Source organism: Podarcis melisellensis, assembly GCF_964234715.1.
Source record: "Podarcis melisellensis genome assembly, chromosome: 8".
NCBI classification, from domain to species: Eukaryota; Metazoa; Chordata; class Lepidosauria; order Squamata; family Lacertidae; genus Podarcis; species Podarcis melisellensis.
The window spans coordinates 55,459,643-55,584,465 of record NC_138540.1 but is presented as its reverse complement, the minus strand read 5'-3'; the positions used below and the strand labels follow the sequence as shown (position 1 = coordinate 55,584,465).

General features: G+C 48.5%; 6 protein-coding genes across 7 annotated transcripts in view; 4 read left to right on the top strand and 2 right to left on the bottom strand.

The window, feature by feature from the left end:
• Positions 1–3,135: 3,135 nt before the first annotated feature.
• Positions 3,136–40,748, top strand: BCAR1 (BCAR1 scaffold protein, Cas family member). Its single transcript, XM_081921823.1, has 7 exons — positions 3,136–3,286; positions 28,374–29,009; positions 35,641–35,787; positions 35,951–36,058; positions 36,555–37,694; positions 39,296–39,385; positions 39,878–40,748. The coding sequence occupies exons 1-7, from the start codon at positions 3,275–3,277 to the stop codon at positions 40,397–40,399; spliced, it is 2,655 nt and encodes an 884-aa protein (XP_081777949.1). The 5' UTR covers positions 3,136–3,274; the 3' UTR covers positions 40,400–40,748.
• Positions 40,749–43,541: 2,793 nt separating this feature from the next.
• Positions 43,542–50,032, bottom strand: LOC309376659 (chymotrypsinogen B-like). Its single transcript, XM_081923201.1, has 7 exons — positions 49,944–50,032; positions 48,016–48,119; positions 47,754–47,833; positions 46,703–46,781; positions 45,523–45,703; positions 44,658–44,791; positions 43,542–44,045 (listed from the first exon to the last, which is right to left on the bottom strand). Exons 1-7 carry the CDS (start codon positions 49,993–49,995, stop codon positions 43,884–43,886), a joined length of 792 nt encoding a protein of 263 aa, XP_081779327.1. The 5' UTR covers positions 49,996–50,032; the 3' UTR covers positions 43,542–43,883.
• Positions 50,033–52,684: 2,652 nt separating this feature from the next.
• On the top strand, positions 52,685–60,301 carry LOC309375411 (chymotrypsinogen 2-like; the record flags this gene model as incomplete). The annotated part of the gene is made up of 7 exons (XM_081921054.1): positions 52,685–52,736; positions 53,223–53,326; positions 54,552–54,631; positions 55,470–55,548; positions 55,945–56,125; positions 59,103–59,236; positions 60,103–60,301. The coding sequence occupies 7 exons, from the start codon at positions 52,685–52,687 to the stop codon at positions 60,262–60,264; spliced, it is 792 nt and encodes a 263-aa protein (XP_081777180.1). The 3' UTR covers positions 60,265–60,301.
• A 1,407-nt stretch (positions 60,302–61,708) lies between these two features.
• On the top strand, positions 61,709–71,822 carry LDHD (lactate dehydrogenase D). 2 transcript variants are annotated; one of them, XM_081921657.1, is made up of 11 exons: positions 61,709–61,887; positions 63,622–63,734; positions 64,785–64,926; positions 65,626–65,767; positions 65,960–66,119; positions 66,823–67,022; positions 68,239–68,367; positions 69,414–69,541; positions 70,122–70,212; positions 70,473–70,584; positions 71,275–71,822. In XM_081921657.1, exons 1-11 carry the CDS (start codon positions 61,828–61,830, stop codon positions 71,438–71,440), a joined length of 1,443 nt encoding a protein of 480 aa, XP_081777783.1. In that variant the 5' UTR covers positions 61,709–61,827; the 3' UTR covers positions 71,441–71,822. The 2 variants fall into 2 exon arrangements, with proteins under 2 accessions (XP_081777783.1, XP_081777784.1); XM_081921658.1 differs by lacking the exon at positions 61,709–61,887 and adding an exon at positions 62,370–62,644.
• A 4,254-nt stretch (positions 71,823–76,076) lies between these two features.
• On the bottom strand, positions 76,077–101,098 carry ZNRF1 (zinc and ring finger 1). Its single transcript, XM_081921588.1, has 5 exons — positions 100,506–101,098; positions 82,396–82,491; positions 78,850–78,955; positions 78,489–78,576; positions 76,077–77,247 (listed from the first exon to the last, which is right to left on the bottom strand). Exons 1-4 carry the CDS (start codon positions 101,002–101,004, stop codon positions 78,519–78,521), a joined length of 759 nt encoding a protein of 252 aa, XP_081777714.1. The 5' UTR covers positions 101,005–101,098; the 3' UTR covers positions 76,077–77,247; positions 78,489–78,518.
• A 6,203-nt stretch (positions 101,099–107,301) lies between these two features.
• WDR59 (WD repeat domain 59) overlaps positions 107,302–124,823 on the top strand; it is a 56,744-nt gene continuing 39,222 nt past the window's right edge. Inside the window, exons 1-8 of the mRNA XM_081921777.1 lie at positions 107,302–107,380; positions 114,410–114,459; positions 118,544–118,679; positions 119,942–120,027; positions 121,521–121,601; positions 122,469–122,506; positions 123,364–123,452; positions 123,533–123,649. Of these exons, the coding sequence (XP_081777903.1) occupies positions 107,327–107,380; positions 114,410–114,459; positions 118,544–118,679; positions 119,942–120,027; positions 121,521–121,601; positions 122,469–122,506; positions 123,364–123,452; positions 123,533–123,649 (651 nt within the window). The 5' untranslated portion in view covers positions 107,302–107,326. The remainder of the gene's footprint in view (positions 107,381–114,409; positions 114,460–118,543; positions 118,680–119,941; positions 120,028–121,520; positions 121,602–122,468; positions 122,507–123,363; positions 123,453–123,532; positions 123,650–124,823) is intronic.

The following is a 124,823-nucleotide window of genomic DNA, read 5'->3' as shown; positions in this document are numbered from 1 at the left end:
TGTCTTCCCTCTGATTGCAAGTTGATCCAGCATCACTGTTGGGGAGGAGAAGCTATCATGGTTTGTTGTGGTGATCATGAATGTGGTGCAGTTGTGGCTGAGCACCTGCTGGTTCAAGCCAGGGTTCGCCTTTTCTCTAGATGTTCACAGAATCATAAAGAGTTGGGGTGGGGGAACTTCAGGTCCTTGGGGCCAAATGTGCCCCTCTAAATCTCTCCATCTGGCCCTCAGGAGTCTCCCCATGTCATACCCCGCCCCAGCCATGCCCATTCTTCCCAGGACCATGCCATTTACCAATCCTACTTTGCATCTTTCTTGAGTGTTTTTGCCTCTCTTGAATTCTGATCATGCCTTACGCTTGCCTGGAGGACTAAGAATAGATAGAAACTAGCCTACCCTACAAAGGTAGAATTTGCATTAATTGCTCCGCCTAGTTTTGCATTTAGCTCCACCTACCACTGGCATGTGCTCCTCCCTGCCAGGGCTTCCCAGAATGCAATGCAGCCCTTGGGTTGAAAAAGGGCTCCCTGCATCTGGTGCAGAATGCAATGTCAACAGAAATTGTGATGAACAGTCAGCAGACCTTGATGTAAGGGGCATGAGAGGAGCTCACAGAGGCTATTTAAGTCTCATGTGCGCAAACAACCTGATCTGTGTGCCATTATCAGTTGCGGAGAAGTCAAGAATGTCCTGCCCTTCCTGAGTGGAGGCAGATATGCCCACGTTTTCTAGGCATCTGGGTTTACGAGACAAGGAAATGGCTGTGGCAGAACTGGGAGGACCTTTTGAGGTGCAGATGATAAAATGAGAGATGCTCACCCTGATGATGCTGGTACTGGAAAATGAAATCATGGAGCAAAATAAGCATAGGGACTTTTAAGAGGAAAGAAAAGAAAAGCACCCTAACGGCGTTTCTACATGTGACATTAGGAGGGATTTCCCCCTCTCCCCATTTTCCAGGCCTGTAATTGCAATGTAAATCTTAGACTGGCTAAAATGTACAGTTGAATTGGATGTGATACTCTTTCCACCTTTCTGTCCTGCATTGCCAGCATTCATGTCTGAACAAGTGTAAAAGATGCCCATGTCAGGGGATCAAATGCCGCTAAAGTCAAGAAGCTGAGGAGATTTAAGCCAGGAGAGCTACTGGCCACACTGGCTGAGGCTGCTGTGAGTTGCAATCCAAAACATCCGGTTGGGAAAAGCAGTTTCAGAGCTTTGACCCGTTATTGCTGGAAGAAACAATGTGTGGTATGAGAGGTGTTTGTGCCTGATGGGTTTTGGGCCGATTCCTCTTATGCACAACCTTCAACTACAGGTCCCAGAAGATGTTGGGAAGGGTCTCTAGGTGGGGTCCATAACCCTATATTCGGAACAGGGAACCTATGGGCTTTCAGATCTTGCTGGACTCCTATTCCTATCAGAACCAACCAACCTGGCCAATGGGCAGCGACGATGGGACCTGCAGGCCACAGAATCCCAATCCCGCTGCACTGCGTCTCTCTGTCTTGAATTTCACATACTCCACGATGCCAACATCCGCTGCCCAGTGACACTGTGTTAATACATATAATTGATAACACAGAGTACACATGCTTAAAACTACACCATTTCACAGAAATGGGGAAATGCAAGCTCAGTCACCAGATCATGTGTCAAACTACCAGGGCTGGAATCCTAATGGACATATTACCAGCTTAAAACACAGGAAGTGTCTCCCCAGCCCCAGCCCTCAGTACACTTCACATCACATTTGCACCTCATGCAATTGGATGTCTTTCCAGGTCGCCCACTGTCTGTCTTCTGAGGGTGGGAGTTGAAATTTTTAATGGTTTTGTTTTCAATGCTATTTTTAATAGGGTTAACCATTTAATTGCATTCTAAACATATTTATATTTTTTTAAGTGTGTATTTTTAGTTGTATTTGTTTTAATATATACTGCGGGAGCCCTTGGGTCCTGCATTGGGAGAAAAGCAGGACATAAAATAAATGAAACTTATAATAAAACTCAGTATTTCTCAAGATGTGAGTTATGGATAATGTCACGAACCAGCGGCAGAAGTGAACTGGATGCAGAATAAGCAGGAGTTGTATACCCATGGATTTCATGGGCAATACCTGGAATTATTAATTTTTAAAAGTCATTTCTCATGTTATACGATTCAGTAATTCAGTAATTATTATTTTTTACTGCCTAAAGGTGTTGTTGGCTAATTAATAGTAGAAGTGCCTTTGCCAACCCCGTTCCCTCTGGTTGTTTTGGCCAGCGACCCCCATCACAGTGGTGTCTGGAGTTGATGGGAGTTGCAGTCCAAAACATCTGGAGAGCAACAGGTTGTCAAAGGCACAGCACTTTTTAAGTGTCCCATAGTGCCTCACCTAATATGACATCACTAATCCTCACAACAACCCTGCTGGGTGGGCTATTAATATTATCTCTGTTCTGTATCTGGGAGGGCTGAGTTTGAGAGACTGTCAGTTTGTGTCTGAGGTGAGATTTGAACCAGGGACTTCCTAGCTCACAATTCCTCCTTTTATGCGCTCTGCACGCAGCGCTGAGAAACAGGAATCGCTGCAAGGTTCCCGCCTGATTCCAGACGAAGGAGCCTAGAGCTCCGGGTCCCTCTGCGTATGCTCAGAGGCCCGCTCGTTCTTCCTTTCCCCACATCTGCCCCTCCTTCCTTCTTCGGGCCGAGCGCCGGCATTTGGCGAACCCCAAGCCTGGCTCCGGCCTCCAGCTGCTGGGCCTGCCCGACGAAGGCGGGCGAGGCAAATCTGGGCACGCAGCGCCCCTTCCCTGGCGCGCCGGCGAGCTCAATGGAGCCGCTGTGCTCCCGGCGAGCGGCAGCGAGGGGAGGCGGCGGCGGCGGAGGCCCATCTGGCGTCAGACAATCCGCCTCTTTTTCTCCGCCCGCCGTCCCTGCGGACGGGGCCGCCGCCGCCGTGCGTCCAGCCCCCTTTCGGTGCCAGGCGGAGGCAGCCTGGCCGTCCCGTTCCTGGCTCGGCAGCGCCGCCTCCTTTTCTCCCGAGCAACCAATGAAGGCGGCTTAGGGCGGCGGCAGCAACGGGAGGGGGGATCCGTCTTCCTCGCCCTCCCTCCTCCTTCCCAGGAGCTGGCTCTCTCGCTTCGTTGCTGCTCGCGCTCCGTCTCTGCTTAGCCGTCGGCCCGGCTGCGGGAGCGGGAAGCAGACGCCGCCAGTGCCGCAGCCAGCCAGCCGGCGGGATCATGCGTTAAGGCGCACGACCAGGGGGCACTGCGGCCGCGCCGGGAAGATGAACTACCTGGTAAGTGGGCGCCGTCGGGAGAGGCCGAGCGAGCCCTCAAGTCTGCCAGAGGGAGAGGAGAGACCCGGGGAGGGAACGAGGCTGGGCGGCGGGAGGGTGGGGGACCGACGGCTGACTTTCTCCGCCTGGGAGCAGGAGGCTGAGAGAGAGCCCCCTACTCGGAAAGCCACTTGGAGGCGAGTCTTGGCCGCGTCCGTGGTCGGCTGGGGGGGACTTGCTTCCGACTCGAGCGCCGGGCTTTCGGCTGGCCGGCCCCTGTGAGAAGCGAGGCTCGGCTTGCGGCGGCCCCGGGACGGACGTGCCTTCCCGCCGGGGCTGCAGCCGGGAGCGCCCTGACGTGGCCGCCGAGCCCCGGCGCAGAAGCGCCTCTCCAGGCAACAGGCGGAGCGGGAGGAGCAGGAGGGCGCGGGCTGCCCCCTTTCCCTTCCCGCTTTTGGGGAGGGGGCGAGAGAGAAAGAAAAGGCGGGAGTCCTGGGGGGGGGGTGACGATGCTGCCCAACCCCCATGTTAGGAACCCGACCGGACACGAGAGGGCACTTGGTTTCTCTCCCCCGGTCCGGGAAAACCAAAGGCTGTTCTTGCCCCCGCTCCCAAGGTCGGGGTCGGGATCAAGAAGGAAAGAGCAACATCTTTAGTGTCCCCCTTCTTCTTCCCTGGGAAGTGAGGTGGGCGGGACGTTACGGGGCCGTCGGCTCGGGGAGAGTAGCTTGCCCGAAGCCAGCCTCTCCCTGTCCGGTCCTTTCCGCCTTGGGCCTGCTGCGGCAGGTTTTCCGGTGGCCGGTGGGAACCGAGGATGACTTTGGACGGGGGTCTAGTTTGAGGCTAAAACAGAGCGCGGCTTCTCCCGGCTGAAGGGGACGCAGCGACGAAGAGCTCTGTGGCACCCGAAAGGCTGAAAATATCCCACCCCCAGCCTCTTCAGGGCTGCACCCACGGACATGGCAAGGTTCCACTCTGCAGTGTATATTGACCCCCCCCCCCAGATAATAACTATTCCCGGGGCCCCTTCATTTGCTTACCCCAAGTGTGCAATGAATGGAAGGTAACCAGCCACTCCTGAGCACCCCAAGAGTGGTTCTAGAGCCAAGCCCCATGAAATGCGTGTTGTGGCAAATTCTGTTTAGGCCTGGCCTTGGGACAGGTAGGGTATTATTAGTGTATCCTGGCACCCCCAAAATGTCCCTGAATCCCATTGGTCTGGATCCAAACCAGCACTTTGGGAATAGTGGATTATTATTATTATTTAAAGAGAGTTGCAGTGATAACTGAAAGTACCGTAAATCTTGCTTGTTTTGAGGTGAGAGTTGGATAAACTTAGGAAGTGTGTGAAGCATGTATTTGTGGACTCCTCTTCCCCCAATGATTCTGCATGTTTCTGATATATATATATTATCAATACATTGAGCTCTCAAGATGCTGTACATCATTCCCCCTTCCCTTTTATCCTCACAACAACCCTGTGAGGTAGATTAAGTTGAAAGATAGGGACTGCCCCAAGGCCAGATAATGAACCTCATGGCAGTGTGGGGATTTGAACTGAGATCTTTACATTCCTAGCTAAATACTCTTAAGCACTACACCATGTTGGTTCCTTTGTCTTTGGGCATTATGATTCCCCAACTCCCTGACCTATACATGTAGACATATCTGCCAACTGAGGATAATGTTTCAAGCATCCAGTGAAAGAGACGATTGCCTGGGGAAGCCTTAATTATGCTGCAGTGCTAAACATGCTTACTAGGGAATAAGCCCCATTAAAACACATGTAGGATAGTACTGTTGGTCTTGAAAGTGTGCAGTTGTGTGTGTTTTTTGCTCCAATACTCAAATGTGGTGAACCCTCCTGGAATTTACCATAACAGGTCAGGTGGGGTGAAATGACTCCTGAATAACATTTCCTGATGAGTGTTTTTTTGCTGTGGCTCAGAATCTGAGGTGTGTGTGTTCCCTCTTCTCCCTACTCACATTGGTCATTTGTGGCCTTCAGTTTTATTTTGCCATCCTCTGTAGAGCCTAATTTGACTTGATTTCTTGGCCTATCTCGCTGTGCAGACACTTGCACTTGTTCTTTTGTTGGAATGCCAAGAGACTGGGGACTGGTGTGGGGTGAAAAGAGGTGATGGAGAGATGCTGGCTTCCCCTAGCCTGGTGCCTTCTAGATGTTTTGGACTACAACTCCCATCAGCCCCAGCATGGTCAGGGATGATGGGAGTCCAGCAACCTCTGGAGGTCTACAGTTTGCCCACAGCCAGCCCCAATAGGAAAGATAGAAATGTGTATAGAAACCTCCCACTGAACCAAATGAGATTTTGAAGTGCTTAAGTTCAGCTGCTTTGTTTATATGTTCTGACATCAGAGATCCTTGCAATGTTTTGTTCATGAATAAGAAGAGAGAAATCCTGTTCAAATGAGCCGTGATAATTGGCAATGCCAGGAAACAGCTCTGTTTTGACAGATTTCACTAGAGCCAAATCCTGGCGCTGGTCTATGGTCGCTCGAATGCTACGGGGGTGTAAAATTTCACAGTCCCTGATCTGTAGTAGGTTCACAGCCTGCATACTCTGGAGCAATCCCTACTGTGCTCATCTGGGTGTGCATTCTGGTACACATATGAAGCTTTCATTCACCCTCTTCCTTGCTGGAGCTCCTGGTTATCTACATTTGGTGGGTGTCCAGACCTCCCGGCTGTTGTGCAAGATTTGCTGGAGGGGACAAATGCTGTGATTTGTGCATTTGAAAAGCTCTGTCTTATGAAGGCAGCCAGTTGGAGGTGGGAAGGGCTCCCCATGAGCCACGCATGTTTACATCTCTCTGCCTCTTGTGCCAGTTGTTGGTCCTGGCAAGGATTACACCCAAGGCTGTTTCATCTCCAGCTCTAGGAGCCGTTGATCCCGCAAAGTAATAGAAATGGAGTGTGACTTTGTTCCAGGCAGAGCCTGATGGAGCCAGACCATGGGAATGCTTGAGGCCTGGTTAGCTGGCAGAACAGAAGAAAGTTCTGCCTGGTCAGAATGGAAACTTGGCGAGGCCTGAAATTAGGTGGTCAGCAAGAGGAAGCACAACTGCTGAAAATGTGTGCCTGTGTTTGATGCCCTGTGGCCAAACCGTCCCTGAAATCATTTCTGTACTTTTCTGTGTGATTCAAAGCTTTGCTTGTTCTCTCTCTCTCTCTCTCTCATTCACACACACACACACACACACCAGCTGAAGGTGGATATACGAAATCCTCCTACCTGTTTGATTCTTGTCACTAACTGGGACTGGGACTAATGTGAGTTGTAGTCCAGAACATCTGGATGTCACCAATTTGGCAAAGGCTGCTGTATGAGCAGCAGGCTGTGGGCTGTGAGCGCTGCCTCTGATGTCAGAGACAGTGATGCTTCTGAATACCAGTTACTGGGAATCACAAGTGGGGAGAGCTCTGTGGCACTTAGCTCCTACTTGTGGGTTTCCCATTGGGGGCATCCAATTGGCACTATGAGAACAGGGTGATGGACTAAACAGGTCTTTGGCCTGATCCAGCAGCCAAGCTCTTCTTAGGTTGTCATGAAGACTGCCTTCTGGCTGCTTAGGGGTCCTTGTGAAATGAGTTTCAGGCTTGCCAATAACTCCCTTTTTGTTTCCTGGAAGGCCTAGGAGCGCTCTGGTGGATACATCTTTCAGGTGCCGTTCTATAATCCTGAATGTGGTTGCCAGTATTCTCTGCTGAGTGCTCTGAATGGGGAGGGAATATTTGATGCCTCTGCTTCCCCCACCCCCATTTGTCCCACTTGCCCTTCCCCATCTGTTGTGCTGACCCACAAGGCTAGGAGAGTCCTTTACACCCAGATACAGAGTCTGGGTCTTTGTTCCATGTTTTCTGGCTTGGAAGTTGAATTCCTGAGTGGATGCCTGTGTCAAGAAAAGGCGGCTGGCCTTACCTTTGGTGAAGTGTAACCTGATGATGCCTGTGGGACAAGAGTGTGTGAGAGAGAAAGATGGTGATTCTGGGGTGTCTCTGCAACTCCCCCCTCATCTGTGTGTCAATCTGAACAGCCACCTTAAAAGACTGCAGTGCCCTCCCACTTGGACTCCTTTGTAGTGACTGGAAGGGACCCTGAAATAATTTGTCATAGGGGATTCCCCTGTCTTGCTGTCTTCTGACTTTTGCACCGTTTCCATCCTTCGGTCTGCATTATTCACAACCTTATCCTTGCCTACTAGGAGTAGAGGCAGTATAACTCTGAATATTGGTTGCTGGAGAGAGTGCTGTTGCTCTTGGGTCCTGCTTTTGGCTTTCCCATAATGGGCACCTGGTTGGCCACTGTGAGAACAGGATCCAGGGCTAGATGGACTTGGAGTCTGACCCAGCAGGCCTCTTCTCAACAGCCTTGGGAGGTAGGACACACTGTCACTCCATTTTGTTACTTCAAAATGTTATTGCCTTGTCTAAAGGAGTCCCTCTGACACTCCAAAGGCTTGGGCAGGATTGTCAGCTTGGAGACAGGGTCCTTTAAAAGAGAGTGGGGGGGGCACTTCCAGCTGTCTAATGGATGTCATAAGGGCTACCTTGATGGGATCACTCCAAGACCCTAGCGTTCTTGTCTCTGAGGCCGGCCAGCCAGCAGCAGATGCCTCTGGAAAGTTCATTGCCATCCCTTGCTGTTAAAAGCTCTGGCACATCTGATATTACGTGTCTGGTTGGGTAGGCCACTGCTTGGGATTGCGGGGTGATGAAGCTGAGATTTGGGCTCCAAACTTCAGCAACACTTCAGTGTCTTGAGGCTCCATGTAAATGGGGAGTTGCCTGTAGTACTTGATAGAAGGTGCTCCTGTGCAGGAGGAGTAAAGAGCATTTCCCTGGCTAAAGAATCCTTGTGCTGGGAGGCGTTTGGGCTGTGGGGGCTTCCACGTCTGGAGGACCACATGTTTGCAGACTCCATGGAATTAAGTACAGAGGAGGAGCCTGGCCAGCTGTGTGTATGTATGTGTGTCCATCTCCCCACCCCCAGCCATCCTTATGGACTCCTTTGCCATTGGCTCTCCTGTCTCCCCTCCCCTCTCTTGGCACCAGCAGGCTGCGCTGGGTGAGTAATTGACTGGGCAGAACCTGCCTTCTGGCAGCTGAACTCTCTCTGTGTGTGGCAGCTGCTGAACCCTGAGTTAATGATTCACCAACAAGTTGGAGGCAGTTAACTCCACTGACCCGGCTGGGTGTGTGTGTGTGGCTTGGGTTGGGAGGTGCCCTCTACCTTTCTGCGAGCACCAGGGTTGAAGAGGGATCCATGTCAGGAAGCACCTGTCTGGCATGGGCCAAATGTTGCCCTGTGTGCAGAGAAAACTTGCTGGTTCTCTTTCCCACCTCTGCTAGAGCATAATTTCTAAAGAGAAAAAGTAGGGCTTGAAATATCTGCATCCTCTTAAGCAGCGGCGACTCCCACATCCTAAACAAGGAGGTGTGGGGTTGCTGGCTGCAGTCAGTGGTGAAGAATGGGTGTGCACTCTGCACATGCCCTAGGGTACACTTGCTGCTTTGCATGCTAGGCAATGAAAACAAGCCTGGTGGGCAGCTCAAGGGAGACCTGCTTGGGAGATTCCCCCCACCCCACTTCACTGGGGAATGGGTGGGGGCTAGATTTGCACCCTTTTCCCTCTCAAAGGAGACCTGTTGCATCTTGCAAACATTTTTTGGGGAGGGGAGTTGCACAGGTTCAGAGACCTGCCTAACTAGCCTGACCGGGAGTGGTTTGGGACAAAATAAAAATGGGTGCACACTAGTCTTCCACAGCCTGGTACCCTCTGGATATTTTAGACTACAAATCCCATTAGGCTGTGCTTACTGGAGCTGATGGGAGTTGTAGTCTGAAGTTTCCAGAGGACACCAGGTTGAAGATGGCTGAGATACACCAAGGGCAACAATGCCTCTCTCCAAACATTTTGAACCCCATTAGTAAGAACGCCTCCAACCAGTGATGTGGCATGGAAAATTTCCCAATGTTTTTATCTTTTATAATTTTCCATTGGCAAATACAGTATGAGGCCAGCTTGGCTGTTTTAAAGTTTTCAGCTTTGTTCAGCTAAATACAAGTAAGATAAACCTGCCAAATTAGACCAATCCCTTTGACATTGGAAAAGTATCTAATGCAAACAGAACATTTTCTGCTGAAAGTTAGCCTGACTTGCTAAGGAACAGTTCCCAATTCCAAATTTTCTGGAAAGCCCACCTCACTCCAACCCCCAGTGGCTTTTTCCTTCTGCTATCTGCAGATGTAAGATGCTTATGATGCAAGGACCCAAAAGGAGCCTGTTTTGGGCCAAGTGGTGGCCACTTTTGCTGCTTGAGTTGTTGTGTTTTCAGACACCTGGGGCTCTCTGAAGGGGTGTGCTGGGATTGGGAATCCCCACTTTTGCAAAGGAGGATGCTGTGCAGAAGATTCACAGAAGCATCAAGAGAGGTTGTGGACATAACTCCTCCAAATTCCTGCCTCCCCACACTTTTCTGGCCCTTAATATGGATTTTTATCAGGTCCTCTCCTTTTCGGAGTATCCCTGGGATAAAAAAATCCAGACTGAGGTAGAGGGGAGGCAATGATTTGAAGGAGAACAGTCATATGGACAATGGGGGATTTCTGGAGCTCGCTATCTGCTTGCAACAACAATATGGGTGAACCCACAAAATTGCAGGGGTCAGACCAGGCGACCCTTTGGTGCCCTTCCAACTCTACTGTTCTATGATTCTGTCATTTCTGAGCATTCAGGGCTGCAAATTTAATTGAGGTCCTCTTGCTCCTTCTGTCTCCCTGCCCCACTTCCCCAAAATGCTTTGCTCTTCTGCCCATTGGTTGTATAAATGCTAAGTCAGGGAAGGTGTGAAGCAATGGCAGAATTGGGGCAGGGGAGGGGAGTTGATGGAGGGAGGAGGCAGTGCCTGAGGCTCACCAGGGACTGATGTCTGCGGCTGGTGCCTGCAGTTTTCATGACTACGGGCACAAAACACACAAGAAAAGTCTGTGTCAGTCTCCCAAGCAAGTCTTGACAGGAATAGAGCAGCAGCAGCAGGCGCTGGTTATAGATGGCAGTCATGTGCAGTGCAGGGCTGACTTGACCCCCATGCAAAGTACTACAGGCAGCAAGTGCCCTTGACCAAACCAGCAGGGGCCTCTCTGTGGTCTTATTAGCCAGCATTGCATAGAGTCCTGGCCATTGCATGCCAAGCTGGTAGCATGCTGGGAACAGGCGTAATTTCAGCATACAGATCCTGTGGGCGCCCCGTCAGGGAGGGAGACCCATGCAGTGTTGCAGAACACCCTGGGCAGAATGTGTTCAGGCTGTGCGCCACTGAGCACAGTTGGAAGGCCGCATCCTGGCATTCTCTGTGACCGCTTGGTGAATCATGGAGTGCAGGACTCTCGAAGTGACAGACACCTAGTGAAGCTGAATGTTGGGAGATTCAGGACAGATAAAAGGAAACACTTCTTATTGCACCTGTTAAACTATGGAACTCACTGCTGCAGGAGGCGATGGTGGCCACTCACCTGGATGCCTTTAAAAGAGGATAAGACAAATTCATGGAGGAGAAGGCTATTAATTGCTCCTAGCAACTATGGCTATGCTTTGCCGCCACAGCTGGAGGCCACAATGCTCCTGAATACCAGTTGCTAGAAATCACAGGATGGGAGAGGGCTCTTGTGATCAGGTCCTGCTTGCTGGTTCCCCATTAGGGCATCTGGTTGGCTACTGTGAGGACCAGATGCTGGCCTAGATGGGCCACTGTCCTGATCCAGAAGGCTGTCTTTGTGTTCATCTCTCGGGTTGCGTAGGGCAGGTGAGATGTTATGGTTCATTGCTGCCAAATGTTTACTTGGGGATGCTGTGAGAGTGGCCTGCCACCATCAGAGAGAGGAGATGTTTGGGTCTGGCAAGCAGAATGGACCCAGCTGACTCCCACCCGCTTCCCTCTGGGGATCTGCTGCCCTCCCTTCCCCAAGCAGGAGCAGAATGAGTGCAGGCATGCCGCCCGGTGCAGTATTGCTAGCCTCCAGCTACAGGCTGGGCCTCAGGAATGGCTTACACAGCACGGCAGTCGTGTTTGGACAGGGTGTTGAGAAGTGAGCGGAGGAGGTTTTGATCAGCTGCCTTCCCAGCAGCTTTCCCATCACAGCGTCAGGCTCAGAATGGCCTTTGGAGCAAATGGTCACTTCTGGAATTGGGGCATGGCGGCCTCTCAAGGGTCTGCAGCCTTCAAGCAAGCTTCATACGTGTGGGAAGGGATGCGTGTTTGTGTGTTTGCTGTGTAAAAGGAGAGCAAGAGGGCGACCACAAGAGCCACAGTATATTTTTGTGCAGCCACCACATTTGTTGCTGCAGCACTAATGTTGCAGTGGTTACTCCTGTTCGAAGCATCTGGGGCCCTCTAGATGCTCTGGGCTCAAGTTTTTATCAGTCCTGGCCAGCACAGCCTCCACAGCACGTGCCTCATTCTTTGTTGAGTGATGCAGCTCTGTCCATTGTTCCTTATGTAGAGTGTAAAGTGGTTCTGAGCAGGTCTCTATCTCTACCCCTCTGTCAATTCAATCCTGTCAAAGTCCTTTCCCTTTGCTATTCCTGCACTGCTCCTTTCCACAAGCCTTGCACTCCTCTGTGTTACCGGTCTGTTTCCAGGCTTAATTCAAGGTGCTGGTTTTATACATTCATCCTTTATAGGAACCTGCCCGGTCTCTACGATCTGCTTCTAAGGCCCTTCTCTGGACCCCAGCCCCACCTCACTGGCTGAATAGTTGGTAGGTGCAAAAGACAGGGCCTTTAGGTGGTGGCACCTGGAACTTGGAAAAACAAGGCCAGGCTGTTTCTGTTGCATTAGATGCTTTCAGTGAAGTTGTTTTTACTGCTCTTTTGCTGTATATTTATTTATTTATTCTGCTTTTTAAAAACCTGCCTTGATTTACCTTTCTTTTCAGTAGAAAAGTGGGGTGTAAATATTGGAAATAAGAATGGACATCCAAGCTTCTGGTCCTTAGTGTTCTTAAAGCTCTCGGTTCCTGTACTTCTGAGTGTATGTCTTGCTGCACATCGTCATCTAGTTCATATGATTCTGACATTAAAACCTTAACACGGCTGCTTTCCGTGTGCGCGAGGCATTGTCTTGCAAGCATGGCACGTACTTGAGCCATGGATTCTGTGCCAGCGCGTGAAGACTGCTGGTGTCAAAACCGGTGACCCAGTTTAAACATGATGCCAGCCGAGAGTAACCCAGCACATACATATATATAGTTTACACCCCCAGCATTGCCTTCACATAGTGCCTAGCCTAAGTAAAAAGCCATTTCCAAATCGTGTGGGAGTGAGAAGTTAATTTCATTTTGCACTCTGGGTAGGAGCACTGCTTTTTGGCAATAGATTCAAGAAAGACGGCCATTTTCATCTGATCCCAGCCCTCTCCTAGTTCTAGGTTGATATGAGGGGCGGGGGGGGGGGGATTCTTCTGAATATTCTTCTTGGTGGCATTGCCTGGTCCTGCAGTTACTGTAGGGCAGCCTTTGCAAACCTGGTGCCCTCCAGATGTTTTGGAACGCAGCTCCAGCCAGCTCCAGCTGGGCCCTTTGGGAGTTGTAGCACCAGCCTGATGGGAGTTGTAGTGCTGACCCAGCAGGAGCTGTGCTCCGAAGCACCTGGAGGGCATCAGGTTGGTGAAGGCTGCACCAGACCCAGGTCCTTCTCCTTCCCACCTCCCTCTGGGCTCCAGGTAGCTCTGTCTGATTTCTCTGGGAGGTGAGGGAATGCCCTGGTTTGCTGGCTCATTTTCTGGGTCACTGAGGCAAGTGGGGGCGAGGTCTCTGCTTCAGGCTGCTTCCTGACTTCATTGTCAAGCGCTTGCCAAAACAGTTCACACCAATTGTTGGGCTCATCACATGGGAGAGAAGAGGAAATGAGTGGTCTTTCCTAGTTTTGGAGAAGAAGCCAACTACCTTTGTGCAGCTAGCAATGCTGGACCTATAGATGCAGGGGAAGGAGGGGGCAGAGTTCTGAGGTGGGAAAATGGACTGGGCCACTTCAGATATCCTGAACAGAATGACAATTTTGAATGCTCTCCCATGCCTAAAAAATAAGAAGGAAAAATGCCTTGCATAAACAGTATAGCATCAGTACTGCACCAAAGGGACGACAGAACCTTTCTCTGTGGCATGCTATCCCTCCCCCTTTAGCAGATTTTTTTTGTTCTTCCATGAGGAACATTTTTTTACCATCCCCTAACCTGTGTTTTTTGTCCCCTCAGCTTCTGCTGTTTGCATAGAGACCAGAGCTTTTTGCTTCTCTGCAATAAAGGCAGCCTGGGCAGAGATTTACTGGGTTTCATGAGGGTTGCCATAGAACTGGGTTTGGGCAATCTGCCTTGGACACCTTGTGTGTTTTGGGGGGCAAACTGCTATCTCAAAAGCCTCATTCTGCTGTCAGTAAAAGAGAAACTTCCAGGGATGTTGTGGGCTGAGAACTCAATGGGCCATTGCAAAAAGCAGTGGGATCTCCAAAATGAAGGAAGCCAAGTGCATTCTGGGAGAATCTCTGGCCAGGAAATGCTTCATTTTATCAGAAGGACTCACAAGAATGTCTTCTTCTCCACTGGATTCTAAACTCGGCCTTGAAATTCACAGTGGATTTTTTTTTTTAATGGAATAATGTTGAGGATCTTGTTTTAATTAAAAACAAAGCAAGAATAGCCCAGCAGTGCTGTAGGATTGGTGAGCCCTGGCACACACAAGCAGCTGACAGGCACACGACAACAGAGTTGCTATTGTCTGAGCAATGCCCTAATGATTTGTTGGTTTTCTTAAATGAGCATTTTGGAGAGCAGAATGCAAGCCGCAGCTCCAGGCCACAAGCTTGTCCGCAAAGCGAGTGCACCATCCTCCCCGAGGGAAGCATGGAAATCAGTTTAGACAATTAGCAGTGCTTTGGTGGCTAGTGGCCAATTTTCCACCACTCTAGAGCTGAGGATGGGGACGGATCTGTGTGCATGGGCAGAGTGGGGGAAGCGGCAATGTTTTATACAGGGGGTGTAGAGCTGGGGTCTCCAACATAACCCGCGGATGGGAGTCATGGTGCCCTCAGAGACACACCCTGGTGCCTGCAAAGGTCCCCTACCTAAAACTGAAGGGAACTAAGACCCAGGGGCCGGATTCGGCCCAATCGCCTTCTAAATCCGGCCCGCGGACGGTCCAGGAATCAGCATGTTTTTACATGAGTAGAATGTTTCCTTTTATTTAAAATGCATCTCTGGGTTATTGTGGGGCCTGCCTGGTGTTTATAAATCAGTAGAATGTGTGCTTTTATTTAAAATGCATTTTTGGGTTATTTGTGGGGCATGGGAATTAATTCATTTTTTCCCTTCAAAATATAGTCTGGCCCCCCCACAAGGTCTGAGGGACAGTGGACCGGCCTCCTGCTGAAAAAGTTTGCTGACCCCAGGGGGTTATTGTTTTCATTTGTTACACTGTTACATATTTTTGTGTTTTTTATATTGTAAACCACTATGTGACCCTTGGATGAAGGGTGGTATAGAAATATAACAACAACAACAATGGCCTGCTTTTTTATTTTTTATTTTTTGGTCTGTACTGTATTTTATTTGTTTGGGGGTACTGTGGCAGTTTTGCCTGCTCTTTTGGTGTGGGTTGGATGATTCTGAGCATTGCCCATTTTTCTTTTGTGAAATGATTGATTTCCATTTTTAATGGTGCCCATGGGTTTCCTTATTGCCCCAGATATGCCCCCAGGCCCAAAAAGGTTGGAAATCCCTGATTTAGTAGGGCATTCTGCAGATGACATGAACAACCTAGTTGCCCTTACAGTGGAATGCAGGACTTTAAGGAAACTTCATCCACTCATTTTCCCTCCTAGTTTCCTGTCTCCATCTTAGCCAAGGAATTATCTAATGTACCATGGAGAGCCCTGGCTAACTGGCTGGAGGTGTGTGTGTGTGTGTGTGTGTGTGTGTTAGAAACGCTTGGACAATTTAGTGTATGTGTGCACAGATTTTGGTAAGAATGGTAGGGTGTCTTTGGCTAGACCCAGATAAATTGTTCTGCAGTGTGCTGCTCTTCCACAACGGGGCTATTGAAGTAGGCATTGATTAGGTTTGATATTAAATTTGTGTGTCTTCCGGAGGGTGGTGCTTATTGTGGCTTGTGTTGTGCTTGGCAGACTCCTGGGTTTGTGGAGAAGCCATAACAGGAGTGCCAGCAACATGAACTTTGGGACTGCTGGGAACAGGCTTCCATATTTGAGAGCTGGAGCCCTGCATCAGCTTTGTGTACATACAAAATTCTCTCAGTGAGTCAGAGCCATCTTATCAATGGCTCACCTGGCCTACTATGGCGGAGGGAACAGAAGTATCCAGGGACTTAGGCTGAGGTTCATCTCTCCCTGGAGATGCTTGGGGTTGTACCTGGGACCTTGGATGGGACACAAAGCTCATGGTCCACCACTGCACACACACCCCAGCATGAAACACTTGCATGTGCAGCTGCCTGGCTGTTGCTGCATTTCCGTGGCACCTGCCTAACAGTACACCAGAGGTAGTTTACAGCCCCAAACTTTACATCACGCTTCCTCAAATTGGTGCCCCCCAAATGTCCTTGACTGCAACTTGCATCATTCCCAGCACGTCAGTCAGTTTTGAGGATTCTTGTGCAATATTCACGGGTATTTCGACATCTCCCTCCCTCCCTCTCCCTGCAGCACCTTGTCCCTTGTATGGCTGGCTTCCTGGGACGATCCCATTGCAGCGACGCATGCACAAAACCACTCATTGTTGCTCAGGTTCCCCTTGCAAGCTGGTAGGTGGATTGACTGCACCGCTGTCCGTGAGCAGGATTTGACTGGGGCTGAGTAACCACAGCTCTGTTCTGGCTTGCTGAGGAATGTGTGGTTGCGGGAGACAAAAGCAGCCTGTGGATCCTACAGGAGGGCTGTTTTGACTTGGCTGCTCTGCTCAGATTTTGCATGGTGTTCTTTAAACTTCTGAGTCACGCCTTTTTTGTTTTCTGCAACTGGAGGCGCACACCTCAGTCTCCCATGCCCAGCAAAGAGCTCCTCTGGGTAGTGACTCCTCCCCACTTCTGTGTGAGTCAGTCTTCTGGGTGTGTTACCTGATTGGAAGGTGCTCAGAAAATGCCTCTGAGGCTGAGGGTGTTCTGCTGGGTGCCTGTGTCTAATCCCAGAGCATGCAAATGCACTGGGAAGTTACTTACCAGCAGCGACTCATCTGGAGGGATGCTTGGGGAAGGGCTCCAGCTCACCAGCAGTGGAGCACCTGCTGTGCACCCAGAAGGTTCCAGCTAGGAAGAGCAGTGTCCTGGCTTGGGATAGATCCCTCTTTATGCCAACATCCTTTGAAGATGAGCACTCCAGGCAATTTGTGGTTCAAGATTGGCTTCTGAAGTTTTCAAGTCCACCCATTTCTATCTCCTGCCCCACATGGACTCCCATTCCAGAATCCTTGGGTTGCCTAGAAGCTGAGCTTAGTGAGCAGCTCAGTAAGAGTGCTATAGAAGTGCAGCAAATAAATCAAGTGTGTCTAAAGTGGCGTCACAGGTGTGCATTTCACTGGGGGGAGCGCAGACTTCCTGCAGCCAGTTCAAGGCCCTGTAGGCCCTGTAGATTCACCTATACCTCCTGCCAGTGGTTCTCCAGGGTTTCAGAAAGAGTCTTTCTCAGCTCTGCCTCAGAATTGAACATGGGACCTTCTGTGCAAGGCAGATATTCTCCCAGTGGACTAAGGCCGTCCACTGTAAATGGTTAAACAATTCCCTATCTTCTTGGCATCCTCCTGTGATCTGCCAGTAGAACCCAGACAGCTTTTGGCCCACTCCTTCGCTGGAATGCTTCCAAAATCTTCGGCAACTCCCAAGGGTGCTGTGGCAGACGATGGGTGTGTGGGTGTTCTTAACAGAGAGGTTGATTTAGGAAGAGTTCCCTGAAGCAGAAAAAAAGTTTGCAAACCTTGCCTTTTCCCATACCTTCCCTGCCTTTCCCCTCACTCTCAGTGCCCAGCTTGTAAAGAGTAATATGTAGGTATGATCGTGGTGCTACTGTTGCCCGGTTGGCATCTCAGGTCATGGCTTCAACCTGGTTGAGTTGCAAGCATCTCCTCCCAGGCAAGCTGTGCTGCTCATCATCATGGGCTGAGTTCCCTCCACACTCCTCGGGGGCTTATGAGGTCAAGGGATGGGAACTGGAGTGGGGCCAAGTGCAACAATGACTCCCTGAAGTGCTCATATCAATATTTGCAGCTTTTATCTCTGATGTACCCGAGTGGGTGGATTCTACAGCTACACAGCGACTCAACAGTAGCCTTTGAATCACTTGTGCTAAAGTCAGTGAGCGGTTGTGGTTGGCACGCCTCTGAAATTCCCAGTCTGTGCCAACAGGATTGGCTGTTTTCAAATAGCTGCCCTGAGGGTGGAACAGTGTCCTCTGCCTCTACTTGGGCATTGAAATGACCCTGGGCCACCAGTGGGTAGCCTGGGAGCCACAGGTGGCCCTCTGACTTCTTCACTGTGGCCTTCCCCAGGCCACAATGAGAGAGAGAGAGAGGGAAGGAAGGAAGGAAGGAAGGAAGGAAGGAAGGAAGGAAGGAAGGAGAGAAGGAGAGAATGGATACTCTGTTTGTTTGTTTGTTTGTTTGTGTGTGTGTGTGTGTGTGTGTGTGTGTGTGTGTTTGCTGTGATCTGTGGGTCTGTGGCCCATGTGTTCCCATCCCATAACTCTGAAAAAGCGACTCCCACCTCCTGCCCAAGCTTCTGCTTCTCCAGTGTAAAGTTTCAGGGGGTGGGGGGTTGACTTGCAGGGGGGAAATGGAAGGAACCCAGCTTTAACTTTTCTGCTGCAAGCTGCCCCCTTTCTTTGCTAGGGCTCTTGCCTAGCTGCAAACGTGGGTCTGGATCACTATCTGAGAGATGAGTGGCTATAAAGGAGAGTTGCTGGGCAGGGAAAGGGTTAACCCACCCCATGACCTCTGCAAGTTTCACCCTGCTCTGGGTGCTGTTTGCACAGGAAAAGCAGTGCCTGATATTTCAAAACACAACAGTAGTGGCTAGGTATACGGTTGGGTTTCTTGCAAAATGCAAGGCTCCCTAAGCAAGCTCTGATATGCCTCCTTAGCTGAAGGACCATCTATCCTGGGACCTCGGATGAAAGGATTTAAAAATGAAATGGCCTAGAAGTAGAGTTTTTCATAGAATTGTAGAGATGGAAGGCACCCCAAGGGTCATCTAGTCCAACCCCTGCTGTGTGAGAATTCCAGCTAAAGCATCCATGACAGATGCCCACCCAACCTCTGCTTAAAAACCTCCAGTGGAGGAGAGTCCACCACCTTCTGTTCCACTGTCGAACAGCTCTTACTGTCAGAAAGTTCTTCCTGATATTAAGTTGGAATCTCCTTTTTTGTAATTTGAATCTATTGGTGCAGGTTTTAGGGTCTCTTCAGAAAGGTGTTTGGCATTACTGACAAACATCTTCACGTAGGATATCAATACACACACACACACACACACACACATTTGGGAACATCTGCCTCACTAATTGGTCCAGATATCAGTGCCTCCTGGGGCCCGCCATATGCTTTGGTCTACAACTCCCATCAGTCATGGCCATATGGTGCTGGGGTGACAGAAGGGTGGCCACTGTGCTGACTGGGGCTGATGGGAATTGTAGTCCAAAGCATCTGGAGGGTCCCAGGTTAGAGAAGTCCACTCTAGGGAGTGGCACATGTTTGCCTGCTAGAACAGCACTTTAAACTATATAGACAGTGTGGTGTAGTAGTTACAGTGTTAGACTGGGAGACCAGGATTCAAATCTCCACCTGGTCATGAAGCTCACCAGGTCACATTGGACCAGTCACTGCCTTTCAGCCTAACCTGTCTCATGTGATTGTTGTGGGAGTAAATGAAGAGGCAGGGAACCATCCACCTTGAACTCACTGGAATAAAAGGTGGGATATAGATACTCGAATCTTGCTTGTGGGTTTCCCACAGGCATCTAGTTGGCCGCTGTAAGAACAGGATGCCAGACTAGATGGGCCATTGGCCTGATCCAGCAGGCTCTCCTGATTACCCCCGACATTAGAGATAGAACATAGCCAACATTTCCTCCACAAATCTGTGTAAAGCCACCCAAGCTGGTGGCCGTTTTTGCATGAAGTAACGAGTTCATAGCATTTGGGATGTTTGAACTGGGGACTGCATGCTCCATAACTTATCCTCCTTAAGGCTTTGCAAAACACCAGCTTTTCAATTGTTTGCCTTTGCAGAGTGACTGGCACACATTTATTTGGCTGCTCGTGTGGTACAGTGCTTTATTGTCTGCTGTATGCATACTTCTGTTTTGCAATGGCCTGCAGCCAAGACAATAAACTGTTAACGACAATGTTGCAAGGACCAAGCATTATTGCGTTGGCGCTGTACCTGGAGCGGTCAGCTTTTGCCTGGAGAAGCAGCTGTCCTGAGCAAGTTTTAGTGGCCTGGGTGGAATGTACATTTCGGCCCTTGGAGCAGAAAATAAATAATCCTTATCCTTTGTTCCTCTTCGGTTGGGAAGAGCTTGTGCATCCTAGTTTCTGCCTCCTATTTGTGATGAATGGAGCTTTCTGGAGAGCCCGCTTTACTTATGCCAATTTCACTAGTTTCCTTGAAGATTATGTAGCGAGAACCACATTGTAAAAGTCCCGAAGGAAGGAAGATCCTAACATAAGAAGTAGAAGTAAAGGTAAAGGTACCCCTGCCCGTACGGGCCAGTCTTGACAGACTCTGGGGTTATGCGCCCATCTCACTTAAGAGGCCAGGGGCCAGCGCTGTCCGGAGACACTTCCGGGTCACGTGGCCAGCGTGACATCGCTGCTCTGGCGAGCCAGAGCTGCACACGGAAACGCTGTTTACCTTCCCGCTGGTAAGCGGTCCCTATTTATCTACTTGCACCCGGAGGTGCTTTTGAACTGCTAGGTTGGCAGGCGCTGGGACCGAGCAGCGGGAGCGCACCCCGCAGCAGGGATTCGAACCGCCGACCTTTCGATCGTCAAGTCCTAGGCGCTGAGGCTTTAACCCACAGCGCCACCTGCGTCCTAAGAAGTAGAAACTGGACTGTTATTAGCATCACCTTACTTTCTGGGTCCTTTTGATTATAATATTGGGACTATGAATTTTCACTCTTGAAAGCCAACTGCTATTGTTGCATTAGTTTAGACTTCTAGTTTGCTCTTCATGGTTAATTCTCAGGCAAACTAGTCTCTCTAGCTTCCTTCTGCAAAGCAGACCTACCCTACAGCGCTGTTTCTGAGATGTTTGTGAAGGGCTTTTAACTTTGTCTGTGAAGCAGTATTTTCTCAATCTCATTAGAGCTGCAACCCCCTGTCCACTTACTTTGGGGTAAATCCCACTGTACTGAATGGTTTTAATTACAAGTAAAGATCCAGAGAGTTGTGTTGTAATGCTGCTGTTAGTTTTCTATCTTGCATTCATAGTTTCAGTTTGGGCAGTGCTTTGTCTCTCTGTTTCTGAAAAGTTATCTGGATGCTGGTTGGAAGGGACAGATTGTCTCCCATCAAGATTGGGCTAAGAATTTCCTGTGGCGCAGAGGGAGGGGAAACCTTTTTTTGAATGAGGGCCGCGTTCAATCATAAGGAACCTTCCTGGGGCCGCATGACAGTAGTTGGTGGGGCCAGATATGAAAGTGGGTGGAATCTATAAATATACATTTAAAGTAGTATCATACCACTTTAAACAGTCATGGCTTTTACTTTTATGTGGCTGGCATGTAGCCTAGACCCTGTCTGCACTGTCTATTTAAAACAGTATCATACCAATTTAAACAGGCATGGCTTCCCCCAAGGAAGTCTGAGAGTTGCAGTTTGTTTTAAGGGTGCTGAGAGAGGTACTCACAGAGGTACAATTTCCAGAGTTCCCTGGAAGAGGGATTGACTCTGGTAACTGTAGCTCTTTCAGGGGAATAGGGGTGTCTTAATAACTCTCAGCACCCTTAGCAAGCGACATGTCCCATAATTCTTTGGGGGAAGCCATGCCTGTTTAAAGTGGTATGATACTGCTTTAAATGGACAGTGCAGACAGGGTCTAGGCTACATTCCAGCCACACGTTTCTACACACATAAATGTACATCTAGGTAAGCATCATCACACTTCAAGGACACAATCCAACCAGGCAAAAGCAATCGAGGGGGCTCTGGAGCAGGGCTGGTGGGGTGTGTGGCCTGGGAAGGGGGAAGTCTCAAGGACCAAATTGAGAGGCCTGGGTGAGGGCACCTCTGGCCCTCGGTTCTGAGGTTCCTCACCCCTAAAAAGAAGCATAATGTGGGGAATTAGGAATTCCTTTTATATCTCTTGCCAGTCACATACTCTCCTGTGTTTCATTGTTGTTGAAATCATGGATTGAAATGTTGGTGAGCCCTCTCAGAGACCCTTCTGGAGTGACAGCTCTTGGCCTCCTTTCAGCGAAACAAGTTGGTGGTGTTTGTGTGTGTCCCCCAAGACAGCACATTTTTATTGACCTATAGTCCTGTGTCCCAAACCATAGGTGAGTGGGGCAGGCTAAGGTCTAGACTGGTTCAAGGGCTGGTCTTTTTTAGGAGACGGCTCAGCCGGAAATGGGGGCCCTGCTTTAAAGGACTTTTTGATGGAAGTGAGTCATCTGCTTTCAGGGTAATTTCCCCTTCAGTGTATGAGCTCACAAGATGCCCATTTAGTAAGACTTTGCGTGAGCAATGAGCGTTATGTTGTAATCAAACTCCTATCTGAGCAACTAGGGCCCTTTGAATGGCTTCCTGCTGCCTTTTTTAAAAAAAGTATTTTTTTTAAAGCTACATTAATCATGCATTCCTCTGACTGGAGGGAAGGTGAGGTTTAACTCCTTCATCCCTGCAAAGTGTTTCCAGGGACAGCTGGAGAAGAAAAAGGGAAGGTCATGGCCTCCCAGCTTAATCTACCTTGCAAGATTGTTGTGAGGATTAAATGAGAGGGAGAAAAAGGTGGGATATGAATACAATAAATAATTAGTCTTGTCTTCCACCTTTTTCATGACTTGTTTTCTACTGGGCATCTTCCACCAACTGGTGCCCTTCAGCTGCTTGGGACTACAATTCCTATCAGCACCTGGTTGGGCCTGATGGGAGTTGTAGTCAAAAACATATGGAGGGTGTTGACATCTGAAGTTGGTGACAGCTGCTTTAGGGAGTGATGTTGGTTGGGCACCATGGATAGCATGCCTGTTTTTCTGTTTTTATTTGTTTGAAATACATTTATTTGAACCTGTCTTTAAAACAAAGAACAAAAAACTCTGCTTTTAATTGGTTAGTTATGTGAATGTTTGGCCTCATTTAAAGCAGTATTGTACCACTTTAAACAGCCACATCTTCCCTCAAATAATTCTGGGACCTGTAGCTTTCTAAACTAAGGTTGGGGACATCCCTTGTTCAAAACCCAGAAGAAGGTCACAGCTCAGTGGCGGAGCCCCCCCCCAAAAAAAAAGCTTAGTGTTTTCTGTGGAAGTTTCGGAGTAAGGTTACTCTTTGTGGTGTGCATGGCAGGTCTTGTCCACCTAGATGTTGTTTTCTTGCATTCCTTTCCCCAGAGGCACATCTGACCTGGCATGCCTTGCTCTGTCCTTCCAGCCCAAGCAATAAACAACTGGGGGCGCGGGAAGGGTGCTTGCTCCAAGGTGCAAGGCTGCCCCCAAAGAGAAATTTCACTGGGAGGCTTGTTTCTGAGGAATTTTCTCTTTTTTGTGATCTTTTTTATCTGATTTTTTCAAACATACACATTTTCCAAACATAAACGTTTTTCAAACATATACAAATACATTTCCATATACAGTACAGAGATTTCTCTGAATCTCATGACTTCCCCCCTCCATCCCCTCAGTGGGTCCTAATGTCAATGTTTTCAACTGCATATTGTATCGTAGTCTATGTTTTATATCTATATTATCCATCGTATTTATTACACTACAAGTGTAATAATCCTGCTAATGTTTTCATCTGCTTACAGTGGTTTCCTAAATAAATTATATTTTTCCCCCATTCTTTCCTGAAGTTTTTTTCTTCTTGGTTCCTGAGCTTTCCAGTCAGCTTTGTCATTTCAGCGTAGTCCATCAGCTTAGCTTGCCATTCCTCTTTGGTAGGGACTCTTCTTTCCACCTCTGGGCCAGATTTCGGAGGAATTTTCTCAAATCAGCATGTTAACAATATTCAGGAAAGCTCTTTTCCAGTTCCTGTGCTTACACTGGGATCTGTCATTGTGAAAGCAACATGACCTGCCTATTAATATAATATAATATTACTGTAAACTGCTTTGGGAACCACTGTGGTAAAAAAAAAAAGTGCCATTGTGCTGCTAGGTGTAGCTCTGCGCCAGAAGAACCCATATAACCCCAGTAATGTGGAGAGTGTTTTTGGCATAGCCAGTATTTTTGTGGGGCTGCAACAGCGCCTGGCCAGATGCCCCATAGCTGCATTTAGGGCTGTTAATAGCAGAAACTCTTTCTTTTCTCTGCCTCCCCCCCCCCCAGCCTCTGCAACATATCTGTCCATTTGAGGCCCTGTTTCCAGGGCCTCTTTCCCTTGGGGAGGGTGGGAAGTCGAGCCTGATGCTTACAATATCCTAGCTTTCGGATTCAGTCTCCTATTCCAGGAGGGCCTCTTCTGGTAAAGTTTGGGCAGGCCTGGAAAATATTTTGAATTCCTGGAAGGCAGCATCAAATTTGTAGGAGAAGCCCTACAGAGGGTTTCCCTCAGCCTATCCTAGCATGGCAGTAAAAGCTGTCTTGCACAGTCACCCTGTGGTCAGTTTGGTGGTTGGAAAAGAAAAGGGGTGTGCCATGTATAAGCAATCAAATAATAGCCCCATAAAAGAGCACGTATAGGGAGCGGCGCAAGGCCAGGCTGGCGGTTTTATCCACACTCCGAGAGATTTAACAGAACATCATTTTTAGATCTGTGCTCTTTCTTCATCTCCATTCAACAATTGCAAAGGGAGAAGGGAAGGGTTAGGGGAAAGGTTAGGGAAAGAACATAAGAGACTGCTGGATCAGGCCAATGGCCCTTATAGTCCAGAATCCTATTCTCACAGTGGTCTACCAGATGCCTTACTGGGAGATCTCACAAGCAGGATTCAAGCACAAGAGCCTTCTCCCCTCCTGTGGTTTCCAGTAACTGGCATTCAGAAGCATCCTGCTTCCCACCACCAAAGCAGAGCAGAGCCATTGTGGCTAGTAGCCATTGAAAGCCCTGCCCTCTATGAATTTGTTCAGTTCTCTTTTAAAGCCAACCATGTTGGTGGCCATCATGGCCTCCAGCATGAGTGCGTTCTAAAAGCAGCGACATGGGGAAATGTAAACATGTTTCACCATCATGCAAAGTGGCAACCGTACATCTATTTCGCTATAAAGCAGGGATCGGAATCCACCTGCTGCCTTCTGGATGTTGTTGGACTACAGCCGCCATAATTCCTGATAATTGATTGTGCTGGGTGAGGCTGATGGGAGTTGAAGTCCCAACAACCTCTGGGAGCCACAGGTTCCCCGTCCCTGGCATCGGCCAACTGTATAGCCGAGTTGGTGACTGTCAGCACACCACATACCTGTGAACTCAAAGGTGGAAAGAATCTTTTTTCACGGCGGATAGTTGGATAGGAGGGGATCTGACTTTTGGCCACAGCAAGAACACATAGAGTCCTCAGAACATAGGGAGCTGGTATATACAGAGTACACCAGCAATTTTCAAGTTCTCTCACCCCAATGGAACACTTGGAAATTGCCGAGGGTCTTGGCAGACCATCTAATGATATTCCTCTGCCCATTCTTTAGCAATTGCAGTGCCCTGTGCTAGATGTTGTATGATGTTCATTGCATCTTCCCCTCCCTTCTTTTATTTCTTAGGTAATTGTGTTTTATTGTATTCAAGTTGCAACATAATAAAACACAATGTGAGAAATAAAAGAAGCAATAAAATACAAGTAAAAGTTGATACAAGTACGGTATTTAACGTGATGGGCATGCTTTCTCCAGTCTTCAGCCACAAATCCACAGAAGCACAGTGGACCACCTGGATGAAGCTGGTGGTCCTGTCCACTAATTGCAGTTTGGGAATCCCTGGTCATCCACTGAGTGCCGAAAGCTCTCTTTTGAGATTTCAGATGGGTCTCTCCCAGCCCTTCTTGGGGACCCTGTGTATTGAACCTGACACCTTCTCCTTACAAAGCTTGTGCTGTGCCACTTGGCCATCACCCTTCTTTTTCTCTTGTCCCGCAGACAGCTCCCCCTTCCCTGCCCTGTGTTTTCTGTGAACGCCCACTTGGGCTTTGAAAACCGTACAAAACATTTTCTTCTCATTCTTTGCTTAAGGGGCCTCAATCAGCCACTAGTTGTAAACAAAACAATCTTGCTGGGGGGAAATGTGCTTTTGGCCTCCTGGGAGGAAACACAGTACAGGAAGCATGAAGGAACTTAGAACTGAGAGCGAGATGCAGAAGGGGCCAAGAATTAGTAGGCAGAGCAGTTTGGTGAGATCTATAGACTGGCATCTCACTAAAGAATTAAGTATGGAGTTGAGTGACGGTAACTCATTCTGCAGAGTTACTGCTTGGCATGCCATACTGAAGCTGAAACTTCCACAAAACAGTGATGTTCAGCAGTAGCAAATCTGTTGTGTGATCCAACACCAAAATGTGACATGGAATATTTTTTCCAAGCAACGGAGTAAGTATATTTTAAGGGTGGCCCTTTTGGGTTGGCACCTGCTAGCAATTGATAGACCGCAGTGAAAATGCCTGTTATTTACCTTTTTATAAACAGGCATAGTTTGGAAGGTATGAAATCTTCCCCAATCTGGTGCCCTCTGACTGCTTTCAACTACAATTCCCATCAACTCCAGCCAGCACAGTTTGATGGCAGTCATGGTCCGAAACAGCTGGAGGACACTGGTTGGGAAAGACTGATGAGAGACTGGCATCAAGACTCAAAAGAGGCTGGCTTCCCCCTTCCACCAACCTCCTTGGGGCTCCAGTAGAAACTTATGTTTGGAAGTAAATTCTGAATCTCTGCGTGTCCTGCTGCTGTGGGAGGGGTGGAGGGCAGCGGGACCGGCACAAAGGGAATTCTCTGGTTGACTCACAGCTCTGGCACTTCCTGCCCAGGAGAGGAGAAGTGGGGAGGAGAGACTTTGCTTGTGCTAGAAGGAGGGTCCCAGGCCCTTAGCTGGTCTGCCAGCCAGTCCATCTGATAAAATCCTCCTCTGTTGTTGGGGTTGGAACACTTCACAATCTGAAAGAACAAGAAACCGGCTAGTGAACAGCAGCACTTGCTATTTATTTGCTTTGCGTTCTTTAAACTTAAATAAGAGCAAATGATCACAGGAATCACTTTATCCCCAGCCAGACCATTGGTCCATTGAGCTCAGTATTGTCTGCACTGACTGGCAGCGACTCCGCAGGACTTTTAACAGGATTCTCGCTCAGCCTTGTCTGGGACCTTGTGGGTGCAAGGCAGACTCTGCCATTGAGCTATGGTTCTTCCCCATAGGAGTGGGGCAAAGAAAGTTGGGGTAAAAGGAGAGAGCGGGGCATGCGGGAGGGAGAGGAGAAGGACAACCCTGAATGATTAGTTTGGTTTGAGCTGGAATCTGCAGCAGCCATTCCTCTGGGATAAGCCCCACTGAGTCCAATGACACTTACTTCCAGGTAGGCCTCTGTGTGTGCACTTACTTAGTTCTACTGAACTCGGTGGGACTTACTTCCGAGTAGACATGCATTGAAATTGCACCGTAAACTGGCCTTTCTTCTCAAAGCAGCTCCACTTTGCTTGTGTGTCTCCTGCTTTGTTCAAAATCACCCAGAGTCTGTATCTTTTTTTTCCTTTTTCTTTTGCGTCCTTTTAAAATCTTACATCATTTCCATTGCCTTTGCTCTCTTTTAAAGGGCACAGGTGTGTGTATATTCGTCTCAGCGCAGGGTGTCTTTTCTGAAAGCTTCTCGTCTCCTGCTCAGCGGTTAGGCATGTCATTTTGTTTGCAAGCAGCGCTTTTTATAAATAGGCCGACACAAATCTCTAGCTCCAGGTTTGTTGTTTTTAACCAATTTCCCCCATGTGTATTCATGTTCTTTATTTGTGGGGAGGGGAGAGCCAACTAATTTCACCAGTAAAAGAGGGAGCATTTCTTCTTACTAGGGCACCAGGCAAGTTCTGTATACAGTCCTGCCTGGGACGTTCCACCCAGTGACCTTTGCTCATTGATAAATTACTTTCCTTTTCCACTTCAAAGAAGATCTTTGCATGAACTGGGCTGGGGCAGTCACATGGGCACCCTCACGTCCTTCTGAAGGCCAACCCTTTTTGGCTATAGCATTGAAGGTGTCTCCTTAGTCTTAATTTAGAAAGAGGAAGTGCAATGGGCAGGGGGGTGGGTATATGTGGGGTGAGGAACCGCAAGACCGAGGGCCAGATGCAACCCCGCCAGCCCTGCTCCACAGCCCCTTCCAATGCTTTTGCCTGGCTGGAATGTGTCCTTGAAGTGCAGTTGTGCTTACCTAGATGCGTACGTGTGTAGAAACCATTTACTTTGATGTGGGTGGAATGTAGCCCAGGCCCTGTCTGCACTGTATATTTAAAGCAGTTTAAGACCCCTATTGCTCTGAAAGTTCCCAGAGTCAATCTCTCTTCCCAGGGAACTCTAGGAATTGTAGCTCTGCGAGGGGAATAAGGGCCTCCTAGCAACTCTCAGCTATAGCTCCCATAATTCTTAGGGAGAGGGAGAAACCGTGTCTTGTTTAAAGTGGCATCATGGTGTTTTAAATTTATGGCGCGAGTATGGCCCCTCTGTGAACACTTCACTCCGGTGATCCTTTTGAGCACGGTTTATGTGATGCTGACTGCAAATTGTACCTCTGGGAGCCATCTTGTACAGCTTGGGAGGTGTGTGTGCCAGTTGCTGACCTCTCTCTACACTGTTCAGCCGTTGGTGCCCTGCCACCCGCTGTCTTCCCCCTTCCCCCCCATCCCCTCTGCCACCCCCTGCTGGCCACCCTAACTCCCCTCCTCTCTGCCTCTCTTGCAGAACGTGCTGGCCAAGGCGCTCTACGACAATGTGGCCGAGTCCCCGGACGAGCTCTCCTTCCGTAAGGGCGACATCATGACGGTGCTGGAGCGCAACACGCAAGGGCTGGATGGCTGGTGGCTCTGCTCCTTGCACGGGCGGCAGGGCATCGTCCCCGGCAACCGCCTCAAGATCTTGGTGGGCATGTACGACAAGAAGCAGCTGCCGCAGCAGACGCCACAGACACCACAGCAGACACCGCAACCGACGGGGCAGACCCCCCTGGCCTACACTCACCAAGGGGGCTACACCACGTCCCCCGCCTCCCAGTACACCTCTATGCACCCCTCCTTCCTGCCCCAAGAGGACAATGTCTACCTGGTGCCGGCGCCAAACAAGGCCCCGGGGGCCCCCCTCCACCAGGGCACAGTGACCGCGGGCCAGTTCCAGTCGCCCCCGGGCAAGCAGCCCCCCGCCTACCCGAAGCAGAGCCCCTCTCAATGCCAGGAGGTGTACCAAGTACCAGCTGGACCGGCCAGCCCACCCCAGGACATTTACCAGGTTCCTCCAGCTCCCGCAGGGCTGGGGCAGGACATCTACCAGGTGCCTCCTTCGCTGGATGGACGGGGATGGGAAGCCCCAAAGACCCAAGGAAAGGTAAGCCTCTGAGGGGCACCTGTTCACTTGGCAGGTTTATGGGGTGGCCACCCTTGCAGTACTGCATTCATTTCTGATTGCCTCGCCTCGAAAAGGATATTGCAGAGTTGGGAAAGGTTCAGAAAAGGGCAAGCAGAATGATCAAGAAGATGGAGCGACTCCCCTCTCAAGGAAGGTTGCAGCGTTTGGGGTTTTTTAGTTTAGAGAAAAGGCAAGGAAAGGGAGACAGGATAGTTTATAAAATTATGCATGGCATAGAGGAAGTGGACGGGGGTAAGTTTTCCCCCTTCTCCCGTTGCTAGAACCTGTGGACATGCAGTAAAGCTGAATTTAGGAAGATTTGAGACAGGCAGCTAGGTAAATTATGGAACTCTCTCTCTCCCAGGAGGCAGTGATGGCTTTAAATGAGGATAAGGTAAATTCATAGAGGAGATGGCTATCAGTGGCTTCTAGCCATGATGGCTATGCTCTGCCTCCACAGCTGGAGGCAGCAGTGATTCTGAATACCAGTTGCTGGAAGCCACAGGAAGGCTGCTCTTGTGTTTGAATCCTGCTTGCAGGCTTCTCAGAAGAGGCATCTGGCTTGCCACTGTGAGACCAGGATGCTGGACTAGATGGGCTGTTGACCTGATCCAGCAGGATGTTCTTACGTTCTAACATTCCTTCAGAGCACCAGCGTGGGGAGAAAGGGCAGCCAGCACAATCCGAGAGGTGGGAGCGCCTTCCCTATGAGGACAGCTTAAAGCAGCCTCCCTCAAAGTGGGGCTGGTGGGAGATGCAGTCCAAAACATCTGGATGATGCCAGGCTGGTATAAAGAAAGGATACCCTATCCGCATGCCAGCGGGTGATTGCTTGTACAGGCCAATGACGACCAACTCTGCCTTTCTTGAGCCTGGGCAGCTTTGCATTGCATTTGACAGGCACACTGGCCAGCAAATCAAGCACCGATTCAGTATTCTGTCCTACTTCCCTTCACGCTGCAGGAGAGCTGTCTGATCTATTTTTAAATTGCCACTTGTGTGTTTATGCAAATGAAAGTAGATTATCTCCCCCCCCTTTTTTTTTTAATTTTAAGAAAAGCAGAATCAAGTCTTAAAATGTTGAAAAACCCCTTAGGAGGAAGAGCAGGAGGAGGGGGAAAGGAAAGGTGGGTTAAGTGATGCCGCCGGTTTCTTGCCCATCACTGGCTTCCGTTGTGAATAGGCAGAGGCAGCTCTCCCCAGCCCACCCCCTCCGGGTTTAGCACGAGAGCAGAGAGTCAGATGCAGGAACGATGCTCTCAGGAGAAATCCACCACTCTGCTGTCAAAGTGGGCAAGAGTGGCTTTTATTCCTGCAGTCAGACAGTGGTAGTAAAGTGGCTGTGAAGGCATTGTCTTGCGAGTTTTGGCACAGAGAAAGAGAAAGGGGCATAAATGGTTCCTTGTTAGCAGTTGCTGAGCTGGGCGCTTTTCACGGTCGAGAGGAAAGTGCTTCTTCTGCACGGGGCCCATTATTATGAATTATCTGTACAGCCTCGCACGCCAGGGGTGTCCAGCATGATTCCCTACAGAGGTGGTTGGTGGACTCCAGCTCCCATTAACCCTGACCATTGGGCAGGCTGGCTGCAGAGGCGGATGGGAGCTGGGGGCCCCAGTGACATCTGGAGAGGGCTACATCAGCTGCCCCTCGGACGCATGCAAGGAGAAACAGAAGCAAAGAAGTTCCCTGTCCTACGAAGCTCATAGTCAAACAGTGCCCATTGACAAAACAAAACAAATTCCTTCCAGTAGCACCTTAAAGACCAACTAAGTTAGTTCTTGGTATGAGCTTTCGTGTGCATGCACACTTCTTCAGATACACTCAACACGGCTACCTATCTGTAACTAGTGCCCATTGAATTCAGGTGCGTGGGCATAAATGTGAAATGGTGGGAGGCGATGGAAAGAAGAACAACGAGGAAACACATGCAGGTTGCTGTTGTTAGAACACTAAGGAATGCACTGCTGATCTGCAAGGCATTCAAGACCACAGTCCGCTGCCCTGATGGGCTTACAAGTATATTTTAATATAAGGGAGGCAAGAGGAGAAAGGTAAATGGGGGAAAGCAGAAGAAGCCATTCTTATGTTTAGCTAAAGTAGAGGTTGGGGACCAGGGAGTTGTAGCAAAGGGTGGTTGGTGGTTATAGAATTGTTGAGTTGGGAGGGACCTCAAGTGTCATCTAGCCCAACCCCCTGCAGTGCAGGAATCACAGCTAATCAATGCAGTTAACTAATTTGTTTAAAATATTTTTAACCTGGCAGGTAAGCATGAATTGCTAAAACCGCAACACCAAAGTCTTTCAGCTGAACATCAGTAGTAACACCAGAGGAGCCAGCCTAAAGAGCAGTGCCTTAAGCTGGCTCCTGCTGCACCCTGCTGGCTCTGCTGGCTTGGGGGTTCCTGCAGGGGGGAGAGAAATCCATTTGCGACACCAGCAGCCACGCTTCAGACTGCAAAGATGCCCTGGGTTTTTACAGCCTGCCTTGCTCATTGTGGGCAGGCAGCAGCTACCCCATTGTGGCAATCAACCTACTACTGTCTGCTTTGAAAAACTCTTTGCTTCTCTGCACGGGGGCAGAGGCAGTTAGTGTTCCTGGACTGCTGGGGCTGGGTTGCCTCCCCCTGCCCCCAAGTGCTGGTGCTTGCATTCCTTACAGAGAGCTTCCTGGAGATTTGCACCAAGGCAGCCTTGCCTCCTGCCTCCCTCTGCAGTGGAGGGTGGAGACAGGGGCGTGTGTGTGCTCCAGCATGGCTTTCCCCTGGGAGGGGGGTTTGCAGCAGGCTGAGAGGAGCGGTTTCCTGTTTCTCCCTGGGAAAGGAAATGGCCTCCCTCTGGGTGGGAGGCCTCCTTATCCATCTCTGAGGCTCCCTCAACTTGGTTCCTGGGCAAGCCTGTTTCTGGATTGGAGACGGACACGGCTCTTGTAAGGAGGCATCACTGGGCATGGCTGATGCCTTTGGTTTTTCCCAGAGTGCCATATTAAAATGTGGGGTCTTGCAGTGCAAGGGGAGAGCAGAGGGTTGGAGCGTTTGGTTTGCCTGCAGAAGTTCCCAGATTCAGTCCTCGGTAGAGAACCTCTGCCTGAAACCCCAGAGAGAGCTGCTGTACATCAGAGTGGGCCATACTGAGCTAAGTGGACCAGTGGCCTGTACTATCCCTGCCCCCAAAATCATGAGAGTTGTTGTTATGCCTCGCAGAGCTACAGTTCCCATCGCTCTAAATAATCTATAGTTCCCAGGAATCTTTGGGGCTGGGGAGGAGAAATGTGCTTTAAATGAATGGTGTATACCTGTGTCATACCTGAACCCCTGTTTCATTCAGAACCTTGAGGACTGGAACCTTCAGATTGTATCCAGTGTTAGTACACACAGGTCCTCCTTTACAATCACAAGGCGTCCCCCAGAAATCGTTCCTTAGGCGAGCGTTTGCATAACCTGTTGGCAATTTCCATTGATTCCTTTGAGGAAGTTTCCAATGCATTCCTGACCATGGAATTTTGACCCCCGAAAGCAAAAACCAACCAACCAACCTGGGAAAACCCAGGGAAAATGCTCTCTGGTTAGTCTGTTTGCTCCCCTTGCCTTCCTCAGCCAACTAAAGGCAAACAAGGACATTACAAACCTGGGTCTGTTAATTTCCGTGTGTCTGCTCTGAGCCGAACGTAGTTAGATACAGTCCTTGTTTTATATTTAGAAGGTGGCTCACGGCTCAGTGGCAGAGCTCATGCTTTGCATGCAGACAGTCCTCGGTTCAATCCCTGGCGTCTCCAGGTAGATGAGGCTCTAGCAGCCTGAATCTCTGGAAAGCCACTGCCAGTCTGTGCAGACGGTATTGGGCTGGGGAGACCGATAGTCCTGTGTGTTGGCAGTAAGCAAAGCACCTGGCATGCTCGTCCTCTGTTAAGTAGCCGCTGCTGCTGCTGCTGCTGCTGCTGCTGGCTGACCTTGAAGGAGATTCGGATGGAGCAGGCCTGGCAGAGCAGTAAATGATTCAGGAAAAAAGCTTCTCTCACTTGGCAGCCGGCCAGGCCTGCCTGCCTGCCTGCTAGGTCCCCACCCACGCCTCTTCCTCGCCGGTGACCTTGTTGCTTTTTCCTGCCTTTGAGGGCAGGCCAAAGGGGTACCATGCAGGGTGTGTTTGTGTGTGTGTGTTTGGGGAGTGGCTCACGGTGGCGCTGTGCGAGTGGCACCACTCTGGGCAAACCTGCGTTGCAGCATCTGGCTGCTTCTGTGCCATGGGAAGATCTCCATTTTTCAGGGCAGTGCCACGTTACATATTGCATTTGTATCCCACCTTTTCCTCTGAGCAGCTCCAGGTGGCATGCAGGGGGTCTTCTGCCCTTTTTAGGTTAGGCTGAGGGGCAGTGCCTGGCCCCCAAGGTCATCAAGGGAAAGATTTAAGGCCAAGCGGGGATTTGAACCCTGGTCTCTCCCAGGTCCTAGTTGGTTACCCTAAAGCAGTGTTTCTCAGACCTGGATCCCCGGCTGTTGCTGGACTGCAATGCCCATCCTCCCTAGCTAGCAGGACCAGGGATCGGGGTGGTGGGAGTTGTAGTCCAGTAACAGCTGGGGAATTTTGACCACTGACCATAAGTGAAGGTTCTCCTAAAGATATGAAGCGATGCCATTAAGCACACCTCTGGTTCGATGACTGCCATCCTGAGAACCACCACTTTCCCTTTTCCAAACAAAACAAGTTCCCACACCTTATGGTTGTGGTGTTTGGAATACGTGGGCTGTGCATGATGAAATTTTGAAGTCCTTGGCAGGCTCTGTTGGCTTGAAAACCTGCAAAATGTGTATTCCCACCCTCATGAGAATCTTATTAACTTGCTAATTATATGTTGATTTTCCTGCTTCTTTTAATTTTTGTTGCAAAGCATCAGATCTGTAGATACTAGCATCCAAAGTGTCTTGGGAGACTTTAGATCTGGGGTATTACCTGGGAGAGGTTGCACATTTGCTGCTTGCAACCAGCTCTTGCCTGGGGTCATTTGTGTAGTTTGGGATTGGGGGTAAGTGGTTGAAACGTGCCATAGTTGAACTATGGCACTCGCTCCCACAGGGGGAAATGATGACCACCAACCTAGATGGCTTTAGAAAATGATTAGACAAATTCATGAAGGAGGAGAGGGCTATCAGCGGCTACCAGCCCAAAGGGGGATTCTGTGCCTCAGTGGTTGGAGGCAGCAATGCTTCTGAATACCAGGAGCGAAAAGGGCTCTTGTGCTCAGGTCTTGCTTGCGGGTTTCGCCACAGGTACATGGGAACAGAATACTGGATGTGATAGGCCATGGGCCTGATCCAGCAGGGCTTTTCTTGCGTTCCTATGTTCTTAGGAGTGCTTTGGCTCACTAATTTCTGTATACCAGACCTTGCAGACACCATGTTTTGCATCCATCCCCTCTCTGACCCACCTGCCATTTCTGAGGTCCCCATTCCAGGAGGGCTGAGTCTTCATTAGTAGCTACTAGGCATGATGGCTCTGCTCTGCCTCCAAGGTCAGAAGCAACAATGCTTCTGAATACCAGTTGCTGGAAACCGCAGAAGGGGAGCAACTGCCCTTGTGCTCAGCTCCAGCTTCCCTGAGGCACCTGGGTTACGGCATGCGGGGGCAACTTGCCTCCTCTCTGAGCTTCAGTGTTTTTGGCAGCTCTTTACTCTACCCCAGGCAGATCAGAAGCAGGATAAATAATTCAACCTGAGTGCATTGTTATAATTTAGTTAGCAAGAGCCGGCTTTTGCAAAGACTCATTCCTGCTTAACCTTGTAGCGGAATTCCACGTTTTTTGTTGTATTGCACTCTGACTGTGCGCAAATGCGCTTGGAGACTCCTGCAGCCTCTGGCTTCCGATGCCTCTCTATGCATGCACTCCCCCCCCCCCCCCCGCTCTGCAAACTAGCGGCAGCCGGGAAGGCGTCTGCGGCAGGGTCCCTCGCCTTCCCCCCGCCTCCAGAAGCGGCCGCCCATGAGGGAATGAGCGCACATTGTGCTTCATCTCCAAGCCCTTCATTTGCTCAGAGCCAGAAATAGAACATGATGTCATCCCTGCCTCCCCTGGAGAAGGGGCTCCTGCTGCAAGGTGCCTGGAGGTTCCTTCCAGACGGGGGCTGCCTGTGGGCAGGCAGCACCCTCTGCTGGAGGAAAGGACGAGCTGCATCCTATGTGACACACACAGAAGCTATTTAAGAGCATCTTTTAGGATCAGTGGTATGTTCCCAGTACTGTTCGCCCCAGTGTGAAAAAGCTCTTCAGCAGCATTTGTGCATAAGGAAGCACCCAAGAGGTCAGGGCACTGGATAGTGCATTGGACTTGGCTGAATGCTTGGAGGGGCGCTGATGTCCCCCCCCACCCCTGGCTTTTCAGGGTTACTTTGAGCTAGTCTTTAGGGCATCTTCCAACCCCCCTAAAAGTGCGGAGGGGGAAGGAAAGGATCCTTGGTGAATGCAGTAGGTGAGCCTGAGATGTTGCGGTGCCTCAGACCCATTGGGGCCCCCAGAGTTAGCCTCAGGCAAGTGGAGGTCAGACCTGTGACTTTCCCAGCCAGGTTCCCACCTGCCTAGGCCAGCAAACATTGTCTCATCCACCCCCTTTTTCCCCCTTGCAGGTTGTCGTCCCCACGCGTGTGGGTCAGGTCTACGTCTATGACTCCCCCAAAGGAGAGCAGGATGAGTACGACTTTCCCCGCCACCTCCAGGAGATCTACGACGTGCCCCCGACACGGGGTCTACTGGGAAACCAAGGCAGCCAGGAAGTGAGTGATGCCCTGCCTTCTAGAAGTGGGGGGAGTCTGGTTGGCATGGGGCCCACGCAGGTGGGTTGGTGGTGAAACCTCTGCTTCCATATCACCAGCCCTCAATGGGTTTCAAACTCATTGGAAATTAACATCTCTTGCTCTCCTTTGTTCCTTTTGCCAGGTATATGACACCCCCACCTTGGCAGTCAAGGGCCCCAACAGCAGGGATCTGGCTCATGCCCAGGATATTTATGATGTGCCCCCCAGTGTGGAAAAAGGCCTGCAGGTGGTGAGTATGGTGTGCAAGGTTTCCGAGGCGTGGAAGTGGGGAGGGCCTCTAGCTTCAGTGGCAGGGGCTGTGGTGGGGGGCTGCCCCAGTGCTTATGAGAGCCACTCTGACCCCAAGGCAGAGTAGAAGGCGATTGACCCGGAGGCAAAACAAAAATTGCCAAGAAACACCCACCCCACCAAGTACACTCTCCGAAGCATAGGCTTGATTTATTGTGTAACTTAAGAGAAACAGTTTTATGGCCACAGATGTTAAGAAACAAAAAGCTGAATGCTAGACCCTCCCCCAGAGCCTCTTGAGGGCAAGGAACTACCAAGAGCCCCCCCCCCATTTGCCGATCTGGGCACCTTAGACAGTCTTTAGGGAAAATGTCAGTCTTTGGGGCCCAAGTGAGCGCCTTGAATGGGACCCAGAAACGAACTAGCAGCATGTTACAAGCAGAGGGGGCTACAGATGTGCTGCTGGGTTAAACGCCAGCTTTAATACCCTCCTGCAGGTGTACGACATCCCCCCATCGGTCAGCAAAGACGTCCCCGATGGCCCCGCGCGGGAGGAGACCTACGACGTGCCCCCCGTCTTCTGCAAGGCCAAGCCGTTTGATCCCTTACGGCACCCACTCATCCTTGCCCAGCCCTCCGCGCCGGCGGCAGAGCCTTACCTGCCCGAGGATGTGTACGACGTACCTCCGGCCGCCAGCAAAGGGGTTTCCGAGGCCCAGGAGATCTACGACGTGCCGCCCGGCCTGAGGAAGCTGGCGAGCCAGGAGGTCTACGACGTGCCGCGGGAGCTGCCGGTGGGCAGCAAAGACGGGGAGGGCGACTACATTTACGACGTGCCGCCCCAGGTGGACCGGGAGGGCAAGGCGGGCGACGGCAAGCGCCTCTCGGCCTCCAGCACGGGCAGCACCCGCAGCAACCACTCCAGCTCCTCCCTGGACATGGTGCCCGTCAAGGAGGCCCCTGACAGGGACTTGCACCTCGACCAGGACGTTGCCATGGAGACGCTGGCCCGGCTCCAGGGCAACGTGAGCACCGCCGTCTCCTACCTCATGTCCTTCATCAGCGGCAGCTGGCGCAGCCCCGAGCAGATGGAGGTGCAAGCGGCCCGCATCCAGGGGGCGGCCGAGAGCGTCCGGGGGGCGCTGCGGGAACTGCTGGAGTTTGCCCGCGCGGCCGTGAGCAGCGCCGCTCAGGCCTCGGACCGCTCCCTCTACGCCAAGCTGAGCAAGCAGGTGCAGAAGATGGAGGACGTGTACCAGGCTCTGCTGCGGCACAGCCAGGCTCTGGATGGCTGCGGCTGGGCCCCCGGTGCCCTGGTGGCTGGCAAGCCGGGGTCCCCGCCGGACGACCTGGAGCAACTGGTAATGTACTCGCGGGGAGTGCCGGACGACACCAAACAGTTGGCCTCCTTCCTGCACGGGAACGCCTCCTTGCTCTTCCGGAGGACCAAGGTGCCCCCCACCTCCCTGGGAGGGGATGGCAGCCTCGCCCACGGCACCCCGGCTGACAAGGCAAGCAGCATCCAGTCCCGGCCCTTGCCCTCTCCGCCCAAGTTCCTGACCCAGGACTCGCCCGAGGGGCAGTATGAGAACAGCGAGGGCGGCTGGATGGAAGACTATGACTACGTCCACCTGCAGGTGGGGTTGGGCAGCGGGGAAGAGGAGGGGTGTGCTGTGGGGGGGAAGGGAAGAGTGCACACACACATAACACACACAGCCTCCAAAGGGGCAAGCCACCACCGGGGGAAGATGGACAGGTTGGGGGGGCGGGCCTCCCAAAGTCCCATCATCCTCAGGGGTCAAACCCCTTGCTAGGTTCCAGTCCCCAAGCCACACTCCTGGGAAATGCAGCCAGAATATAATAGTTCTATATTTTAAAAGCCTGGCACCAGGCTAACTTTTTCATCGTTATCATCGTCTATATATCTTCTACCTTTCCATTGTTAAGCCATGCTCAAGGCGGCTTACGACATGGAAAGGTTCGTGTCAATGCAAGAAAATAACCAAAGCGGTGAATAAAAACATAATCAAAGCGTAAACAACAAAATTAAATCTTCCTCACATAATTCGTAATAAGATCTAAAAAGAAGGATACAGTATGTCAATATCAACACCAGCAAAATTAACACCTCTAAAATTGACTTTTTTTAAGGAGTTTTGTAGCCCAGGTGGCAGAAACAGGAAGGCCCCCTCCTCTCTCTGCTCTTCACCCACTTTGCCTTAGGTTAAGTATTGCCATTAATATACAAAGCCCCTAAAGTTTATTGGGCCCTGCACAAAGATTTTTGCTTTTAAAAAAACAACAGGCCCTGCCTGCAGGTTTATAATCGAATAATCTGGGCCGGCCCTTTCATGAGACAGGGTGAGGCAACTGCCCAAGGCAAATGTGCCCAGAGACTTGCTGCTCTCGGGGGCTGTAAAGGCTGCTGCCCCATTACCAGTGCTGAAGTATGTTCCAGCTGCTGGTCTAGTCAGTTTTTGTATGTAGAATAGCAGGAGCTGCCATCGTCTCTTTTGCCTCAAGACGATAAAATATCTTTCAGCTCAACCAGTAAGTGTGCCTACCAGTCACATGTCTTCTGCAAGACTCTTGTTTGGTTTTGCTGCAGCAGACTAACACTCTTACCCCACTGCAATTTGCACACAACCACCTCCATTGCCGCCTCTGGTCCCTGCTAGGGAGAGGCTCTCAGGGCTGTGGTGGCCTTTTGGCAGGTCAGATCAGGCTCTCTTGCTCAGGGCTGTCTCTGTTGATGGGTGCTGGTGCTCTAGGCTCTCAAGGGAGCCTTCTCCCAGCCCTACCTGGAGATGTCAAGGATTGAACCTGGGGACTTTCCTCCTGCCAGGCAGATGCTTGAACCACTGGGGTATGGCCCTTCCCCAGCGGTGGAAAGCTGAAAAACGGGCAAATAGGAAATGTCTTTTTGCAGAGTCAAGTCACTGATCCAGGTAGCGCAGTGTTGCCTACACCTGCCCTTACCAACCAGGTGTCCACCAGATGTGCTGACTGGGGTTGATTGAAATTGCAGTTCCAAAACATCTGGGGGGGAGCCAGGTTGGTGAAGAGTCCTTTTTTGGATGCCTTGGCCCAGAACCTTTTCAAAGTGAAGGTGCCGGGGGCTGAATTGCATGCCAAGCAGATGCTCTAGCACTGATGGAGTGGGTTCCTTGTGCTGTGGGTCTGTCCCTCTGGTTGCACCCGCACTAACCTCCTTTTCACCCCTTTAAAAAACAACTAGGGAAAGGAAGAGTTTGAGAAAACCCAGAAGGAGCTGCTTGAGAGGGGCAACATCATCCGGCAAGGGAAGGGGCACCTGGAGCAGCAACAGGTGAGTGGGGTGGGCTTCCTGGGTCCAGCCCCACCACTAAGGCTTTTGCCAGGCACATGTCAATGGCGCATGCACAACATGGTCATTGCCTGTAATGCTTTTGGCAGGGTATGAGTTCATGGAACAAATGGCAAGGTGGCCCAAAAATGTTTGGTCGTCACTGATGGTAAAGGATGCCAGGCTAGCTTAAACAGGGCAGACCATGTGGCACTCTCCACTCCTGCCTCTCCACCTTTACCTCCCATTCACTGCTTTCAAAAGTCTGCTGCCCGAGTCACTCTGCCTAACGGTAGGGCCGGGTTGTGTGGATCTGTGGCTTTCAGGATGCCACCACATCCCAGTGGCAAAGCCCAGGTCCCAGGTAGCCCTGTGGGGAGGAAGCTGGCTCATTTTGTCACAAGCTGGGCGGGGGGGGGGGGGAGCCATTTGTCCTCGACAGCCCACCGTTGCTTGACAGAGCACCCTGTGTTTCCCCACCCCCCCTGTCCGCAGCTGAAGCAGTTTGAGCGCCTGGAGCAGGAGGTCACGCGGCCCATCGACAACGACCTATCCAACTGGACGCCCCCGCAGCACTACGCCCACGTGCGGGCCGGGGACGGCGCCTCTCTCTGCCCCTCGGACCGGCAGCTGCTCCTCTTCTACCTGGAGCAGTGCGAGGCCAACCTCACCACCCTGACCAACGCCGTGGACGCCTTCTTCACGGCCGTCAGCACCAACCAGCCCCCCAAGATCTTCGTGGCGCACAGCAAGTTCGTCATCCTGAGCGCCCACAAGCTGGTCTTCATCGGGGACACTCTCTCGCGCCAGGCCAAGGCCCAGGACGTGCGTCACAAAGTCACCCACTACAGCAACCTGCTTTGTGACATGCTCAAGGAGATTGTAGCCACCACCAAGGTGGCCGCACTACAGTACCCCTCCCCCGCTGCTGCCCAGGACATGGTGGCACGGGTCCACGAGCTCGCCAACAGCACGCAGCAGTTCCGGATGGTGCTGGGGCAGCTCGCGGCCATGTGAAGCCCGCCCTTGGCTTCGTAGGGGCGGGGGGAGGCCTGCCGGCGATCCACACCCACCCACCCAAACACTGCAAATGGGCTGTAAATACTTATCCAGACTCTCCTGGGTTGGTGGGCTGGCTGCTCCCTCCCTTCCCTCTATGCTCCACAGACAATGGACTTTCCTGCCAGTGGTTCCCATGTTCCTGATGTGGTTCACAAGGGAGGATCTTGACGGCCCTGATGGCAACCGGGGAGAAGGTGGTGGAAGGCAAATAGTTATCCTTCCCCTTCCCCCACACCCTGTTTGATTCTGAAATGGTTTGGCTAATGAGCACTATTTAAATCAAATAAAGAGACATAGAATCCAAGCAATTAGGGGGTACGGGAGAAAGATCAGTGTGTGTGTGTGTGTGTGTGTGTGTGTGGTTTTTTTCTCTTGTCATGGTTACATCAGTGCCCTTATCTGTGGGAGAGCCTTGGGATGCCAGCAAATGAATTCGCCCAGGTTGTTCAGTCGACACAGAAGGAAGGTGATCAGCTCCACAAGCAAAGAGAGAGAGTGTGTGTGTCTCATTAGGGTTGTCAACCAGGCAGATTTGGTCTAAAACTTTGCATGTCCAAAACAGGGGAGAGCGTTGATCCGTTCCAGCTTCACTACCATGCCTAGATGAAAAGTAAAGTGCCGATGTCACAGTGCAAATGCACAAAGCTATGAGCTGCGACTGCATTTGGAATTTAGTGGTACCTCGGGTTAAGAACTTAATTTGTTCTGGAGGTCTGTTCTTAACCTGAAGCACCACTTTAGCTAATGGGGCCTCCTGCTGCTGCTGCTGCTGCCGTGCTGCTGGAGCACGATTTCTGTTCTCATCTTGAAGCCAAGTTCTTAACCCGTGGTAATATTTCTGGTTTAGCGGAGTCTGTAACCTGAAGCGTATGTAACCCGAGGTACCACTGTACTGTGTATGGCCTCTGGATATTGTAGAGCTGGAGAAGGTTCAGGAAAGGGCGGACAAAACAACTGACTCCCCTGTGAAGAAAGGTCGAAGCATTTGGACCTCTTTAGTTCAGAGACAAGGCTAGATAGAGGTGGAATGATAGAAGTTTGTAAAATCATGCACGGCATGGAGAAAGTGGAAAGAGAAAAGTCTTCCCTCCCTCTTTTCATGACGCCAGAACTCCAAGGAAGCTGAATGTTGGGAGTTTCAGGACAGAGAAAAGAAAGTCCCTTTTCACCCAGCTCAGAGTGAAACTTGGCTTTGCAAAGCTCCTTCTGTGGTGCTCGTCCTTTCCTCTTCTCATTGCCATTTCCCTTTGGTCTCTTGAAGCATCTCAAGATAGGGCCAGGAGTGTCCCCTTGTCTCAAACCCCGGGGAGCTGCTGCAGGTCCCTGTAGATAAGGCTGAGCCAGGTGGACCTGTGGTCTGATTTTGTATAAGGCACATTCTGTTATTCCTGGTTGCCCTGGGCTGGCACATGGAGAGGCTGCGCCTCCATAGAGAAACTGCCGCTTTTCAATGTTTGGAATGATCACATCTTTATGCTAAGCCAGTAACTCTGGGCAGTAACCACAGGGCCAGGAGTAATATCAATTTGCATTTGTAACATTGGCTGGCCTAGTAGCTTCTGGGTAGGGACCTGCCCTTAAGATCCTGTTATTTTGACCTGCAAATTTAATCATGGTTAAAAAACAACAACCCTGAACTTGGCTTCCTTGCTCCTTTCAAAGACCCAGATAATTCAATAGCTTGGCTGAGCCTGGCTGGAGAACAGGGTAGTGGGCAAATGTCTGGGTAATGGCAGCCTGGACGACTGACTGCCTTGGCTCAAGTACCTAATCAGCAGCTAATTCTAACTCCTCCTCCTGCCCTTTCCCCTTCCAGAATCACACTGACTTGAGTGGATAAGCCACTAAATGGCTGGGAAAACACTGTGGGGAGTGTGTGTGTCTTTTTGCCATCAATTAAAGAGCTAAACATGCTGTAGAAAAACTGGGGGGCTCATACATCACCATTTACACCCCCATGTTTTGGAAGATACGTTCACATCTTAGCAAGGAAAGCCGGAAGTGGTTCTCTTCTCTGCTGTTCCTGAGTGGAGCAAAGGGGCCTGTGCAACCCAATGCAGGCTTACTCACAAGTAAGTTTCACTGACTTCTAGGGAGTTTACTCCCACAGGATTGCAGCTTGAGAGAGCCTTCCACTGTGGCTCAGTGACAGAGCCCCTGCTTTGCATGCAGAAGGTCCCGTGTTCAATCCTGGGCACCTCCAGATTGGGCTGGGAGCAAACCCTGCCTGAAACCTTGGAGAGTCACTGTCACTGAATGTAGATGAGAGCAATGGTCTTGACTCTATAAGGCTGCTTCCTATGTTTCTGGGTGGCACGGATCTAGCTTGGGTTTTTGGGTTGGTCAGCAGCCACCTCTGCCTGTGAATTCAGCCTCAGCACAAGTGCGACATTCCCCCCAGGTTGCTATCTAAGAATCTCACTGGAAATACGTAAACCCACTGACCCCCATTAGTAAAACCACTGCCTTTCCATCTGACCACAGGACAGGAACTTAGCCCTTAAGAACAACTTGAATAAGAAATTGCACAGCTGGCCATTCTTTGTTCTGCACTCAGCATCCCTCTGGAGCACCCACAAGAACTGCCACTGGGGGTGCAGTTCTGGGACTTGGATGGTAGAATCCCTCTATGCATGCAGAAGGCTCCAGGTTCAATCCCCAGGACTGAGAAAGAGCCCTGTCTGCAACACTGGAGACCCACGACCAGAGATAGAGGGGAACCCCCCAATGGTCTTAAGTCTATGTAAGACAGCTTTCTATGTTTCTGAATAGACTTGAGAGGGTGGTAGAACACCTGCACTGGACTGCGCTTCCCCTATATTTTAAGGCCACCCAAGTTGGTGGCCATCACTGCCTGCTGTGTAGGGGAGTTCCACAGTTTAACTATTCACTGCATGAAGAAGGACTTCCCTTTCATCTGTCCTGAATTTTCCAACATTCAGCTTCATTCAGCATGAGACCTCTTCCTAAACGAGGCTCCATGCACCGTCTTGTATAGCCTTTTCTGGCTTGTCCAAACTCTTGATGGGGCTCTTCTGAGGCAGCTACAGGGCATTTGTAGGGCGCACAGATGGCAAAGCTTTTTCAGCTTGAGGGCCAGACTGAAGATTCACCACCCCTGTGAGGGCCACATGCCAGCATGTGCACACTCGCCCAGATGGGCCCATCACACAGCCTGCATGCTTATGCACACTCACAAACACATCAATTTTGCTCTCTGGGGCAATGTTGGCATAGGAGGGTCTTGGCATCATATTCCACAGGGGAAGCCATGCTATTCGGGCAGTGTGTGGATGTGGGCATGTGCAAATGGCATGGCCATGCCGGCCTGAGATTAGAATGTATTCTGTGGCAGGAGCAATGCAAGAACAGGACACGAGATGAGTCTCAAAGGAGGAACAGCCTTTATTGATCCCCCTCATCCCGTGAGACCGGAAGCTCAGTTATTAGCCATGGTTTCGTCGGCCCAGGCACGGAGGCGGCTGACGCGGGCATACACAGCAGGGGTGGTGGTTGAGCAGCGGCTGCTGCCCCAAGACACAATGCCCACCAACTTCCAGACATTGCCTTCCTGGCACACAAGGGGTCCGCCAGAATCACCCTGCAAACAGAAGACGGGCAGTTTAGACTGTGGGCGGGTGGGATGGGGTGGTGAGGGTATCCTAGGCCTTCTGACATAATTCTCCCTCTAGCCCTTTTTTAAGGAACCAGGCAATCTTTTGGGATGTTCACCCCCCACATTCTCTAAAGGTCAGTTTGCAGTTTTGTGTTCTCCCACACCCACCTATCACATGCCTTGGAGAATCTACAGATGAGTTGGCAAATATTCTTTTTCCTACCATGTATCCTTCAGTTTGAGGGAATCTTTGGAATCACCACCCCCCGGTCACTCCCTTTGTTGATTTTCAGTATTTTCTGTGTCTTCCTCCTGCGGGTTCCTCCCCACACCCTGATTTCTGGCTATTCTTGTTTTTGCAATAAAAATAAATTGCCATGCCAACCAGTCCAATGTGAACCGTCAACGTGGTCCTGAAGCTTTTATAAGAGCTACTGTAATTTTAATTATCACATCCCTCCTTGCCACTTCCACTCCTGCTCTCTGTTCAGTGGAGCTGAGAGATGAGTGACCATTTGCTCATTAATTAATTGGCTTCCCCTCCCTGTGGGGCTTGGGGGTTTTGTGGGAGCGGGGAGAGGGTCAAGCAGCACTCACCATGCAGGAAGAAGATCCGGCTGCACCAGCGCAGATCATCAGGTCAGAGATGTTGCTGCCCCAGGACTTCTTGCACTCCTCATTGGACAGGAGGGGCAGGGCTGTTTGTTGCAGCTTGTTGGGGGTGGTGAAAGCTGCAGGAAAGAGGATCAAGTCAGCAATTGCCACTGCTTTGCTGCACCCTGGTAGCTAAGACACTGTTTACTTATTTATTTAGATGCCAAAGTGGCTTCTAAGCACTTTATAAAATAACTGAAAAACCCAAGTCCATGTTACCACAAGTCGATAATCAAAACTAACTGGGTTCCATTAGCTGAGCACAGTGAAGAAGAAGATGGTTTTTCGGGTAACCTGGTCCAGAGTTATTTAGAGTTCTGTAAGCAGCTGCCTTGTCACTAACAGGGAGGCACACATTGGCAAGGAGCACTTTGTCAGTGAGGTACCCCCACAGAGGGATCGTCCTTGCGTGACCTAAAACATCCAGCTCCCAACTGCCACAGAAGTCTCTCCCTCCTAACAAAATAGAAAGCCAGGTTTGAAGTAAGTTTGGGTCAAGAAGGATTTCCCACTGACGCTTGAAATGGCTGCTCACCTCATGGGCAGAGAACTGGCTGCCATAGGGAGCTGCGCTCAAGCAGGTGTGGTGAGCTTTTGTCAGACAGACAGGGCCACGTTCCCTGCTGGGGGCCACGTGATAGTGAAGGGGAGGGCCAAATGCAAATGTGCAAAAATCAAATATTTAACTTGTACAGTGGGCTAGTTTACACACACACCTCTGCACTCTATCCAGGCAAGCAGGAGGCCCCCTATTCATCCCTCCCTATGCCCTCCAGCACCTCCCCTGTGAGACCCCTGACAGGCCCACCATTGTAGCGTGTCTTCCCCCAGCCAGAGGTGGCACAAAGGTCTCCGCTCTTGAAGTGGTCAGCAGTGTCTGTCAGGCACACAGGGGACACAGTGTCGGTCATCTCAGCAGGGGTGGCCAGCTTGATGAGGGCAATGTCGTTGTTGATGGCAACGGGGTCCCACTCTGGGTGGGTGAAGACCTGGTGGGCGAGAGAGGCATTGTGGGTGCTGCAAGCAGGATACAGTGGTGCATCTGACCAGAGACTAACAAACATATTGTGGTGTGTGCCTTTGTTGACTACAAGGCTAAAGGCACACATGGTTTGGGGAGAGGAGTTGTAAACAGTGAGGTCAGTGGAGGGTGACAGGCTGATAATGGCTGGCAGTGATAATTGTGTTAATTAACAAAAGCAGTCGATGACACAGACATCCTGGCACTGGCAAGCCAGTTAACACACACGCAAAGTGCTCAAATCCTTTCACTCTATTTAGAGCGATAGCATTGAACCTCCTGGTGTATTGTAACTGATTCTTTACAAACACCCTCCAAGATGGGTAAGGAAAGAAGACAGACATGTCCACAGATTACTGCTTATGTCTTTCTAGCAGGGAGATGGGGAAATCTGGTAGTAACCATTTCCCCACTCCCCAAAAGCTGTCATTTTCCCTCTACCTGACAAACGTGGCTTCTGATTGGCAGGAGTCTGCCTGATGAACCAATGAATAAGAAGCCCTTGAAGATGGGCTGCGGCTTTCAAGTTTGTTCCTCTTGAAACACACACACATACACACACACAGACTAACCTACAGCAGATGCCAGAAAGGTTCCTTCTCCAGTGGTGACCACAGAGTGCCAATTTTCATTGTTAGTATTGGATTAAGTGGAGGATTAGTTGGACCAAGAATCTAGTATGGTGTTTTATTTCAAGTTTGAACTGCATTCTTGCTATTGTTCTCTCTCCCCTGCCACCCTCCTTTCTTACAAGTAACTCCTTTTTCAATAAACTGCTTAACTGTATTTTCTGGGCTGTACTGGTTCCTGAACACCCTCGAGGGCTGGTTAACGTTTACTTAAGTGCCTGAAAGACTGAACAAAGCCCGACCTCTGTCTAAGCCTGGTGCAAGCAAATTTGGATGAATGCCCAGTAAACATGCTATCTGGAAGAGCCCTGAGGAGGCCTTCCAGCTGCTTCACCCACCTTCTCGACAGCCAACTTCTGTATTTTCTCGGCAGAGGAGCTGCGGTCATGTTCACCAAGCACCACGACGTTGGAGGTCCTGAGGAAAGCAAGCAAAAGCTGTCAGTTGGCCCCAGCTGAAGGAACAGAGGTTGCATGGCCATCTTGTCAGGGATTTCCTGCATTGCAGGGGGTTGAACTAGATGACCCTTGGGGGTCCCTTCCAACTCTACAATTCTATAGTTCTATGATTCTGTTGTAAACAAAATCTGCCCTTCTTCCCTTATGGGGTATGCAAGAGCCTGTATAGAGTCCTTAAGTGGGTTCCCTATCACTAAGAGAAAATAACAGGCCAACCAGAGAATATTGAGAAGCAAAGCTGCTAGTTAGCCTGATCTTTATTAAAGCTGTTGCAACAGGGTGCTCCCCTCACACGCAGGAGGACGGAGGAGGACCCAGAGCAAAGGTGTGCCTGCCCTTATTTAGACATTTTAAATCCCATCCCTGGAGCTCAAGACCACCCCTCCATACATCATACATACATCACAGATGGGGCATAACCCAAGACCACCCCCCACAAACATACCTACGTCACAGAAAAGGTGGTCTACAACAGAAATTTGAAATTTGAATGATGTTGTTGAATGATGTTGTTTTTCCTGTTTGCCAGTTTATCTGATTCCCTTTCCTGGTAGTCTGGCCATTCCTTTGAAATGGTGAATTCCTGAGACAACAGGAAGGTTCCCTCGCCCCCTCCCTCCTTGCAGAGAAAACATTTGGTCAGTTTGGGAGTCAAAATGGTTTCAGGACGGTTTTCCTCTGCTGCTCCAGACATGTGGTCCACATACCTATGTACGGGCTTGGTTGGTACATTTATGAACATTTATTATATATATAAGACCTTAAATTTTTTATTACAATTCTCACATATATTTCAGCCCCTTGCTCTGACTACAGGTGGCTAACACATCTGCTAGCCTTTGCTGTGCGTCTACTGACCCTGCAACCTCCAGGATTCCTATCCATCTATTAAAAAAATATCCCCACACGAAAAGGGAGGCAAGGTACTCACGTCACCCCACAGTGGGCAGCAGTCACCACCCAGCGCTCGCTGACGAGGGACCCACCACAGAAATGCCACCCGGTCTTATCCTGCAAGGGAAGCCAAGGAAAGCGGGTGGTGAGAGACCCAACAGGAACAGAACCAGGCAGCAGTGGCAATAGAAAGGGCCTTTGACCATTTTATTTTCAGTGCCAGTTAAGCACTGGTAGGGGAAGTGCAAACCAACAGAGAAAACAAACCAGACTCCCAAGACCTTCCCAAGCATTCTTACCTGCAGGGAGATCTGCCAGGGCCATGATCCGGGCACTGCCTCCTCCCCATTGACAATGCGGGAGTAGCCAGTGAGGATGGGCTGGATCGAAGGGACGCCGCAACCTGGAAGCAAGGAAAGAGGTGAAGTGAGAGCTTTTCCATGTTCTGTGCTTTGCGCTGAGGACTTCAGGTAAGGACTTGTTGGGTGTAGTGAAGGGTTAACCTTCTGTGCCTGGAGCCTGAGAGGAGGCGCATACAAGGGAAGTACGCCAGGATGTGACAAAGAGGCTCCTCTGGCAAGGAGGCTGCAGGGACAGGGAACTGTAAAGGCAAAGACAGCCCAGGGGTCCATCTGTGCACATAACGTAGCAGAGACAAGCCCCTATGTGGCTGGTGTGCCGGTCCTTTGCTTGTCTGTATGTGTGCGGTGATAAGAGCCATCCAAAATGGCCTACTTGGTGGCTTCTCCTAAATGGGAGGTGATGCTACTGTTGGCTTTTTGCAGTATAGTAGCGCTGCAGAGAGCTTGCTGGGGAGACCATGCATTAAAAAATGGGACTCTAACTCAAACAAGGTTTTAATTACAAAAACAAAAACTCCTTATACACTAAATACATTAACAACAAACCAGACCCAACCACCAACCCATCCCCCAGGGTAATGGGAGAGCTAGGTGCTGCTCCTTATATACTACACCCAAATGCTGACACACCTTAATCGAATACAACTCAGCAGCACCTGCTATGTTTCACAGCTGTAAAGCTGGGTCTTGTTATCTTGCTCTGGCCCCTTAAAGACATACACATCGGGTGGAACAATGATGAACCTTTACATTTAAAGAAACCATTCAACAGCTACATGGGGATTGACCAAGTCCCTGGCCTCCTTCATGGTTCTTTATCTTTCAGCTGGACTTGGACCCGACCATCCTTCAGATATGCTGGACTGTCCCCTGATAGACTGTCCTCTATAAACGAGGGGACCAGGCCACCTGGTACAATCTCCCTGGGCCTGTATCACTCCAAAATGCACCTGAGGATGCCATCATCTAATGCTTCTCATAGTAGCCTGTGCAATGTACTAGTTAGAGTGTTAGACCAGGACCTGGGAGATGAAGGTTTGAATCCCTGCTCAGCTGTAAAGCTTCAACCAGTCACCTACTCTCAGCCTAACCTACCTGACAGGTTTGCTCTGAGGAGAAAATGGGGAGAAAGGTGTGGGTTATAAATGCAGTAAAAAATAAGTAATTAAAAAAATGAATTCATCCCTACCTATAGAGAGTTAGCATGTCAGGAAGACATGTCAGGGACAGAGATCTGAACCCTCACCTTATCCCTGGTGTTTGTTTTTAAGTGTAGGGAGTTTTAATGTGGCATTCAAGCATTTTGTTCATCTACCTATATTCTGGAACAGTATAGTTTCAGGAGGGCTGTGCAATGTGCTGATTCCCCCATGACAGTCTAGCAGCCTTTCTCAACCTGTGGATCCCCAGATGTTGTTGAACTACAACTCCCATCATCCCTAGCTAGCAAGGCCAGAGCTCATGGATGATGGGAGTTGTAGTCCAACAACATCTGGGGACCCACTGGTGGAGAACCGCTGGTAGATGAAGAGGATAACTTAACACTTTTAAAGTGCCTTAAACTTTATAAGCGCTATACATATATTAAAAAAACCAAGGCTGTTCCTGACTGCATGCTTACAATCTAACAGAACAGCCATGATAGAAAAGGAAAAAGGAAGGAGGAGGGCAGAGGAAAGCAAATACCAAAGCAAGTGCCCCTTCACTGGCCTATGAATGGGGCCAGGTTGGCCTACCCCCTGAATCAGCTCTATTTTCTAGAGAGAAAAGAAAGATGATGATCCAAGCCTGGGTGACACAGAAATAGTTTGCTTCCCCATCCCACCTCAAGCGAGGCCCAAGACTGCAAGCAGGTGGGTACTTACTCTGTGCGGCACTGACAAGTGCCAGGCAGGACAAAAACCACAAGGCTGCCATAATAAGCTGGTTCTGAGGACAATGGGAACAGCATGTAGCAGCTCAGCCATTTTTATACTGAACGCTCAGACCAAAGGTGGCTAGGAGCCAGTGGCTACGTGGGAACGAGCAAACCTGTCCGTTGATAACACGGTTGATGACTGGCAGGTGAAAGCACCCACTCTGGAAACTGTGGGTATTTTTAAGACAGTGGCAGCTGGAAGGTTTCTGGGGTGCTCTGTGGAAGGAAGAGGGCCCAGGTGGTCTCTTCTATTTTGCCCTGGGGCCTTGCTTCAAGGAGCAATTCTGTGTACAAGAAGCTGGCATAAAGCAAACTGGTGTAATTTAAGCTGGCACAAAGTTACACCGGCTCAAACTCCATTCAGGAGTGGAACTCCTGCTCACTGAGCTGAGCTAAACCTGGCAGAGCAAAAACAAGCCTTTAAAATAGTGTTTGAGTTACACCATCCTTTCTGCCGGCTGAATTTACACTGGGTTGCTAGATCGTGAGGCTGAACTTGACAGGCCTGGGATTTGGCCTAAGTCCCCCTAATTCCAGCCATGGAACACAGCTTCCTGGGGGCTTATGCTAACCTGAAATCTACCAGGCTTGGCTCAGCTGCAATGGAGGGGATATGGTGGTGTATCTCTGGCTGAGCCAAAGATGAGGGCGTTAATCCATCATAACCTGACTGTGCCAGGAAACAGCTAGAGGGCTGCTGGATTCTAAGCCAATCACCCCAGTTTATGATTTATGTAAAAAAAAAATGCTTGATACTTGGTGTTGAGTTCTGTACTGTATATTGTTTTTTCTTTGTTTGTATTTAAAGCTTTAATAAATCTTTCTCTCTCTCTCTACACACACACACACACACACACACACACACACACACACATGCTGCTTTACCTGTTGGCAGAACACAGGTATGGAACTTTCTGGATAGAGTTAGTTGAAGGCCTGTAACCCCACACAGCTGTGCCTCCTTCTCAATGCCATCCCTGCGACACACCTGGCTTCTGTCAGCTTTCCCAGGGAACACCTGGTGCCTGATGCAACTAGTTCTCCTGGCTATCAGACAAACCTGGCTGGAAAGCTGGAGGGACAGCAGCATGGAAGCCCTCAGGTGCATAGCCCGTCAGAGTGATGCTCAGACAGTGTTTGGGTGGGCACTCCCACATTACTAAAAATTGCACAGGTTAATTTAGACACATAGAAATAATTGCTATCATTTAAACCAATATACAACAGTGGGGAAGACTTTGACCAGTCTGCTGTCCAGGTGCTGACAGGCAACTTCCAAGACTCCTCCTTAGGCTTCTTTTTCTTTAAACTAGCCTTCAGCCAGATTGTACTTCAAAGAGAGGACTGTCCTCTGACAGCTCTTCAGATAGAGGGAAGGCTGCCCTCTGTAAAACATGATACCCTAAAGCTCTGCTCCAAGGACCTTGGGATTCCTTGGAAGTGGACCAGAGTTTCTCAGTTAGAAAAATAGTCATGCAGGGCTGTACCTGCAATGGAGCCTGGCCCCATACAGACATTTTACTCCCTGCCAAAATGACATCCTTAACCCCCCCCAAAAAAAATCAATCTCTTGACCCGTTGCTTGCTGAGATATAAAGAAAAACATTCAGGAAGAGATCTACCTAGTAGTTCACTATAATAAATACTTTTCTGCTGTCTTCTACTGTTTTGGCCAACGACTGCAAATATGTTGAGATAACTGGCAGGGACAGTCCTCTTTATTTTTCAAATAAATTATTTTTTAATTGGATTTGTCTTTCACGCAATTGCATGTGTTTAGGTATATTAGGCTGCATGTCTTTATGTTCGGGGCTGTCCTGCAGTGATTTCTTGCACCCATCACCCCCTTCACTGCAACATTGCTGACTAACTTCCTGCATGAATAACAACCTTCATATCAATTTTCTTCCACAGTGTGCTGGGAATGTTGGGTATGTTCTGTGACGCCCACCTCTCTGTGTTCGTACTGGATACCCAGTTGGACTGACTTCTCTGTGTGTGTCAAGCTCTAGAATTATCTGTTGCAGCACCCACCAGAGGTTCCTCAGCAAATAAGAACATGAGAGCCCTCCTGGATCTGGCCAGAGGCCCATCTAGTCCAGCACCCTGCTCTCACAGTGGCCAACCAGGTTCCTGTGGGAAACTAGCAATGTTGAACTGAGCACAAGTACACCCTCCCCTCCTTTGGCTTCCAGAAACTGATAGTCTAAAACATTGCTGCCTCCAGTGGTGGAGGCAGAGCATAGCCATTGCGGCTAGTAGCTGTTGACAGCCTTCTCCTCCATGCAATTTGTCTAATCCTCTTTTAAAGCTGTCCAAGTTGGTGGCCATCACTGACTCCTGTAGGAGTGAGTTCCACAGGTTAACCATGCACTGCATGAAGACGACCAATCCTGAGGTCTCCAATCCCGGAGGAACTGCCTTCCCCTCAAACCCTTTTTACTCCACCTCCTCCTTGCCTCAGAGACCAGCTGTCACCTGTCGCTGCCCTTGAGCCAGGTCACCTTGGCCTCTGCCCACAGCCTCCACCAGACCTATGCCATGGAACTTCTTGCTTATCTTCAAGGTCCTACGATAACAGGAGGCTGGAAAACCAGCTTGGCTTGGCTTTCGCCTGTGCCAGCTACCTCACAACATATATAAGGATTTGCAGCCCTTGCTTTGTTCCCGACTCTTTCAAGAAGCAAGATGGCTTCCGTCTGGTTCCTGTTTTGCCTGGCCTTCCTTGGTGCTGCCCATGGTGAGTGCCTTGTAAGAGGCCAAGCAGGAGGAGGAGGCAACTCCAACCCCCCTCCTTTGACATGCTGAGAGATCTGCTCCACAGCCCCCCTTTCCATACCTCCTACAGGAAGTGCTGCCTGTGTGGTTCACTGCTTCGGGTCAGGGTCTGTGGGAGGGTCAAGGGATGCAGTTCATCATCCACGGGTTCACCGCTTCCCCAGCACCCATGGAAATGGATGCTGCACCTCCACCTCCAACCACAGAACCACGACTGAAGTTTCTAAAATGCTCAAGTCCTACCTGCCCATCACACACTCTAACTTGGCTGAAGTCCCCTGCCATTATTCTGTGGCAAGCCAGGACCACTCTCCCCTTGTCTTTTGTTACTTCACATGTTGCAGGACTGAGCCTTGGTATTGAAAACACAGTGCAGGGGGCCAGTCCCTGGTGAAACCTGAATCTCTCCTGGGTTAAAAACAAACAAACAAACCTGATTTCTTGCTAGGTTGTGGCACTCCGGCCATCCATCCGGTCTTGAGTGGCTATTCCCGAATTGTCAATGGAGAGGAGGCAGTGCCTGGATCGTGGCCCTGGCAGATATCCTTGCAGGTAAGAAGGCCCTGCACACTTTGCTTTGGCTGGAGACCTGGAATAATAATAATAATAATAATAATAATAATAATAATAATAATAATAATAATACCCTGCCCATCTGTCTGGGTTTCTCCAGCCACTCTGGGTGAACTGAATGAGAAAGGTGGGGGCAACATAAAGCGCTTCTTCATGCAATGCACAATTAATTTGTGGAACTTTCTGCCGCAATATGTGGTGATTGCCACTGGCTTAGTCTATGGGTGGGCTCCTCCAGATACAAGTCCAGCACCTGACCTCTCCTTGTGGTACACTGGGGTGGCCAACAACCTTTTTGGGGCTGAGGGCCATATTGACCTATGGTCAGCCCTCCAGGGGCTGCAAGTCAGTGGACATGACAAGCACTCTGGTTCTCAGGGTTATTTTTGAAAAGGCTTCCTCATCTGCACAATTTAAAATCAATTTCGAGGCACTCAGGGAAACCACAAAATGTATCTGATCATTACAGTAGGGAATACCTATAGGAGTAGTCAGTATGGTTAGTGGAACAGGGACAGAGAGTGTGTGTGTTCACATCAAGAGAAGTAAGAGTACTGCTCTATTTTGCCTTGGTGAGGCCCCTCATCTGAGAATCTGTGTCCCAGTACTGGGCAGCAATTTAAGAAGGATATTGACAAGCTGGAACATGTATAGAGGAGGGCAACAAGGATTATCAAGGGCCTGAAAACCAAGCCTTTGAGGGGCCAGAGTATGTTTAGTTTGGAGAAGAAAAGACTGAGAGGTCATATTGTAGTCACCTTCAAATATCTGTCACATGGAAAATGCAGCAAGCTTGCTTCCTGTTTCTCTGGAGCAAGCTTCCTCAAACTCGGCCCTCCAGATGTTTTGAGACTACAATTCCCATCATCCTTGACCACTGGTCCTGCTAGCTAGGGATCATGGGAGTTGTAGGCCAAAAACAACTGGTGGGCCGAGGTTGAGGAAGCCTGCTTTGGAGGGTAGGACCGATGGCTTCAAGTTACAAAAAAGGAGATTCCAACTAAACATTAGGAAGAACTTTCTGACAGTAAGAGCCGTTTAACAGACTACCTTGGAAGATGGGAGACTCTCCTTACTTGGAGGATTTTAAGCAGAGGTTGGGTTGCCATCTGTCAGGGATTACTGAGCTGTGATTCTTGCACTGCATGTCCAAGCACTCACTGGGTCCTTTCTATCTGCTCATATGTTCCCCTCAATCCCTCAGGACAACAATGGCTTCCATTTCTGCGGAGGTTCTCTGATCAGCGAGAACTGGGTGGTCACCGCAGCCCACTGCAACGTCAGGTAAGGGAGACTCTGTGTACAACCCACTTCTAAGAAGAGATGCTCTGGGGCTCAGGATAAAACCAGGAAGCCAGACTTGCTGAAGCCCTAGCCCTGTAATCCTAGATGGATGTGTGCATTCCAGTGGTGAGCGAAATGTACTCTGCACACACTCAGAGGCACACTTTACTTTTCATAGTGTTTCTCAGAGATTCCGAAGTCAAAATCTATTTCTAAATGCATCCCACCACAATTTTGTTCCGGTGCTCAAAGTGGGAGAAATAAAGAAAGCGGGATTGTCACATTTCCCAGGCAGGATTGCCAACTGACCGGCAGAGGTGGGCACAGACACTGACACAGAAGGCTGCTGTGTCCACAACAACAGATGGATGCACAGGAATCAGAAAAGGAAGCTTTTCAAAGGAAGCCCATGATAGCAGCTTGACAATGTGTGGCTCAGGTGTATTGTGGGATGTTTAAGTAGAAGCTAGACCCAGCCAGTTATGAAAAAATATATATGAAACGAGGGTCCAGGGAAGGCATCAGCAAGGGGGCTGGGCCCTGGTAGCTGTCCAGGGATGCCAAGTTCTGACCCTGATTTCTAGCCTCAGCTGAGAACTATGAAGGTGCTGGTACAAATCTTACCTTTCCCGTGCATTCAAAGGGTGGCCTTAGGCAAACAGTTCTCTCCCTGCTGCAGCTCACCCCCCTCCACACACCAGCAACTTGGGGATAACAGTATCTGCCTACCCCACAGGGCTGTTGTAGTGGTTGTTGAGATCGTGTATACGAAGCGCTTTGGCTATATTTCTCAGCACGGTTGACTAATGAATACTATCAACTGCTCCCCCTGCTGCAGGACAAGCCACCTGGTGGTCGTGGGTGAATTTGACCAACGCAATCCTTCTGAAGACGTTCAGGTCATAAAGATTGCCCAGGTAGGTAGCACAAGATTGACCTTCCCAGACCTCAGGTGCTCCTTGCTCTGTGTGTGTGTATCAAAATACCAGGCCACCACTGCTAAAATGTGAGTGGATAGCAGTGGAGGTGTACACACAATGATCAGTCTTTAAAGTGGGCATCATTGGCTCAATTAAACCAAATAGTTTTAATTGAATTTTGAATAAAAGTGCCATTAACCATTGCTGTTTTCGATTTTAATGTATTATCTTCCTTAAGATCTGCCTATGCAAACCACTATTCTGAATAATGCTTTTTATAGAGTGGTGTGGGGGACACTGGAAATGAGTCTATGAAACCATGGGGGGAGCAGTGACCCCCCCCCAAAATTTGGGAATCACTGGCTGAAACTAAACTGCCTCCTTCTTTGACAGGTTTTCAAGAACCCCAAGTTCAACCTTTTCACAGTGAAGAATGACATCACCTTGTTGAAGCTGGCCACCCCAGCCCAGTTGACGGCTCGCGTGTCCCCCGTGTGTCTGCCCCAGGCCACAGATGACTTCCCCGGGGGCATGACCTGCGTCACCACTGGGTGGGGCCTTACCAAACACACAAGTAATTTTTATTTTTATTTATTTGTTATGTCATTTATATTCCACTTTTCTTCCAAGGATCTCAAGGTGGCATACGTACTTCTCCCTCTCTCCATTTTATCCTCACAACAACTCTGTGAGGTAGGTTAGACTGAGAGAAGAGACAGTGACTGGTCCAAAGTCACCCAGTGGCCCAGTGGGCTAAATGGCTGAGAGGAGATTTGAACTGTGGTCTCCCAGGTCTTTGTCCACTACTCCACACTGGTAATATCTGGGCACTGCCTTTACAGTGGTACCTTGGTTCTCATACTTAATCCGTTCCAGAAGTCCGTTCCAAAACCAAAGCACTCCAAAACCAAGGTGTGCCTTCCCATAGAAAGTAATGAAAAATGGATTAATCCGTTCCAGACTTTAAAAAAACAACCCCTAAAACAGCAATTTAACATGAATTTTACTATCTAATGAGACCATTGATCCATAAAATGAAAGAAATAAACAATGCACTGCAGTCACACAATCAATCAGTCAATCAATCAATCAATCAATCAATCAATAGCTGAACTGGGTTCCACACAGTCACAAAAACAAAAAGCAAAAAGAGCTGCAAAAAGGCAAAATAAATAGCAAAAACAGACAGACTTCAGCATAACACTCAAAACGGAAGTGTGGCACTCAAATCGGAAGCGTAACATTCAAAACGGAGCACGTTCAGCTTCCAAAAAAAGTTTGCAAACCTGGAACACTTACTTCCAGGTTTGCAGTGTTTGGGTTCCAAGCTGTTTGAGTACCAAGGCAGAAATATATATATATAAATAAAAAATAAAAATTGTTCAGCATGCACACGAAAGCTCATACCAAGAACAAACTTAGTTTATCTCTAAGGTGCTACTGGACAATTTTTTAAATTTATATATATATCTACTGCGTCAGACCAACACGGCTACCTACCAGAATTGCGTACCGAGGCATTTGAGAACCAAGTTACCACTGTACTTGAAAATAGGCCATGATGGCCATGAACCCAGGTTTTTATCAGCCTGCCATGTATCCCTTTTGTGGGAACTGGGTGATACAGAGCAGGGGGTGGCTAATTTGTGGTCCTTCAGGTGCAGCTGGACTACTTCCATCATTCCTGGCCACTGGCCATGCCAGACAGGCATACCCTCCAATGAAAATAGGGACGTCCAGTGCTATGTTTTTAGAAAAAGCGGTTCCGGAACTCACCATGAACACCTCCCTCATTCTCTTAGAATGGCAATGGTGCCCACCTGAGAGGTGCCGGAATTAATTTCCAGTGAGTTCTGCCTGAAAAATAGCCCTGGGGATGCCTATTCCATACTCTCCAACATTTCTCCGATAAAAATAGGGATGTCCTAAGGAACGTGAGACATTCCAGGATCAAATCTGAAACTGGGATGGCTTCTGTAAATCTGGGAGTGTCCCTGGAAAATAGGGACACTTGGAGGGTCTGGGCAGGGCTGAACATATTTTATTTACCGTATTTTTCGCCGTATAGGACACACTGGCCCATAGGATGCACCTCGTTTTTTGGGGGGGGAAATGAATTAAAAAAATTCATTTTCCCCCCCAGCCACAGGGCTGGGGTGGGGGAAGCCCAAGCTTCCCCCAACCCCAGCCCCCAGAACAGGCTGCTGCCCTCAAGCCTTGCGCGCCCGGGGGGAATTCCCCCGGGCGCGCAAGACTTGCGGACACCTGCGCGAAGCACGGGGTGTCCTCCGGAGGGCGCCCCGTACTTCGGGCTGCAGGCTGCTGCCCGCAAGCCTTGTGAGCCCGTGGGAACTCCCGCCGAGCTTGCAAGGCTTGCGGATAGCTTCCTGAAACCTGGAGAGCGAGAGGGGTTGGTGCGCACCGACGCCTCTCGCTCTTCAGGCTTCAGCGAAAGCCTGCATTCATCCCATAGGACGCACACACATTTCCCCTTCATTTTTGGAGGGGGAAAAGTGCATCCTATAGGGTGAAAAATACGGTACTTACTTCCTTACAGTATTTATAGCCTGCACTTCATTGAATTTTTTCAATCTTGGAGTGAAAACAAACAGAAAGAAACAGCAATATGCCAAAACTATTTTTATAATAGGTCCAATAACAACCAATTAAGCCTTCTATCATAAGGCATATAAGCAGAACAGCAATGAGGACAAAAACCTGACATTTCCAATTTAACCAAATTTTGAAGTAAAAGGAAACACAGAACGGTCAAATACATTATTATTATTTTGTTATTTATTCAATTTCTATACCTGAAGGTCTCAGGGCAGTTCACATAAAATATCAAATACATAAAACCAAAACAAAATCAACAACCCAATAACCCCCCCAAAGGAATTAGCACATTAACCAACCAGGGGTCTTAGTAACAGCTCCCACCCTATTTTTCACTTGCTTACTCACCCCACCCCATTTCGCACACAAAAAGGTCTCCCCTCTGTGCCAACAGACTCTCGCTTTTGAGCAACCTAGCACCTTCCCTCTCCAAACCATTTCATGTGCCCAGTTCTGTGGAATACTCTGTTGACAAGAGATTCAGCAGGCGCTTTCTGTGCCAACTTTTACTGAAAACTGTTCTGTCCTTGCACTGTGGTTAACCAGTGTCTGCTTTTTAACCTTTTTAATGTTTCTTATTGTACGGTTTTATTTATAATTGTTGTAAACCACACTTGGTATTTTTAAAATGAATATCAGTATATAGATATTTGTATAAATAAACATGTAGGTATGTATATGAAAACTAGGGTTGCCGTATTTCAAAAAGTAAAAACAAGGACACCCTGAAAGTTGTTGAACTTTTTTTTTTTTTTACAAAAACGCCCCCCCAAACTGCAACTTTTCGATTGACATGCCTAAGATCCAGGACAAAGTGCCGCCTTTGGGAAATTCCCTGAGGTCAATTCCGTCTTTCAAATCCCGGCAATGTCCAGGAAAATCCGGACATATGGCAGCCCTAATGAAAACTCCTCCTCTCATTTGTTCTTTCCTAGACAAGGACACTCCGGATAAACTGCAGCAGGTGGCCCTCCCTCTGCTGACCAATGAGCAGTGCAAGAAATATTGGGGGGCTCGCATCGCTGATGTCATGATCTGTGCTGGTGCCGCAGGGGCTTCCTCTTGTATGGTACGTCCTCCCCTACTACCTGAGCTGCCCTCCCACCACAAGGTACCCCCTCCCCAAAGCCCACCCACCTTCTCTCAGCCACCACAGCAGTTCCTGTCTGAAATGAGGCACCTGCTATCGTCCCCTTGCATCTTGCTGGCCTCCCATTTCTGTTTTTTCCTGGCCATGGAAGACTGCTTCCTCTTGCCCTGCCTGTCTGCCACTTGATTTCTGAGAGGCAAGAATGACCAGAGGCCATTGCCACCTGCCCTGGAAATCCTGAATCCTGGGGCCCAGGTGGTGGCAGTTTCAGTGGCGAGGGTAAGGTGAGTGGTAAACTGGTATTCCCATTAAAAGGCAAACCCACCTACCGGTAATTTCAGAAGTAATTTGTGTACCAAAAACACAGCCGTCCCCCACAGCCATTTGTGAACCAAAACACACTCATCCAAATTTTGCTGCGCCAAGTCAGGTGTACAAAAAACGCATGTACTAAAAAGCAAAGTGTGCCTCAGAATGCACATATTAGTGAAAACAGCATACACACCGAACCATTAGATCTGGGAAAACATAAACAGTAGGGGGCACAGGCTTTGCACACACACAAAAAGGAAGTGTGTATGAGGAGAAATCCCAACAAAAATGCTGGTGGGGAATGTTCATGAGGACTTTAAAATAATTGCAAAGGGATGTCGAAATGTGGAGAACTGAACTTAAGATAGGAAAATGTGAGAAACCAAAATGGACACATCTGCCCATCATACCTCACGTGTCGCAGGAATGAGGCCTTTCCCCATCACTCATCTCCTGACATGGAAGTTGCCAGCTTCCGCCTTCCTTTCCTACAGAACCTCCTTTGACACCCTGCTTTGATTGTTCCCCTACAGGGTGACTCTGGTGGCCCCTTGGTGTGCCAGAAGGATGGTGCCTGGACCCTCGTCGGGATTGTCTCCTGGGGCAGCGGCACTTGCTCCCCATCCAGCCCAGGGGTCTATGCCCGAGTGACTGAGCTCCTTCCCTTTATTGAGGAAACGCTGGCTAAGAACTAACTTAATTCTCTTTGACTTCAGAACAATAAAACCAATATCTGCCATCATTGTTTGTGTTTCTTCTATGCTGTTGTGTTCAGGTCCTGGTTGCAGGCTTCGCACAGACACCTGGTTGGCCACTGTGAGAACGGGATGCTGGACTAGATGGGCCATTGGCCTGACCCAGCAGGAAGGCTCTTACATGCTTGAGCTTCAATGCCACACATAACATCTGGCCTGTTCCACATTAGTTGCAGGTGTGGCGTGACTAGCAAACCTCTTTGCTTGTTATCAGTTCTAGGCAGGGGTGGACTTTAGTAATATGACACCCTGAGCAAAGGACAGTATTTGGTGCGCCCCCCCCCAAAAATATTTCTTATTTCTGCAACAATTCTTTATTTATTATTTTGCACTCCCTCTACCTTGGAAGGTGGTGGACTCTCCTTCACTGGAGGTTTTTGTTGTTGTTGTTTTTTAACTTATTTACTTATTTTATTAACTATTCCCCATCTGGGTCTCAAAGTGGCTTACAAAATGGAAACATAAAATATACAAAAAAAAAAAATCAAAACAAGCATAGGCACTTTCAAGATTGGAACTCCTGTTGTTTTCACCAGAGGTTTTTAAACAGAGGTCAGAGCCTCTCACGGATTCTTGAGCTGCGATTCCAGCATTGCAGGGGCTTGAACTATTTGATCCAGCCTCACAATTCTATGATTCTACAGAGAATTCTACCATCTTATTTCACATAATGTGTAAACTAGTGGTTATAATTTATTTTATGGCAAGTGTGACACAAGGTAGTTAAGGGAGTTGTGCATCCCTCTTGCAGAGTATTGTGGCTCTGGTCGCACCAATTAATTAATTAATTAATTAGTAACTGCTGTGCTTTAGTTCTTGGTATGAGCTTTCGTGTGCATGCACACTTCTTCAGATACCAAGTATCTGAAGAAGTGTGCATGCACACGAAAGCTCATACCAAGAACTAACTTAGTTGGTCTTTAAGGTGCTACTGGAAGGAATTTTTTTGTTTTGACTATGGCAGACCAACACGGCTACCTATCTGTAACTGGTGCTGTGCTTTAATTGACCTTGGCTGTGTAACTCTTAACGATAACTGAAGTGAACTGGAGTGGCCAATTCATCTGTTGAAAACACACTCATGAGTGACTACTCATCATCCAAGATTTCTATTCAATTTTACTTAAGCCTCAATCCTACACATTCTTACAACCCCAATGAACTTAGTGGGGCTTATTTCTCCCCCTCCCCGCCCACCTGCAGCCCAGAAGGTAAAAAAGACTCCAGTATAAATCCCTCCACCGCTTCGTTTCGCCGAAATGCGTAAAAGTGGTCTAGGGGAGGTGCGAGGGGGAAAAGGGGCGTGCCGTAGAGCACGTGCAGAGTGCTCGCCTCCCATCCCGGGGGCGGAGGCGGCCTTGAGGCTTCGCAGGCTGCGCCTCTGCACCTCTCCTGCGAGGAGCGAAATGGGCTAGGGAGGCGCGCTCCGGATCCGCCGCCGGTCCACCTTAAGCCGCACCGAGGCTGCTCCGCCTCCCCTGCCTCCTTCGCCCGTCCTTCGCCATGGCTGCGCGGCGGACGCTGGGCTTCGCGGTCCGGAACTACTCGCAAGCAGCAGCCAAGGTAACCCGCCGACCTTTCGCCTTCGAGCCGCCCCGGAGCTCCCCTGGAAGTGCGCGCGCCCTTGTAACCCGGTGGCAGGCAGAGCCTTGACTGGACTGTACCACTTCGGGCCGCGGGAGAGGAGAGTTGGGGGTCTGGGGGCTTCTCCCCTCCCATGGGGCGGCGGGAGGGAGATTAATTTCCTCCTTCCTGCTTAATAGGGGGCCTATACGTACTCAAATAAAATAAAATGCCTAGGGGGGTAGGGAATAGCAAGAAAGAGAGATAGTTGGCTGAATCATGATAATATATATTTTTTGGCGCTGGGGGGTAAAGCTTTAAAAATATATTCATAATGTATATAAAAGAGAACAGTTATGACGGCTGGTGGAAATTAAACGATGAAAAACAAAAATATAAAATAGGCACGGAGTACAGTTGCACATAGGTTAAAAGTCCAAGTAAAGAACAGTTAGCGTTATTTGCTCATCAGGTCCAGTTCCTGATCCGCCAAGCTTGTGAGGAGGGCTGTCTTACAAATGCCAATTCATATAAAAGGTGTCTGAAGGTTCTAGTGCTGAACCGGGATAAGAAGCTACGCATATAGGTCTTCTCCCCGTAGGGGGAAGCTTGCCGAGTGAAGTGGCCAAAGTCCAGAAGGAACTTGGCCTGTTGATTCTGCAGCTGCACGTGTGAAATGGGTTTGTCTCCGTGAAAATTGCTGGTGGGTGAGATCAGGCGCAGCTCTCCAACACCTGGAGCCTCAAAAAAAGCTCAGGTTTGCTTCCCCCCCTCCCTCTGAATCTTTCACAGTTGCCACAAGAGGCAGAAATTCAGCCAGTGAAAACTCTTTCTTGGCACAGAGAGGAGGTTCACCTGTTGAATTTCTGCCCATTGTGCAACTGTTTCAACCTACTAATATTTGAGATAATGGTACAGAACTATAATAGCCATTAAGGTGTAGAGCAAGACAATCCCATGCACATTTACTCAGAAGCAAATATGTGTTCAGTGGGTCTTAATCCCCAATAAGGCCGCATCCAACACCACACATTTAAAGTACATGGCTTCACTCAAAGTATTCCGAGAACTGTAATACTTTAAGGGTGCTGATCATTGTAGCTCCAGAATTCTTTGAGTGAAGACCTGTGCCACCAACCTATTGCCCTTGAGATGTTGGATTACAACTCCCATTAGTGCTGAGGCTGATGGGAGTAGTAGTCCAAAAACATCTGGAGGGCAAAGGCTAATCTACAGTGGTACCTCAGGTTACATACGCTTCAGGTTACATATGCTTCAGGTTACAGACTCCGCTAACCCAGAAATAGTATCTTGGGTTAAGAAATTTGCTTCAGGATGAGAACAGAAATCTTGCTCCAGCTGCATGGCAGCAGCAGGAGGAGGCCCCATTAGCTAAAGTGGTGCTTCAGGTTAAGAACAGTTTCAGGTTAAGAACGGACCTCCAGAACGAATTAAGTACTTAACCCGAGGTACCACTGTATATGGATTGGGGCATGTGGGAAGGAACCTATGGAAGCAGGTGGAGAGTCTATAAGGTTTTATTATGAAATCCTTGTGTCTCTCTTGTTTCTTTCTTCCTTGAGCACCCAGGTCTGCATCCCTTGTTCACTTAGTACCAGTAACGGCTGTGTAGACATCCACTTGCACCCTCTGCACTTCTGGCTGCCCATCTGTCTCTCCAGCTGTGCTTCCTTGCTTGTCTTGTCAACCCCCAGCCTTATATCTTTCCTGCAGGGCTGGCTGACAGAGGACTTCCTAGATTCCCTGAGAGCAGTGGTGGGGAGCAGCAATGTGTCCACGGCCACCCCAGTTTGTGAGCAACATGGCCATGATGAGTCTATGCACAGGTATGCAGTGGGACTTCCCAGAATTCCTCTTTTGCACATTGACCTCGATTGATTGATTGATTGATTGATTGATTGATTCTCAGGTATAAATGATGACTCTGCACATACAGTATTCTGTGATGGAGAATGGACCGTTTCTGGGGAAGGGCCGTAGAGCAGTCCCAGGTTCAGTCCTCAGCGTCTCCAGGCTCAGTGAGCCTGTCTGTCAGTGCAGACAATACTGAGCTAGATGGACCAATCTTCTGACTCAGCTTCCTGTGTTCATACCAGCACAATATGCTTGCATGAGATGGCTGTCCTTGGCTCCTGGGTATTGACCAGAGAGCAGAAGAACAAGAGGAGGAAAGTCATCTGGTTGTGCTCAGGCAGAGGGAGAATGCAGGGCCTCCTAGACAGGCTAGTGCTGTGCTCATTAAAGCAGCTGCACCCCCAAGAGGTGCACCCCAACATCCTCCGAGAGATTGCAAAAGAGATTCCTGAGCAGGGTGTCTCCTCTTGCACTTCCGCCGCCTGCGGTGGGCACTTCACTCTCTCTGCCTCAATGGACAGCTCTGTTTCAGGAGACAGCCAAAAACCTTCATTTCTAATCAGGCCTTTGGCTTTTAATTATCTGTGGCCTTTTAGAGTGGGTGGGATGTTTTAATATATTTTCTCTTCCTGGTTTTAATGCAGGGTTTTTTTCTAGGTTGGTTTGAGTTGCCATGGCAAATAAAGCGATGAATAAATTTAATAAATCATCAACACCATCATAGTTCTGAGTAAAGGAAGACGCATAACTGGAAGGAGGGAACAGTGACATTTCCTCACAAAACCAATGAGGAGAATAGTGCTTACACATTTTACCTCGTTTCTCTCTACAAATACTAGAAATTGATTCTCTCTCTTTTTTTTTAGGAAAACTTCTTACTGTTTTTAGAGTCTGTTGAAATGGCTTTAACTTTTCTTCCCCCCACATCTTATTGCAGTGCACTGACAGCCTCGGCCAGTGAGGCATTTATACACGTTCAAAATGGATGGATAAATTATGTTGTCCCACCACCGTCTCTTTAGGTGCCGCCCGCCAGATGCCGTGGTCTGGCCCCAGAACGTGGAGCAGGTCAGCTTGCTGGCGAAGGCCTGTTACAGCCGTGGGGCTCCCATCATCCCTTTTGGGACAGGAACGGGCCTAGAAGGGGGTGTGAGTGCCGTGCAGGTAAGGAGGGGAATGGCAAGCGAAATGGGACCGGGGATTGGGGGCAGGGGAAAGGTTGCCGGAGCAGTGAGTGGGGGTGCAGGGTATGGTTTTGGGGGAGGACAGAGTGCCAAGTGAGGCCAGGCCTGGAACAGAGGCCACATCCACACTGTACATTTAAAGCACTCTACTCTTGTGCCACTTTAAAGTGTCATCGCTTCCCCAAAGGATCTTGGGAACTGTAGTTTGTTAAGGGTGCTGAGACCCCATTCTGCTCCCAGAGCTACAGTTCTCAGTGGTTTTATGATCAATCCTTCTTCCCAGGGAACTCTGGAAACTGTAGCTCCAGGAGGGGAATAGAGGTCTCCTTGTAACTCTCATCACTCTTAGGAATTTATATGTTCCAGCATTCTTTTGTGGGTGTCGTGACTGCTTAAAATGGTATGATACTGCTTTAAGCAGATGGTGTGGATGGGGCCTTAGCTTTTGTGTGTGGCAATCGCTCTTTTTCTCCTGCCTGTTTTTGACTATTGTTCAATAAGCCATCGCACCAGTAAATAAACAAATTGGCCGCTCTCCAGAGGCAAGGAGGTGGACTTTTAAGGCTGGGGAATATGTGAGACTCCTGCTCCTCCCTGCCCCCCATGCCAGACTCCTCCTTTTTGGGTTCTCCATCTTCCCCTTTTGGTAACCCTGTGCTTGTCCCTTTCCATGGGACAGGGTGGTGTGTGCTTCAACCTGACCCAAATGGACCAGATCTCTGAGCTGAACGCAGAGGACTTCACTGTGGCTGTAGAACCAGGGGTGACCCGAAAGGCCCTGAACAGCTACCTACGGGGCAGTGGACTCTGGTTTCCTGTAGGTACGCTTGCCTTAAGTACAATTCTGGGAGGGGTGCAGTGGAGTTGCATTCTGGGAAATAAAGGAATGTGGTAGTGGACCAGCTTAGTGGCTGGCAAGCCATTGATGCTTTGATCTTACCTGCATTAGGAGGGGGGTGGCCTGGTTTGCCATTACCTAACTGCTCTCCCGGCTGTGCCTTTTCCTTCTTCAGACCCTGGGGCTGATGCTTCTCTCTGCGGCATGGCGGCCACAAGTGCCTCAGGCACCAATGCTGTGCGCTATGGCACCATGCGCCAAAACGTGCTCAACCTGCAGGTGGTGCTGCCTGACGGGAGGGTCCTCCACACAGCCGGCCAGAGCCGGAGGCCCAGGTACCCAGCTAAGTCCTTCTTGCTGTCCTGAAGCTCCTTCTGCGCCTTCCCTCAAATCTTGGCTTTGGCAACATCCAGGCTGCTGCTATTTTGGGATGGGGTTCAATTATATGCCAGCAAGTTCAGCTTGCTCAGTTAAAATGCATTTGGTTAATTCTCCGAAAGATTAGACGTTTTGCAAGAAGGGAAGTGAGGGGGAACACACCAGTAAGTATGGGATAATGTTTGTTTGATGCAATGTCATCTAACTCCCGCAGGACTAAGCTGGGCTTTAAAAGAGGATTAGACAAATCTATGGAGGAAATGGCAGTCGATGGCTGTCAGCCATGATGGCTAATATCTGCCTCCACTGTTGCTTCTGAGTCACATTTGCTGTGAACCACAGGAGCAGAGAGTCTCTTGTGCTTGGATCCTGCTTGTGGGTTTCCCACAGGCATTTAGTTGGCCAATGTGAGAAGAGGATGCTGGACTACGTGGGCCATTGGCCTGATCCAGCAGGCTCTCCCTATGTTCTTATATTCTTAAGCTGCTAGCCCAACAGAAAAGTGACCATCCTGATGGTTGTGTGACCTTATACAGCATCGAATACATTGCATGTGCTCATTGGGAGGAGGAAGCTGACTGCTTACAGCAGGGGAAGAGGCTGGTCAGTGCAGGGCCCAGCCTGGTCCCTTGAAACTCACGGGCTGCTTTTTGCTTGCAGGAAAAGCGCTGCTGGCTACCACCTAACAGGGCTCTTTGTCGGCTCCGAGGGGACGCTGGGCCTCATCACCCAGGCCACGCTGCGCCTGCACGGCACCCCAGAGGCCACCGTGGCAGCCGTCTGCACCTTTCCCAGCGTGCAAGCAGCTGTGGACAGCACTGTGCAGGTTCTTCAAACTGGGATCCCCATCGCCCGTATTGGTAAGCAGGACTACAGGGCACCCCAGGCGGTGGCGGATGGGGGACAAGGGAGAAGAACAGGGTGGGTCAAAAGGCTTCCTTCCGGAGCCTGCAGGATCAGGCCTCGTAATGGTCTTGTCAGCCTGAATCTTCTCTGTGCAGTATATATAGGACTCCTCTCTGCTACTGGCTGAGTTGGGATGGCATGGAATGTTCACAAATGGTCTAACTGCTGGGGTGGGTGGGAAGGGGTTAGACATGGAATGCAAAGGTCAGTGCAGGTGCTGTGTCAGGGAAGGAATGGGACAGCTGGGTGGAAGAACCAGGACAAAAGAGCAAAAAGAACTGGGAGTGAGGGTGGTTAGAGGGGAATTGGGAAGTAGAGGGGCTAATGGCTGGCATATGTGTGGGGTGGGGTGGATGGGAGGAAGTGAGATAGAGATTAAAGGAGTCTCATGCCATCTAGGAGCAAAAAGGTCTGAAGGCCAGAAGTAAAATATTTGATGTCCATTTAATTGATTGATTGCATTTATACCCCACTCTTTTCTCCAAGCATCTCAAGGTGGCCTACATGGTTCTCCCCCTCCTCATTTAACCCCCACAAGAGGCCTGTGAGGTAGGTTAGGCTGAGAGGAAGTGACTTCATGGCTGAGCAGGGATTTGAACTGTGGTCTCTCTCAGGTCCTAGTCCGACAGTCTAACCATTACACCACTGGCTCTCTATCAAAACAAACAGTCAAGTCCATGACCACAAGTGTTACCTTAAAAATTGGATCTCTTGTCGTGTTTTCTCCCACAAGGTGAGCCTTGCCTTTGAAACAAATAAATACATTCCATAGACAAATTTATTCAAGTAAGTTGGTGTTCACCTCCTTACATTGTCCAATACGCATGCACACTTTTTCCTTCCTTTGCCTCAAAACTGCTCTGGCGTGGAGGCGGTTTTGTGATGCTGCAGGAAGGCTGCTCCCATTGATTCATACACTAACGATCTCACGTGAGTCTACTCTGAAGTAAGCTCCATGGCGTTCCAAGAGGCTTGTTCCCAGGTGTGTGTTGCATTGCCCTCTAACTGTGCAGTCCTAACCATATCAGCTCAGAAGTAAATCCTATTGGTTTCAATGGGGTGTAAGCTAGATGAGGATTGCAGCTGAAGTGGCTTTGCTTGCTCTGGGTTTTCCCTTCTGCTCCTGTGATGTCCCCCTATGGCGAGTGCCCTTGTTCTCTTTGCCACCAGAGTTCCTGGATGATGTCATGATGGCCGCCTGCAACCGCCACAGTGGCCTGAGCTACACAGAGCTGCCCACCCTCTTCCTGGAGTTCCACGGGACTGAAAACAGTGTGGAGGAGCAGGTCCAAGCAACAGGTAGGTGCTGCAGAAGCCGGGCCAATCCTGGCAGCCAGACAAGCCTGGGAATAAGGCAGTGTTCTGCCCGGACACTGAGGTCCAGTGCCGAGGGCCTTCTGGCAGTTCCCCTGCTGCGAGAAGCCAAGTTACAGGGAACCAGGCAGAGGGCTTGTGGAAAATGCCCTGTGGAACGCCCTCCTACCAGATGTCAAAGAGAACAACAGCTACCAGACTTTTAGACGACATCTGAAGGCAGCCCTGTTTAGGGAAGCTTTCAATGTTTAATAGGTTATTGTATTTTAATATTCTGTTGGAAGCCGCCCAGAGTGGTGGGGGAAACCCAGCCAGATGGACGGGGTATAAATAATAAATTATTATTATTATGAGTAGGGATATGTGTGGCACAGCAGCCTGCCACCATGCTTTGGTGGTGGTAGTGCATAGTTAAACTGTGGAGCTCTCTCCCACTGAAGGCAGTGATGGCCACCAACTTGGATGGCTTTAAAAAAGGATGGATTCACGGAGGAGGAGAAGGTAATCAACTGCTACTAGCTTTGATGGCTATGCTCTGCCTTCACAGCTGGTGGTAGCAATGCTTCTGAGCACCAGTTGCTGGAAACCACAGGAGGGGAGAGGGCTCTTGGGCTCTGCTCCTGCTCATGGGTTTCCCCACAGTCATCTGGTTGGCGGCTGTTAGAACAAGATGCTGGACTAGATAGGCTATTGGCCTGATGCAGAAGGCTCTTATGGTTGGCAGCAGAGAAGAAGAAGAGGAGGAGGAGTTTGGATTTGATATCCCGCTTTATCACTACCCGAAGGAGTCTCAAAGCGGCTAACATTCTCCTTTCCCTTCCTCCCCCACAACACACACTCTGTGAGGTGAGTGAGGCTGAGAGACTTCAAAGAAGTGTGACTAGCTCAAGGTCACCCAGCAGCTGCATGTGGAGGAACGGGGAAGCGAACCCGGTTCACCAGATTACGAGTCTACCGCTCTTAACCACTACACCACACTGGCTCACCAGAGGTGGTAGTGGTGGGGTTCTGACGCAAGGCTATCTTCGCAGGGGAGATTGTGCAGTCGAATGGGGGCTCAGACTTTGTGTGGTCACGGGAGCAGGAGGCTCGCAGTCAGCTGTGGGCCGCACGCCACAATGCCTGGTATGCTGCGCTGGCCCTTCGCCCAGGCCGGAAGGTGAGTCAGGAGGGGAGAGGAGCAAACGGTGGGTGGCTTAGCACTTTTAAAAGAAAAAGAAAGAAAGAAAGAAAGAAAGAAAGAAAGAAAGAAAGAAAGAAAGAAAGAAAGAAAGAAATCTAATCTGCCTTGCAATTTGGCTCCTTTGCTTGAGTTACCAAGAACACTCTTCATTATGCTTCATTTCACCTCTCACTTACCCTGTTCCAAACGCCACCTCCGTTCACGAGGATCGCAAGGTTGAGTTATAAGCAGGTTTCTGAGTTTGGCTGACTGGCTACCTTCTTTTCAAGGTTGCTTCTGAGAATGAGTTGTTGATGAAAGAACTCTGCTGCATGTCTAGTGAAACTAGGGTTTGGTGCAATGTGACTGGGCTGCTGTGGAGCCACACAAGGGTAGTGGACTGGAGGGTTGCAGAGACTGATTAATGTGGGGTGGTATTGATGGGCAGAAGGCTAGGCAAGGGAATTTTGAGGCCTAGTGGGTCTCAAAAAGATGTCACAAGGCTAGGAAGGGGAGAAAGTTGCGCCTCCTCAAAAGCATCTCACTTGCCCCACCCTTTCCCTCCTCCCATCTGCAGGGATACTCAACTGACGTCTGTGTTCCAATCTCCCGCCTCCCTGCAATCCTGCTGGAAACAAAGAAAGATCTACTGGAGTCCAAGCTCACAGGTGGGCAGAATATTGTTTGAGGAGCATTCCAGAAATGTGGGGCCACCACTGAAAAGGCCTGATTTTGTACTGCCACTTCTGAACCTCTAGTGAAAGGAAGCCTTGGATGATGATGAGCGTGTGGGGAGAGGTGGTCCTTGAGCTACTGGGGTCCTGAGCTGTTTTCGTCCAGTTGAAGGGCACCAGATTGAGGGAGGCTGGCCTCATCTTCATCCTGCATCATGGCAAACAATGATCTCTTTACCGCTGCTGGTTTTCAGGCCCTATTGTCGGCCATGTTGGTGATGGGAATTTCCACTGCCTCTTGATTTTTGATCCGGAAGATGCCGAAGAAAGCAGGAGGGTGGCAGAGTTTACCAAACGGCTAGTCAGGTAAGGATCTGACTGGTGATCAAGGGTCTGGAAACCAAGCCTTATGAAGAATGGTTGAGGGTTGTTCCAGAGAGAGGGGATATGAGAGCCATCTTCAAACATCTAGAAGGCTATCACATGGAAGATGGAGCAAACTTGCTTGCTACTACTTCAGAGGGGAGGGCCTGAACCAGCGGATTCTAATGACAAGAAAGGAGATTCCGACAAAACATTTGATAAAAACTTTCTGGCGGTAAGGGCTGCTTGACAGGGTAATGGACTACCTTGGAAGGTAGTCCACCACTCCCCTTCACTAGAGGTTTTTAAGCAGAGTTTGGATGGGTGTCTGTCAGAGATTCTGGAGCTGTCATTCCTTTAAACAAATGACACTTGGGGTCCTTCCAGCCCATGCTCTGTGATTCTATATTTTGTGGTATGCAGGAATCACTGCTGCTTAAGAGCCTCCAATGAATGAGATGATGGTGATAACAGAAGAGTCTTTCCACTTCATAAGTTAACCTTTCAATATGTGGGGGGCTGTGTAAGCCAAGGGGTGAGGCGAAACTCACAGCCCCTTTGTATCCTTGCTGCCCCTTGTTTTAACAAGAGGACCAGAGGCAAATGCTGGCTGGCAAATGCTGGGAACTAGGTACCAGCACAGATGTTCTTATGTTTTGATCCAATGTTTGTGCTTTTATTATTTTCCTCCAGGCGTGCATTGGCGATGGACGGCACCTGCACAGGGGAACATGGCATAGGCCTGGGCAAACGCCAGTTTTTGCGTGAGGAAGTCGACGAGGTGGCGCTGTCCACCATGCAGCAAATCAAGGCGGCACTGGACCCTAAAAACCTCATGAACCCTGGAAAGGTGCTGTGAAAGCCTGAGATTGTCTTCGCAGATGTAATAACAGTGCTTTGTAGTGGATTTACATGGAACCGTCCACACACATCAGTCCACTTTATGAATTGTTCTGTGATGGTTCCCCAGTGTTAATTGCATCACTGCCATCTGGAGGGGCACAGTATTGAAAGTGGGATTGTGTATATACTTTACGCTACCATCATGAGCGCAAACCGTTACGGACACATGATAAGGACGCTTGGAGTGTCCTCCCATGAGGCCCAGCATTTTTCCCCATACAGAGCGCAAGATCCATCTTTGACTGGAAGCATCTGTTGTGGAGGCTGTACCACATACACCCTTCCAAAGGGGGCTGCCTACCACCTCTGGCTCATTTGCACTGCAATCTTAAAAATTAAACCAGCTTTCCATTCTCTCAAGAGATGCAGAGTACTGTAGTTATCCAAAGGGCAATTGGTACAGCGGAGAACTCTGCTTCACCCAGTGTGCCACTGACAAGGTTCCTTGATGGAAGCTTTGATTTTGAAGATGCTTTAAAAGTGGCGACCTTTTGTTAGGTAGGCATGACCTTGGCTGGAGGGACAAGCTCATGTGACTCCACAGCCACATCTGTCTGAATATGTATTACGTACCTGTTTTGCCAAGCAGAGCAGAAATGAGCCATAAATGTGCATTTGTGGAGCAGATGGAGTTGCAGTTGTTACAAAAGCACATGGGTAGAAGCTGGGATGGGATGTGGGCTCTGAAGAAATGCTTTTCCAGTGGAGAAAATCCTAAAGTTTTGTCCTTTGCCAAAGACCAGGCTTGATGAATCTGCTTTGGGTTTTTTTTACTAGAGCCCCAAGATCTACCAACCAGAGCCAGATGCAAAGGCACCCAGTTAAAATGAAAGAACAGTGTGGCTTCTGATCACATAAAATCATTTTCAGTACCAGTACTTGTTCTGTCTTTTCCCCACCAAGGCCCACTGCTGATCAGCTTTCTGCGTTTCAGCAGCCTAATCTAGATGGGGGGAAAGTCATTTTGTTATGACATTTCTGAGAGTCAGAAACCCTTGCTGATGTACTTCAAATCAAAGAGGTATCTACCTCTTACTCATCCTTCACTCTATGGTTCCAGGAAGCAAAGTTGCAGTTGCATGCTACCTTCTCAATCCATTTTACTACCTACACAGGTTGACAGCTGTATGCATGTCTCTTTTGACTCCTCTCCTCTGCAAATCCTCTGGCATCTGCTTTTTCATTTCTTACTTTCCAATTCACTGGCAGAACCCATGATCAAGGACATGGGTCAGCAAACTAAGGCCCGGGGGCTGGATCTGGCCCAACTCCCTTCTGGATCCGGCCCGCGGACAGTCCGGGAATCGCTGTGTGGATCAGTGTGGATCCAATTCTGATCGTTCGGGCTGTGCCATTCCCCCCCCCTCTCCCTCACACACACCGCGGTGGCGCCTCCTCCCTCCCTCCCTCCCTCCTCCTGGCTTGTCCCCACCCTGCGGAGGAAGGGGGCTGGGCTTTGATTGGTGCCAGCAGCAGCTCTAGTGGCCGCCATTTAAAGCAGCCCCTCTCTGGAGCCCTTTCGCGTGCCACTCATCATCCCACTGCTGCTGCTGTCCGGCCCCTCACAAGATCTGAGGGACAGTGGACCAGCCCCCTGCTGAAAATTTTTGCTGACTCTTGATCAAGGACTTCAAGCTGCCCCCATTACCACCACTATTTAACCAAGATGAAGCAACAGTAAATTGCCTTCAGCACAGGTCGGGAAAGTGTGTGTAGGCTTGCCAGTTGCATTAAACAGCTTTTTCCAGCCTATGGACCACCAGCCATTGGGACTCCCACCTCCCATCAGCTCCTGCCAGCTTGGCAAATGCTCAGGGCTGATGGGAGTTGGAATCTGGCAGCAACAGCAGGAGGGCACTGGTTGGGGAATGCTGGCACAGGGGTATTTTACACTACAGGAGAAGCAGTGAGGGTGCGGGATCTGAACCTCACACACGTGACAGATTTCATCTGCATGAGCCAACCCTGGAAATGGGAATTGGGCCTCCCAGCACCAAGGTCAGATTTTGCCTTTCCTGCAAGTGTCTCACAAAATGAAAAACATCCCCAATTAATAAGCTGGGAGAGAGGATGCCCAGCCAGAGAGCATCAAGAGATTGGATTGGAGGGTAGCTTTTCCTCCACCTTCTCTGGAGCTATGCAAAACCTGTGTGCTCTTAAGAGAAGACAAAAACCATTAGAGAAGACCTTGTACCATCCCTTGGCCTAATAGAACTCTTGTCACTCTGCATTTTATACCATTCATTTCAGCGTTTCCAAACTGTAATACAAATACTGATGCCTTGGCAGAAAGGTGGCATACAAAGGCAGTCAAATTAATGGCAGTGATTCATCAGTACCGGGGAAAGTGGAGGGGTGCGTCCAACACATCACTTTTGAAATTGAGGCTAGTGCTGTTGTCTTTCTGGTCCTCCACTGTTTTATAGGGGGGGGGGAGTATTGCTCCTGCTCTCAAGGTGCAGCTCCTTTCAGTCCATGGGCCAAGAATGGGTGAACTTGCAGCTCTACCTGTGCTGTGTTGCTGGACTGCAGTTCCCATCATCCCTGACCACTGGTCAGGCAAGCTAGGGTTGCTGGGAGCTGCAGTCCAACAACTGCTAAAGGGCCACAGGTTCCCTATTCCTGCTATCCAGAGAACCCAGCAGTAGATGGCACCAGAGCCAATGAATTCTGGTTTTGTCCCCATCCTCCTACCTGTTGAGCTCTACAAGGGACAACACTGAGGCAAGCAAGAGGGGGGCTCGGACTGCCTGTTACCTGCAATTCATTTTTACCTGAAGGAAACAAGATGCTGCCATTCCTAAGAAAAAGGTCCTTAACATTCAGCCTTTTTACTTGAGACGTGATACCACAGCCCCAAACAAAGATGTGTGTCGGTTGCAATTCTGTGCAGAAAACCTCAAGATTGTGGTTGCAGCTGCACAGCTCAGCTTCCTGAGGTCCTCAGCTCTAGCTTAAAAGGAAACACAATGTGGGTGCAAATGCCAGTGTGAAGATCTGCAGGTAACACCTAGTGAATCGTCAAAAGCCAGAGGGACAGGGATTCATTGCCCCGCATGCCCTTTTACCACCCCCAGCAGTATACACATCACGTGGGAGAATTCTTAACCAGTGTAAATATATGCAGGCTGTGGCAGCCAGGCTTTCCTAAAAATGAGAGAGGAGTCCCAGTTAGGGGAATTGCAGGCCTGAGGCATTCAGCCACTCCACCAATTGGCTACTGAAGCAGCACCGGTGGACATTACAAGAGTGCAACCAAAGAACTGGCTTTAAAAAAAACCTAGCCCCTCCTGCACAGCTTCTTGGCCCTTGTTGCCTTCTCCAGCTTGCCAGCCCACTATGCGGCAGTGACAGGTTTCTTATGCCCTTGGGCTCTTTTCCACCAACAATGAACAGCTCCTCCTGTCCGTGGGCCCTCTGCACAATCTCTGATTTGCAGGTAATGGTCAAAGATCTTTGCTCTGATTCATCTAGCAGCCTTGCCCCTTGACAGGCATTCCCTGGCCTGCTGCTCCTCCAGCTCCTAAGCATTCTGACATTCTGAGCCTTCTCTGTACGTATTCCCAGTTCCCTTCTATTCTGTCTCCTCTTCCTTCATCCACAAATTTCTTCTGTGCCTTATTTACCCCTGTGCTCTTCTTTTGGTTTTCTTGCTCCAAGCATCTTTTTTTTTAGTTTCTCAAGTCAGGGCAACCTCTTTCCAGCCCTCAGCCACCCCAGGTGAAGTTTTAATCCCAGCCAAACTTTACAACTTTTTCATCCCTCATGGAACTTGGATGGCAAACTGCCTTGCTCTCTGGACTTCACAGTCCATACCATCAGAGCAATTTAGCCAATCAGTGACAGAAGCTTCCATGTCACACATTTACATGTTGTTGTTGTTTAGTTGTTTAGTCATGTCCGACTCTTCGTGACCCCATGGACCAGAGCACGCCAGGCACTCCTGTCTTCCACTGCCTCCCGCAGTTTGGTCAGACTCATGTTTGTAGCTTTGAGGACACTGTCCAACCATCTCGTCCTCTGTCGTCCCCTTCTCCTTGTGCCCTCAATCTTTCCCAACATCAGGGTCTTTTCCAGGGAGTCTTCTCTTCTCATGAGGTGGCCAAAGTATTGGAGCCTCAGCGTCACGATCTGTCCTTCCAGTGAGCACTCAGGGCTAATTTCCTTAAGAATGGATGTGTTTGATCTTCTTGCAGTCCATGGGACATTTACATACTGCAGTACAACTCACACTGACCCCATTTTACAGGTAATGCTAGGCCAACCGATGGTTTAGCAGCAACAAGCAATGAAACAATGGCTTAGCCCCACATCGCACGCACAGCAGCAATAGCAGAAGCCACAATCTTTGTTCCGGGATCCCACATGTTGGCTTGTTCATACTAAACCATGGTTTGGACCACTCGTTTCCATGAAGCCCCTTCCGATATTCTCACTCCAAGCGATCACTTTGCCATTAGGGGATTTCTTACCTTGTAGTAGCATTTCTGGCTGAAACAAGTGACCAAAAAGAGCTGCAGGCTCAAAAGAATTGATAAAAGTGCACACCTACCATATCCCAAGCCCTTACACAACTAAGAATACAACTGAAATAAAATAACAGTGACTATTTTATTGAACATTATTTAATACCATATCAAAACACCTTGACTAATAGGGGAAGCTTCGTTCCCAAGCTTTGAATATTTTTTTATTTTTTTATTTTTTTTAAATTTTTTACTATATAAATACAGATACCTTTTCCTGCTTGGATGGAGGTCACCGGGGCAGGGGCTTTTTTCCCATGGCTGAGGCGGTCTCCGCTTCGTGCTCAAATGTGGATCAGGGAGGAGTGTCTGTGTGTGTGTCTGTGTGCGCGCATTTGTGTGTGTGTGTGTTTTAATAAAAATTGGTTGTTTTTTGTTTTCCACACAGGGCTGAGAAAGGTTCAGGCATCTTAGCAGGACACTTGTGAGTGGCAAACAGCCCTTCAGAATATGCCCCTGAAGGTGCCCCAGAGTCAGGAGTTCAAACCAAGACTTACTGAGAGGAGGGAGGGGAGGGAGGAAGGGGAAACCAGGGGACTTTTGGCAATGAAGGTGGGGGGTGTCCCTAGGTGAGGCAGGAGGGAGAAGAGAAGGGTCTCGGGAAATTTGGCTCCTCAACTGCCTGAGCGGCTCGAGCCAGGAGGCCAAGAGGACGCAGTCTTGTAAACATCACCAGGAACACACATCAGTTGACACGAAATGGCTGTTTTGTAAACACTTGAAAGACAAACCTACGACGCCTTCAAAAACGTGACAGAAAATGCCCTTTCCTCCGCAGGATGAGGGTAGGGGGCAGGCGTGGTGGGAGGTGGGGGTCTGTTGTTTCCTCTTCCTTTTCCAAGGGGTGGAGGTGAAAAGGAGAAGGGGAGGGGGGCTGGGAAATCACCTTTTCAGTGCAAAAGTGTGACCCGCGTATGGCAGGAAGGGCCGAGTCCTTGTCAAATGGTGGGTGACTCTCTCATGCTCCGTTTGGCTAGCAACCAGGTCTGGCCCAAACATCATGGCGCCGCTGGGCGACGGCCACCGGCTCTGGCACCGGGCACTCCTCTCGACCCAGGCTGGCGGCTGCCGAGGTGTAGCCCTGCAAGGGCAGCAGCTTCTCTTGGGGTGGGTTCTTGTCTGCCCTTTTAAGTTGAGAAGTTAACACAAGCCCCTCGTCCCCACTGTCGTCCCAGTGGGGTCCAGAGCCTGCTCAGAGGAGGTTGGGTGGGGGAGGGGAGATGGATGGCGGGACGACCTGTTGAGAGAAATGACAGGATCAATGATTGCCATGTGCACAGAGAAGTGAGCCCAAGTCGAGGAAAGCAAGTTCTTGACAACACCAACCCAGGGGAAAAACACATTTAACCCCCACAAAATAAGGGAAGTTTAAACTTAACACAAAACCAGAGTATTCTTCCATGTGAGATAAGAAATCCATTATGGGTATTCTTACAAATGTACCCCATGTTCTGAAATGGGTAAAATACCCTTTCAGTGAAAGAAAGAAAAAAGGAAACTTCCATACAGGAGCTTAATATCACAAATAGGTTGTTAGTCAAAAATTATTATTTTTTGGCTTTATGGGATTTTTCCTGGAAATGGAAAATCTGGATTGAATTGAGGTTGCGGGGGATATTGGAGAAGCATCATGTAGATGCTATAAAAATATGCATGCAGAAGATGTGTTTTTAAACACAAAAGTAGTCTAGGAAAATTTGAGGGAACTGTTTCTGTGTGGCAAGGCTTTTTGTAAAATGTGGTTTGTCAACCCACCAAAGAGTGTCACCTTAACTGGTAGACAGTACATCAACATGATACCCTGAGAACATCAAAGGCACCTCCTCATTGCAAAGAAACACAACACATACTTGCTTGGGCTTTTTTTCCACATTAATGAAACTCTGGCTTATTGCAGAAGACCCAATGCTACTTTTAGAAATAATTCTGAAAAGTATACAGTCGACTACAGGTGTCTTGCTTTTTGTTAACAGCACCATAGGCTGACTTAACTAGTAAACAGTTTGCTGATGACATCCCTGAAAGGCTCAGTAGTTTGTAGAAATGTGTTCCATGTTTAAGTAGAGAAATTGACAGAGATTAACACATACAAGCAAATAAAAATCAGGGCATTTATGAGGGCTTGCAGCTTGTGCAGACAAGTCATATTCATCCACTGCAAAACTATTTCTGAATATCCTGGTTTTTACTCATCAATCAGATTTATCTTGTTGTTGGACTGACACCTCTTTTAAGTTCTGTCAGCTTAATATGTTTTGGTTGTTTTAAAATTTCATCTATTGGGTAAAGAATAACTCAGGGGTTAGTTCTTATCTTTAAAATATAGTGTTGGATAAACTGATAGCGTTTGTTGATTGGTTGCACTCTGCTTGTTTTTTTGTAAACACTCCATGCTAAAACTTGGTAATAAACAGAAGTGTGGGTGGTGTTTTAAGGCCTCCAGATGTTTCAAGAGAAGCTTTCTAAGCAAAGCCTCACCTTGGGAGAGGTCAGCAAGCGTTGCCAGGGTCAATCCGAAGGGTGTTCTGGGCAGGATCTGTTCACTTCAAACCAGGAATCTATACAACTGAAGAAGAAAAGGTGGTTATTAGACTCCACAACAGGGGAATCCTTGAGGCCAAATACCTGCCCTAACTCCACAAGGGGGGGCGTGGATGAGGAGCAGCATGGCCACATGTGCCCAGCAGAAGGGGCTTGAGGAGGAAGAAGCATCCAAGGAATTTTGCGGCCCATATGAAGGTGCCATGGGGCAGGTTTGGCCATTTGCGGGAGCCCTGCTGTCCCACAATGGAACTATATGGGGAGAGATTGCTGAACCCAGGTCTTCTTCATACTCTACCTCTTATGGTAAATGCACAGGCAGGGCAGCCGGGCTATCGTGTCCCCCTGCAGGAGTTCCTCCAGGCAGATGACACACTCGCCTGCATCCTTTGTTAGGACATCATCTGCAGAGGGGAATGAAGGTCAGAGAAGGCGGATGAGCAATGAGGACCAGGCAGAAATGGGTTTCTACCCTCCTGTGCCACCTTGACAACCAGCCTCAAGAAGGAGATTGTAAGGGCTCATAACAGAGACAGAATTTCTCACTCCTGGATTTGTCCATGGGCTAATGCTACAAAGTCCCTCTTCTCATGCAACCTTGGTCTTGCAGAGAGCATGCCTTCCCCTACACTGCAGTTCCACAGGTAGTCATCTTGAGCCCAACAGTGGCCATATTGTAAACAGTCACTTACTCGTTCATTTGTGCAGATAAGAATCGTCTCCAAGCCACCAAGCAGGAGAGGATCCCCTCTCTCTTTTAGGGCACCAAATGATTACCACCAGCACATCTAGATAGGTGAGCTGGGGACACGGGCTGGCTTCTTTGTACAGATCTTGAATGTGAGCGCCAACTAATTTGTTCCTGACCACTCTCGGAGGGAGGACCTTACGTAAAGGCAATGGGATATCTGTCTAGAGACTTGAGACCTAGACCTCATAGAGATGGTAAGCCTGTGTCTAGGTTCAGACTACAGGTAGAGCTCATGTGGTGGACCATAAACACTTCATTGAGAAAAGGCATTCCTACCCACAGAGAGTTAGCATGTCAGGGTGGGTTGCTTCTATTCTAGTTTTTATTACTACGTTGCTAGTCTCACAGACCAATCTTGCTCACGCTACAAGAAGCATCCTGCAGAAAGGGAAAGGAAAGGAAAACAGAACTCAGAGGGACCAAAGACGGTGGTGTGTCTCTCCAGACACATCTCTGGAAATTGCTGAGGTTAACAGAAGGTTTGTTTATGATCACGAAATGAGAAAAGGGAATAACCCAACTGCTACCTACAAAACAAACAATGATTGTGCTGTATGCTTTAGGAATAAGACATCCAAGCCAAAGGAAGTCACAGGCAAGTGCTAAGAGAAAAGTCCAAGCAATATTTTCACACTGATTATCATTTCAGCTTATTAGTCACTTTACCCATGTCTTAAAACATCTTGGAAATAGTAGTAAACGAAATAATTAAAAGCAAAACAAGATTATTGTACTATGAAAAACAATCCCTCTGTCCAACCAACCACACAGATCACCCCCAAGGGGAGGAGACACCCATCAACTGCTGTCAAATGAAAAAAAATAGCACTCAAATGCCTGGGAAATGCCTTTGCCTAGTGCTAAAAAGATACCAGTGTTGATGGCAGGAAAGTTTTCCAGGAAGAACATTCCATATACCCTGGTGGTGGGCGCTACTAAAAAGGCCCATTCCCTCCTCATCGCACTCTGGACAGCTTATTATATAGAGAAGTTGCACTGTCTTGAAAATCTGATTAAATGTAATTCAGATATCATGACAAACCATTGTTATGGAAGACTAAGCACGGTTTAGTGTGATGTCTGAATTGGATATCACACTCCTACTGCAATCAGAACATAACATTACAAAGGAGTGTTTATTTTGCAGAACTCATTTTGATTATTCACTCCTCTTTTCAGGAACACTCACTCTGGGAGGCTGCTGCTATTGTGCTCTCCAACCAGATAAGCTGACAAAAACTAAGAGGATCCAGAGCAAAAGCGGTAAAAATCACTGTCTGAAACATTAAGCGGTAACATTTCTCTCTCTTCTTATATGCAGAGTCTGCATGCTAAAATAGAAATTGCCACCTGCGCTTGCCATGCTAAAAGCACCTTTTGTGCCACTGCACTAGTTAAGTGTGCATAAATCTAATCATGTAATTCTTTAGCTCCTTGGAAGCCGGTGAAGATCATTACTCGGTTGACAGCCCTAACAAATAGTGCAATATTCTTCTCCTCTGGAAGCCTCTGAGGCCAAAGAGGCTGCTAGGCTGACACTGAGAGGCATCAAAGGAAACCAGCATCACACTGTCTGATGCCTGGAGGCAGTTCTGTGAAAGCCCTCCTTTGCTTCACAGCTCCAAAAATAGGCAACAAAGGTGAGGACAAGGGGGGGCACTAGATGAGTTGCTAAGCACTGCAGTTCTGCTGTTTCCACAAATCCCCTGCCACTTTTCCCACCCCCACCCCGCTGCCTGACCTGACACAACCCTGCCGTCAGAGCAGTCTGTATGCATGGTAAGGGCTTATTGGGGTAGTGGGGTGGGGTGCTGAAGAACAGGGATCCTCATGGTGGGGAGGGCAGCAGAGAAGGCAGCTCGGATTTAATCTTCCAGCACCACTGCGTAAGGTGCACCATCTCTGGCTATGCTCAATTTGGCAGGCTGAGAAATTTCTGCGTGGGGAGGGAGTGATGGAGCTGCCTTCCCTATCGCAGGCTGCTGTCAGGCAGGCTGGGGAAGGCCCAGCTGTGATGCAGAGCGACCAGCTCCTCCTCCTGACCTGATTTCTAGCTTGCAGCCTCAGGAGCTGCCTGGCGCCGTCTCTGCCAGCACAGCCTGGGCGGATCCTGTGTAGCGTCAGGGACACTGGGGGGACTAATGCAGCCTGGCACCGACAGCTTGGAGCAGGTGCTGGTCAAGCCATTGCCCCACCCCCACCCCGGTTGCTGGGCAGGCCGGCTCATCACTCCTGGGGGGCGGGAGAGAGCAGCCAGCCCCCTTGCCATGCTGAGAGCCAGCTGAGCTGCAAAGTAGTGACTGCAGCAGCCCTGAGCAAAGCCTGCACTGCTCTCTGTGTGAGAAGCAGAAGGCAAGCGAGTGCCCTGAGCGAGGGAAGTGGGTCACTGGCTCTGCAAAGGAGGCTGAAGAAATCACCTGGGGTTCTTGGTCTATACCAACCATGCATGCATGCACACTCACCCACTCAAGCGCTAGACTACTGCCTTTGCTCCAGCAGCAAAAGGAGGGCAGTGCATGCCCACCCCCCACAATGAGCTCACAATCAACACTATCTAAGAACAGGATTTGATACCCAGTACATAAAAGCCTTCTATTGTAGAGTTTCTAGTCCTTATGGCTGCAGAGTTAATTCAGAAGAATTTAAGCAGGTGTGGGGGAAATCCCAGAAACTCAGTTTGCATCTTTTGAGAGTGCATTGCATAAAAAATGGCTTAGTACTTATTTTTCCAGGCAGCAGTTTTTAATACTTCTCTCTGTATTTTTTAGCACATAAGCCGACACAGTTCTGAGGAGCACAGGTGACGTCACCAAAAGCCCAGGCTGGAAGAACGCGACATGGTGTATCAATGCTCGCTGCTGGACAGCTGACCTCAGGTCTGGGGAATCTGGTGCCTCCAGCTGCTGCTTGCCTACAACTCTGACCTTGCCTGACCATTGGACCATGCTGGCTCGGGTTGGTGGGAGCTGGAGTCCCAACCAAGTCTGGTTGTTCACCCTTGGGCTTGCATGAAAGATGCTGAGAAAGGTGAGCTGGTTAAGAACACAAGGTGGCAACAGGCAAGTCAGATGGGGCTCAAAAGCCCCCACTTACCATTGTAGGAGAGGCGGGGCTTGCTCAGACACATGATAAAGTGCATTTCCATTTCGTCGGAAGCCACGGATTTGGAACAAATGGGGCACTTGAAACCTACAAAGGAGCAAAAGAGAAGGACGTGTGGATTAGAGAGGGATGCTGACTCTGACACCATCTTAGGAACACAGGAAGCCGCCTCCTGCCAAGTCAGACCTGACATGAAGTTAAAATCTCACTGAGGTCACATGTACTAAATGTCAGGCAACCCTGTAAGGGAAGGTGCAGCTGAAAGAGTGCCAGATTTGATTTCCATAACCAAACCAAACCCTTTCTCAGCCCTATCTGGACACGTCAAGAGTGACCCTGGGACCTTCTGCATACGAGCAACTGCTCTGTAATCATTTTCTTTGTGGGTGACTTTGTAACTGTATTCCTAACATGCTCAAAAACGTCTCATGGGCCAGGCCCTCTCCAGCCTGGCATCTTTCTACCACAGAGGGAAAGAACGTGCACCTCCCAAGAAATGCCTCTGCGCTGCCCTTCGGCCGTGTGAGACAGACAGCTGCAGTCAGAGAGGGCACAGGAAGGAAGGACAGGACACGGAAGGAGAGAACTCTGGAATATGCCACAAGGCTTTCCTGAAAAACAAGAAGCAAGCCAGCGCAATCTTGTCATGCTCACGTATGAGCACCTGATCCTGGATGCCCCCTATGAATGTTTCCAGAGAATTAGCCTAAGCTAAGGGGTTGCAGCAAAACTAGAGCCTTGAAGCATTTTAAAGACAAACAAGTTTATTGCAGCATTGTATTTAAGGGATGACAAGATGCTCTGTTGTTTTCTCCCTGAAGAACCAGGACATATGGCTGGCCTTTGCCCATGAAAGAAGTTTAGTGCTCCTAGGAGGAATATTAGCAAGACAGGTAGAAAATAAAGTCACATTAGGAGTCTTACAAATATCTCTATTTCTTACCATGAACATATATACCATAAATCTATATCAGGCCTACACAATTGGTGACGCACCAAGCAATTCCCAGCTTATCAGGGGACCTACAAATCTCCAGTGTTTGCTGTTTTCCTGGACTAGGATCACAGGATAGTTGCCAAATACCTGGTGGGCCACAATACATGACTGATGGGTTGTGTCTGTCTTTATGGGTCGTGCAAACTGTGGAGGCGTATTTTTCCCTTTAAGTTTCCCTTAATAAAAATATGTTTGAAAACTCAAATTCATTTCACATAAACCTACAAAAGAGACATGAACTAGAAACACACAAAATAAAACAAAAAGTAAACCTGTAGTGCAGTACTCATTTTTATTGTGAATGCCTCACTTGAGCTGGGTCTAGAGATGAACATTCTTAGTCCAGTCAGAAGCAAAATTAAATGTGCGCTTCCAAGAAAACAACAGCAACCCCCTGCATTCAGTTGGCTACAGAAATTTTATGCTTTTCTATCAAACATGGAACATAGTAGTGTAATGGGTCCAAAAGTTTGCCTCTTGGACACACATCTCTCTCCAAGTGAAAAAAAAAAAAGCTTCAGCCTGTCAAGCCCCCAGGCTAAGAAAGAAATTGCTGGACAGGCTCCCAAATGGGAACTTACTCCTAGTACGGGACCAGAGGAACAGGAGTAGAAAGAGCCAGGGCAGGTTAAGGTTAACACCAAGGACTGTCAATCAACGCAGTACAGTGGCACCTGGGTTACATACACTTCAGGTTACATACGCTTCAGGTTACAGACTCCGCTAACCCAGAACTAGCACCTCAGGTTAAGAACTTTGCTTCAGGATGAGAACAGGAATTGTGCTCTGGCGGCGCAACGGCAGCAGGAGGCCCCATTAGCTAAAGTGGTGCTTCAGGTTAAGAACAGTTTCAGGTTAAGAACGGACCTCCGGAACGAATTAAGTACTTAACCTGAGGTACCACTGTACGAATAATGGTTTCTGATGCCAGATGCCCCGAGTGAGCACAGCAGGAACTGCTCACCTTTATGCCATCTTATGCCTGTCACAAACTGCCAAGGAAACAACTCCCTGCTTCCTTCACCCATGCCCCCCAAGGAAGTGTTCTGCATGGCTTGAGTTTGAGGCATGGCCTCAACTGGAGGGCACCAGGTTGGGGAAGCTTTATGCTAATCCATAAAGCTACCCCTTTCTGCAGCTATGTAGCAAACATGGACCCTCCCCATCAGGAACTTCAGTTTTCAGGAACTCAGAGATGTGGGGCAAGAAAGTGGGGATTTCTACAAACTGAGCCATGGGAGGCTGTTTAAATATATTTGTTACGATTTTGCAAGATCAATAGTCCCTCTAGCTGTGGGATAATGAGGAAGGTCTGTTCCCGTTTTAAAAGCCATCATTAGGATGTGTGGAAATAAGGGCTGCTAGCCAATTAAAGACTTTTTAGAAGATTAAATGCTCTGTTAAAAAGCAGACAATAACTTTGATTAGAATAATTCTGCATATCATAAAAGCTTTTGCATATTACAAAAGACTATGTTTCCAGTATAACAGTTGAAAGTGTTTTAAGCTGTAAAAAAACCTTTTAAATCTTTTAGTTTCTGTACGCTTCTCGCAATATCTTTCCCTCTCTTTTTCATTTCACTAATACAGCACGTTTAAAGTGGTTCCAACAAATAAGCAAACTAGTTGCTTGCAGCTCTATTTATTACAATCTGCACTCCCCAATCAATTAAATCTCTAGTAACTTATCAATTAAAGGGATATGAAAATGAGCCTGATCTAGAATTTTCCATATGATAGTTCCAAGCCCGGTGTGTGTGTGTGTGTGTGTGTAAATGCAGTGTTCCCTGCACCCCTTAAAATTCACATTTCAGGATATGAATCTTGCAACAACTGCATGGTATACAGCTGTGGTTGGCAGACCTGCAGCATCAACTGTACTGCACTGTGCTTGATGCGGTATGATTTTTTATGGTATATTTGCAGACATGATAGGGATCACCTGAGCAAAGTTCATGGATCACTCGCAGACCACAGACCACAGATGCACAAAAAAAGAGGTGAGCTCAAAAGGTGGTGAAGCTGAAGCTACACAGTTTTAATTCTTGAAGAAGCATTATTGGTGAAATACAGCTAACCTAGAAGTTACAACATGGACACCTAAGAGATGCTGAACACTTTCATGGCTGACATTCTAGACACCTAAGCGTCACACTGTACAGACCATTTTGGCATGTTAGTGTTGCTGTTGGGGAGATCATTTTCAGGGATGCCACAGCATCACTTGCAGCTACTCTAAAGGAGGCAAACATTTTGTTCCCGGTTCTCACACAGACTTGGAACAACAACAAGCCGGTGTGCCTTGAGACACAAAGTATTTCCATACCCTTTTAGAAGCAGGTTGCAGTCCAGGCTGATGCACACATTATGCCAGCCACGTAGCAACGAAAATGCCATTGAAAACAAACCCAAGCTGACGAGGAAGAGACAACTGACACGTGATATTGGCTTTCACCTGGGCAACCAGGAGCGGCTCGTTTCTGTCACCCAGCAACCATCCTCTATTTTTATAGCTCTGAAGCCTATCTTTTCCCTCCCAGATCCAAATGCAGATGTACACAGCCCTGAAAGCAACACACTTGCCTCAGTCCTTTTATTAATCAAGAAATCAACCAGTATGCAGACACGCAATCTTTTGGCACAAAGGTGGCTGGAGACAGATGCTGGCTGCCTCTGCCCTCAATGTCCTTGCTGCCCAGGCCCACCAACTCTATGGTGCTGAGGCCTCTATAGCTTCCCCCCCCCAAATGTCTGCTGGGATGGGACTCAGCCCCCCGCCCCCAATCTTAGAGGCCAGAGGAGGCTTGGCGGGATGTCACCCCCAATGTTGGGTGCAACTTGGTGCCTGTGCTGCTGCCATCTTGCTTAAAGTTCTGGTAAGGATGGCACAAGAAGCATAGACTTGGGAAGGCAAAATACTTGCTTTGACTTGATGGGCCTACTGGTGAGTCTAATTGCTGACTTAGCCTTATGCTACACTTGTATTATTAGGGTTTGCCAATAGGCGGTCATGCATAACATACCACTCTTGACATCCTCAAGGCCTCTGAGTCCCTACAAACTCACTGCCCCCTGAGTCTTGAGGTGTGTAAGAATGGCTACCCCTTTGTCCCCTGAGAAGTGCAAAGATGCTGAAGGAGCAACTTGGAAGACTGACCCTCTTTCCCACTTCAGCTCTATCTGCTTTTCAAGAAACAGATTAATTCTTCTGGTTCCAACTTTTATCCAGATCAATTGGAAAAGTAAAGTCTGTCTCTCGGTGGTGGGCTGATCTGGGATTTTCTTTTGATTTTTGGGCGGGGCAGGGAGGGAGAGACATGGGAGAGGGTGGTAGCCACAGCACCTGCAACAAAATCCAAATTTATATTATCCAACTCCTGGTGTACATGCATATTTTGCTAACTGTGCGTTAATTGTGCCCTCAAGCCCTCAACATCCTCAAACGCAGTCTCCAGCCCCTTTTTTGTCTCAGGATTGTTGCTGGACTAATTGCAGAAGTGAAACAGCCGTTGCCAACAAGGTCTGTGAGTTTCAGTTCCCACAGCATAACCAAGTGCAGCTGGAGCATCGGATCTGTGAGAGTGATTTTGGGGTAAGCATGCAGAGTGCATGGCTAACTACCCACCACCACCATTTACCTGTACATTTTATTTCAGGATAAGCTACCTTGACTTGTCAGACTATGACTCCCAACTCCTGCTTCCTTGGAACACGCAAAGAGGTGTGAGCAGTCCAAGAGCAGGAAATGAGATTCCCCTCAAAATGGAAGGGAAAGAGCATCCAAGAGGGGAAAGCTCAGCGCTGCTTTCGCCTGAAGAGCAAGTTCAAGCAAAGGCTGCTCATTCTGCCACAAACTGGGATCGGGACACAGGATAAAAATAAGGATGCACATACTCTTTTTAAAAAAGCCAACAGCCCATGTCAACAGCATGCTATATTCCCCTAAGGGCAGGGCTAGGACGCTGCTTTGACTGACACCCCCAGGTGATGAGCACAGGCTGGAATGCTGGCCAGTAGCCCAGGGACAAGGTCTTGGCATGCCCAGGCAGTTTATTTAGGTTTTGCACAGTGGTGCCATCACAGCCACCACCACGTGCATACAGCCCACAGCAATGCTGACCTTTCTTTGGCCTCTGAGCAGGAAAAAGCCTGATATGATGGTAAAGGAGTCATCTGCTAACGGAGTCATCTGGAGATCTCCATGATGGTCTGCACACCATACATTTCTTAAGGGATAATTTAAAAAGCCCCCCTGGATCAGACCAATGGCTTGGCGAGTCCAGCATCCGGTTTCCTACAACGGCCGACCAGATGCCTATGGGAAACCCAGAAGCAGGATTAATCATGCTTGTTGACAACCAGATGCACAACACTGGATGGCAGACTTACATTCCAACAAATCATCCCTTTGGCAGTACATCCCTTGTCACGCTTAGGGACACTTCTGATCATCCTATCTATTGTCAGCCCTTAACAGCAGAAATACACACACAGCCCAGTAGGTACCTTTCTGACTTAGGTAAACAATTAGAGGCGAGACCCTGTGTCACAGCTCAGTGTCAAGAGAATACTGTTGTGTCGCAGGAGTGGGTAGAAGATAGATTTGGTTCTGCTATATATTTAATAGATTTATTTCCTGCTTCTCAGCTACAGCCCTCAAAGCAGCTACCAGTATTTACAACTGGCCCACTCCCTGTTGAACTTGCAGTGTCTTACTGATTTATTATTATTATTATTCCAGCAGGCATTTTAACTGAAGTCTGATTTTAAAGTTTTAACTGATTTTTACCTTTTCCATACTGTATTCGTTGTACACTGCTTAGAGACGATTGCAGTTAAGCAATATAAAAATCGCTTAAATAAATTAAGGAAAAATCCTTATCCAATATACCAAGAACCACATGCTCATCACTGAAGCAGAAGCTGGCCTCTGACATTCTTTCCCACAAAACTCACAGGGAAGTCACTCTTTCTCAGCCTAACCTAATTCATAGGGCTGTTGTGAGGCTAAAACGGAGAGAGGGAGAACTATGCATGCCACTCTGAATGCCTTGGAAGAAACATGAGATATAATAATAATCATAAATAATCGTGATGATCTGCCCTCCTCTGCTCTATAGCAGACACAACAAATGGATGCAAATGTCAGTGATTGTTGCTGTATTTTTATTGTTTTTATGTAAATGGCTAAGAGTTTTATCATGTATAAAACACTCATTTTAAAGTTATAATTGTATAAAGTGACCTCCAACTAAATAATGATAATTATATGTACTGTATATATCTTCCTATATGCATAAAAATGTAAGGTGCTGTCACATTCCATCAATAGGTGGCTATTTTAACTGCAGCATGAAGATTATTATTAAAATGTGTATACTGCCCTGGCCCCGCAGGTCTCATGGCGGTTCCCAAGATAATAACACGATATGAAAACACAAAATTAATAATCAAAATAAAAACAAAAACAACCCAATAACTCACACACCCTATGCTGAATGTGTGCAGCAACATTACAGCATCACCCATAAGAATTGCAGGCTCAGGCTAACCAGATGCCTGTGTGACAGGGGCTGTGCGCAGACAGGTAATCTGTGATGCAATAAGTGATCAGCTTGTTGGGAAAGAGCAGGCAAAAGAAAGCCTTTTCCAAAGATGTGATGGTGATTAACGTGGGCCATTTTCTCCACCAACGGGATCTGGTTTATGAGCGAGAGATCTGAGGGAACTTACGAAGCTCACAATTGTTTTGTTGCTCTGGGACTCCCTGCCTGGGCAGGAGATCTGTGTTGATATTGCAGTGGAAAGCCAGTAAGATCTGTGTGTACTAAAAGGCTTTTGACCTTTTAAAAGCTTGACTGTACTACATAGGCCTTTTTACATCAGTATCACTCCCACAGATCAAATTTACATTTTTTATGCTGGTATTTGGTGGTTTTTAACCTGCTGGCTCCTTATTCTTATTAGTTTTTTTGCATTCTGTGCTTCTCACGTTAACCACCTTGGATTGTAAAAGGAAAAGAACAACAAACAGGGCTGCTGCAACAAGGCACTGAATCTCACCCCATGTCCCTGCTTGCAGTAATTTAAGTCTCATGCCCTTTATGCCCCAGCCCTCCGCCAACACCTTTCTCTCATTCAGTACTAAATCTGGCTGCAAGTCCTTCCGGGTCAGAGATTCATATTGCCTAACAGACCCAGATCTTGTTACAGGCCACTGTCAGCCCGTTAGGGACAAAGGTAATTCAGGAAATTATGGACCTGTTCATCTTCTGTAACAAGGAAAATACTAAGCACACAGCAGAGAACAAGTAATTTGTAAACAAGGGGGTTGGGAGTATACTGAGCAATCGGCTTCATTTTTTAAAAAAAAATATGTTTATTTTATAAGAGGTAACTTGATTGACTAAGAAAGGACAAAATATACACAATAATTAACATGTTAAAAGAAAGAGGATCTAAGAGGATTGGTGTGGATTTTGTTATTTTTAAGCATAATATTCTGAGTAAGCAATGGGGAGAGGGAGGGCAGAGAAAAGAAGCACCAGCACCCTGTAAAAATAGAGTTTATTGATATGCCAGACAGCTCAAGTTCAATTTCAAAGCAAACTGGTTTCCTTCATTTCCTGGATTCCCAATTCAAGGCTACAATAACTTTGTCATCAACTTATGGATGTCCCAACACCACCCATCCATCACAATCTTGCCTCCAGATTACAACTACAGACTACAACTCCCACTTGTCCCATATGAAGCTTGATCCATACACAGGAAACCTAACCCGATTTCCTGCTGGGGGCTGGCTTTCCTCACCTTCTGCAAGCTCTGTGTAATCCTAGCAAGCTGTTTTTTAAAAGCTGCCAGAGTGTTGGACTAGAACTTGGGAGACCAGGGGACTTCCCTGGGTGACCTTGGGCCAGTCACTGCCTCTCAGCCTAACCTGCCTCACAGGGTTGTTGTGGGGATTAAATAAGGAAGGGGAGAACCATGTATGTCACCTTGAGATCCTTGGAGGAAAAGGTGGGATATCTGTGCAGTAAATAAACAGTATGTTAGGATAGCTTGCTCTCTAAGCACTAAGCAAGGTGGGTCCCCTTGACTGAGGAACACAGCAGTGGTGATGCCCACATCTTTCCTAGAACTTCTCCGCTCCTCCTTACTTCCAAACCAAGCCAAACCTGCATGGACCCCTGCCTCTGTGTGGAGAGGATCACACCTCCAAAAATAGCCAGAACAGCAGGGATCAGCTGTGTCATGCGAGCAGGCATATAATTTACTTCTCCATGGAAATCTTCAGTGCTAAACTGGAATCTTAAGCATGGATTTTTTGTAAAGGCCCTCCTTAGTGCGCAAAAGTGATCCAATGTCATCTGATACATACACACTGGCCATAGCAGATCCATTCATGCACTTTGCATTACCTACACTTGCCCTCAAAACTGCAATGCAAGTTGTGACCACAGTTCAGTGTGGAATTAGGGTTGGCCAACCAGCACATGTGTTTACAACAGCACAGCAATGCAGACAGGAAGTGACCTGTATTTTGTAGGTCCCTAAGTGGCTGACTTCCCAGCCTCCAGGTGCTAAACCAAGCAGCCAAAGCTGTCCATTATAGGCAACCTGAGGCCTGATGCTCTAAACCACTCTAGCAGCACACAGAAACAAGCCAAACATGAAATTGCTTTATCTATTTCAAACTGACAACTTATGGTACTCTTTCTCTATGAAGTAAGCAGCTAGGGAAGCTCACAATAATAAAATTACATTAAAAGAATTTAAAAAGGGGTCTATGCTTTATTTATTATTACATTTTAATCTCACCTTTCCTCCAAGGACCTCAAGGTGGTTGTACATAATTCTCCCCCCTTCCTTTTATCTTCACAACAACCTTGTGAGGAAGGTCAGGCTTAGGGGATAGGGACAGGCGCAAAGTCATGGCTGAGTGGGGATTTGAATTCTGGTCTCCTGGGACCTAGCCCAACACTCTAACTACTATGCCACACTGGTTCTGCCAGTACAATGTGTTTGCAGGAAGCAGTATCACACCAGGGAAGGGAGGGGAAAGAAAGGTAAGCAAATGAAGGGCATGTTTGGCTGGTGCTCAATAACATTGAGAAATGCACCTGCAAGGTTGTTGGCATTTTGTGGTGGGCGAAGAATGGTTCGTTCAACCTTGTTAAAAGGTTCAAAGCAGTGGCTTGATGGCTAAGGAAAAAGAAGATGCAGAATCTTTATCTCCAAAATAAATAAATGCTCCTAAAGAGTCAGGGGACATTTCTCCTCTCATGGAGGAAATGTTCAGCCAGCAGTGATGTGGCAGAAAGGCCACCACTGCCACAATTGTACTCAGGAAGCTCTCTTATATATTTTGCTTCTCATTCCTTTCAAACACTCCCCAGAAATCCCTCTGTGCACCATTAAGGTTTCAAATTCGCCTGGTGGGTAGAATCTCCCAGCTGCTGCAAATGCATCAACTACTTACAGAACTCTCATTCTTGAGACAAGAATAAAATGGCATCTGCTCAGCTGCCACCTGCTGAAAAAAGGTCCAAGGAGCTGCTCCACAAGAACTGAAAGGCATACAGGCCATATTCGCACCACATATTTACAGGACTGCCGTATCACTTTAAACTGTTATGGCGTCCCTCAAAGAATTATGGGAGGTGTGGTTTGTTAAAGGCATTGATAACTGCTCAGTTCTCAGAATGGTTTAACAATCCATCCCTCTTCAAAAGGAACACAAAAACACACACACACAGGGCAAACTAAGGAGGAAATTGCTGAGGTAAAAAATAAAATACACCCAATACAAGCAAAACTGTAGTAACACCAATTGCGCCGAGGGGGAAGAACAGTAAAAATTGCCAACTCACAAAATGCACAGTAGGAAAGGCACATGGCCAAGAAAAGACAAGGCCACATCCACACCTCTAAACCGCTGAGCCTCTCAGGCTTGCCGATCAGGAGGTCGGGGTTTCGATTCCCCATGACGGGGTGAGCTCCCATTGCTCAGTCCCTGCTCCTGCCAACCTAGCAGTTCGAAAGCACCCCAAAAAGTGCAAGTAGATAAATAGGTACTGCTTCGGTGGGAAGTTGCGTTGCTCTGGTGTTGGTGTTCTGTTGTGCCAGAAGCGGCTTAGTCATGCTGGCCAGATGACCCGGAACAACTGTCTGTGGAGTGGACAAACGCCAGCTCACTCAGCCTTTAAAGCGAGATGAGCGCCGCAACCCCAGAGTCGTTCGCGACTGGACTTAAATGTCAGGGGTCCTTTACCTTTAATACCACTTTAAACAGTCATGGCTTCCCCCCAAGAATTCTGGGAACTGTAGTTTGTTAAGGGCACTGAGAGTTGTTAGGAGACCCCATTTGCTGCACAGAACTACAATTCCCGGAGTTCCCTGAAAGAGGGATCGATTGTTAAACTACTCTGCAAATTGTATCTCTGTGAGGGGTCTCCCAATGTGCTCATTTGATTGATGCTGTGCTGTACTCAGCCCATGCAGGGTTCGGGCCTAAATGTTTTACAGCTGTACATTCAAACCGAAAGCTGTACATTTGGATGGAACCAGGCAGCAGTCTTCAAACTTGGTTCAACATTATCTTAGAAAGATGCATCATTTGCAAAGCAGCGGTGCCTGTTTGGAGACACGCATGATGCCGTATTCTGCCCAAATGCAACTTGCCCTCTCCAGGGCAGAAGCTGAACAAACTTCCTGAAGGTTTGCAGCAAAGGTGAGCTGCCACCAAAACCACTTCAGCAGCTACCACTCATGATACCAAGGCCTCTCCGTTGCCAGATATTTGTGTTTAAGAATGAATGTGTATTTCATAAAAGTGGAAAAATACAGCTTTTTTGTATGAGTATGTTGCTTTCTGCAAGGCAAGCAGCCCACCTGAAGGATGGGGAGAAGTGTAGCAAGATTGCCATTAGGCGCGACAAAATGAAAGTATTGTCCCACACATAGCAAAGCTGGGCTTTCACTGCAGGAGTCATGTCCCCCTTCCATATTATGTCTACCTTCAGCCTGAAGAGTCCTTGGCCAAAAATGATGTGAGTTGTATGATGTGAGGTTCCCCAGCCTTGTTTCATAGGAAGAGCCCCGTCTTAAGATGAGGGTTGTGACTCTCTAAATGAGGCAATTTTCAGAAATGGTGGTATCTGGCACACCAGGTGCAGCCAATGAGTTCACAACAAACAGGTAATGATCAGCTTGCAGCTTCTCTTGGCAGGCTGTTCATTTCCTTTCCCATAGGAAGTATTAAGCCGCACACACAAGCCGCTGCTTCCTGCAGAGCACAGATGCTGAAAACAGAAACCCCAGAAACGGCCTTGCTATGTGAAAGTAGATGACTCCTGTCTCCTTTCTTTTTCTGCCAAGGACACTCCTGCTGCCTCCTGCTCCACATGCAACCCCTTCTTCCAAGCAAGGAAATGCACAGCTATGCCAGTGGTATACCCATGTTTCACATCTAGTTCACAAAGCCTTTATATTTATTTATCCATCCATTTGATTTCTATCCCACCTTTCCTCCAAGGAGCTCAAACTGGCATGCCTTCGTTCCCCCACCCCATCCCAACAACCCTGGTAGGTAGGTTAGGCTATGAGACAGTGACTGGTCCAAGGTCACCAAGTGAGCTTCACGGTTGAATGGGGATTTGAACCCAGGGCCTAGTCAAACACTCCAGCACTATGCTACACCAGCTTAACACTCTTCAGCAAATGTGCTTTTGATGGCTGGCTGTGTGTGTGTAGCTGAGAGGTTGGATACCCCATATAAAGTTAGAATTCTGCACGTTATCTTGATGAAATCTATAACTTGATTATGCACCAGCAACCGAATCCATTCTCTAAATACCTATCAGGAAGGTATTTACCTCCTTCCTTTCTTCTATAGAACTCAAGGCAAACTATCCAAGGGTTTTCTAGCAGAGGGAATTATAGGGTAGAGCACCATGCTGCAGAGGGTGCCAAAACAATGCTGTAGAATGGACCACTAGACGTGGGGGATGCTGAATTTTAGCAGCACCCAGGGTGACACTGGAATTTGAGAGCCCAAAGTCCACCACTGTTTCCAAGCAATCACCCATCCCAGAAGCTGACCAGACCTGGCCTACAGTTGCTGCATCACGGGTCTTCAGATCATGCCCTGAATCTATAAGGAAGTTGGCACACTGTACATAAACAGTGGTAACTATAAACAATAATAACAGTGCCCTTTTCACATCCAGACCCAAGGCCAACCCTCTCTCCCGAGACCCATATCCATTCACATCTCCAATAACACCACCAGCCTTGGTAGTTACACAATAAGAATACATTTTTAAACAAAGATAACAGCTTGGATCCAAAGGTGCCCTTCCATTAACCAAGAGAGCCTCTTCTACTCACAGAAGGGCTGTTTCCAACTTTGCGAAAGGCTGAGAAGAGCCACTGCAAGTCCAGGGAAGTTATTCTCTGCCTGTGCGCTCCAGCCTTTGCTGTGCTGACTGGGGATGATGGGAATTGTGGTGCAAAACAGCTGGATGGCGGCGGGTCGGTGAAGGCTGGTGGAAGGTCTTGCTCGAGAGAAGACTCCATACAAGTTCTTTTTTAAAAGACCTATTTATGGCTCACTAGTGTGCATATGCGGTTTCTTGTACTGTAAAGCAATCCCCAGTACACCACAGTGTAGAAGGCTAGGTTGGCAAGTGTTTCTTCCACTTGTCCAACAGCTCAGCACAAGGAACCACCAAACAGGACCGCCTCAATGGTGATCACAAGGCACTTGCGGGTCTACGACTGGTTTTGCGCACTCAAACCTCCAATGCAAGTTTAGCAGAGCTTCCATCAGAGCAATGCTAGGATCTGGAGCCACACTGCTCTACACCCATAAGCTTTCAGTTACAATGGAAGTTCAGGCCTTGCTATATCTCTGTGCAATGAACCTGCATGGAAGCAAGGCATCTCTCTTGGAGGTGGTGTTAGCAGCTCCCCACCTCTACTCCTAGATGCAAGAGGTCAAGCTGCGGCTGCTTCATTCCTGCACTGCAGGGAGTTGGACTAAATGACCCTTGGGTGTCCTTTCCAAATCCACCATTTTATGGTACTTAGTGGTGAGGAAAACAAACTCTCCACATGGCTCAAAAGCACCACCTCCTCTATCAATTGTGTGGCCAAGCTCACAGGATGAAGCCCTGAAGGCAAGGTTGACCCAACTTCCGTTCATACCACGGTAAATGGTATGCCTCAAACACACTGGCTCAACAGGTCAGATAATTAGTGTTTGTGTGTGCAGACTGTTCTTTTTCTTAAAACAGAGAGAGAGAGAGACTTCCCTTGTCATACTACTCACTGGGAAGAAATGGCCATAACCGCTTGTCTGACAGCCTTCAAACTCACCCATATGGATCCACTACAACGCCTACTGTGACTAATTAAAAAACAGGAATGCTGCATTTTTGGAGGTCTACTGTCTTATTAGCTAGATGTTCACCTCTGCCCCATTTCTGCTGCCACAGACATCTAAAGAAAAGGTTAGTTGGCTCTGAGCAAACAGATGTTGACCCAGCTCTAACTGCTGCTCAAGGAAGCCCCACCTAGAGACAGTCAACAATTGTCAAGTGACTTTTCTCATAAGAGAAGTGCTAGGTTGAGGATTTAGCCCCAAACACTGAGGCTAAGCCCTTGCAAAAGGCAAGCCAAAAGCCAAGATGGGCTATGCTGTGCCTACCCAGCAGAAGGCAGCAATGCTTCTGAATACCAGATGCTGGAAACTGAAAGAGAGGGGCTCTTGTACTGGGGTCCTGCTTATGGGTTTTCTATAGGCGTCTTGCTGACCACAGCACAAACAGGATGCAAAACCACATGGGCCCCCTTTGGTCTGATCCAGCAGGCTCTTCTTATGTTCTTATGTTTAGGGAGGGCAATTGAGCAAGAGAAACCACCCTTGAAAAGTTGCTTGAACCCAGCTCCCTGCAAGGTCCATTTTAGCAATGAAGCCTCCTTTCAGGGAGGGGCTACCAGCTGTTTGGCTTATAAATAAACTTGCCTGGAAACCTGTAGTAAGCAACACACTTCCCTAGAAACGCCGGGCCCTCCACCTGTCTTTTAGGTCACAAGTGACTAAACTTGGGCATGTGCAGGCAGGTGAACTACTAGTTTGCAGGCTGTTCTCTTTTGTCAATTTATTGACAAGGCTGAGTTTGGGGAGTCCACCAAAGTGACTGATAAAGATGCTTGAAATGGGGGACTGGGAGTTTGTCTCCCAGGCAAAGAATCAAGGAGTAGTAACTAACTCAGGCTTTCAGGAGCTTGATGCAGCAGCCTTGCTGAAGCCAAACTGGTCTGGGGCTGGTCAGCACCTAGGTGGGAAACCCTGGGAAACCCAGGCATGCCACTTTCAGTAAATGGGGAAGAGCTGTAGCTCAGAGGTAGACCATCTGCTTTGCACATGAAAGGTCCCAGCTTCAATCTGTAGCATCAGCAGGTAGGACTGGGAATGCATGTTCCCCATCTGAAACCCTTGAGAGCTGCTGCCGGTCAGTGTCGCCAATACTGACGGATCAACAGTCTGTCTGAGCTGATGTAAGGCAGCTTTTCATGAGTTTTCCAGAGTAAATTAATTAATAAAATAAAATAAATACCCAGGGAGGTTATAAGCGAATTCAAGAGCCAGCTTTCTGAATGCTACACAAGGCAGTGCAGCAATTACATCTCAAAGGAACTAAGGTTTTGTGGGAGCTATCCGCTGCTCTTTATCCAAGAACTTACAGCCATGAACACAGATATCTTCTGTCAGAGATGTAAAGGCAGCCAGTGACTTGGAGATGAGTCCCGTGCGCTGTGACCTTCACAGTGCTCCCGCTCCTGCTCCCCCCTTGGAAGAAAACCTTCCCCCTCCAGCAATAGGGTATCAAGAATATTGCAACACAGATACAGCCAAGCAGAAAAGCTCCCTGCTGTTCAGGGAAATATCAAGGTGATGGAAAGCATTACAGTAATTGGAAGATTAACCTAATTATCTGGACACAGAATACATGGGTTTTAAATAATTTCTCTCTGAGCTGCACTCTGTGAAGAAGACATCGTGGCTGTAAACAATCTATGCACTCCACTTGGTCCAGGCAATTATTTTCCAAACAATACATGATTTGTCTGTGCCAGCTGGTCCACAGAAAATTAGCATCAACTAACCACAAATCTGTACTGGCAGTATAATATTTTGGTTCTGTGCATGTCTTGGTAGCCATACTGCTCTTGCAGAGGTGCAAAACACACAGACCAACTGAGACACCACGAATGGAGCAATATTAGAAATGGTAAAGCTTCTCAGTTACATGGAGCTCTTCTTTTGTAAAAACAGAAATATAGCATTGCTGCTCTTAAACAAGACAGGTCATAAGGTTTGGAGAGGAACTACATTAACTATGAAGGAATTTGATTGGCAAGGGTGACAAAGCAAAACAAAGTAGCAAATATATTTAACAGGGAGGAAGATGAGCTTGGAAAGCACCAGGACTCATCAGATTTGCTTGTATCATTTAGCCTAATTGATATTTTAATCAATTAGGCAGGCAACAGATAGATGACTAAAACATCTCGCAAGATGAAAGGGACTTCCTCCACTTCCTGACAGAACCTGGTTGCAAATTGCCTTGCTAGGAGGCACTGCTTCATCTTTACATCACTTGTTCCCTGCAGCACAGTGGAAGGGAAACTATGAACACACACATCAGAGTTTACCCCATGGAACCTACCAGGACTTGCCTCCAAGTTCACATGTAGAAGACAGGACTGTAAATCTCTGTACTCTCCATCCCAGATAATTTCTTTTCTCAGCTTCCCCTTAAAATGGCCTTCGCTAACCTGGTGCCTCCCCAGTTGTTTGGGGTGCTCACCTATCTAGAATTCTACCAGATGAGTTATCAAATATGTGTTCTACACACCTCTGAGAGCAGTAGGCCCAAATACCACTTTCCAAGGCCCCACAGATCTTATCTTCATTCTCTGTGTCTTGCATACTAACAACAAGTGTCCAGGCTCAGGTAATTTGGTAAGGAACAAAGAGTGAGATTTGAAAACTAAAATCACCCTCAATTACCTACCATAACTTCTTAACAGCCTACAGAGGCCATACATTCCTGCAACTCTAAAATCTGTTTCAATTAAACACAGCCCTAAGTTAACATGCTCCACAAAAAATCTGTTGGATCAGACCAAAGGCCCATTTAAGTCCAGTATCCTGCACATAAGGGGTCATCAAGATGCCCGAAGGGAGCCCACAAGCTGCAAATCATTTCTTATATTGGTGAGAAAGCAAGTTACTACATTCCCCTTCTAGCTTTAATCCAAGACAGAGGGAGAGGGGGAGTGGGGGAGAATACAATGAAAGCCTGCTCTTTTCCCAAGAGCAAAAGAAAAAATACTGTCCATTAATCAAGAGAACTACCATTTTTATCTTGTGAACTGCCCTGAGATCTTTGAAGGGCAGTATATAAATTTAATAAATAATAACACGGTCTGTTGGGCAGCTTTCATTTGCATTGATAGGTGATGTGCCAAAGCCTCAGACCATACTGTACTTGCAAAACTGTCATAGCCAGCCATCCGTAAGAAAGGACAGGTTGTTACCTTAGTCTCTCCACACCCCAGTAATCACTTCCTCAGCTGCTACACCAGACAAGTCACAGTGTCAATTCAACAATAGCTGGAGTGGAGTTCAACAGTTGAAGCATTACTGTTATTCTATAGTTGGGGTTAAATTATTGTTTGACAATTCTATTTGTACAGTTTTTATTAGCTTCCCTGGGCTCCTATGGGGGGAAAGGAAAGAAACACCACTTAAATAGTGGTGCATCTTCTTGTATGTCTAAAGCAGGCCCCACCCCAACCCTAAACAGAAACAAACAAACAAACAAACAAACAAACAGGTGGGCACTCCAAAGTGCTGCCTGGGCACAAACTGACCCCAAATCACTGCTGCTCCTGTCAAAAGGCTTATTTGCTGGTATAAACTTTTCAAAGATGAGCCAGTCATTTTATGAACCTATAGTGTGTCAAGGGAAGTACTGTAACAGTACGGCTCTATTCTGCCTTGGTTAGACCTCACCTGGAGTTCTGTCTCCAGTTCTGGGCACCACAGTTTAAGAAGAATATTGCCAAGCTAGAACATGTACAGAGTAGGGTGACCAGGATTTTTAATGGCCTGGAAACCGAGCCTTATGAGTGGTTGTGAGGGAGTTGGGCATGTTTAGTCTGGAGAAGAGAAGATCAGAGAGGTGATCTGAAAGCCATCTTCAAATATCTGAAAAGCTGTCACGTGGAAGACAAAGCAAGCTTGTTTTCTGCTGCTTCAGAAAGCAGGGACCCAAACCAACTGATTTAAATAACCAGGAAGGAGATTCTGACTAAACATTAGAAATAACTTTCTCATGATCAACAATGGAACAGACTCCCTTGGAAGCTGATGGGAGTCTCCTTCATTGGAGGTTTTTAAAGATAGGTTCAATGGCTATCTGTCAGGGATTCTTGAGCTTTGATTCCTGCAGTGCAGGAGATTGGACTGGATGACCCTTTGGATCCCTTGCCATTCTATGGTTGTATATTGGATTTAATGCTTTTTGGGACTTGTAAATGTGGTTGTATGCTGCACTGATATTCTACATACCATTTATAAGTACTTTCATAAATTATATAAACAAATGAAACCTACTTGCCAGGCCTTGAGCACAGGAATGCTTCTAAAATGCTCACAGTAAACCTTTCCCTCACCACCACCAAGGACAACAGCCACCCTCACCTTCTTTAAAACAAAGGACTCTGAATCTCCAGTCAAGGGCTTCAAGTGTCAGCAAACTTAACCCCCAGAACCTCCAAGCGCAAGACAAGTTCACCACAGATAAGACTGCATCTTTGCTGCCTACCTAATGGGACCCTGGCCTTGGGTTTGGGGCAAGAGGGAAGAAGGATGCATTTGGGTCCCCCTCAAAAAATAAATAAATGATGCTATAGATATGTTGCAGGATTGTATTTCTTGCACAGTTTCCCCTTCACGTTTTCTCGGTTCCCCATGTCTGTCCGAAAGGAGGCCCGGAAACAAGGCCGCGGGGACGAGCACACTCACCGCTGTGCGAGCTGAACCACCGGGGTCCGATGTGCAGAGGCAGCGCATCAGCCAGCGAGGCCCTGGACCCCAGGTAGAGCATCCCGTCTCTGTGGTGACCGCCTCCCGTCTCCTGGAAACCGTTGCCATGGGCGTAAGGGGTAGAGTCCGCGCCCGACCCGCCGCCGGGACCTCGCTCCGAGTCTGCTCCCGCCGCGGCTGTCGTCGTGGTGGTGGCCCCCGCTGCAGCCGCCGCCGTGTAGAGGCCGAAGGGGACACTGCCGGCGGCGGCGGGCTCCATGCCCAGCCCTACGCCCACGCCGGCCACGGAGCTGACGGAGCGGCTGCGCAAGCCCATGGAGGGCCCTCCGCCGCCGCCGCCCGCGCCCCGGTAGTGCCCGAAGTGGGGGGCTCCCCCGGGCGGCGGCACCGCGCTGTCGTCGCTCGACACGCCGGCCAAGGGCCCGCCCCGGGAGCGCCCCGTGGCCGTTGCGCCCGCCGTGCTCTGCTTGCCGCCCATGCCGCTGGCGGCGGCAGCGCCGTGGACGGGGAGGTCGAGCAGGGGCACCCGCGCCGGGGACTAGGAGCTAAAGCGGCCCCCGGAGCCGGGCATCCTCTCCCGGCCGTCGTCGCCGCTCCGGCCGCCGCCGCTCCTCCTTCGCTCCGAGCGCAAGCAGCAACAGCCCCAGCCGCCGTCCGACGCCGCGCCCCACCGGGCGGCCCGCTGCTCCTCCCGGGCTCATCCACGGCGACAAGGCAGCAGGGCCAGCGCTGCCCCGCCTCCGGGGCCCGCCCTACGGAAGAAAGACGCCGCCGCTGGGGCCCCGGCCTCTGTGCGCGGGTCCTCTGGCGCTGCCGCTCCGCATCCAGGCGAAGCGCGGGGAAGGCGAGGCCGGCCTCTCGCAGGAGGAACAGCAGCCCCAGCTGCTGCGGGCTCCGTCAAGGCGCCCCCCGGCCAGCCATGGAGCGAGCGAGCGCAGGCCCTCCCTTGGCTCTCCTTGCCGCCCTGCCCGCCCGAGGGCTGCCTCGGCGCGGCCCTGCCGGCGTCCCCGTCGCTCCTCGGCCAGGCGCCGCTTTCCGTCGGGGGCGGGGGTGTCCTCGCTGGCGGGCTCCCTCCCGCCTGTTCCTCCGTCCGGCTAGCCAGCCCTCCTGACGGCTGCCGGAGGAGAGACAATAGAGGCGCGCAGGACGCCTGCGCCGGAGCTTCTCTCCGCCCCCGCCACGGGGTTGCGTCAAGGGCTGGGCGGGCGAGCGGTGGGCGCGTGGACGGGGCGGGCCGCCAGGATTCCCTCCCCACCTCGCGTGAAACTGTCGGGCCCCGTGAAAAGCAGCGGGGAGGGATGCCCCGGTAAACGTGCGCTGCACGGCTGCCGTCGTCCTAGTGGGCGCACTTACTTTCCCGGGGCTTGCTGCTGGGAAAACTGTGCGCAAGGTCGGACTGCTGCCCAACCGCCACCCCCCCTCCCCGCACGTTTACTCGGGAGTAATTAGCACAAAGGCCACTGGGACTAGCTCCTAGGTAAGTGGGGTTTCTGGGAACCATAGGAGAAGAGAATGCTCTCCTGCACCGTTCCTGCTTACTGGTTTCCCCCAGGCATCTCTTTGGCCAGTGTGAGAATAGGATGCTGGTCTAGATGCTCCTCCAATTCCAGTGGTGTTGGGCATGGGGAGCCACTGTTTGGGTGAGGTGCAGGGTCCTGACCACTATGGGGGGTGGCATAGGTGTTTTGTCTCTATTCCTTGCTCTGGCCTCTCTCCCTTGCATTACAGAGACTTGAGTGAGTGAGCTGGATGGACCTGACCTGACCTACGGATACCCACCTGGGTTTTTGGTACTGCACCAGGTTAGACTAAGGGGTCAAGGCAAGGATGTTGCTATTGGCTATAGGAGCACCATCTCCTTCACCAGGAAGCCTCTTGACCTTGGGATGCGCTTACATTGTCTGCACCTGGTGTTGGGCCAGAAAGACAGATAAGGGATGCTGCTGGTTTACTGACTGCCCTGTTACCCAGCAGCAACCCTGATCTAGCTGGCTGAGGTGTTGCTGGAGGATGCTACAACTTCTATATCCACACACAGGCTGCTGTTGGACAAGCCTGAGACCCATGACAACTGTGGGTCTCTCTCAAAGGGTCAACAGTCTAACACACCAGGCAGGACTCACCTTGATGTGATCTTTGCCCTTAGTAATATGTGGGATGGACTGAAGATAGGAGAAATGCAATGTACACCTTTGGCATGGTCAACCCATTATCTGGTTATGCTTGGACTGACAACAGCAATTCCTCCCTGTAAGTGTGGTGGGCCCATTAGGTCAGCCCACCCTCAGAAACTGGTGGAACCTGATGTGTTCCTGAATGATCTGGGGGATTTTCCAGTGGATAAAGCTAGAGGTCCTGGTGAAATCCTGGTCTTGCAATGGAATAGTGAGCTGAAATGGGTGGCAGACACAATCGTTCTTGAGCATCCTCTCTGGCATTTTGGAGTCTGAACAACTAGCTCCTTTGTATTCTGAGGAGCTCTGGACTTTGAAACAGGCCGGATGAAGACTGGTGCAAGTCTCGCTTGTGCCTAACCATGTGCCCACACTTGTGCCTACCATGTGGTAGTGTGGGCTGCAAAGAAGCCTCATTTTGCAGCTTGCGTTGCATCTTCTAGTAGCTGTCCAGCGGAGTTATTTCGGATGTTCCAGAGGTTATTGACTCCTATTGTGGGGGAGGGACATTTTTCTTGACTTGATTCTTTTATCTTTTTGTAAACTACTTTGAAGTTTTTTTTACTATCAAGCGATGTAAAAATTTTATGAAATAAATAAAATAAATGATTGAAGTCATAAGGAACAAGAGGAGCAGGTTCTCAGATGTTAAGTGATGTTGCTTGATTTGAAGCTATACTGCATTCCACCATACAGCTCCCAGTTACACTCTTCTGTGGCCCTAAGAGGGTTTTGGTTTTATGATACTTTCTACACTTATATTGCACCTTTCATCAAGGAGCCCAAAGAAGCTTACCTGTTATCAACCCATCCAGGTACCAAACAGGCCCAAACCAGCTTAGCTTCAGGAACTATGGTGGCTTTCTGTGCCATCTGACCACATACTAGGTCCTGCCATGGGGAGGGGGGTTGATTCACTCCAAGGGTCCCAGGACTGCTTTGGGTTTCTTTTTTAAAGATGGTTACAAAATAATTCGGTACTCTATTTGAAACTGCAGTGAGACATACTTTCAAGCAAATGTGTGCTTCATTGAGTTACACAAACATTTGTTGTGGAGACTTTTTTAAAAATCGAATAATAAATAGGAATTTTATAAGCACAAATATAAAACCGTCAGGTTTTTGGAAATGCATATTTAGTTCAGATGGGAATTTGATATTTAATAAGAATAGCAAAAAATAGCAGAGCTAAGTAGTTGACCAGCTATATAGGTGCTCCTGAGTTTTAGGCTGCAATTCTATACCCTCTTACTAGGAAGTCAATCTCATTGTTCTTAATGGGAGTTTTTGTGTAGACTTGTATAGGATTGCACTGTTGATCATGTGTGGTGTGAAACACTGGGTGGGAACAAGGACAGAAGACAGCCCTCTTGGCCTTTGAAAACGGAGTTCATGCATATCCCCCACATCTCTTAAACACTTTCTTCTTTTCTAGTACTAACTTACACACACAAGTACACAGAATCAATTATTATTTATATAGCACCACATCATCTCCCACCCAGAAGATTACATTAAGATGAAGCCACAGATGCATAACCTATCCTGTTCTACTCCCATATTTTTTGCACTTCATTTTGTATTGTGCTCCTTGTATGTATTCTCAAATTTCACCTAACATTGCTCCGCAGTCCTGTAGCAAGGACACAGCCATTCTGTCCAGTGTTTTTAGGGGAGTCTCATAAAAGTGCAAGGTAAGTGCACTCTTCACACTGGCAATTATGCTAAAACATGGGTGGGCAGACTTCCAGCTTGCAAATTCTACATCATTTTTCACTATAACCTCAAGTGGCCTTCAGATGCTGCTGGACTACAACTCCCGTCATCTGTGACCATTGATTATGCTGGCTGGAGCTAATGAGAGAAATCCAACAAGATGTAGGGACCATGTTCACTTCCCCTGACTTACAATTTTGTGCCCAGGATCTAAGGTATCAGAACTGAATTAGGTGTCTTTCCACATATCTGACGCCCCCCGCCCTTTGTTGGTTTCAACAGTGAGGAGTCCAGAGGTCATTTTAAGAGTCAGAATCCTTGCTGGTCTGCTGCATATCTACCTTCTACCTAGTCCTGCCCAAGTCTCCCTGATGGCCAGTCTCCCATATTTGTAGACCCCAGAACTTTAGGGCCAGAGTGTGAATGCATAAAGGACCAAATTCTGTCCAGCAAATTCACAGTGAGTTGCATAAAGCGCTCTGTACAGAAGGTAAGAAAGGGATTCTGCTAAAGCTGTGGCTAACAGTGCTGGTGGCAGAGAGAAAACCCACCTTTTGTCTGTTTTTCCAATGATCTTATTCCAGGCTCACTTCCATGCCCAAGAGGGCTCTAAAAATAGCCACTGACACACATAGCAGAAAAGCTAGAGAGCTCATCTAGCTGGTTGGAAAACTCACCTGATGCAAAGGAAGTGAGCTTGAACCTGTATCTTTATATTCAGGCCAATAGGCTTACAGCCCAACATCCAATGATAGGGTTGCTCTTTGGAATACACCTAGTTGTAGAAAGTTGTGGAAATGGATTGTCCATGTCCACAACTGCCATCTGCATGCAGAACCTCGTTTTCTTTTTATAGGGCACTCCCCAGTCTGTCACTTTTTTTTTAGTGGGATTCCGTCACATTCTGGCAAATTCAGGCAGTGCAATTACAGTTGGTTGGGAGGTCTTGTGCAATAAACCTGCTTCCCTCAAAACATCAGACTTTTTGACATAAGGAAAGTGATGGGGAAAATCTCTGGAAAGTGCAGGCTAACATTTGCTTGACGCAACTTTGGCCATGTACACACCATACATTTAGCGCACAATTAAAGCACATTACTTGCCCCAAAGAATTCTGAGGAAACTTATTTGTTCAGGGTGCTGAGAATTGTAGCTCTGCAGAGGGCAAACTATAGTTCCCAAGATTATTTGAGCGAAGCCATGTGCTTTAAATGTATGGTGTGTACACAGCCACTGCCTAGCGCACCCCCCCCCCAAAAAAATGTCTGATTGCTCAGTAAATGACCAACGTTGTCTGGCTTCCTTTGCAAACAAATCAGGATGGATCCTCAATGAACAGGATGTCTGGAACACCCATAATCAGCTTGTGGAATTCATTGATCAAAGTAAAGATTCACTGGTTTTTAACACAGTGACCATGTGCAGCAATAAGCCAGTGTTAGGGGGACAACAACATTGAACATTAGCATATAACACTTTAAATCCCTCTTCTCCAGTGTGAACCATAACCAGGGGTGTAGTTAGTGGTTGGCCCAATGGATCTCAACCCTAGATCTTTTGCTGCTCAATAGTCTCATTTGCCTGCTTTTGAAACTTAATTCTTTTGCTTATAGAGCAGCTGCGCCCACTCCAAAGCCGCCTACTATCTTAACATCTCAGAGGCATCTACAGGGTAGAGCTCCTCTGAGCAATTTTTATTCTTAATACTCTAATTAAGACCAGTTTCAGGTTTTCTTTGCGAGGGGAGGGGGGACACTGCTGCAAAGTAAAACTGCTCTTCTATTGGAGTTTTGTTACTGTACATAGCAGGTGCATCTCAGAACCCTTCATCATGGATAGGAACTGAATGCCCCCCCCAGGGCTTAACATTTGTACCAGGGGGCACTAGACGGCAAAGCTTGTTTTCAACTGTTAGGAGAAATCAATGTAAAATAAGCCTGCTACAGTGTAATATGAACATACTTTTACAGCATCTTTCTGTGCTGGAGGGACACAAGAGCATAAGAAAGGCTTGCTGTGCACCAGGCAAGTGGCCCATCTTGTCCAACATCCTGTTCTCACAGTGGCCAACGACATGCCAACCAGATTTGAACCCGAGGACGCTCTCTCCTGCTGCAATTCCAAGCAACCGGTTTTCAAGAAAGACGCAGCGGCTTCAGCAGTGTAGGCAGAGTATAGCCATTGCGGCTCTTAGTCGTTGGTAGCCTTATCCCACATGAATTTGTTCAGTTCTCTTTTAAAGCCTTTCACTGTACCACATCCCCAAGTTCACGCAAGAGCAAATATCTGAAACTGTATAAGGCAGCTTCCAACTAACCTGGGGAATAGTGTTGGGCTTCTCACCCCTCCCTCCCTCCCTCATATGATATTGTTTTATTGCCTAGAAATCATGCTGTTTAATTGGCTTCTTTATTGGTTGTCCAGTTTATTGTTCAGCCATTGTGGGGTATTAAAATGTTGCAAACCGCTTTGGATGAGCTGGACCAGGAAAGCGGCTTTAAGAGACCAATTAACAAATTAATAAATATGAGGAAACGAGCTTCTGAGCATGCCGCAAGTACACCCCACTCCCAACCAACCCCAGCACATCTGGCTTCCACAAGATGCGACTTCCTTAGCCCTTGCAATTTAAGAAACTGAATATTGGCTCCACGTATTTTTAAACCCCACCCAGTCGCAAAACGAGAAGCGAGGAAAGGCTGTATTTTATTTTATTTTTATTGGAGGAGACGGTGCAGGTGGGGTGGGTGGGGCGCCGGAGTGTATAAAACGCTACAGGCGAGCCACACGCTCTTCCTCAGGCCTCCTTAAGGCTGGACTTCATTTCCCGGCAGGCCTCGAGCGCGACGCGCGTTGCGTCACGCCCGCCTGCGGCGTCCCTTGCTCCAGCTGCTTCCTGGGCAGTCCAAGATGGCGGCGCGCTGGAGTAGCGAGAATGTTGTGGTGGAGTTTCGGGACTCGCAGGTAACCGGGTCTCCTCGGCTTGCGCCAAAGCGGGATGGCTGACGGGGCTTTTGTTTTGAGGTCTCTTCCTTCCCATACAAGTTTCTTCCCTGGGAGGGGAGGGCAGCAGCTGTCTCCCCCTCTGTTCCTTCCAACCTACCACCCGTGGGTGGGGTGCACCCATGTCCCTTGACGCGTCACACGGGGTGGGGGGCGTCCTCTGGTGTAGTTGGGGCACCTCTCCTTCCTTCGTGGTTTGCTGAAGAGGGCTGGCTTCACCTTAACTGAAAACTTCCAAATCCAGTTTTGGGCAACACCTTTCTTTGTCAGGCCAACCAAAACGCTGCCAAAAAATCGAGTTCTGCAGAACTCTTCACCAGACTTGATGGCAAGCCCAAGTGTGTGTGTGTGTGTGTGTGTGTGTGTGTAGAGGGAGTTTTTAAGAACATAATTTATTAAGCGTGGCTGTGTTCAAGGCTGTAGTCAAGGTCTAAGAGTCCTGTGGTCACCTAAGAGGCCCATTTATTTACAGTAGTTATATACCACTTTTTAGGTAGACCTCTCAACATAAGATTGTTACAGCAAGCATTTTTTGAAGGTACAATAGAATGGAAAGGGCAACTTGTTTAGAAAAAAGAGCAATATGAGGGGTTTTCAAATAGTAGTAGTAATAATAATAATAATAATAATAATTTATTATTTATACCCCGCCCATCTGGCTGGGCCTCCCCAGCCACTCTGGACGACTTCCATAAAAACCAAAAATACAGTAAAATATCACACTATCACACGTTAAAAACTTCCCTGAACAGGGCTGCCTTAAGATGTCTTCTGAATGTCAGGTAGTTGTTTATCGCTTTGACATCTGCTGGAAGGGCGTTCCACAGGGCGGGCGCCACTACCAAGAAGGCCCTCTGCCTGGTTCCCTGTAGCTTTGCTTCTCGCAATGAGGGAACCGCCAGAAGGCCCTCGGCGCTGGACCTCAGCGTCCGGGCAGAATGATGAGGGTGGAGACGCTCCTTAGTGGAGTAGTGTGACCTTAGTTTGTATTTAGTGTTTTTTTATGCTGGATGTTGCTTTTAGATGCTTTTCTACAAGGTCATGAATAAACTTAATAATAACCTTTTTTTCCTGATGATGGATACCAGGTCTACTAATTTTTCTGAAAGTATTTGCCAACTTAAGGGGCATTCATGTTTTTCATAATAACATCAGGTCAAAGGCCAAACTAGTCTAGCATCTTGTTCTCCTAGTGGTCAATGTGATGCCTCAAAGGGAAGCCTGAAAGCAGGACCTGAGTGCAACAGCAACTCTTCTCACTTGGGATTCCCAGCAGCTGACATTGAACAGTGGAGGTAGAACAAGTGAAAGAACTAACTTCAGAATTATGCAACAAATAAGCTGCTGTTTTTCATGAGGGTGCTGGTATTGAAGAAAAAGTGTTTTTATTTTTCTTCACTCATCTCCCTAGAAAGGCTCAATTGTGGTTATTAAAACATTATATGCATATTTTGATTTGTAGAACAGCAGCAAAAAAGATTAAGTGCTCTAACCAAAAACCTCAGCAATTTTCAGGTAGTCCACCAAAAAATCATTGTATTGCAGCATAAGCTTTTGTGGACTTAAGCCCACTTTTCAGGAAACTTATGCCATAGTAAATAATTTTGTTAGTGCTACAGGACCCACCTGTCTCCTTCTCCCCACAAGAAACACCCTGGTGTATCATGCAAATGGTTCTAGGCAAGCATCCTTACAATAGCCAACCTGCAGTCTCTGGGATTAATTAGGCCTGGCCCAAGTCTCAGGCTGGTCTGTAAAACCATTCCCTGCAAAGCATGCTGATCATCATGTGCAGGCACTGGGGGAGATATTTCCTGCATTGTTACCAAATAAAATTACTCAGGAAAGAGAAACAAGCCTCCCTCTCCCTGCCTCTGGAACAGTAGGTGCTTCCAGTGGTTCCGGCCATTGACAGCATGTGATTCTTGGCTCTGTGTTTCTTTGAAAAGTGGTGGGGGAAAGGACAGGTGTTTTTCAGAGTAGGGAGCATGTGGCTCTCTAGATGTTGGACTTGGATTTCTACTGGTCCTAGCCAGCATGTCCTGTGGTCATGGATGATGATGTTAGCTCATAGAATTGTAAGGTTGGAAGGGACCCTGAGGATCATTTAGTCCAACCTCTGTTATGCAGGAATCTCAGCTAAAGCATCCATGGCAGATGGCCATCCAACCTCTTCTTAAAAACCTCCAGTGAAGGAGAGTCCACCACTTTCCAAGCGAGACTGTTCCATCATCAAACAGCTCTTGCTGTCAGAGAGCTCTTCCTGATGCTTAGTCAGAATCTCCTTTCTTCTTGTTGGCATCTGTCTCAAGACAAGAGACAATGGAAGAGTGTGCCATTGGGGGTGAAGTCAAACTGTTGCATAGTTATTTCCTGTGGCTGTAGAGGCCAATACAGGAGATACATGCTTTATTGCAGCTGGGGCAGATGAAGGTATCCAGTTTCACTGTTACAAATGCACCATGGCATTTCTTCTCTGCTCCTCCCAGTGGTCATTTCTCATCTGGTCACTGCTGTGGATATGTGACCTGACTCCAGGCACTGTGGTGGTCTACAAGGAATTTCCACGTAGCGGGGTTAACGTTGTCTGCCTTCATGTAGTGTTGTTTCTTGTTGTAGTCCAGCAACATCTGGAGAGCCACAGGCTCCCCATCCTTGCTGTATGGAGTCTATCAGATGTTCCTGTGGTGCCACTCATGATGCTACTTCTTTGGGCTGATAGTATCACTTACTTCCAGCCCCGAGACCTCTTAAGCCAGGGAAAGTAACTGTTGAAAGTTTATTAAGTGGTGAATAATGTGCCCTTGTCTACTCCTCTTACTGGTGTTGTTGCCAAGGGGGAATAGCTCCCCCATCTCCCAACAGGATACTGGGCTTCTGCTTATCAGCTAGATGGATGGGTGTCTATTTTGGGCGGAGGGTAAAGAAGCTTCCTTTTTCCAATAGTGGTAGTTTTTATTAATTCATTTCTGAAGCTGTTATTACAGAGCTGCAATAATAGCTTTGCAGCCAAAATGAGACCCTTTACCAGTGTGTTATCTCTGTACCACCTGAAAATTCCGTTTGTAATGTGCTCAACTTGTACAGCATCCTTGTACAGTACAGTAAGTTGCCGTCGTTTCCATCTTGTAGATGGTGAACTGATTGTGGTCTGCTGTTCAGTTTCAAAAAATCAAAAGCTTGTCATGTGAGAACTGAATTTACACAAAGATACAGCGATCTGTCATACTGATTGGTTTAAAAATAGTGTTGAGGAAATTTAACATTTGTAGTTAAGGCTTCCTGAATATTGCATTGGGGTATGCCACAGGACTTGCTGATCGAAAGGTCGGCGGTTCGAATCCCTGCTGCGGGGTGCGCTCCCGCTGCTCGGTCCCAGCGCCTGCCAACCTAGCAGTTCGAAAGCATCTCCGGGTGCAAGTAGATAAATAGGGACCGCTTACCAGCGGGAAGGTAAACGGTGTTTCCGTGTGCAGCTCTGGCTCTCCAGAGCAGCGATGTCACACTGGCCATGTGACCCGGAAGTGTCTCCGGACAGCGCTGGCCCCTGGCCTCTTAAGTGAGATGGGCGCACAACCCCAGAGTCTGTCAAGACTGGCCCGTACGGGCAGGGGTACCTTTACCTTTACCTTTACCTTATGCCACAGGCAGTTTCTATGAATATAGCTTGTTCCTGCTAATTTATTCTATACAGCTGTTGGGGAGTGCCACTTCTAAAGTAATGTAAAATAAGTGTACTTGTGTTTCTTATAAAGAGATTGAAGGCATGCTGCACTTAACCAGTGCCTACTTTCAAAGCTTGGTGGAAACAGAATCTTCGTCGCCATCTAGCATGCAACCTTTTTGGCAGCTGTGTCATCATATCTCATGTTCCATTGTGACTGCTGTTGGAGTCAGTTTATCTTTCTATACCATTTACTGGGACCCAAGTAGAAGCAGTGCTGTTGCTATTGGGTTTTGCTTATGGGCTTCCCATAGTCTATCTGATTGACCACTGTGAGAACAGGAAGCTAGACTAGATGGGCCTTTGGTCTGTTCCAACAGGGCCTTTTTTTACATACTTTAAAAGGTTACATTTAGTGTTGGAAGAAGCACAGACTAAACATGCCCTTTCATCATTTAGCACTTCAGCACTATTGTATCTGACTGCAGCAGACAGTACTTGACAGGAATTTTGGACAACTCTGTTTAACCTGTCCAGGCTTAGATGAGACCCATGCAGGATGTGTGCTCTTTGCAGAATGGTTCAGGGTATGGGAACTTCTCCTGTCATCTTGTTCTACTTGAAATGAGGCTTAAGTGTGCAACTAGGAGCATGAGAAGAGGCAAGTATAAATAAATAAAAATAAAATATCTCTCCTCCACATGCTAGAAAACTCTTGAATGCGTGTGAATGCTCCCTGTGTGGAAGCCCCTCGTTCCAGAATATTACTGTTTTGGGAACCAATTCATTAAATAGAATAATGGATATATCTACTGAGGAGTATCTGTGCAGTATGTTATGGAATAAGACTGGCAAACTCTCTTCCTGAAAGGCTTTTCAAGTGCAGCATCCCCAATACATAAGTCACAATACTTTTCTGCACATAAACTGGAGGGGGATGGAAGTAGTTAAACTTCATGGAAATATGTGTGCAGATGGTGTACTAATATTTTTTTTTACTAGGATTAGGATGATGGTCAGTTGACTATCTATTATTTGTCAATATTTGATTGCAGCAAAGTATGCAATGAAGCGTTTTTAATTGCATCATGATGACATCTGATAGTATAGACCAGCATGTGGGATCCTTGCTTGTTGAATCCTAGTCTTCCAAGACTCTAGGAGTAAATGTGTACACATTAATGCTATTGAGAAACAAATACCCTGAGGACCCTTCAATCAAAAGGTGGGGTACATAAACATTCAAAAGAGATAACAATCTCAATCAGGAAAGAGCTTGCAGGAACTAGAGGGATAACAGCAATTGGATCTCTGCTTTCCAAAAACTTAGATCATGGAGCCTAGTTGGGCTCTAGGAACAGAGATATGTGAATCTTTTGAGTGGAATTTGAAGCAAACCTAAAAATTGTTACTGAGCTGCTGGAGTCCTGTAGTGGCTCCAGATCTCTTGCAAGCTTTGCAGCTGCTTCAGTGCAAGTCTGCTAGCAGGTATTTCTATAATGGGAGCAATTGTGGATGCCCCAAGGACCCACTTGAAGGAGATTCTGCTGTTGTTTGGCTCTGGGCAGACTTTCAGAGGTCATGAAGAAATCTTTCCCAGAAGGCCAAGCCCTTTAGGCATTTTCTGATGCTGGAATTTCTCCTTCCAGAACTGAGCTCATCTTTCTCTCCATTCCTCCCAACAGCTGTTGTGTTTACCTACTGACCTAGTCTGTCACATTGACAGTGTAGAAGCACAGCAAAGAGAGGCTGGAAAGGCAAGCGTTTCATCTGCTTCTAATCACTTGCTGCCTTTCATGATGTTTCTCTTTCATTTCAGTCTGATTGCTATCGAGCAGTGCAATATGCTTACAGATCAAGTGCTTTTATTAAAACAAGTTTACTGAGTTTGCATTGCAGGCTCATTCAATTTGTCTATGCCTTTCTGGGAAAAGTACTACCAAAACACTGTAGTAGCTGCTCTTTACCTGCCTTGATTCACTGCCAATTTACAGCAAAGCAGTTGGGGTGCAGGATGTGATCCTTGTTAGGTAGATACCGAGTTATGCCACTGATGCATCTAGCTTAGTATTTTCTACATTGACTGACAATGGTTCTCCAATCTGAGATGGGTCTTTACGTAGCACTGCCTGGAGACGCCAGGGACTGAACCTGGGACCTACTGCATGCTTTACCACAGAGCTACTATCCTAGGTCTTACTGGCGGACTCAGAACTTGGACTCCAGTATTGATTTGTTTGTTGGGATTAAAAGCTTTATGCTAAATTTTACTACAGCACCCAAATAAAAGTCGGGTTACTGGTTTGAAGACAAGGTAGCACAGCAGAGCTCTAGCTTTAAGCTAAAGTGTTGACCAAATGAGTGACACCCCCCAACTCCCTTTTTGAAGAGCAGGGCAGGTATTTTGGATTAGCTGTAGTTGCTGAACAGTCTTCAAGGGGAGCACATTGCAGCAATCCTGCCTTGAATAACTGGATAACTGGCAAGGCTATCTCTTTCCTTGGGGAGGGGGTGGACACGGTGTATTATGCTCAGTTTTAGAAGGTCATTCCTTCCACTCAGGCTGTTTGAGTTTCAAGGGATAAAGGCAAATCAAATAGCATTCCCAGGCTGCATACCAAAGCCTTTAGCAATTTTAGGTTTTATGATACGTCTTGTCTACTTCAGGTTCTTATCACAGGCTTTTCCATTGTGCTTGTGTGTATTTTGGTTTGCAAATATGCTTGTTTTTTAGTGTTCCTGAAAAAGGTTGTTTTCAACCAAAATGTCATAATCCTTTTTAGTTTTTCATGATAACTATTTTTTAATAGTAACAACTAGTACTATTTTACTGCCCTTCCCTTTTCTTTGCTTCCATTACTTATGTGGAACTTGCAAAACGAGGGCAAAAAAACCCCCTTGGCGTGAAGAGGGGCTGCAGCCCTTTAAATTGGGTATGCTTGGATTTAAGCATACTGGGTATATATATTTAAATCTCAGTATCTTTGGAGCAGGTGATTTGTGCATTTGCAGGCAAGAGCTCACTTGACTCCCCCTCTGCTCTAAATTGAATTCCTTTCCTTAGAGTGCAACCCTACTCGTGCCCACGTGAAGGTAAATCCTGTTGTTGTCAGTGGCACTTACTCTCTAGTAAGTGTGTGTAGCTCTCCTTCCTAATTGTGTGTTTAATCAGGTTTATTTCATCCCTATCAGGTTGACTCTAGTGGTCTCTTTTCCCCACCACCAAATTTTCCAACCTAACATTCTCTTCTTTTTTCTAAGCAATGAATGTATCGACAAGCTAAGCTAATGTGAGGGACCTTATTTCTCTCTCTCCTATTTTGCAGGCAACTGCAATGTCCGTGGACTGTCTTGGGCAGCATGCAGTGCTTTCTGGGTGAGTGCCAACACCTTTGGGATAGAATTGCAGTTAGCCCTGGCAGCTGCTTGAAGGGTGGATGTGGAGGGAAGATGGACACATCTTCTTGGGTTGATGTTCTTCCTCTTCCTAGTGCTTCACATTCTCAGTGGGGCAGAAGAGAAGAGATTGATAGCATAAGTTCAAGCGCCAAAAGCATAAAAGACCCCTCCTGGATCTGACTGTAGGATCTGTTCAGTCTAATGCCCTGTTTTCATGACTGGCCATTCAAAAGCCTCTTCTGGGAAACAGAGCATGAAGGCAACCCCCACCCCACCCCACCCCACTGATTGCTGTCAGCATGTCCTGTTTAGAAGCACACTGTGTCTCAAGGTGGAAGCTCCATTTAGTTGTTGTGGGCTAATAGCCTTTGATAAGACCTAACCTCCTTGAATTTGTACATACCAGCCTTTCCCAGTCTAGCCCCTTCCAAAGGATTTGGGCTACAGTTCCCATCAGCCCAAGTATCAATACTCCCATGATAGCTTGGGACTATGGGAGCTGTAGTCTGAAACTTCGAGGTGGGGGAGGCGGTTGTAAACATTTAAAAAAGCTGTCTGTTACTAACGTTTTCTACACCTTGTAGCATTGAATTCCATATGTCAATTATATGTTGTAGGAAGAAAGACTTTGTTCATGCTGAGTCTATGCCATATTTTCCCTCCCAGCAGATTTTTTTTAATGAGATGCAATTCATTTTGGCAAAGTCTTAAAAAAATATATTGAGGCACAGGTCGCTACTCAGATCCAAAATCATGAGGCCTTGACTTCTGAGTCTTACACTTTGCCTCTCCCCACACTGCTTCTTTTCCATGTTGCTGATGTTTGAAGCCTTGTTCAGTCTTATCCCTAATCCCATCTTGCATGTATTCAGCTCTGTTCAGTGACCTTCAACTTCTGCTGATTTGATTATCTGATGTCCTCCTGCTTGTGTGTTTTCCAAAGTCTAACCTTCATGCTTCTTTTCATCCTTGTATGCTGTTTCTTTCCCTAATGCCCTATGCAGACATTAGTTCTCTTCATGTAGATGTGGATTGATTGCACTTGCACCAACCCTGTCCCTCCTGCCCCCTCCATGCCAGGTCCGGGCATAAAAAAAAATTGAAATTAGCATGGGGACAAACAAAAGGATGCCTTCACTCTAGTGTGGCTGCCCTTTATTTCATACACAGCTCAACAAGATACCAACATAAACCCTCCAACAGCATAGAATCCCCTTACACACCCACCCACCCACCCACACCACACCCACACACCCCTCACTTCAATCAATTGAATGCAACCAGCCATGCCCTGGGCTCCCCAATCTCTCCCACTACCAACAAAAATTAATAAACGAATAGATGCAGAACCTATCCACACGACAGTGACACAAAAACCATGCACATACACTATGCAAAAGAAGAAAAAAGCATTACCCCCTTCTTTCTCCAACCTCTCTCTCCCCACCTCTTTCTCCCCCCCAATCCTCACAATGCCTATGATAGCAGTGTCTCACACCAGATGTAGATAGGACTCCATGAACTGAAACCGTAGACACTATATGTGCCTTTGCTATCCATGAAAATATTTCAATAAAAACAGTAAGGAAAAAAGAAAAAAAGAACTGAGAGTGTACTGGTAGAGTATCTGAACAAAGTTGGTGCAGCTTTGCACCCAGCCGTTCCCCAGGTTTTCTCTAAGTCTCTGGACATTACTCTGCATGGGGGTTCATGCCTGTTCCTTCTTGCCTTCCCAGAGTGATATTTCGTAACTCTCATTTTATATTTTGATGTGACAACATTATCCTTGTGGTAAATATTCTATTCAAATGTGCCTGCCCCTGATAGAATGCAGTGCTTATCATCTGGAGACAAGCTTATTTTCAGTGAATATACCATAGGTGGTGAATGGCAGCTTTTGCCACGTGAGAGCGCGTTCAAATTAATTTTTTATTAGGTAAAGGCTGGCATGATAGAATCACCTTGTGGTCAAAAATCTGAGATTGATTTCAGCCTCTCAAGCCGGGCAAGCATCTAAATTGTGACCTAGTTCTTGCAATCCACAGACGATGCAGTAAATCTGTTTCAGGCTGACTGGTATGAGTTCATCTACCGTATTTTTCGCTCTATAGGACGCACTTTTTCCCCTTCAAAAATGAAGGGGAAATGTGTGTGCGTCCTATGGAGCGAAGACACCATAGCCCCACGACCCTCTCCCGGTTGGAGAGGTGACGCGCGGCTCAGGCAGGTGCCTCCATAGCCGCGCGTCACCTCTCCAGCCCGGAGAGCGCGCGCGGAGCTAAAGCAGCCCCCCGCGACCCTCTCCCGGCTGGAGAGGCGACGCGCGGCTATGGCAGGAGCCTCCATAACCGCGCGTCACCTCTCCAGCCCGGAGAGCGCGCGCGGAGCTAAAGCAGCCCCTCGCGACCCTCTCCCGGCTGGAGAGGTGACGCGCGGCTATGGCAGGAGCCTCAATAGCCGTGCGTCACCTCTCCAGCCGGGAGAGCGCGGACGGGGATAAAGAAGCCATAGCCCCGCGACCCTCTCCCAGCTGGAGAAGTGACGCGTGACTATGGCAGCAGCCTCTCCGCTGCGCCTTTCCGCTGCTCCCAGACCTGCTCTTTGGGGCTGGTGGTGGGCTTCCCCCCGCCAGCCCCAAAGAGCAGGTCGAAAGGAACCTGAAGCCAGGAGAGCGAGAGGGGTCGGTGCGCACTGACCCCTCTAGCTCTCCAGGCTTCCAAGGTAGCCACCTGAACGCACCTTAAATGGCACCTTGTTTTAGAGCGGGAAAACAAGAGGGGGAAAATTCTCCCACTCTCTGCGCAGTGCTTCCTGCCGCTTTGCTGAAGGGGCACTGGTCAGAGAGCGGAAGAATTTTTTTCCCTTGTTCTCCCCCCTCTAAAACAAGGTGCGTCCTATTGTCCGGTGCGTCCTATGGTGCGAAAAATACGGTAATTGGAAGGCTGCTTTTTCCATACAGGGTTTTTTGGGGTTTTTTTTAAAAGCCCCATGCATAGAATTGGTTGGGATCATTTGCCTTGACTTACTAGTTCGCATGGAAAGAGCATTCAGTCATGTCAGCTCCACCTGTAGTCTGAAGTGATACACACCAGACACATGTTTACACTCCCTTCCGTTCTTTGCAGAAACTAGGCCGACATCCTGACTGAGAAAGGAAGGTTGGACATAGTTGTCTCCATGTCATATTCTGTGATATTTTTAAGCCTCTTGGGAGGCATTCCATGGTGGTGGATCTAGCTGCCTGCCCTGTCAGTCTCTCACTGGCGCAATGTCACACACCGTGTAGGACTTTGTGTCTTTAAGCCGTCTGACCGTGTAGCCTTACATTGCTGTCAGCCAGCGCCTCCATCAGTCCCTTGGAGGAAACAGGCCAACTACAAGCCTGGTGTCCAACTAAGGCAGTTTGCATTAGCCTGGCCTGGAATATGTCATATAGGATTTTGCTGTTGTGAAGTTCTGCAGCAGCAAAGTTAATGTCCTCTTGTTCACGGCTGTTTTTAATTTGCATCTCTTTCACTTTAACGTTTCACGATTTATGTCGCAGAGCCAGTGTAGGGTTGTGGTTGGAGTGCTGAGCAAGGAGGCCCAGATTCAAGTCTTTGGTCATGGCTGTGAAGCTTAACAAGAGATGCTGCATGGTTCTCGCTCAACCTCATGGACCTTACAGGGGTTCCCAATACTCTGGTGTGACTGAATAGCAGAATCCCATCAAGCTTAGCTTGTTTACCAGGGGCTGGGGTCATTGGGAAGAAAGTTTATCTCCAGCTTCAGAACCATCCTTGAATTAAGTGGCTGCCACCCATTGCTTTCAAGGAAAGTCTGAGCTGTTCATGGGAGCAAAATCTGCCCTCCAGTCATGATGGAGTATAGCTTAGCCCATTTTGACCAGCATTGATAAAGATCCATCCCCCCCAAGCAGTTTCAGAAACAAGATGGAGTTTGTAGGTGGTTGACTGTGCTCTATTCTTCTGGTGCTTTGGAAATCGTAGGTGCATCAGCTCACAGGCTGGTTCCAGTGTGATGCTGCTGATGTCTTCTTTCTGTGTTTCTGTCTCTTGCAGGCGCCGCTTCCTCTACATTGTTAACTTAGATGCACCTTCTGATGGCCACCGCAAGATCTCGCGCCAGAGCAAGTGGGACATAGGAGCTGTGCAGTGGAACCCGCATGACAGTCACTCACACTACTTTGCTGCGTCGGTATGCTCCATGCTGGCCCTGATCCTGTGATTACATTTCCTCCCAATTGGATCCCAGGAGTGCAACAAATCTGTCCAACTAGCTTGTGGGAATGGGGCTATGCTGGTGTTCAGAGTCCCACCTTTCCGCACGTGGTACCCTAAACAGAAATAACAATAGCAACAATCATGTTTATTCCACACACCCCTTTACTCTGCAATCAACCTGCAATAATCAGCCCCTTTCAGTTCTTGGGACAGGTTGCTTGAATTTCACAGAACTTCTTGGAAGTTTGCCCACATCTGGCCCTTTCCAGTGTTACACATAAAAAACACATATTCAGCTCTCTTCTAGCCACCTCCCTCCAAGCATTTTAAACATTTGGTGAGGGAAATGTAACGTTGGACATGATCCCAAGTCATGTGTGTGTATGTGGCCAGGACATCTTCATTCATGGACAGGGATTGGAGGCAGCACAGTTAATGACTCTATATTGCCCTTTTTATCCTGTCAATCAGGATGCTTCAAGGGTTTGCAGTGGAGTAGTTGCATTGGGTGTTCTTACAAATGCTAACGTTTCTTGGTTGTGTGAAAAGTTAAACATGTTTTCTGGTGGGAAAGGGTGCTCCTCTTTCCCAAAATGGTCATCTAGAAGATTTGCAGTCATAAGAACATAAGAAAAGAATAAGCCTCAGAAGGGAAACCATAAGTCTAGTTTTGAGCAGGAAATGAGTGGAGCAGAAGCTTTTCAGCAGTTCACATGCTGCTTGTTCATATTAAACCATAGGTTTTTTTTTAAAACGATGGTTTCATGTGATGTGTGGACCAAAGCACAATTTGTTTTTGCTAAACTTTATTTGATGATCACGGCAACTAACAAACTTCAGAATCAGTAAAGCATTCTGAGGATCAAAACGAACCAGCAAGCCATTAAAAACAGGTGAGGTGGTGTAAATAAAGGAGAACTTAAAGCAGCCAAATCAATTCTCGTAAGTTGTCTTGCATCATTTAGGAAAAATTAAATGGGTGGTGCATTGATGCATGTCTGTGGGGATTTCATTTCAGACTCTTGGGGGTGTGGTGTGGCTGGGAGGGAGGGAGGAAGAGCTGTTGTAGCAAAGATGCTGGCAAGCTAGTTTCTCCTGTTGACGTGCTTCAGAGCAGGGTCTTTCCTGCTGATTTTAAAGGGTGGTGTAGTGTTCCAATGCTAGGGAGCACTTCTGTAGTTACATAGCACTCTGCTGCCCGTGTTGTGGCTTCTCATGTCTTCTGTTTAATTTCAGAGCAACCAACGAGTTGACCTGTATAAATGGAAAGATGGTAATGGGGAAGTTGGCACTTCCTTGCAAGGGCACACACGTGTGATCAGGTACGGCCCTGGGGAGCCCTAGCGCACTCCATTGTCATGCGGGCCAGTGAGCCTTGCACACTGGCTCATGGTGTTGGGAATTTCAGTCCTGATGTGATGAGCTTGATGCTTGGAACCCCCCCTCCTTTTCCCCCTCTGAAGCCCCCCTTTTGGCCCTCCCTTCTTGGAGTGCATGAAGTGCATCAGTCATTGCTGTAGTAACTTTGGGATCATAGAGTTGGAAAGGACCCTGATGATTTTTTAGTCCAACCCCCTGCAGTGCTGCAGTATGGAGCTGTCCCTTATTGGGATCAAACTTGCAACCTTGGCGTTATCAGCACCACAATCTAACCAACTGTCTGCGGACATGCCCAGATATTCCAGCTTAGCAAATCCTGAGGTCTGGACATATTTTCAATATTCGCGCAGTGAATTAGAGGGACAACAAAATTAAGCACCCCCCTCTCATCCTGATTAAATGATGGTCTCAGCAGCAACAGGGTGTTTTTCTCTGGTGAGCTGGAACTCCCCTAGTCCCCAGAGTTGTGCTTTTCAAACTTTCTACCTCTTTGCATGCCAGTTTTTTCCCCCTGTGAAACTGCTTTGCATTACGGAGGATTCAGAAGAATATTCCAGGACACAAATTCTGTTGGGAGCTGGGGTAGCGTAAGGGCTAAGGGACTGGACTACAGGTCATGAAGTCTCCATTTTGAATCTCACCTCTGACATGAGCTTGATAGCTGACCTTAGGCAAACAGCACTCTTGGTCATGGCCTCCCTATTTGAAATATGGCTAATAATAATACCGATGTACCTTGCAGGGTGTTAATGTATAGGAAGCATCATACAGATGTTAAGCAATATTGCTCTTTCTGTGGCTGTGTTATAGGGAGATCTCAGTAGTAGTGGGCTAGCTGTTTTTCAAGAACACTGTTTGCCATCATGGATCTTGTTTTTGTGGAACCTTCTGCTCCAGGGCTGTGGTGGGGAACATTTTAATCTCATGGGGAATCTTGTGGGATGAGGTGGACACAATCCAGTGGTGGATGGAACCAGGGGTAAAAGTGGGTGGATCAGCAGATGTGACTCCTGCCTTTTGTACAATGTGCTACATTCCAGCCACACAAGTGAGTTTAACACCCCCACACACCCCTTTCCATCCTCCAAGAGGTATATTTCAAGAACATATTTTAGCCAAACCAAAGCACTCTGGGGAGGGTCCTGGGAGCTCCCTTTGGCCCATGGGTTGGAGGTTTCGTACCTCTGCCCTAGAGAAACACAGTGGCCAGGAAAATTAGCAAAGGGCATGTAGCTAAAGCTCCCTGGATGACGCCTTCTGTCTTTGGAAATGCTGGTCTTTGGAGCTGTGAAACTGGGCCAATGGGGCATTGTGTTAAGAAGGCAATGAACAAGGGAATTACTAATGACTATGCAGAGTCTGGTGTTTGCAGCTGTCCAAGATAGATCCCTCTTGCTGATGCCCCCCCCCCTTCCCTTGTTTGCAACTTTTCTAGTGATTTGGACTGGGCAGTTTTTGAGCCGGACCTGCTGGTTACCAGTTCGGTTGACACGTACATCTACATCTGGGATATCAAGTAAGTGCAGAGGCACATTGGGAAAGATATTGCTGGTCTTTATGGGAGCAAATGCCCGTGTGGCACTTTGGACTGCTGCCACTGCAGCAGGATAGTTTGGAAGGGTGAAGCTGTCCATAGTAATATCCTCTTGGTGAATGGGTTTTGCTCTTTCATATTTTGGGATCGTGAAGGAGCCCTCCCCAGGCAAGTGAACTAGAAACCCCAGCAGCCTGTGTCTGTAAGGCCCCTGTGCATTCTGCACTTTGCCTCACTAGCATAGTCCACCCGCACCCCCTGCTGCATTGTGCAGAAGCTACCATGCAGCTGAGCTTCAGTTGTGGGAGCTGGTGGTGGCTGAATGATTTGTTATCTGCCTAGGTCAGTCGTTTTCAAATTCATTGTTGTGAGAAATGAGCAAATAATAATAATAATAATAATAATAATAATAATGATAATAATAATGATAATAATAATGATAAATAATAATATTTTATGTAGACTCTGCCCTCCCTGGCCAGGGTGGCTAACGCCAATTATAAATTACAATAAAACATAATAGAAAAAAGTAAAAAGTTAATTAAACTATTAATGAAAGCTCAGAGTCCTCAACTGCAGAGAAGATTGCCTGCTCTGTCTCTGCATAGTTGCCTGGCCTGGCCTGGCCCTCTTCTGTCCACCTTCTCTGGAGGCAAGTAATTCTGTTGCCTCTCTGTATCACATGTCACTGGTCAAAATGAGTGAAGTTTGTTACCCCCAAAATGCAAAACTTACCGAGTGTAAGAACTCTGTCTTCAGTTTTAAGTTGGAGAAGCAAAAATTGAGAGGTACTAACCTGAATAGAGAGGGAACAGTATATATGCTTATGCTGGTATTGTTGTATTTCAGGGACACTCGGAAGCCTACTGTATCACTTTCTGCTGTCGGTAAGTACCAGTTGGTTAGGTGGAATTTGAAATATTGGCATAATATTTCACTCGGTAGTTGGTGTTAAGTGCCCTGCAAAGAAGAGGTCTTGGCACTGGTTTCCAGTAGACCACAAGGGTGTCCAACCTGTGGCATGCCTGCCACTATTGGAGCAGGCAGTAGCAGATCTGGCAATGGTATTAAGCAGCCTTCCTCAACCTGGCGCCCTCCAGATGCCATGCCCTACAACTCCCATCAGCCCCAACTAGCATGGTTGTGGCGGGTGGGAGTAGTAGCCCTAAGTATGTGGAGGGCACCAGCTTGGGAGAGGCTAGTATAAAGTGTCAACCTCTGCCTTACTCAGACTTGATTTCAGTAGCATAATTTAGGACAGGGCAGGGGAGTCATTTTGTTGGTGTTCTTGCTAAGGCATTGTGATCCAGAGCTTCTTGGCAATCAGCTGCAAATCACCTAGGAGTCTTCCAGTAGAGCCCAATCTACCTTTTGCCTATACCTGTGATAGCCTATTTTTCAAACTTGACCCATGTCCCACTTGCCCAGACAGTTGCCTGCTGCATCAGTAGGCTGCAGATGAGCTGGCTTGGTTCTTGACTGGTGCCCTGGGCTGGCCTTCTCGGATGGCTGTGCTGCACCCTGCAGCATTCCGTACTACGCCTCTGGTGACCACTCCATTTTCGAAAGCTCTTGCCCTATTCGTTGTCAATTATTTGTGCCCAGCAAGATACAATACCCAGGCTGGGCTTTACTTGACACCTCACTTGCATTTGCTGTGTCATCGTCATACTCACCTGACCATACAACCTATTGGCATGTTGGTGTTCTTTTAAATTGTGTGTGTGCTCTGTCCCTTCTGCAGCTGGTGCCTCCCAGGTAAAATGGAATAAGAAGAATGCCCACTGCTTGGCAACCAGCCATGACGGGGATGTGCGCATTTGGGACAGGCGGGTGAGTCACTGTTGCCCCTCTAAGGGATATGGTTGTGGTCATCTCTTGTGCAAGCTTTCAAATGAAATCTCTTCTTGCAGAAACCCGGCACTGCAGTGGAGTACTTGGCTGCTCATCTCTCTAAAATCCATGGCTTGGACTGGCACCCAGACAATGAGAACATATTGGCTACGTCCAGCCAGGACAACTCTGTCAGGGTAGGTGGGGCTGGGTTTTGAGGGCCCTTAAGCTGAGTTCTGACATGGCATACCTTTCAACCTTTCAAACTGGCTGAAATGTGAACTTCACCAGCCAGGCAGGTGGAGAGTTCCAGTTGTGCTGGTCCCTGCCAGTCTTCACAGCCATTGGGGGTCACTGGGAAATGAATGGAGGGTATGTGTGGGCACCATCCTGTTTTGAGGAAAGGGGTGTCCTGGTGAATGAGCAACCAATCTTTTCCAAGACTACTTTCCCATACTCCTTGCTGCATGTCACAGTGTATGAAACTGCCACAGGCTAAAAAAATTGCAGTCTTTGAGCATTTTTGTCAGGGTTTCTGGGAGAGAGGAGGAGATGACAGAGGAGACGGAGAGCGAGTGGGAGGAGGGGCAGAAGGATGAGGAAGAAGATGACGGAATTCTGAGGGAATCCACGAGTCTGAGCAGCGAGTCAGAGGATTCTCAAAAGGGGGTTACCTTAATCAAGCAAAAGGGAGGAGAAGGGAGAAGCGGAGAGGAGCCCAGTGGAAGACAGACGCAGCAAGAGGCGTCTCAGCCGGAACGGAGTAAAGGGGGTGGAGTCGTCAGCCTCTCGGAGGGAGCAGGATTAGGAGAGAACAGAGAAAGGGGGTTGGAGCAAGGTGTTCAGCCGGAAAGGGTGGAGAGCAGAACAAGGGGTGGTGTAGCGGTCGAAAGAAAGGTCAGCAGCAACGTACGCGCGCCAAGTTCAAACGTAGAGGCGCGCGGAAGTGGAGAGAGCTCAGGGGAGGAGCCCGGCCCTAAAGCCAGAAGGAGGGGGGAAGAGGCGGCAGAGGATTCAGCCTCAGGCGAGTCACGGAGAGAGGGAACCCAGGGGGGCAGGAAGACCCTGCGGAAAAGAAAGGAGAGGAAGAGGTGGTCTAGAGCCAGGCTATTAAGTTGGTGTGGAAGAGGGGAGGAGTCAGAGGGGACTTCAGCGGTCTAACGTGACAGACGTACGGCCACGATGCTGAACTGTACGAGAAGCAGAAATCTTCAATAAACTTTTCCTGTAAATAAACTGCAACGGAGTGAGGTCTCTTGTGAGCTGGGACCCGTCCTGGGTGGCCGTGACAGTAAGTCCCCTCACAGAAAGCAAAAAATTTTTTTTGCGAAGCTCACGAACGGGAGCAGCCATGAGCGCTGAGGAGCAGCT

Excerpts from the sequence above, each read along its gene's own strand:
- BCAR1 (XM_081921823.1), top strand. Across the intron at positions 29,010-35,640 it reads CCCCAAAGACCCAAGGAAAG|GTTGTCGTCCCCACGCGTGT; the intron begins GTAAGCCTCTGA and ends TCCCCCTTGCAG. Across the intron at positions 36,059-36,554 it reads TGGAAAAAGGCCTGCAGGTG|GTGTACGACATCCCCCCATC; the intron begins GTGAGTATGGTG and ends ACCCTCCTGCAG.
- LOC309376659 (XM_081923201.1), bottom strand. The coding sequence starts at position 49,995 with ATGGCAGCCTTGTGGTTTTTGTCCTGCCTGGCACTTGTCAGTGCCGCA. Across the intron at positions 48,120-49,943 it reads ACTTGTCAGTGCCGCACAGA|GTTGCGGCGTCCCTTCGATC; the intron begins GTAAGTACCCAC and ends CCTTGCTTCCAG. Across the intron at positions 44,046-44,657 it reads CCGGATCTTCTTCCTGCATG|GGTGATTCTGGCGGACCCCT; the intron begins GTGAGTGCTGCT and ends TTCTGTTTGCAG.
- LDHD (XM_081921657.1), top strand. The coding sequence starts at position 61,828 with ATGGCTGCGCGGCGGACGCTGGGCTTCGCGGTCCGGAACTACTCGCAA. Across the intron at positions 67,023-68,238 it reads GATCCCCATCGCCCGTATTG|AGTTCCTGGATGATGTCATG; the intron begins GTAAGCAGGACT and ends CTTTGCCACCAG. Across the intron at positions 70,585-71,274 it reads TTTACCAAACGGCTAGTCAG|GCGTGCATTGGCGATGGACG; the intron begins GTAAGGATCTGA and ends ATTTTCCTCCAG.
- ZNRF1 (XM_081921588.1), bottom strand. The coding sequence starts at position 101,004 with ATGGGCGGCAAGCAGAGCACGGCGGGCGCAACGGCCACGGGGCGCTCC. Across the intron at positions 82,492-100,505 it reads GTGGTTCAGCTCGCACAGCG|GTTTCAAGTGCCCCATTTGT; the intron begins GTGAGTGTGCTC and ends GCTCCTTTGTAG. Across the intron at positions 78,577-78,849 it reads CTGTGCATTTACCATAAGAG|TTGTATAGATTCCTGGTTTG; the intron begins GTAGAGTATGAA and ends TTTCTTCTTCAG.